Genomic DNA, 144,179 nt, shown 5'->3' on the forward strand with positions numbered 1-144,179 from the left:
TGCTTTGAATAGGCCTAGAACCCTGATTAGAGCTAGCATGGTTGCTTCCCCCACCAGAAAGAGATTCTCTCCAACCGAACTTCCCCATAATACTTCAAGAGAAGGTGAGAGCTTGAGAGAGAGTAGAAGGAGAAAGAAAGAAGGAAGGATAGAACAGGAGAGCACCAATGTCTTTCTGGCCTCTCTAAGTACTCAAATTCCATGCAACTTCTTTTCTCAATCTCATGTTGATCTCTTGCTATTTGGTAGGAAGCTCCCAACCTTATCTATGTCCCCGCCCCCCCAAACCAAATCCATGAAAGCAAATCACATTACTTTCATGAAAATAGGAAATTAGCTATCCTATCCCATTGTATAATTTCTAAAGATTAGCCCTTAAATAAATAAATAAAAAGTACCTTTATCCTATGAAAATCAAATTAGAAAAATAAAAATACAATTTTGATTAACTGATTGTTATCATTTGCACCAATTGATCACCAAGAAACATCCCCACCACCTTGCATAAAAACATATCATGTAGTTAACTTAGAGATCGTCTGGCTAACACTAGTAAACCATATCCTCATAGCCTTGTGTAAGCAAAATGGTACCCCCAGAATGCAAGGACTCGAGGGTCCAACCACTAAGACTTCACCACTGAATTTTTCCTGACATTCTTAGGGACCCTACTATTTTGAACCCGAACCCTAATCCCAATTTTACCATTTTATCCTTGAACCTAGACATTTGAACACTGACCCTAAGGACCCTAAAACCTCACTGAAAATCCAAGAACGCTAGCAAGGTTTCTTCAAGCCCTCAAAAAAAACAAAAGGACATAATCGGACCTAAGTCGTATCATCCAAATAGTCCATGAATCACCATAGGGATCTGCGCCTCTAACCCCCTTAAATTCTCCAATCAGACTTCAAAATTCATTCAAACGAGTGTCTCTCGATCAAGCTTTCTTAAGGCAAAGGAATGATCGCTCTACATCAAATCACCATTCTCTCATCATAGTTCGTTGATCTCTCCTCAAACTTCACCAATTTGTATTCATATACCTTCCACGGCTTGATTCATGCTCTCTTTAATTTGTTGATCACATCCTCTATGATTTGTGACAATATATCCTTGATCAAAAGAGCAGCTTTGGAGCATTGTGATAGATGGAACTTCTAAAGCTTTGATATCGATTTATGAGGTAGAATGAAGAAAATAAATTGCAAACCAAAAAATATAAAATCTAAAAAAAAAAGAAGTGAGAGAGCACAAAGTGAGAGAGTATATTTTTCCCTTTAAAAAAAAAACTCTTACATGTGAGTGACTTTACCATCGAGAATAAATATTTAGGCGTATATAATATTCTCCTGCGGGGGCATAGTGTATACCTACTCCCTCATCTAGAAGATATTTTTTTCAATCTAAATTTTTAAGAACCACTTAAAAAAAAATTTGAATTTTGTGTTTTCTTGCCGTTAGATCTCACCATTTTAAAATTGGACCGTGTCTATTCAATCTTGAGACACTATCTTTTTAAGTACTTTTAGAGTGCAATTAGAAAAATAAAAAGAAAAATTAGATACATATCCGTTATGGTTTCCGTTATTACAGCTCTACCGAAAGATTCCGTTATTACCACCATGGCCGTTTCTTTATGTCAAAATGGAAATTTTTAAAAAGACGGCTTTACATTTTTTCGGTTATTGAACAACTGAATTCAAAGTATTTTCGATTGTTCAACAAACGAAAACTGGCCAATTTCGGTTTTTGAATAACCAAAAATTTTTAAAATTTAAAATTTTCGGTTCTTCAATAACCGAAAGTTATCGATTACCATGATGTCAAAGAGGTAAAGAGAGAATATACCACAAGATTTCTCCTAATCGTCTAATCTTATAATCCCTAAGATTTCTCCTAAATTTAGGGGCTCAAACTAGTTGTTCCCCTTTGACTTTATCGGATAACTATGATTTTAGAGAGGTAGAGAAAATACGCCACTAGAGAGAGAAAATATTTTTCCGTTCTTGAAGATTCAAAAATTTAAAATTTTTTAAACGGAAAATACTTTGAATTCGATTGTTCAACAACCCAAAAAGGATACAATCGGTTTTTTTTTTAATTTATGTTTGACATGAAAAATACCGACATGGTAGTAATAACGGAAAGTATTCGTAGAGCCGTAATAATAAAAACTATAACATATATGTATATAATTTTTTATTAAGATTAGCCTATGGCTTGAATCGGTTACATTCCCAAATTTTGAGGTCCTAAAATTAATCATACATTGAGTCTTACCGGAGAGAATAAAAGAACAATATACTCCCATGGGAGTATAAAAAAATGAAACGTATACCCATGCGAGTACAAAATCTTTTGGGGGAGATGTATAAACCTTTGTAAGATATTTTAGAATGAATATCTCCATCGAGCATGGATTTCCAATATTGAGAGAGGGAATTGGAGGGGAGTCTTACAGCCACAATGGGAGGGTACTGGCTGTAATCCAACCTACGTGGATCTCTCTCCCTCTCTCTCTTGAGGATGTAAAACACTTAAAAGCACTGCGAACACAAAGGCTTATTGCATCACTCACTCTCTTCTAACTCCACGCCATGGCTCTAAAACAAACGACGTGGAAACTGCAACCCCCATCATGCTTAATTCTAGATATGCAAGGCCATGTTGCTTTATACCCAATCCTTTTATAGATAGCTGTTGAAGACACAGTCTCACTCCCTCTCTCAAGATAGTTTTTGAGGAAAAATATAAATATGGACTGAGAAGGCCTATGGACTGCTACTTCATCACCAGCTGTATGGACTGCTACTTCATCACGAGCTCTCCTTTCCTCAGAAACCCAGTCCCTCGCACCCCACCACCCTCCCTCTCTCATCTCCCCACCCCACCAAAATGCGTCGCCCCCTCAGCCACCACGACGCCCTCAAACACACTATATCTGAACAAACAACTCTCTGCCGCCCTCAAAGATCGTCAAACTGACAAGGCATGGACTTCTTACCAACAATTCATCGACGCTGAGCTTCCAAGCTCCACATGCCTAAGCCGCCTGGTATGCCAACTGGCGTATCAGGGCACTCCCCTTGCCCTCACGCGTGCCCATTCTATCCTCAGCCGCCTTCGAAAACAGCAGCTTGTCCACCGCCTAGATGCCAATGCCCTCGGCCTCCTTGCTATGGCCACTGCCAAGGCTGGCCATCCCACTCCTGCTCTCTCTATCATATATTCAATGCTCTCAATCGGCCATCTCCCTCATGTCAAGGCTTGGAGCGCGGTTCTCTCTCGTCTCTCTACTCCTCGTGATGCCCTCAAGCTCTTCCACTCTATCCTTGAGCACCTCAGCTTAAGTCCAGAACCTGCGCTTCTTTCTCTCTCTTATCCTGATGTAGCTGCATTTAATGCGGTTCTAAATGCTTGTGCTAATGCCGGTGATGCTGTGAATTTTGTTGAAATTTTCTCTCGTATGCCCAAGTTTGAGCTCATTCCAGATGCACTCACTTATAATATAATGATCAAGTTCTTTGCGAGGATCGAGAGGAAGGAGTTGTTAGTTGCAGTTCTGGAAAAAATGTTGGCCATGAAAGTGGCCCCATGCGCGACTTCATTCCATTCACTTGTTGCAGCCTATGTCGGGCTTGGGGATCTTGAAATGGCGGAGATTTTAGTCAGAGCAATGTCGGAGGGACGGCAAGATGTGTGTGCATTGCTTAGAGAGAGAAGCCCCCGCACCACCGCTATGGAGTTTGATGAGATTTCAAGCATGATCGAGAGTTTGGGTCTCGACATTTCTCATGATTCATCCTCAGCACCTTTGCTCTTACCCAAGAGCTATCACCCTGATTCAAGAATCTACACCACTCTGATGAAGGGCTACATGCATCAAGGGAGGCTCAATGATGTTATGGACTTGCTTGAGACAATGGAGAAACAGAGGGATTCAAGCCAGCCTGATGAGGTCACTTATACAACAGTGGTGACTGCATTGGTACGGGAGGGCTTAATGGACCGAGCCCGAGCAATGCTTAGTGAGATGGCTTCTAGGAAGGTGCCTGCCAATAGAGTCACCTACAATGTCTTGTTGAAGGGCTATTGCCGGCTCGTTCAAATGAAGAAAGCGGAGGCCCTTGTGGGTGACATGAAGGAGGCCGGCATCGAACTCGATGTTGTTTCTTATAACATTCTCATAGATGGCTGCATTGTGATTGATGACAGTGCAAAGGCTCTATCCTATTTTAATGAGATGAGGAGCAAAGGTATAGCACCTTCCAAGATCAGTTACACTACCTTGATGAAGGCTTTTGCGTCCAGTGGTAAGCCCAAATTGGCCTCAAAAGTGTTTGATGAAATGCTCAAGGATCCGAGGGTTGAAGTGGATATGGTTGCTTGGAATATGTTGTTAGATGCGTATTGTAGGTTGGGCCTATTTGAGGAGGCAAAGAGTATCGTTCTAAGGATAAAAGAGAATGGGATGGTTCCGGATTTAGCTACATATGGTAGCCTTGCGAATGCCATAGCAATTGCTAGAAAGCCTGGTGAAGCTTTGTTGCTTTGGAATGAGATCAAGGAAAGGTGCAAAGATGGTGGAGGTGAAGGGCCTCCACCACTAAAGCCTGATGAGGGCTTGCTCAATACATTAGCTGATATTTGTGTGAGGTCTGCATTCTTTAAGAAGGCCCTGGAGATTGTGGTTTGCATGGAAGAAAATGGGATTGCACCTAACAAAACAAAGTTCAAGCGGATATATGTAGAGATGCACTCAAGGATGTTCACTAGTCAGCATGCATCCAAGGCCAGGAGGGATCGTAGGAGTGATCGGAAGCGAGCTGCCGAAGCCTTCAAGTTTTGGTTAGGCCTTCCCAACTCTTACTACGGAAGTGAGTGGCGACTTGAACAATTCAATGGTAATGTCAATGAAGGTGACGATTGATCTTGGTGGAAACCTGATAACTGTGATAATGATGATGGTGATTGTATAATGTTGGTGATGGTGTTACTAAGTAGGCACATGAAGATTGGTGATGATGACCACTAGGTAGTCACGATGCATTCGTTACAATATTATACTTTCCTCTTATGGAACGACACATGAGTCAACAGAGTTGACAAGAAGCATGGAGGCCCTGAACTAAACAACTCAGTGAGAGAGCTGTGAGGTGAGGGGCTAAGGGAATTCAGCAATAGTTAGAGGCCACGACTATATTTTGACCAAGTTCCATGGAAATGCACATCTTGAAGTATCCTATTGACATGAGATTGGTGAAGCAAGTCAGAGCACTGATGATCTTTAATCTAGTTAAACAAAAATTCTTCTGCATATATTCTTTTAAATGATGACGGATATTCTTACTGCATTATGCACATATGTTCTTTTGATAGGTTTCTACATTGAGATCCTTGGTTTACAATAGATATAGCACGCCTTCACACACATTTGGGGATTCATTGGCCTCCAGTGCCAATTATTATTTCAAACTAGGAACAAGACATTAGCCCTTTGTGGATTTCTATCCATCATACATCTATTTCGTGGAGAAAAAATCAAAGAAAAGAAAGATTATTGATATGAGATTGGTGAAGCAAGTCAGAGCACTCGTGATCTTTAATCTCGTTCAACAAAAAAATTCTTCTCCATATATATTTTCTTAAATGATGTTGGATATTCTAACTGTATTATGCATGGATGGCTACTGAAATCCTTGAATTCTTTTGATAGGTTTCTACATTGAGATCCTCGGTTTACAATAGACATAGCCCTTCACACACATTTAGGGATTCCTTGACCTCTAGTGCCAGTTAATATTTCAAAGCGGGAACAAGCCATTCTCTAGTAGTTCAGCAGTAAACTCACTTGTGATATCTATGGAATGCGTAATTTTGTTTAACCTGTTTTGGTTGAAGCCAACGAGTAGGCTACAAATAAAATGTAATATTTTGTACGCAAACAAGTGGTGGTTTATTTATTTGGAGCATAGAGCTAAGTCCCATGCTCCTCAATATGATGTTCTTTACCATGTCCAATTTATATACAGATGCATGGAGTTTTCTTACATATGGAACGACAAATATTTGCAACTGAAACGGAGAAAATATACAAAATGTTGGTTGGTCCCATAAAGTTCCATTTTCCTGTAACATACTGTCAGGAGGCACCAACTATATACAGAAATCTGCAATTACATGAATTTTATGACCAAACAAAAAGAGACAAATCAGAAACAAAATGAGGTATGCAAAGGTCCCAGCAGAACAGAACCGTAGGCACTTAGCTAAAGTTCAGGCTTTCGCAGGTTGCAACTCAACCCCTTGACCTTGTAATTTGACTGCTGCCCTGAGTCTTGGAGTAGGATGATGAGAGAACCTGCATTCGGGTGAACAGAAGCCTCGTCAAGCGAAATATTAGGTGAAAATCTCACTGCATGCTTTTCAACTAGGATTTACTTTCCATTCTCTCTACCTCTCCATTGATATGCTCACACAAGCACTCGATAAGTATAAGTGGTTTCCTGAAAAGTATCACGTTTAAATTACTAAACGATAATTTCAGAAATTTAGAAGTTTTATCATAAGAAAGAATAAATATGTCATCTGATCGGATCTGGTTTTCCAAGATAGATCCTAGTTCCCCAATCTTACAGTACCAGTTTTATTCTGTAATACAGAATTAATCAGTAAAGAAGAGAAATATTCGAAGGTAGATTTATATTGGTTACATGGGTTACTCGTAAAAGCTCCAGGCATTCTGCATGCAAGGGTTTGACCATTGGTATATGGAATCTGAATGAGGTAGCAAAAAAAGTCAAAAGTAGAGCTACATAAAAATAATCTTAATGGTAAAAAAAGTAGACCAGCAGGAGATGCACATATCAACAGGATAAAATAAAAGGATTTCTCTCTTTGGACCACCAGTTTTTTCTGTTTTGACCGTCTTGCCAATTAGTTTTAAACATATACTTTCAAAGCAGGAATTTCAAAATTCTTGGGGAGTATCAATTTAGTAACATACAGCATGGGAGATGCAGCCTACAATTGAACCTCAAAATAGGTAGCATGAGCGCCCAGAAGAGCCTTCTGAAATTTGTCAAAAACCACAGTCCTCAATGAATCTACCGGCTTGATTCATGAGTGCAGTAGACTCGCGTAAGTCATAACTTGACTCTTATGCCGCTGAATACTGTTGAGAACCACAGAGGATGCATATGGTGCAATCACAGACCAAATAAATCATAAGTTAACCTTACTGTCATGATCTCATTCTCGTTGGAAGGTTATCTTTCTGGCAGCAGATCTTGCAACAAACAGAAAAGGTCACTTGGCTTTGTTCCATGCTCCCGGCAAATCCATTCTTCCGACAACTATTTATAACTTGGAACAAAGCATATCATCTTGTATCCTACAGGAATCCCTATATTGTTAGGTTTCCATTTCCTCATCAATAGGCCACCTCTTCCAGTCCACGCCAAGCTACTTATCATCAATCTTCCAGAAAAGGGTAGGTTCATGGGCATTTGATTTCACATGTAACATTGGCCTCTCAATATAATCCAAACAGCCTTCAAAACCAAGTATAAACTCTAGGTTTCCTATGCGACCATCATCATATCTGCTGGACAGCAAGATATTCCTACCCCTAACACCCTTAAGCCAAACCATTACTATTGCACTAGCCCTCCACATAAATCCAGCCTAAGTCTTACCACATTTACGCTTGTATCTTCTACTCCTACTCAATATAGAAGACCTCACCTGCTGTCCTCATCCTTGAAGGAACAAAAAGTCCTTTAGAACTTCTAGATCTTTAACTAATCAGAATTCTTATCATAACCCTTTCTTTCTATACCAACCTTGCGCATTCCCCTCATGTATGAGCCAACTCCCCTTGGTCGACATCAATATTTTAATGACTGTCAGAATAAAAAATTACTAAGGGTTCTCAGATCTAAACAGTGCTTTGTAGGTAAACTAGGAGGTGTTAAACAGTCAATTGTGTTTCAATGTGCAGTAAAACACAAACAACTCTACAGATCAGGCAGCAATAGGCATGAGCTCCATTTGCAGGTATAGATAAATTTAGTCTTTATCACAAACAGGAAAGAGGTATCTCCTGGAGTACAGACAAATTTACTCTTTGTGCTTTCCCCCCCCCCCCCCCCCCCCCCCACCCCATCCCCCCTTTCACAAAGCCACTGCTTCATATATAATAGTTTCTGCTTCTCACCAAAATTAAGCCACATAAAGACATCTTCTGAAATAACTGCACCAGATTCAAAGGGTAGGAGGGAAAGAAAGAAAATCTCGATGCTGTCAGGTTCCCAACAACACTTTGGCAAACCCTTAGGCTTTGAAGGAAACCATCCGCTTCATGACCTACTTGCTTATTACGAGCTAAGAAGTAAGGATCATACAACTGCCACCATTGGCCTCTATACCCCAAGCAGGATTCTGCAAATTTCCAAACAAGTTCTGTTGTAGGATTGTCAATTAGGGCCTCTTAAACAGAAAATTTCAAGTACACCTATGACCAGGCTTCCTCAATATTTCTGCACACAAAAGTCACTCATTGATAGAGTGTGACTCATGTCAACAGTTTTTGAGACCTAATTGATTGCTCCCCAAATGTCATAGAATCTGGGCTAATTGGGACCAATAGAATTAACATCAAGGTTTCTAAAATCCAAGATGCCATTAAGGTCTCTCTTAAACCAATATCGGCCAAGAAAATTGGGGTCTGTACATGCCTTCTAATCCACGAGGAGTTAGGGGTTATATAAGGAAATCTTATTCCTACAGCATGTTGAATTTGGACTTCTCCCCTGTATTCGGTTTTCTTATAAGCACATAGAAATTTAATAACATGTAACATCACTACGTTTGAAAATATGAATGAAACCACCCAAAATTCAAAAATTTTGATAAAATACTCCTAAGAAACAATACATAACCTTATTGTTAATATTTTAACGAAAGGTGAAGAGTTTATTTTAAAAAATTATCAAATAACGAACACAATGGGAACATAACAGTAGAGGGAACCATTGACATAAATGAGAGTGTAGGTCATAAATACATCCGTAGGATTAGGATATTAGAAGTGAAAGAAGCTTTGAAGATGATGAAGATAGGAAAGGCTTTAAGACTAGATGGTATTTCAATAGAGGTTTGGAAGTACATAGGAGAGATTGGAGTTGACCAGCTGAACAAGTTGTTCAACAAGGTGTTGAGAACAAAGAAAATATCAGACGGATAGAAGAAAAGTGTTGTGGTAGCTATTTACAAGAACAAATGAGACATACAGAATTGTGTGACCTATCAAGGGATCAAACTTATGTGCCACACAATGAAGTTGTGGGAGAGACTGATTTAACAACGACTAAAGCATGAAACAAATGCATCAGAAAATTAATTCAGTTTTATGCCAGTGTGAACAACAACCGAGACTATTTTTGTACTTGAGCAACTAATTGAGAAGTTTAGGGCGAAGGACCAAGACCTTCACATGGTCATTATTGATCTAGAGAAATTTTATCATAGAGTACCTCGAGATTTGATTTGGTGGGTGCTGAAAAAGAAAGGAGTCTTGAGACACTAGCAGAGAGACGAGTGAATTTATGGACAACTTAACTAGGCACCTACAAGATGAGGTACCATTGTGCATGTTGTTCGCGAATGACAGTTTTGATCGATGAACCCGAAATAATATCAATACAAAGTTAAACCTTTGGAAGAATTCTCTAGAATCCAAATGTTTTAAAATTAACAAGACTTAAGACAAACATATATGGAATGCAAGTTTAGTAATAATTGAAGTAGAGACGAGAAAGTAGTTAAGATTAACGGCCAAGAAATATCAAAAGAGCACACTTTCGATATCTTGGGTCGATAATCCAGAAAAATGGAAAGATTGAAGAAGATGTCGCACATAGAATTAGAGCTAGATGGGTGAAGTAGAGATATGCAACCAGAGTTTTATGTGATCACCGCATACCAATGGAGCTGAAGGGAAAGTTCTATAGGACAACTGTGAGACCAGCTTTGTTTTATGGGGCAGAATGTTGGGTGGTCAAGAAACAACCAGTGTTTTAAAATGTGGGATGCGGCCCTGATGCGGTGGGGGCCCGATGCAGCAATGCGGCTTTAAGTGGCCCGGATGTGGGTGCATCGCGATGATGGGGCCAATAAATGTAAAAAAATTCTAAAAAATCTAAAAAAATAAGTTAATGCATAGAAAAAAATATGAAGGTGATATATGTGATAGTAGGTATTTTAGTTTAATGATTAACTTCAAAACTATTAGCCGTCGGGGATTCTGTTTCCAGTTATCCACTATCCCTTGATAGAAACTAGAAACTTGAAACCAGCTTCATAAAGCATTCAACAATCAACAACCATCAACACAAATTTGCACCATAAGCACAACTATAATTAAACACAACCATCAACAACCATAAGTACAACCATAAGTACAAAATAATGATATTACAAAATACAAATCAAAAGTCAAGCTCAAGAAGAGTTAATAGTTAATAAATAATAACTTAATACAATCATCCATTTTGAGAGTCAATTTTGAAATTTGTACTTCATTTTTTCAAATATCAATCAGACAAGTCATCTTGAGAGTCGTCATACGCATCAATATCATCCTCGACGGCCTCCATGTATTCTTCTTCATCGGTCTCCTCTGAGTCAGCTTCCTCCTCGACCTCTGAAGCTAATGTGCAAGTGCGACTAGACCCAGCAGCTCCTCTACTCCTTTGCGCTCTAGTGTTAAGTCGATCTTCTTTATTAGCCCCTGTTGCTAGTTCGACATCAAGCCATGTAAGATCCTTACCCTCAAACACACGCTCTTGTCTTGGATCCATGGTCCACTCACTTATGGAATCACCATCAGCTTCATATAATTGAATAGGGTTGAGCTTCGTGCGATTTTCATACCTCTCCCTAAGCTGCTCGCTATACCAGACATAAACCAAATCATTCAACTTTTTCTGCTCCAACCTATTTCTTTTTTTTGTATGGAACTGTAGGAATTTGAAATCAGAAAAATTAGATTTTAGATTAGAAAATTGAAATTCAAGAAATAAGGATTAAGGAATAAAGAGTAAAGGACTTACATGCTCAAATGCACTCCAATTGTGCTCACAACAAGATGAGCTACATGTGAGATTCAACACTCGAATAACGAGACGTAGATTTGGTGTCTCGCTTTTATATAATGCCCACTATGCAGCGGTATAATATTTTATAATTTAGAATATAGTTAAAAATTAAGGGTATAAAATAAACAATGGAATAAAGTAAGAGACAAGTAAGATTATTTTTGGAGTTTTGGCCTTGACCTGGATCTGTAGTGTCCCTATTTCGAGTGGCAATATCTCTCCCAAGTTTCCCAAGGCTAACTTGAACTTAATCAATTCATGGCTCTGGATCTCATCCTGGATATGTTTGTCTGGCACCAACCTCTCCAACACATCTAAGAACCCACTATTTATTACACTATCTGACTCAATGGATGGGTGCTTGTAGTGAAGAGATGGGTTTAGAAAATAACGGGCTTAATGGAGGTGCATGTGAAGCTGGGTATCCCATCTCTTATCAATAATTTCAAGTATAGCCTCGTGCATATTTTCATCATCCTTTAAAACATCTTTTATCTCAGTTCTTGCCCTAGTCATCGCCTCATGTATGTAGCCCATGGCGGGCTTCGCATCACCATCAACCAGTCGAAGCACTCTCACTAAAAGGCGAGCCACCTCCAATGCAATAATTATTTGACTTCAAAAAGATGTATTCAGAATAATTTTTTCAGCCTTTCTCTCATCCTTATGCTTTAACCATTTGCTTTGACTCCATTGCTCTGAAGCAAACCTCAAGGCACTTTTTTGCTTGGCTAGGCTTTGAAGAGTAAGAAATGATGTGGCAAATCTAGTGATACCCGGTCTCGCTAATTCTCTCTTCTTTGTAAAAGACCTCATCATGCTTAGGATTATGGTGTGATTGTAAATAAATCCAACAACAAACATGGCTCTTGAAATCACCCCACTAAATAAAGATGTTGTACCCATCTCCTTAAGCATAAGATTAACACAGTGAGCTGCACAAGGAGTTCAAAACATATGCTTCCTTTTCAAAGTCGAGAAACGCCTAGCTGTCGCGTAGTTGGCACCATTGTCTGTGATAATTTGTACCACATTTTACTCCCCAACAAAATCGACAATCTCATCCATCAAGCCAGATAAGTATGTATCATGTGACTTATCTGATGCATCAATAGACTTAACAAAAAAGTACATGTTGGGCAGTTAACCAAAAAATTAACGAATGCCCTTGATTTCCCATCGAACCAACCATCAAATAGTGGCCCCATATTTCTCCCACCCTTCTCTCTGAGAAATCAAAATTTTATTTGCATCAAATACAACATCCTTCAACAAGGGCTCCCTAACCTCATGTAGTGAAGGAGGAATAAGTCCTGAGCCATATTGCCCAATTGCCTGGACTATACATGCAAAACTATCTAGAGTTATAGTATTAAAAAGAATGTCGGCCATGTAAATTCCCTTTACAATCCACTTACATACCGACTTTTTTGTTCTTTCTTATATTTATTGTCAACTGTGGTTTATTTTGTTTTTTTCTTTCTCTCCTGAACCACAATTTCGGGGTTAGGGGTGAAAAAAGAATCCATTGGCCCCTTTAAGAGAGGTGTTCTTTTCTCAGCACTACCACCAATATTTATAATCCTCTCTCTTGAGGTTGGAGAATGAGTACCCCTTTGCCTCATAGCAACTTCAAACATATCATCATCATCATCATCATCATCATCATCATCATCAAATAATTGCATATCATCAAGTAATTCCTTTCTTTTCTTTTGTTTTTTTCTCTTTATCTTTTTTCAATCTATCCAAATATTCTCTAATCTCCTTTTTTATATCATTTGTAGCTTGTGGGCATGCTCTTACATTCCTAGAAATTCCGGCTAAATGCTCTTTTTGTCGAAAAATACCACCCATATAAGTATTTCCACAGAGCAAGCATATCACACAATATCTATCTTTCGGATTTTTTAGTTTAGCATATTTCCAAGCCGGATCCTTGTTACTAGAAGATTGGGAAGAAGACATTGCCCCAAAAATAAGTATAACAGTATTATTGTACAAGAAGGAATAAAAAGTTACCGACAATCTGAAATAGTGCTCGATTTCTTCACGAACTCTGAAATCCCCAATTTTTTATCGCAAATTCACCTTAACATCCCCAAATCAACAATCAAAGGCATCAAATGAACATCCAAGTATCAAACAACCGCCAAATCGAAGATTTAGATGAAAAAAAAAATTTCCCAAATTTTTTTTTTCCTTCAATTTGATGTAAAAAAAGCCACAAAAGTGGCTGAAAATCTTCGTTTAGTGGGCATAATAACCACCCAAATAGTTTCCCTAAACTTTGGAACTACAAAAAGACCATTTTGCCCCTCCTTGAGAGGGCAAAATCGAAAAAAAATTTCGCGAAAACAAATGCGACGCAGTGCGATCTGATGCAGTGCGATGCGAAATGCAGCTATGATGCGGCCTGATACGGCGCATATGCGGCCGCATCAGTCAAAAGCGCATATGGGCCAGTTCGCAATGCGGATGCGAGCACATCCAGCATGATGCGGCCGCATATGCAGCGATGCGGCCGCATATGCAGCAATGCGGCCGCATTTTAAAACACTGGAAACAACGTATCCTTATGATGTGTGTAGCTGAGATGAGGATGTTGAGATGGATAAGTGACAAGACAAAAAGGGGTAAAATTCGAAATCAATGCCTTTGAGATAATTTAAGTGTGGCACCAATAAGCAATAAGATGAAAGAAAGTAGACTTAGGTGAGCTGGTCATGCGTGGCGCAGACCCAGTACAACACCTGTTAGGAGGTACGAGTTAATTCAAGTGGAGGGCTCAAAAAAGGAAGGGGTAGACCCAAAAAGACATGGTTGGAAGTAGTGAGAAAAGATATGGAAACTTATGGCCTCATTAAAAGTATGGCCCTTAATAGAGCAGAATGGTGTACCAGGATTCGTGTAGACGACTCCAATTAATTGGGAAAGGGCTTTGATGATAATGACTGTTGATATTTCAAATTCCTTAACATTTTAAACTACCATAATCATTAAAACTGGTTTGCATCCCCAAATAGTAGGGATGAGGCTCTGATGATGAGGTGGAACTGGGTGTATGCAATCATTTTATCATAACATAGGGAGTCAACTATACTCTTTCATATTTCCTTTATTTCGGGGATCACATTAGCAAAATATTACTCATTTAAGTATCAATGAAGGAGACTTCCATAATTTGGACTACTCTTTTTGCTCAACTCATGAAAACCTTTGCCTTTGAGATATCAAGATTATGTAAAGTGCAACCGCTGCTGCAACAAAAACCCTTGCAGTGGTGCCTCTAACTCTTTTTTTTTTCCCCATACAGTAAAAACCTAATAAAACTTCGAATCATCTGCATATCATCATCAAACCCAAAAACATTGATTTGAACCCCTTAAAGGATCCTCCAAATTCCACAAATCTATGGGGAATTGAGATCTAATTTTGCGATAGAAGTAGAAATGGAACAATTTTAAGGTTCCAAATCCTCCAGGTCGCACACGCACATGCACATGCGCGTGTCACACATACAAATATATGAGGATATTGACCTATGAGAGGTAAGGAATTATTTTGGAGCGTTTTGTGTCGTCAAGCATTCGGAAAAATGGGTGCATGAGGTGTGGCTCCAAGGTTTTGGGTGCAGCCAAACCATTTGCCAATAATTTCACTGTTTCAAAGCAAAGGAAGTAATAATGTGACTAGCACAAGCATTTACCTGGTATGTTTTTGGCCCCTTCTTAAGCAGATAACCGTTGCTGTTCAGATTCTCTATAAAGACATCCATGTCTGGAACTCTGAGGCCGATCTTATCAGCCAAACTGTAAATTTCCTGGTACAAAAAAATTACACTAAAACCTTTAGGGTAATGAGATTTCTATCATGTGAAGGAAGGATCAAGAAGAAAGTAGAAAATAGAAAGCAAGAGCCCTCCAAACAAACACACGATTTCCTTTACCATTTCCTTCAAGAAAAATTCATCGAAAGGTGGCATCACAAGCACAATCTTGCTATATTTCTATATTGGTATATTTATTTAGTTAAGGGCATCAAAGGTAAAATGTGCATCACATTGGAATGCCAAGGCTTTTACTTTTCTCTATCTTTACCAATTAAAACTGTTGCAACACAAAGATAGAAGTGCATGAACTTCAATGGAAGTGCAAAGTATGCATTTCGGACATTTTGTTTGAATGAGCATACTGTGAGCACCAGTATATGTGTGCATGTGTTTAATGTCACATGCATGCACATTTCATGAAGAGTTCTCGCTCACTCTCCCACATGTCCCCAACAAGATCCAGAAGGCATATAAAAGTGTCCGCTGTATTCTTTCTCTAAGCGTAACAAAAATATGGATCTCATGAAATGTCAAAGTTGTGACCTATATTACATATATACACATCACATAGGGATTAAAACACGTAAAACTCTATACAGTTAATTATATATGTAGAGTGGATACATACGGACACTGAAAAGCAATCTTTCTTATGCAACTCGGATTGTTTTTGGAGAGCAGCTAAAAACCGTTTTGCTTCCTTCTGTTGACTCATACCACCACTCCGGCCAAAATCAACAAACCCATGCTCATCAACAAATTTGTCATAAAGAGATTCTTTCATAATTTCTACCACATCCTGAAAAGGTCAAATTAGGAAAATGAATAAGCACAAGATACCTAAGGCTACAATCAGGAGAGCATCTTAAAGAGATTCTTTCATAAATTCTAGCACTTTGATGCAAATCTGAAATTTGGGAATATCAATAAGCAACGGCTGATTGAGGCTAATAATCAGAAATGGCATGTTAAATATCTCAAATCAAAATTTGGAAACACAACACTCTGTTAGAATCACCAAATCCCTATTGTTCCTTTTATGCTACCAGAAATGAGAGAATCTTCAGACTTTCGACCAAGTATCAAAACATATCAAAGCTACATTTATTCTAAAGGCTCCTCAGATTATGTCATATATATATATATATATATATATATATATATATATATATATGCCGATCTAATGGTCACGATTTCATTTTGTATTTGAATTTTAATTATTTTTTTTCAAATCCAAATCACTTGAAATGTGGAGATTTTTTTCTTAAAAAATAGGATAATCAAATAAAAATATAAAAAAAATAACAAAAATTAAATAGACTAAAATACCCCTCAAAACTTTTAGGGGTATTTTGTCATTTTATTTTTTGCAAATCATTTTTTTAATATTTTTATTAGGTGCGCCTTGATGAGAAAAGTGGACACCCAAATTTCATATTATTTTAATTTGTAGAAAAAATTAACTTTAAATATGAAATGCAATCGTGACTGTCAGATCGGCCCAGATTCAATCTTGGTTGTTGGGCTTACACTCTTCCATCAACCCATGGCCTGACAGTATCTTTTCCCATATGTATATGAGAGAATGAGAAATACTTTTTAAACTTTCTTTTATAGTGAAAGAGATATTCTTTAATTTTTCTTTTACGTGTGTTTGTGTGTGTGTGTGGGTGTGTCTAGAGAGAGATAAATACTCTTTAATATTTCTGTTTTTCTTTTTTTTTGAATCAACGTAGTTTATACTCTTCTAACTAGAAATGCAGATAAATACTCTTTAATTTCTTCTTTTTCTTTCTTTTTTTTGAATCAATGTAGTTGATACTCTTCTAACTAGAAGTACATTAACCTTGCGACACTGTGTGAAATAATAAAGAAAAAAAATGAAGTTTTAGATAAATACATAAACCAACTATATTGATGAAGCAAGAATCTTAAAAAAAGAAAACAAAAAAGAAAAAAAGAAAAGGAACGAGAAGAACAAGAAGTTTGACTAAGAAGGGCATTGTCTTAAACATGCTCGTCTGTGTGTAAAACTATGCAAGGGCAATATTCCTGTATGAAAGGATTATGTGACCGGGCAAGTCAATACCGATTAAATTTTCTTTTTCTTATGTATTACCACCCGCATCACTTACAAGTGTCCTCATACAATATATGAGTAAAATAAAAACACCGAAGACTCTCACTTGATTGCCATCAAAAACAAAATTAAATTTATAATATGGATCTGAAAATTACATAAAAGATGTAATTGAATTATGAAAGCATGAAACAGGAAAATACCGCATACCTTGCCTCAGGTTATCTCCAAAGACTTCGTACACCCCACACTAGGTCTCCTCCACAAATGGTGTACGGGATTTAGGTCAAGCACTTGTCTCACAACTTGAGAAGCCTAGGCAAAACCAGCAGAAAGAATACTATGGGATAAACTAAACCAAGCCTCAACACATGAGCAGAATGCCAAAACCTATGGGTTAGGCTTTGTGGCTTGGGCTGCCACCCCTTAGGATTTCTTTTCTTTTCTAATTGCTAATTTTAGAGAGAGAAATTGAGAGAGATCATAGAGGGGCGTGCCACCCGTTAGGTTTGGAGAGAGAGAGAGTAAGATATAAAGTATAGAGAATAAGTCCCCCCATAACTAGTGTATAAAACATAAAGACTAGGGTTTTTAGGGTTATGGTTTTTCCATCATTATGAAATTTAATCTTGACCTTTACGGATGAGAATTGACCTGATCCAGATCCGAAACTTGGATTTCGAATCCTATTCGAATTCGGGTATGGACCCAAAATTTGGATCTAAAATCCGGATTTGGATCCAAAGTCAAATCTGAATTGAAATCCGGAATAGATCCGAGTGCAGGTGGATTCGACCCGGATCTAGATCCGAATCCAACTCTGTTTTCTATAAAATAGTAAATTTTTATTTTATATATTTTTTAAATAGTATATATATAATCTGAATTCGAATATCCAGCATACGGTTTGAACCCAGATTCGATGTATACTACTCGGATCCGAATCCGAATCTAGTCAGATCTGGCCCCAATCCGATCCATTCTCACGCTTACTGACCTTTCATTATAGAGACCTATGGGGTGAAGAGATCTCTTTTATTCATTTCTCAGATCAACCATCATGATTAAAGAAATGAGGTGGAACTATTATCCCTCAGTTTCTATAACTCTATTCCTATGAAATATTATGTAGAGAAAATACTAAATCAATTTTAATAAATCTCTTACACTTTCTCTTTTGAAATCAATCAAAATCTCTACACCAACTCTTTCCTAAAATATTCCAATCATTTGCATGCCTTATGACGCAAGGCACAAAATAGGAAAGAGCATAATTAAGGAGGTGGGTGCACCACTCTAAGGGTAGTCGTGTGGACCCCATGCCCCACTAATTGGTGGGCTCAATAAATCCCAATAGGCCCCCAATACATTAAATATATTTTATAAATATTAAAATTAATTTTGTCATCAAATATTTTATTTTTCTCTCTGATTAAAATAAAATCAGAAATTTGATTCTTCCTAATTTAAATTTTTTTCAATAGAATAAAATACCCAAAAGGTCAAAAATTTATTTTAATTATCTGAAATATAATTAAAACATATTTAAACATATATAAGAAGATTTGATGGGAATTGGATCCATAAAGTTAGGATTACAACAAATATACTGAGGACACCATCCTTTCTAATGACTGAATCTCACTGCACCTTCTCAAACTGGCTCAATAGTTAATGACTCACTGTCCTTCACAGGGGTTCATGATTGGACTATCAAATTCAGCCAATAAATGAAGAAGACATGATCCTAGTCTATGGATTACAGGTCCCTCCCTGAGGATAAGTCTTGGCCCCATTTCAACACTTTGCCTCATGGGTCTTTCCAACACAATCTACAGTTGTAGGGATTCATCTCTTCCACAAATGTAACGTCGTGCACCTTTATCTAAAGGGTCGCTTCCCGGACGGCTATTTAGTATACATATCATGTGATAGTAATGATGAGGATTTAGGCCCTTGTCCTCTCTGGCCAACTATCACACACAGGGTTCACATATAGTCCCCTGACGTAACAATCCTGGCACAACGCTAACCTCATCAAGGGATAGCCCCACATCAAAACTCTTATAGGTTGTGCTTACACAATGCCTAATACTACGGGTTGTGGACATCACCTTGAGTCATAACCAGTCAAAACTCAGGTGACTCTCGTCTCGACAATAGCAATGCCTTATAGTCCAAAGTAGACCACACTCCCACCGGAGCCAATATTTCACTATATAATTTCAGTACAAGCTCTCATAAGGCCTTTAAAATGGCTACATACCCCAAACATTGTATACGTCCTTTGGCACAATTTAGTGGCTAGGGACATGAATCTGGTTCATGCATCAAATTGCAATGCCTGAGATTTCTCTTTTCTCCTTATTCAATAGGAAAGACTGTAAAGGGACACAAAGATATAGATGAATTTCATGCATCAGTCAACCATGTCACATGTGTGTGTACTTTGTCTGCAAAAGCAACTTTTTCCAAGCAATATATATAAGTAAAGCATTTCTCGAGGCTGTGGTCGTATGAGGTGGCACCACAAAAAACCATCTTAGAGAAGGTCTGAGGACCCGAAATACCTACTTATCTGTTGCAAATTCATTCCCATTCCTGTGGAAATTGGAGCTCCCGAAAATGGAGCAAATTTAGTGGTTCTATGAAAACCCTTGAAATGGATGGTCCAAAAACAGTGGTTCGAAATGAACCATTTTTTGGACACAAAAGAATATTCCTTTTTGTTCGTGCACTAGATCTGTGGAGGTGAAGATGATGGGTATGCAGAGTTTCCAGTGTCAGAATTCGTTCTCAAGCAATTTCTGAGGTGCCACTATGTGCAAGCAAGTGTAAGAAAGAGAAAGCCACCATTGAAGAAGGAATAGAAGGGGAAGAGGAGTTCTAAGGAAGATGTTCCAAACGGGGCACAATCTGTATTTCTCATTGTATAAGGATTACACACTTTTGAGTCGTGCAGTTCCACATTTACACCTAAGTGAAACATTTCGGGCTCGACAAAAGGGCCCTGGGCGACTAGTCAGCCACCCAGGAATATTGTCCCGCATTGGGCTGCATTGTCCCAGTGTCGTGCGGTGAGGCCTCCCCAAGCAGCTGGGTGGTCGACTTTTTGAAGATTGCCACATTCGTTATTCCATGTGAGCTTTTTGAAGCCTTACCATCGAGATGAAGACCCAAGTAGGGTTCAAGTTGTACAAGCACCACCCATGTGAGAACCCAGTTTGAGCATACGACCGAGGCAATATTGGCTCAACGGGTATTGATCCAGAGGAAAAAGAACTGAAGGGTGGAATTTTTGGTCAAGTGGAAGGACTTGCCCTAGGAAGAAGCTAGTTGGGAGAAGGATGTGACCCTCTAGGAGTATGAGGAACTAGTCCAAGAGTTTTTGGCTAGAGCCCCGACGAGGACATCGGGAACTGTTGGTGGGGGAGGCTTGTCAAGGCCTCAAATTGGTGCCTGCAAGTTGGTTAAAGGGGCGGTCAGGGAACCCCCCTTGACCCAGTCACCGACCAATCAACTAGCATCTTGCATATGCAGTGTGAATTGTGCTACTTGGTGACACCTAGCATCAACTCACAGTGGTCAGCCAGGTGGCTGCAACGGACAAGGCTCTTGAGCAGCATGGTGCGTGTGAGCTAGACCCTTATGAGCTTGTGGTCGCACCAGTGGACAGTGGGCAGATCAATGACCTGGACTGGGTGGGCATAAAATTTGAATTCAAATCAAAACCATGCATGCATACTGGACCCATGATGTGGGAAAAACAGCTAAGAGGCGGGTCGTTAGAAAGATGGAGACAATTACACTAGCTGACGTGCTAGTCGGCCTCACCTCAGGGTGTGATTCAAGGGTGTTGGCTGAACCTGCGGGCCGTTGTAATTGACTGAGTGATGGAGCTTTGTAGCTTCCCAGGGCATGGGTTGCATGGCTAAATGCCAGGTGCCCTAGTCTAAGCCATGGAGAATGTGTAATCCATTTGAATTGAGTTCATTGTAACTCTGGTATATACACCCTCGGCCCAAACCCTCGGTGGGTATCTGTGGCAGGACACTATGTTATTGTACAGCTTGAGCAAAGTAGGCTACGGCCCTTGACCCATTTGTCTTGCATTGTGTATGAGTGTGGTGTTTATGCATACTTGGTGCACAATAAGAAAGGGTGGCATTTCAATTCTTTTTTAAACATTGCTTCATGTTGTTACAGAAAGTATTCAGTGAAAAGGAGTACGCTGATTTCATGAACACATGATATTCATCTCTTAGCCCTTCAAGTACGTATGCTACCTTTTCTTCATCTAAAACAATCTTGTCAATGTCTGCAAGCTCAGCTTGACTTAAAGCTCATCTCTCAGCCCTTTAAGACCTCGAAAGGACATAATTCCAACACTGAGAAGATCATTAAGCCTTGTCTGATAAAATGTAAGAAACGAGTAAACAAGAAACAACATAACATTTTGAAGAGGAGCTAGAGTTACCAAAATCTTCCTCTCAGGTAATAATTCCGCTTTGGAATCTGGATTTGACAACTCGATTAACAATCATGGAACTCCAAATCCTTAAATTTAGGAATCTCACTTCCACCATTCTAGAATCTTGATCCGATTAATCCAGATTCCATAACATCACATACCCATGGTTCATATGTGCACAAGACCATGATTTAATAAACATGAAATCTTGCTTCCAATGTTTTAGAATATTGATTTGAGCTATTTGGCATCCAGATTCAACAAAATCTCATCAAGTATACATCAAAAAAAAAAAATCTCATTTTCATGTGTGTATATAAGATAATATTTGTATGTCTTGTAAACACACATGAATTCCCTAGTGGACTAGTAAACATTATATTATTTAATTTGTATTAATTAATTAATATATCATTGGTGTCTAAAAACTCTATGGGTATCTACAAACTCTACTTAACATCATTCCTAAATTCCGAGAACCTAAAATAAATAGTTTGTTTTTGAATTTATTATTAATAAATCATGTATTTTTACTTTCTTTATTTCAATCCAGAAACTCAATAACCTGGAAATTTAGTTTTAAGGGCACTCAACCTTCAATATATGTGGGGAACCATGATTAAGGCCGCTCAACACATGTTTCAATAATCGGGGAACCCTTGATCAGGTCTTTAGGAGTGTGGAGAACCTTGATTTCAATACTAAACGAACCTTGGTTAAGCATACGCAATACATCAATTCCAATACTAAGGGATTCTTGGTAAGGATACTCTAGAACCTCAAACCTTTTGCCCTATGAAACTGGTTCTTGATGATTTCCTTTGCAGTTCCAATTGGCTGAGTATGTGATTCCAAAAAGGTCGAAATCTCAAATTCCAATTTGGTTGGAGCGCAGTCCCCAGAACATAGGATGGCGCTTCCAACTCTAGTAATATTCTAGCTGGTCACAATTTTGCACTTCCAATACCTAAAACACTTCTGAACCTCTCGCACTTCCAACAACTATGGAAAGAATAAAAGAAAAGAGATGAGGAAGATGTACTAGCAGGGATAGACAATCTCAGTGTTTCATTATATGGGGATTACCCATTCCAGGTCTTAAGTGAAGTTCCACTTATACCCCTAATACATTTTATTAGTACATGAAATGCGAAATGTACACAAAATTAGATAAACACCCACAGCGGACAAACAACACTTTTAATACATTGGTCTCACCAAAACTTCACCCATATATGTGTGTGTGTCTGCATGTTTGCATGCATGTGTGTCTGGGGCCATATAATATGATTCATCTAGTCAACTTCAGGACCAAGGGCATTTCACTGTGCAATCAATGAGATGGAGTGATGAACCGTGACAGAGGGAGTGGGTACCACCGAAACTATGATTAATTATGTCCCCCTCTCCTGGCATCAGCATCCACCCAATCGATTGGATGAATTTAATCCACGTGGCAATGAAGCTATCATGACCATATAGATCATACCATATTTTCCCTATGTGCGGGTGTGTGCAATAAGATTTGGAGGTCCCACTGGAGCACTCATACACTTCCTCAAAAGTCCACATTAAGAGAATCTATTTGACCCCAGAACTCTCAAATCGTTTCTATTCATCTCTAAAGATCTTATCTTTAAACAATGATTCAAAAAAAATGTTATAAATCAAGTCCTCCTCCAGGATTAACTCTTGGGGCCCATCCATTCTATGGAAAATTAGGTTTAGGGTTCTAGGAACTCAAAGTCATTTTTTTCTATGAAAATTATCACAATTTTATTCCAGTGAGGAGAGCAAGTAGATTTTCAGCTTAACCATGATGCCTAGCAGGATTTTTGAAGTTATTTGTTTATTACATGTACTCTTTAGGTCTCCTTCCATCATTCATTGAGGAAGTCTAGTGGCTATGAGTGGCATGGTAGGAGATAATCCAGATGATTTCCACCATATAGACACAAGAAATCAGGATCAATGATCGATGCATGAATCAGGGTTGTGTATTTTGTTCTCAATTCTGATATAGATCAGAGAAATCCAAGAACAATACATATCCAGCTGTGCAGTCCTGAGAATTCTATATTAACTGAAGCAGTCAGAGCAGGTTCTCGTCTATCTATTTTTTGGTAAGTGTACTTAATGTAATTCATTAGTATAACACCAAAATTTTCATTATTTTATATTTCTGTTCAATGAAGTAAGACAAAGACATCAGTAGAGTTAGAATAAACTTGTGATGAATTGGTTTATCAACCTTTTTTAGAAGTACATGTAGAGTTTTTCTGCTAAAATTGACTAGAGAGAGGCCTTCAAAATCAGCCCCTTTCATTTAAATAATTTTAACTAATGCAATACCTACCAAAGCATCTTGCCCCGTTATTTCTTCACGAAGATCCAACCGTGCACGGGCTTCTGCAAGCCTAACAAGACTTTCAAGCTGCCTGGCAGTAATGGGTGTTCCATCTGCAACACTGTTGTGGTTCCTTAACTGTAAGTAGAACTTCTGTAGAATTTCTGCTGCAACCTTTGACATCCTAATATAACAAAGAGAAGAACATTAATAGAATAGTGACAAAGCCCAGCTATATAAGACTTCACAGAGTAAGAACCTTTTAAATCTCTGTAAGTGATATATTTGCATAAGCAGCATATAAGACTTCACCTTGGGAAGACAAAACTTCTTGCATAAGCAATATACTTGCGTAGAAGCGGACTAGGTAAAGGAACAAAATCTTTGTCGTTCACAGGATCAAGTCTCAACCTTGAAACCAAGGATCCACTTCTGACACCCATTTCTATGACCCCATTATTTTGAATTTCTGACAAATGGTTTTAAAAAAATAAATAAATAAATAAAAAATGCTATGATGGTTAGCAAATATTTGTCTAGCAATAGAATAAGAACACAAATAGAATGAGGTAATGTGATTAATAAATACCATTACGAAGTTTCTTCGGAGCCTGAAAACATTCTGCATACCCTGCATGAAGCTGCACAAAAAAACAAATTAGGCCATGTAAATATAGATCTTAAGCAATAAATATATCTTGCAGATGTATTCATGCAACCACTAGGAGTGTAGATGTTAGATATATGACCAGCATAACTAGAAACTTTAACACAAATTCAAAGTATTATATATTGTTAGTTAGTTAAAAATTTAACATTATAAATCATAGATATCCTTTCTTTTCATAACATATGTACAACGAATTTGGATACCTTAAAGGACGATACTTTAGGTAGTAAATAATCTTCTCAAATGAAAACATGAACTAGATTGTCATGTAAGGGCAAAGATTCAATGGACCAAGTTGTTCTCTTGTTTACTTCGAATCAAGTTCTCTTTTTTCTTTTTTTCCCTGTTTTTTTTTTAGCTTGGCTCGCCCACGGAACTCAGCCACCCACCTGGCCTAGAAACTCGGCCAAATACGAGTCAACTAGCCTAAGTCCGTGCCGAGCTCAAAAATGGCTAAAAAAGTTTAAAAAGAAGGGGAAAATTTTACTCAAAATCCGTTAAAATAGGAAAATCAAAAGGATAAACAATAGAAAATGTATTAAGAGATGAGAAAATGTTTTTAAAAACTATAAAAATAAGCATATTTTCTCAAAAAAAGACAAAATATACAAAAGATAGAAAAGAATCATTAAAAAATATAAGGTCCTAAAAACATAGTTGCTAGGATCTCCCAATCTGGATGACGATCCAGCTCTGGAATCTCGTTCCCGCATTTCAGGAGAGGGATCTTCAAAGTTTTTAAATTTCAGGATCTCGATCGCCCTTGTCAGGGAACTCAATCCCCACTATTAAGGATCTCAATCTCCACCTTAAAGTCCAAGTAACATCCAAAACAATGATTTCCAAGATGGCTTGCCTGCAATTATACTTTTAGTTGCATTGCTTGTTGGCTATAAACTAAGAGGTCCCTATTTTAAAGAGTATGTAAAGTCCTAGACTATATATACTTTATGGTTAGGAGCAAGATGCCTAAAGGTTGGGATCAAGATCCCAAAGGATCAGCATCAAGATCCCTAACATCTAGGGATCTCAATCCCTAACATATGCAATATAAAGACAAACGCCCAAACCATAGGATTTTCTAGCCTTTCACGATCGCCCACTCCTACTCCCGATTCGCTCCTAATCCAAACAACTATGCCAAAAAAGTATAACCAAAGTTAAATATAAATTATTTATAATTGATTTACGCCATTTAGTGTGAAAATATAAGTCGCTTGTTTTTTAAATCTCGACCCCAAAAATATATGTACCGACTTTGTTTTATTTAGGCAATCCCAAGTTTTGTTTTTGGTTCTTTTTCTTTTTTTTGGCTGTGATCAAGCAAGGAAACCTATCAAGCCCCATTTACTCAGCTGAGCCCAAGTTACTTGGGCAAGTCCAAGTCGACTTTACTAGTCTTCTCAATAGGCTGTGTGTCTTTCTTGGTATAGCATGGAGCACAAGTGGTACCATTGCTATGACCCCAAGCTTGTAGGCTCCGGATTTCCAAGCATGTCTCCTTCAGAGAATCTTCCATATTATACTTTTCCTACAGTATCTAGTTCTTCCAAGACTGCTTCTCTTGACTTCTTTTTCCCCATTGATCCTTTTGCCAATTCAATATCTCATGAGACCTCTTCAGCTTCCTCTTCCCTTCTCCACAGTCTCTTCTTGTATAGCAACCTCTGATCACTCAAGGTTACACTCAAGGTCAACCCCTATTGATGGTCTTGAACATTGCTTCGACCCTTTTTGATTCCACTGCATGTGCCAATGCCCCATCCATTCGACTTAAGTGACACGGCCTTATCTCAAGAGCGATCCAATTTCTGATGCTGACTAGGCCGTCTTGTGTATCTAATAATAGCCTTCCTAGACATTTCATATGTAGTGCATGTTTTGACCCAATGTGTTGGCTCCCCACATAAAATTTACTACGCCTCTCATTTCCACATCGTCTCATATAATCGAGATACTTTATCACATGCATTAGTCTCCACATCCTCATCTCAGCTTCAGCTTTGCACTTACATTGATGCTGACCAGGTCGGTGATGTGAATGATCATCGTTTTACTACTGGCTTCTACATCTTTTTAGGTGATTCTCTCATATTTTTGAGATGCAAAAATAGGTTCCCCTTCCGTACTATAGGGCCAAGGCAGGGTACCATGCCATAACCGATACTATTGCAGAGGTTATTTGGCCTTGTTGGATACTTTTCGAATTGGGTGCTCATCTCATTTCTACCACCCCATTACAACAATAACAAGAAAGCATTCATATTATCAACAATCCGCTCTATCATGATAGTGCCAAGCATATTGAGCTCAACTTCTACTTAGTAGGCATCATCTTGACTCTAGCATTTTCATGTTGCCATAAATTTCCATCATAGCACCAACTTATATACTTATTCACCAAGTTGCACACCATATGCAATCCAAATTTCTCTTGAGAAAACTACAGATGGTCACCCATCTAGAGTTTGAGGGAGGTTATGTTCTCTAAACTGGACTAGAATGGCATGTTGGAGCCAGAAACAGATGAACCAGTGCCCTAGCCCTTGGGGCAAGCTAGACCATCAAACTGGACTAGTGGACTAGCCTGAGACTATGCAAGGCTGACTAGTTCATTAGTCCAAAAGCAAACCGGTTGGACCCAATAACGATAAAAAAGGTTGATTTTGAGCTTCATTTATTGATATTTTAAAATAACAAAAAGGCTTTAAGGGGTTCTTCTTTTTTGTACTTTTTAGTTTTTACAAGGGTGTTTTAATAAAATGGATGTTAGGGTGGGCTTTTAGGTACAAAAAACACTTTATGTAGAGAGAGAGAAAGAGAGAAAGGTATGGCTATTTACTCTCTCTCTAGCTCAACCAAATAAACCCCAAGTCCATGTGAGTTTTCTTATCTTTATTTCTTTTGGAGTTAAAAAAGAAAAAACACTCGGAAATATTTCTTGTTTTTATGCTTTTTAATGTACTTGCATTTTGAGTCTTTACATTTCTCTTCCTCTTTTGTGTTTTTTGTTTTGCATTTTCACTTTTAAAAGGCTTCTACAAATTTTATTTTGTAAAAGCACATAAACACCAAAGACACACAAAAAAAAAAAAAATTGTTTGTACATTTTTTGCCATTTTCAGTTTTAATCTTTTAAAGCCCTTAAAGATCCACATGAATGAAAGTATTTTTTTCCTTTTTTATGCTCTTTCTTTTTTTCTTGATGAAAGGAGTGGTGGCAAAGAGTTCGCCAAAAGTGTAAGTTGTAATGGACAAGAGAGAAAAAATGAAATGGGCTTGAGAGAGAGATTGTAATGGGGAGTAAGAGATTTAGAGAGAGAGATTGTAAAGCCTTCAAAGGCCAAGTGGGAGATGTTGGGGTTTTGTGGTCATTTAAAGACCTTATGAGAGCATGCAAAAATTGTGATATAATGATATGATAAACTCCATTAGGAGTACGGTCCATTGGGACCAAAGGAGGCATTTTGATGTCGTGCTCACCTGGGCTTTGACAAGCTAGGCCCAGATTGATGTTTAAAACCCTTTAGCCCTAGTCACATGGCACAACAGAGGAGAGTTTGTAGGGTCATCCTTTTATGAGGTCAGAAAGATGCCTAGGGCGGTTGGTCAGGGGACTGTGTGACCCATGTATGCGGTTTAGCTAGTCTGAGAGGACAAGGGTCAAAATCCTCATCATTTCCATTGGACGACATGTACACTTTGACGTTTTGGGATTCAACTTGTTGGGGCATTCCGTGTTCATGTGCAGAAGAGATGACCCCAATGCACCATTGCCATAGTGTGCGAAGGTCCTATGGGATCTGGAGTTATCCCCAAGAGGGAACTTGTAATCTATGGACTACAACCGTGTTTTCTTCATTTATTTGCTACCTTTGATGGACTAATCTTGAATCGATGGGTTGCGCCTTATGAGTTCTGTTCGGTCAGTTTGAGAGGATGATTGTACTTCACAGTTGCTACTATAGACAGAGTGCCTCAACGAACTCACATGATTCTTGACTTAATGGATCCAAAACCCCATTGAATTATATATAAATATTTTTTATTTGGATTTATGAAACATTAAAATGAATTTTTTAAATTCTCAGTATATTTTATTATCTCAAGAAAAAAATTTAGATAGCTAAAATAGAATTTTCAAAGTTTTATAAATACAGAGCAATTTTAAAAATATTAAATGAATTTGAAAAATTAGTTTATTTGTTTTAAAATTGTTAGGGGTGTATGGGGGCCCTTTTGGAGTAAGGCCCACCACATGGGAGGCCCACCTTGGTGGGGCATGGAGCCCACATGGGTCCCACATAGCTCCCACGCTCCCCCTCCTGTTTTCTCTCTCTCTCTCTTTGGCTTGTTGGACAAGTCTTCTAGAAAGAAGACCATATTTTGGAAAGATTTTGGTTATACGAACGATTAAGAGAGAGGACAGTCTGATTGATCTCAAATTTTGTAAGTTGTTCTACTTGAGAATTTTTTATGGGAATAAATCAAGGAAACTTAGGGATAATGGTTCTAGAACCTCCCCTTTAATCATGATGGCTGATTTAGGGGACGGGTGGCTGATATCTTTTCACCCCACATGTCTACTTCGATCAATGGTCAAGTTTAAGTCTCAATAAGTTTACAAACTCTAGACCCCCAAAAACCCTAGATTGTATCTATAAATACCGCCTTTGGGGGTGGCCTCTACACATGTATCTCTCCCTCTCTCCCTCTCTCTCTCTCACACACACACACAAACTAAAGTGGCACGCCACACTCTCTCATCTCCCTTTTTTTGTTCTCTTCCATCCTCTCTAGCCTAGCTTAAGGGCGTCGCACCCAAGTAAAAGATCTAAGGGTGGCATACCCAAGGGTAGTTGACCTAGGTAAAGGGTGTCCTACTCCATAGAAAACTTTGGTTATGCTCTCAAGTTTTAGATTAGGGCTTGCCCAAGCTTCCTAGTTGTATGAAACAAAGTGAAAAGACGTTGATCCTGCCCCATCGATGATAGAGATCCTAAGGGGGGTGCAACAAGTCCTCTGTGGGTGGGTGGGTGGGTGGGGGGGGGGGGGGGGGGGGAGGTGGTCTGGAATTTTATGGTTCCATGTTTCATCATTCGCTCTTATGTATTGTACCATGATTTTGTTGAATAAAGAAGTTTCTGGCATGCAAGTGAGAATCCTAGATTGTATTAGGGTTTATTTTTATGAACTAAAGCTATATTTTTTTACATCTATAATTGTTCTAGCAGGTATGAATAAAAGAAAGTAACGAAAATTTTTAATTGTATATACTTGGCTAGGTCACTTTGTCCACCTTTCATGACTGCCCAACCCTAGGTCAGTCAATCAATCAAAACACTCCCATTGAAGTTCACCATTCACTAGCTCTCATGGGCTTTAAACCTTGACAGCAAACTATATTAGGATTTAGCAAACAGGAAATCAGTAATCTTGAGAAAAACAACAATGACTATTTTCTAGGTCCTAGGCATGTCAAGAATGTGCTAAAACAAACATATCAGATGCATGCAAGTGCTCATCCAAAGACACTCCTTAAACTTACTGCCATGATATGTTCAGAAACCCGCTTATCCAAAAGTTCATCCGGTTTGTCAAGTAATATAAAGACCAAATCAAATCGCGAGAGGAGAGTAGCACTCATTTTCAGATTTTCATTCACAGTCTTTGCTCGGCTGCATTCAACAGCAGCAATGAAGTTAGGAGAAAGAAACCAAATTTAGAACCAAAAAATAAAATGGAAGTCCTTGTGATCATCAACAATCAATATCAACTGATCATGCTAGACAGGAGAAACCACCCATTATTTTGCTCAGATTCCCTAAATGAAAACCAAAGAGGGAGGTTTGTAAACGAAGTAGACTCTGGCAACCTCCTTTTCTTTTTGCTCATTTTGTTTGATGTGAGACAGTGGCCCAAGGTCTTAACTGCTATGTTCCCCTAATACCAATAAAAGTGTCTTAAACACATTTGCACGTGTCAAACATGGCTCCAAATATCAAGACTTGGGGCTCATCCTCATAATTATGAATAGAAAAATAATCAATTAAAAGTTCATGAAAAGAAAAACTTCTAAATCATATTTAAGTACATGAAAAAGTACATATATAATTAAAATTAAAATTGAGTTTTAAAAAAGTCACAAAGTTTATCATCCCATAACTGGAAGAACTCGAATCAGTTACTAGATTCACAGCGCTTCAGGAATGGATAGTTTATGAGTCAGCAGAGTGCCAAAAAGATTGGATTTGGTATTCTTTCAATATTGGAAGGATGTACTTTGGCCATCACATATCATGAGAAGGAAATCCTGAAGAGTAACTTTTAAATGTCACAATCTGGATGAATATGCTCCTAATGTGGCAAACATGATGCCTGTAAACACCATATTTCAAAACCAAAAATAGTGAAAGAAATTTTACTCATAGTGACCCCCAACAGGATTTGCTGCAGCTAACACAGATGTTCGTGCAGATAAACTGGCTACCATTCCAGCTTTTGCAACAGAGACACATTGTTGTTCCATGGCCTCCAAAAGAGCCTGAGGAAACCCCAATCTGGTATAAATGTAGAATGCCTTAATTGGAAGAAAGAATAAGTAAGAGCAAAATGAACAGATATGAACAGTCTATCTGTTCGCATACAACATACCTGATGTTCCGCAGACAATTTATCAAACTCATCAATACAACACAAGCCGCGGTCAGCTAGCACCATGGCTCCTGCACAAACTCATAAGTTATTCAAGCTTTACACCAACAGAACCACAAATAGAAAGACAAATAGGAATGCCTAGAACGTTACAATATGAATCAAGAAATTTGTGCAATAGAATATTCTACTCACATAGTAGTTAGAATTCCAAAATATTTGAAAACCATTGAAGGCAATCAAGAGAAACAGCCATTACAAGTGCAATTGGTAGCATAAAGAGGCTCTACATACAATGCCAATGCTCAATGACAGGAACCTTGCAAAGAAAGTCTCCTTGATGATGAGACAGGAGAGAGAACATGGTAACACCAGTATTCAAGAGGCTAGGGATTGAAAGCGCCAAGGGAAAAGCCATACAACATACATCTCTCTAACTGTGCAACATTCTCAAAAACAGTGTTTGAGAAGAAATAAATATCATTTTATCAGTAATAAGTTTAAAAGAAAGGAGTTACAAATACATAAAAAGAGGATCATGGCAGCATTTAGTTACAACTTACAATCTCATACGCCAAACCGCCTACCCTATTAGTAGCTCCCTTTGGTGTAACAGCACAGTTCCAATGAGAAAATAATGTACAGTGAGTCTAATTTCATAGGACATTCCTAGCAACCTCCAAGCTTTGGAATAAAAATATCCATCAGCCACATTTCAGTTGGTCCAACAACAAAATGTCTGACATGCATATTAACAACAGACTGCATGTGAACAACTCTGGGGAACTGTCACTACGCTTGTTCAGCATCAAGAAACAGTGTATTGACAATCGGCATAAATGTCCAGAATTTACACTCACAAAATTTAGACTGTGGGTACACAATTCTTGTCAGATGTGCTGAGAATTTGGAAACGTAATGAATTTTAATTAATGATCAGGCAATCAAACCCACTCATTGGCAGTGGGGGCAAAAAACACCATTGAAGATTTGCCCGGTATCATCAATAGTACATCAAATAATTTAAAAATATTAGAAAACACTTCCATATAATTTAAAAATAATTTTAATGTATAGAAAAATAATTATACTGATATAAGTTTAACATAATTATATTAAGTTATTAACATAAATAAACAACAATTTCATATAATTATGTTAATTTGTGTATATTATTATATGTAATTTTGTTTTCGTAATTATATGTAATTAAAACTTAATTATATGTACTTTATTTTTGTTTATTAGAAAAAAATAATTGTATTGAATCTCAAAAAGAATTATAGACCATTTCATTTTATAGATGTCATTGTATAAGAGAGAGATCTATTAATAAAGCATTTAATTTGTACATTATTGTATATATGAGAGAGAGAGAGAGAGCTATTTATAAGCCATTAAATTTACAAATTATTATTGCTTTAATGATGTTCGCACGCACCCCAATTTTTAACGCACTCTTTGAAATTGTTTGATGCCCATGTACTCTACAAAAGGAAGTAGGTGTGCACTACAAAGGGTGTGCGTTGAATTATCCCACATCGAAACTTTGCAGCAGAATTCACTATTATAAAATTATTGTGGCCCACATAGTTGTATGTGATTGAGTGAGTGGGACATGACAGTGTGGCGGCACGCAATAAAAAATTAAAGAGAGGTGGGCAATGTGCCCTTAATTTTGAAAAAAAATTCACCAAGTACCCTTGCAAAAAAAATTCAAACAAATGTACGGTTTATTGTAGCAAATCAATTGGCTGGATCCGAATGGTCCAACTGATACCCAATCCGGATCACCCGATTCCAGATAGGGTCACCTATTTTTTAAACATTGGTTTGTAGGATTAGTCTTTGATGACGTCGGAGAGATGCCCAGGGTAGTTGGCCAAGGGACTTAGTGACCCTTGTGTGCGCTTGGTAGGCCTAAACGAACAATGGGCAAATCCTCATCATGACCATTGTATGGAATCTACATATAATAGCCACATTGGGATGTAGACATCATTGAGGATATAGCATGTGCATGTGCAAGAGATAGCCCCCATGCACCAATTGCGATAAGTGTCCATAGGTCTGTGTGACCTAGACTTGTCCCAATAGGGGAACCTGTAGCCCACAGACTAGGATTGTGTTCGCATCACCTATTGGTTAGCTCTGGTAATCCAATCATGAATCTCAGTGATGGACTGTGGGTCATGGGAACTATTGAGTCAGTATGAGAACGTGAGTGTGTGACATAGTCGCTAGTAGAGATGGAGTGCCTCAGTATATTCATTTTTTTTCCTTAACGAAGTTGGGTCCAATTCCCATCAAAATAATTTTAAAATAATTAATTGTGTTAAATGATTTTTAGACTATTAACATAAAAATTTTAAAAGGCTTTGGATATTTTTATTTTATCATTTTTTTTTAAAGTAGCCACAATTGAATTTTTAGGTATATAACTATTCATAGAAAAATAAAATATTTATGATTTTCTAAAAAATAATTTATTAATTTTAAAATTTAATTAAGATTGTGGGAGCCCAAGATTTAATGGGGACCACTACATTAGGCACACTTAAGTGGGGCATGGGGCCCACTTGTGACATCCATTAGTGGGACACCCCACTCTTTCCAATTTCTCTTATGATGTAAGATGGCTTGTTGAGGAAGCCATCTTGAAGGTGTGTAGAGATTTAATTGATTGTGTTCACAAGAGGAAAATATGACTCTTGATTGATAATCATATGACACTAATTTAAATTATATGACATTTTCCATAAAAAAGATTTTGATGGGGATTAGGTTAAGGAAGCTGAGGGGTAAGGTTCTAGCACCTTTTATTAGATTATGATGGGTTGATCTAAGGATTATATAGCTCAGATCTCTCACCCCACAGGTCACCTATGATCAACGGCCTAGATCAAATCTCCATAAGGATGGCTAAACCCTAGCCTCACTATTATATATACATCTCATTGCGGGGTCAAATATCTACAACCTAACTTAGAGCTCTCTCTCTTCTTCATATGTGACATGCCACCCTCTACCCTCTAAGACTAAGAAGAAAAAGAAAGGGAGCAAGCCCCTAGGTAGTTAGTAAGAAAAGGGGGTACGCCCCACATACTTAGAGAAATAGAAGAAGCCCAACCTAAGAACACATGCTCTCATATTTCGACTAGAGGGTTTAGCCAAGCTTCCTATTTGTTGAGATTTAAGAAAGATCAAGATCTCGTACGCCATTGGTGGAGGAGATCGGTGTGGGGTATATAAAGTCCATTAAAGGTAATCTTTTGTCACACTACCTCGTTTTCTACTTTCTTGTGCTTTTCTTGTTCCCAATCTTTACTGATGTAATTTTTCTTATATAATGAAGAAGTTTTGAAGAGTGGCAGCAAGTGAGAATCCAAATCTTGCTTTTTCTTATTTATTTGAGCTCTAATTGTAATTCTTGGACATAAGTGAGTGTTCTAGCTGGTAATTTTTCTTATATAATGAATAACTTTTAAAAAGTGGCAGCAAGTGAGAATCCAAATCTTGTTTTTGCTTATTTATTTGAGTTGTAATTGTAATTCTTGGACATATGTTAGTATTCTAGCCTGTATTGCAAAAGAAAAATTTCAAACTATATATATTGTGCTAGTTCACATCGTCCACTATCAAGAACTTACAAAAAAAATGCCGGAAACGTTTTTTAGGTCATTTTGACCCATTAAAAGGGAATATTTTAACCGTCCAAAGTAAAAAAACAAACTCTTCCTATGCTCTAGAAACACCCATAATTGATGGATTTTGCGATTTTTTCAAAGCGAAAATTTTGAGAAATTCATAGTCATTTAAAATCTTACCATATCTTGTCACTTTTAGGGTCCAAATGAGGTTCTTAGAAGACTTTAAGGTGATTTTGAGCTTGTTAGACAACCGAAACAATGAGGATAAAACGTTAAAAAACATTGAACAATTAAAGATCTCCTCGTTCTTTCCATTTGTGTAGCATCTTTTGTTTAACATCGTTTTGTATTGGTCAGTTAATCCCATTGGAGACCTGGAGTATGGTTGTATGAAAGTATGGGCTATAGAGTGTGGTGTGTGGACACTAAATCACTGATATACTATGTACTAGTTTTTTTTTTTTTTTTCACTATTTTAGTCATCCAAAGAGGAAAACATTTCAGAGATTTGAATGTGGTTCAGCATTCACATGCATGTATTTGTATAAAAAAAGTTAGTTAGAATATATATAAATGCGCAAATATATATATTTAATACCTATATAGGCATATATATGAGTAGGCCCAAAAAAACATGGTTGGAAGTAATGAGAAAAGATATAGGGACTTACAGCCTCACTGAGGGTATGGTCATAATATAGTAGAATGGAAGACCAAGATTTGTGTACCCAACCCTAATTAATTAGGAAAAGGCTATGATGATAGTGATTGCATATAAATGTGTTTCGACAGCATATACTAGAATTATGGTATTAAAAAATTATAGTTTCATATCATAGTAAAAGATATGAAGGGTAACATAGGGGATATGGGTTTGGAAAAAGAAATGAGATGGGTGAGACTATTCTAGTTTTTGCTATGGCCTACGACCTAGCAATAGCAAACAATTACTTTAAAAAGTGAGATGAACATTTAATAACCTATAAAACTAGATCACATAAAAGCCCGATAGACCTCTTCCTCATAAAGAAGGTAGATAGACCATCATATAAAGACTGCAAGGTTATCCCAGGAGAGAGTTTGAGTACCCAAGATAGGCAGGTGCTTATGGACATTTGCATAAAGACATCGAAGAGAATGGGTGAAAGCAATGGTTATCCAAGAACTAGGTGGTGGAATTTAAAAAATGAAAAAATAAACTTATTTAGGGCTAAATTAGTTGAAGAAAGAAAATGGAACTATGAACATGATGTCAATATAATATGGAAAGAGATGGCTAACTGCATCAAGAAAGTGGCAAACGAAGTTCTAGAAGAATCTAGAGGAAAAAGAAACTCTTATAAGGAAACTTGGTGGTGGAGTGATAAGGTTCAGAAGGCCAACAGCGAAAAATCAATCAAGTTATAAAACTTAGCAGTGTAATAGAAACGATCAAAACTTAGAAGAATATAAACATACTAAGAAAAATGCTAAACAAATATTACGTAAAGTTAAACTTAAGGCATATGATAATCTATATAATAACTGGAACAAGAGAAGGTGAGAACAACAAAAATGCCCGGCGAATGGAAGAAAAGTATTGTGGTACCTATTTACAAGAACAAGAGAGAGACACAAAATTATACGAACTACCGAGAAATCAAGCTTATAAGCCATACTATGAAGCTCTGGGAGAGAGTGATTGAGCAACGACTAAGGCATGAAATGAGTGTATATAAAAATCCAATTGGTTTTATGTCAAGAAGGTCGACGACTGAGGCTTTTTCCTACTTAGACAACTGATTGAGAAGTTTAGCGTGGAGGGAAAAGGCCTCCACATAGTCTTTATGGATTTAGATAAAGCTTATGATAGAGTACCTGGAGATTTGATTTGGCAGGTGTTGGAAAAGAAAGGAGTCTCTAGACACTACATGGACTTGGTGAAAGATATGTACGATGGAGCGCTAACTAGTGTACAAATAACTATTAAAGAGACGAGTGAGTTTTTAGTAACAATAGAACTACATCAATGGTTAGCATTAAGCCCGTACCTCTTTGTCTTAAATATGGACGACTTAACTAGGTACCTACAGGATGAGGTACCATGGTGCATGTTGTTCGCAGATGATATCGTTTTGATTGATGAGACCCGAAACGGCGTCAACACAAAGTTAGAACTTTGGAGGGATGCTCTAGAATGCAAAGGTTTTAAAATTAGTTAGACTAAGACAGAGTATATAAAATGCAAGTTTAATAATAATAGGAGTAGAGACGAGGAAGTAGTTAATATTGATGGCCAAGAACTATAAAAAACATCATACTTTAGATACCTTGGATCCATAATCCAGGAAAATGGTGAGATTGAGGAAGATATGGCACATAGAATTAGAGTTGGGTGGGAAAAATGATGTGTAACAGGAATTTATGTGATTGCCGCATACCAATGAAGTTGAAGAGCAATTCTATAGGACAGTTGTGAGACCAGCTTTACTCTATGGGGCGGAATGTTGAGCAGACAAAAAACAATATACCCATAGAATGAGTGTAGCGGAGATGAGGGTGTTGAGATGGATGAGTAGCAAGACAAGAAGGAATAGAATTCGAAATAAATCCATTTGAGAGAATTTAGGAGTGGCACCAATAGGTGATATAATGAGAGAGAGTAGACTTAGATAGGCGGTACAGCACCTGTTAGGAGGTGTGAATGTGCGAGTTAGTTCAAGTGGAAGGACAGAAAAGGGCAAGGGATAGGCTCAAAACGATGCGGTTGGAAGTAGTTCGAAAAGATATGGGACTTATAGCCTCACTGACGGTATGGCCTTTAATAGAGCAGAATGCATACCAAGATTCGTATAGCCGACCCCAATTAATTGCGAAAGGCTATGATGACGATAACGATGATTAAATTGTATTACTGTAGTAAATTGGAGTACTAAAACTATGGCACTGGTAAAAAGCTGAGGTGTATGATAATGGATCGAAAGGGCTTAAGCTTGATCTTAATTTTCTCATCAACTATCAATTGATCTCGTTTTATGTATAGTGGAGCTTAGATCCCTCCAAATCAAAACCTCGATCCCAGTGACATGGGATCATGCTCCCAAGAATCCTAGGATCTAGCTCCCTAGCTTGTTGAATGTACATAAGTCATAGTTTCAAAAAGCGTTAAGCGGGCACCCAAAACCTGGGCGGCCCATTTGAAAATAAATAAATAAATAAAATAAGACCATAATCCCAATTAAAAAATAAAAAGATGAAAGTCGAGAAGAGAATTTTGATAATCCATAAGATACAATGCTAAAACAGTAAAATCATACAAGCATATACTGATAGTCTGATACACTGTAGATTGTACACACAAAAGTTAGATAGTAGAACTAGAAATTAGAAAGTAGAAACTAAAAATAAGAAAAAAAAATACAAAAATTCATAAAATATACAGTCTAGGACACAATTGTCAACACCAACACAATAGTCAACCGTCAACACTCAACACCAAGAGTCTTCATCAGAAGGAATAAGGTCAGCTTCATCATATGCATCAGATTCAAGGTCACAATCATCAAAGCCATCGCCCTCTTCAATACAACGCTCATCCTCCTCTGTTTCTTCTGAATCTGCATCTTCCTCATCTTTCTACCTCCCTCTTACTAGTATGTACAGATGCGGCCCTAGGAGTCTTGGCTGCTCTACCCTTTCCTATATTTTTGTGCTTCTCTGAGCTCAAATATTGTATAATTTCCTTCTTGGTAGCCTCAAGAACATTTTTACATCGGGCAACATCCCCCTTAATACCAACAAGGTGTTTCTTAAACTGGTAAATGCCCCCATTAGTATCCTTTCCACAATAATTACATTTAATACGATTTTTGTCATTCGAATTCGGGTTATAACCATACTTCCAACCCAAATCACCACTTCTAGAAGAACCTAGAGAAGGTATTTCCGTAGAACAAGGCCCATTTTCATCATTTTTTGGTTCTTTAAAATTCAGAAGTTGTCTAATCTCATCCCGAATAGCTTCAGAAAGCTTTTTATAAGAAGCAACATTCCCTATATTACCAACAAGGAGTTTCTTGAATCTGTTAATACCCCCATTGGTATCTTTTTCACAAAAATTACACCTTATACAATTTTTATCATTTGGTTTTGGGTTATAACCATACTTCCAACGCGGATCACTTCTTGTAGAAATAACATAAATAGATCTATTCAAATGACAAGGATTTTGTTCCTGTTTTTATTTTACAAAACTCATATATTGCTTAATCTCCTCTCTAATAGCTTCAGGAACATTTTTACAAGGGGCAACAACCCTCTTAATATCGACAAGATGCTTTTTAAACCGGTTTATTCCTCCTTTTGTATCTTTTTTACAAAAATTGCATCTAATAATATTTTTTTCATTTGGATTCGGGTTATATCCATATTTCCAACCCGGATCTCCACTTCAACTAGATCCAAAAGAAGACATCTCAAAATAAAACAAGCAATCTAAAAAATAAATTTTTTGACTTACTTTGATTGCTCGAACTCCAAACTCCCACCTCTAAGATGTTTTCTGGTGCTAAAATAATAAAAAACACCCTTTAATAGGATTATAAAACTCCAAAAGTAAATCAAATCTACTTGGGTGATGTTTGGATCCGTTTTCCGTAACTTTGATAAGGACTTTGATCCATTGAAAGTCACAAAATTTAGTTTTCTTGAGGTTTCTTTCTCTCTAAAATGGGTTATTGTGGGTTCAGGTTTGAAATGAACCTAAAACCCATCATTCAAACCCTTTATATTTAAAAACAATCAATACAACTAAAAAAAAAAAAATTTCGCCCCTAGACGGGGCGCAGGCCTTGGGCGGCCGCCTCCTAGTTCGTCCACCTAGGCCTGGGCGATGCGCGCCTAGGCCTTCTGGACCGCCTAGACGCTGGGCGGTCCGCTTTTTTTAACACTAACAGAAGTCGATCTTAAGCCTAAGCTTCCAGCCTATGACGGTTCAACATTTACCGAATTGATCCCACTCCCTCCTCCAACTATGAATCAAATCCATCACTCATTATGAAATCCTTCCAAAGATACATTGATTTCGCATAACAGGTGTTTCCAACACCCAAAGGTCTCTTTTAATACTGTAAGATAATCACTACAATGTTTTTTATGTTCCCCATCTAGGCCAAGATTAATTTTCATAATGCTGAAATTGAACTTAATGCTAAGTCTCCAAGGTCAAATCGAGTCCACACATAAACTCAATAAATAAGCAAGACCAAAAAAATTACATGTTGAAATCAAGAGATCGTACAAGGAGAAACCACATACCCTATTTTCTTTCTTTCAACTATTTGATTTTAAATGAAATCAAACAAAAATTCGAAGACCCAAATTCAAAAAGATGTGTCTAGTGTCCCATTCTTGATTTATATTTCCCCTGTTCATTTAGAAAAAATTCTTAAGCGCCATAACAAATATAGGCTTTTCTTTTTTAATTTGAAAAAGAACATAAAGAAATAGAGGTGCGTATTAGAAGGGAAGGTTTCTCTCAAATAAGTCCGATGATTGTCCCACAAACTCCTATAAAGGATCTCCCAAATCCTGGTATCTAACACTTTATTTTTTTAATCTCTGATGGATCTAATTCAATATGGATTTTGAGGGGCTATGAGCTATGCTGAGACATTGTTACGATATAGACGAAGTAGCTTTCAATTAGAAAATGATCATGATCAACTAAGACAAGGACTTCAACAAAAAGATACACATTTTTCTTATTTGATAAATGATACTCTGTGCCAAACCCCAAGCTTGGGTAAACTAGTTATTAGTCAACATCCTCAGGGTTCATGAACCTCATGAAAGCCCAAATAAAGCATTGCAGCCAAAATAGAATCATCATGGCATATCACTATTTTATTCAAGAATCATTTTCCCCCATTTATGCAAACTCCGAGTCATATTAGCTTGTAGCATAGTTGTTGGGATCAGATCTGGAGCTAGAAGCCCCCAGCTAGGACTGCCATTACACTAAACAAATATTTAAAGAAGAAAAAAAAAGTTCAAAAAATAACAGAAGGATATTGATGCTAGAGTTCTCTTAAAAAACATTTTCTAGAAAGAAGATGCCACCCTACTTAATCCTAAGTTTACCTTGTGATGCAATTTGTAGTTCCTACAACGGGCTTAGCAAAGTAGAAACCAAGCTTTTCCTTAGCTTTAGTAGAAAGAGTTCTGAAGAAAAAAGGGAACTTGTTCCCAAAAGAACGGGGATGTCTTAGGAATAAGTTCTGGCTCCCAAACCACAGAACTTCTGGGAGTGATAGATGGAAGGTCCACGTAACTATAACATGCACCTTTGTCTTCAAAAAATCGCATCTTGATGGGCCAGATTTGAAACTGTAAAAGTAAATAAACCACACCAATCCATATCACTCCAGTTATCCCTCAATTCAAGCCTATCCAAACCTGAAAGTAGCTCCAACAATACGCCTATTCGAGCCTGACCTCACCCAGAAACAACTCTGCTTCATTAAGTTTCTCATTCAACACACTAGTGGTACAATTCTTTTCATCATTTCTGTAACCAAATTGAAAGATAAATACATTTGTAATCCATGAAGGGGGTCAAACTAACATATAAAGACAAGAAATATTTCAAAAGGAAAAAATATTTGAAATTCAAGGGCACTGATGAACTTCATCGTAGAGCAACATTAGATCTTAACATAGAAATGTATTGAAGTGCTTTAAAGAATTGAATGTGAATTAGCCCATCAATATGAGAAAATACACTTAGGGTTTGAGAAAATAGAACTTACAAGCAATAAAAAAGCTTAAAATAATGAGTTTCAAACTGAGTCGAACTTCAGACATAGTAATATATTTATGCACTCTTATTGAATGCATTAAAGCTTTGCTTTATGTTGCTTACAAAAATGAGTTTGAAACTGAGTCTAACTTCAGACATAGTAATATATTTATGCACTCTTATTGAATGCGTTAAGTTATCCTTATTCCCTACATTTTCTTATCATTACAAATCTCCCTACTTTAGCAAGTTGACTGTCCAAATATTGAGTTGCCTTGACTTATTAGTTGGGAGAGTCAAGCCTAAGTATTCAATAGATGATCCAAGATTCAAATATTATACTGTTCCCACATTTATCTTCGTATCTTGTATTGTTCTAATCATATATTCAGCTAAGTGTACCACCCAATATAGTCTCAAATTTATAATATTAGAAATACATATAAATTTAAAAGATATAACATATTCTACAGTAATTAGCAAGAGACATATTAATCATGCCAATTAATTGGGGTCGGCTATATGAATCCTGGTTCTCCATTCTGCTCTATTAAATGTCATATCCTCAGTGAGGCCATAAGTCCCCATATCTTTTCGGACTACTTCCAACCACGTCCTTTTAGACCTACCCCTTTCCCTTTTTAGTCCTTCCACTTGAACTAACTCACACCTCCTAACAGGTGGGGTACTTGTTAGGCGCTACACATGTGTACTCTCTCTCATTTTATCGCCTATTGATGCCACACCTAAATTCTCTTAAATAGATTTATTTCGAATTCTATCCCTTCTGTCTTGCCACTCATCCATCTCAACATCCTCATCTCTGCTACACTCATTCTATGAATATATTGTTTTTTGTCTGCTCAACATTCCACCCTATAGAGCAAAGATGGTCTCACTGTTATCCTATAGAACTTGCCCTTCAACCTCATTGGTATGCGGCGATCATATAAATTTCCAATTGCACATTTCCACTTCACCCATCCAGCACTAATTATATGCGTGACATCTTCACCGATCTCTCCATTTTTTTGGAGTATCGACCCAAGACATCGAAAGTGCGGTCCTTTTTGTACTTTCGGGTCGTCAATCTTAACTACTTCCTCGTCTCTACTCCTATTATTACTAAACTTGCACTTCATATACTCTGTCTTAGTCCGACTAATTTTAAAACCTTTGAATTCTTAAGTATCCCTCCAAAGTTTTAACTTTGTGTTGATGTCGTTTCAGGTCTCATCAATCAAAACTGTCATCTGAGAACAACATTCACCATTGTACCTCATCTTGTAGGTGCCTAGTTAAGTCGTCCATAACTAAGACAAAGAGGTACGGGCTCAATACTAACCCTTGGTGCAGACATACTATCACAGAAAACTCGCTCGCCACTCCACTAATTGTTCGTACACTAGTTAGTGCTCCATCATACATATCTCTCAACAAGTTGATGTAGTGTCTAAAGACACCTTTCTTTTCTAACACCCGCCAAATCAAATCTCGAGGTACTCTATCATAAGTTTGCTCTAGATCAATAAAGACCATGTAGAGGTCTTTTCCCTTCACCCTAAACTTCTCAATTTGATTTTTTTCTCAAATTTTCCAAAATTGAAGATGCGTATTGCCTCATCGTGGCAATCAAATAGTCATAAAACTGAAATCACTTTCCAGAAACAATGAAAAGAAACACCAAGCAGACGAGCAAAGATGCAGTGTTGTTTTTCCAGTACAAGTCCTATCTACAAAAGCTCATGCAAACAGTCAAAAATATAAAAGCATAAAGAGAACCTCATTCTTTCGGCCCTCTATACATGAGAGTAATTGGCTTGAGTGAAAGAATTTGGTGTCCAATTTACAAAATAACAACTCTTGATCAATCAAGAACGAAGATCTCTATAGCTTGGTTAAGCACTACGTGTTACCAGCTTCAAATGCATAATCACTTGTCAGGGGATCCTTAACCACCGCTACCGTGAGGCCTGCGTTTGTTGTCGCGTTACCACATACATAAATCCCCCGTGGAGCAACAGCAACTGCTGCTTGCAACAGTTGGCTCTTACCCAATCCAGGATCACCTGCAACCAACCGTTTTACCATTTACAACTTATTTATCGACATAAAAAATAATGAAGTTGCTAAAATAAAGTTTTCTAATGTTGCTGAATCACAAATAAATGATTATTATCAAAGAGGACAATTACTGAGTCGCTCTCATAGAATGATATAGAATTTCATGATAAGAGTAAAACATTGTTTTCTGTACCAACAATAATGACATGGACGTCTCCTCGTACAGGGACTTTGTTCTGGTCCATCAAGTTCTTTTGCACGCCCCCAAATAATGCAAGTGTTATACCCGCTGTTCAGAACAGTCAAAAAACTATAATTCATCAACTCAAAGTCCCGGGTCCACTTAACAAGAAACATCAGTTGACCATTACATAGAGGTTTTTCCAATGAACCATGAAGCATAAGAAGATTGGTATCATAATGATATAATCATCATATGTGATATCATCTGCCTTCCGCATGAAAGAGTTATTTCTGCTTATGATCATGTCCATGAGCCTCATATATTCCAAACATACAAAATTTCAGCACATTCTCACGGTCAAAGAGCAACTAAAAAAATTTCTGCTACAATCCAAAAATTACTAAATCAACGGCGACTGAACAGTCACAAAGAATGAGTGAAGTAAACAGCCAATGCATCGTAAAGTTTACCAGACACACAAAAGAAACAAATAAATAAATATATATATATATAGAAGCCAAGACTGATCCATATTCCCATGTCATGAAAATTAAGACAAGATGATTGCTCAATGGAAAACTACCTCAAACCTTGAAGACAAAAACAGAAAAAAACAAAAATGATGGTGGAGAACACATGAATGTTTCAACTAATATGCTAGTGTTATATGATCAATTACAGGGATTGACTATAACTAATTTGACCTAAGGACATTGCAATGGATCTTAGTATATGCAATGATTCAACTTGCAGAATCTAAGATTAGAGGTTCCAAAATATAGTTGTTGCAAACGTCTATGATTCTGAATAGTTTTTGGAATCGGAATTGCGGAATCGCGTGTATCAGAAGTTTCGAAATCAAGGAATCGATGTCCGTACGATTCAAAATTGAGAAAAATGATTCTCACTATTTCGGAATCGCAATTCAAAAAATTACGAATCGTGTTTCCTATTTGCAAGAATCGATGTCCCTTCATGTTGGAATCGCGTTTCATACCTATATGGAATCCCACATGACCCCGCTTAATTCAATGGTTGCTGAAATTCTAGAATTACTTTGAATGATATAAAATAAGTTGATGTGGACAACGATTCTAGAATTTTAAGAATCCATTTATCTCCTTTCTTTGAAATTCTATATATGGAATCACACATGATATAGTAATTCTTCTTTGTTAAATGTAGTTTTGAGTCTTTTGACTTTTGAAAATTGAGTTATTAAATTTTTAGTCAATTTCTCTGATATTTAATGATTAATTTAACCTAAAACACCATACATGGCACTTTGCTCATATCCTTATTATCTTCTTATTTTACTTAAAGAAAGCATTTTTATCCTCTTATTCAACTTGAAGAAATGACGGTGCCAATCATATATTAAACATTATTACATTAGAAATTTAGTACCCACACCATTTACCAAACATTATTAAATTTCAAGGAACATATTTTTTTAGTATTATTTATTCTTGGTAAGAGTTCTTAAAAAGTAACATGGAATTAAGGATGGAAATTAGTAAATAAGAAAATAAAAAACTTAACATATTACTTATATTTTAAATTTTGATTTTATTGGCGTACGCAACAACTTCAAATTCTCTCACACTCTCATACATGTCGCACTCACTCATGATTGAGCACACATCGAAGGGTTTATTCTCTCCCTATGCTCACTTATTACTCACATTTTAAATTTTGATTTTACTGCCGTGTGGAACAACTTCAAATTCTCTCACGCTCTCATACATGCCGCGCTCACTCATGATTCAACACACATCGAAGGGTTTCTGCTCTCCCTATGCTCACATTGTCCTGACAACATGGATTCGCAATTCCTTGATACTTTGAATCAACGTTTGGCATAAGTAGAATCGCATTGTTGTGTAACAAGGAATCATGATGTCTTCAATATCGAAACTTAATTCCAAACAACATGGATTCGCAATTCCAAAAAATTTGGAATCAACATTTCTTACAAGCAGAATCGCATTCTTGTGTAGCTAAGAATCATAAAGTCCTTGATATGGAATTATGATTCTAGCAATCCAGTAATCAAGATTCCTAAACTAGGTGGAATCGAGTTTGGTAAAAATGGAAACGTGATTCCGAAACGGAATCACTACACTCATAAGCGATTCAGGTAACTATATTCCAGAATGATAGACAACGACAAGCGATCTGCAATAAATCACATTTATAAAAAAAAATACAAAAGTCACATTTATGAAAAAGTTTTGAGTACCATCCTTATTGAAAACTCTAGAAGCTCTTTTATGTAGCTAGTTACTAGCTTAACCCACAGTTCTGCAGGAAAACAATTGCTCACCATAATATATTTATGAGCATGCATTAACACATCCAAGACCTAACCCCAAGGCAACACCACCTAAAATTTAACCATAAAATATACATTATTGGAGAAAAAGGATGAAATTTTAAAGATCCTATGATGGGACAATCTTGATAATATTTCATTCTATGATTATATGATTCATTGCGTTTTTATTATCATTGGATCAAGATAAATTTGATTTCAGGTTTGCAGGGGCCTTCTTCATTAAATCAAGATAAGCACATTCCAAGATTGCAAGATCCTCATAGGGGAGGGTTTTCATCGAAGTCATGCAGAGAATCCGGCCTTTTCTTTCAATCGCATAAATTTTCTTTTATATCAAATTAAAAATACTTTTCAATAGCTATGGTTGTGTCACTGAATTTGGTTAAAATTGAAACCTAAGAATCCCTAAAATCTATGAGGAATATGGATCCTTTGTTAAATCAGTGCAATCCACTGCATTTCCTAGAAATTTTCAATACATATATATCACATATACATATATAGTCCACAAAGCCAATGGTTCATCTTCAATAGCATCCGACAAAAGTTGAGACTTGGCAGCTTATTTGTATGAGACTTGACAGCTTATTTGTACGAGAACAGAAAACCATCCAGGGATGAAAGAGAGGATGAGTATGTTCTAAGGAGAAACAAAAAGGCTGGCAAGGTATGCCTAAAATTGGAGACTTACCCCTACTGCAGTCAGGACGTCATGAGGATCCCTGTGGGATGACCTTCCACTTTTTCTAGTAAACCGAGAGTGGTTTGTGAGCATCCCAGGGTTATATTGTACAGGTTCATCATCATCATTGTCAAAGCCTTTTCCCTACTAATTGGGGTAGGTTACATGAATCCTGGTCCGCCATTCTGCTTTATTAAGGATCATACCCTCAATGAGGCCAATTGTACATATTAAAGATAAAAATGAGAAATAGCTAAAGATGTATAAGCCGGCATAGATTCAATAAAGGACAGGTCTTGAACAATATGGGATCGTAATGGTAACCCTTTTGAATTTCTTCACAGCTTAGAAAACCATACATAATACATATAGATTTTAGTTTGCTTTGCCATACTATCCTTGGCTAAGAAAATTAGGTTAGACCGTTGGGATCTGGAGTGGGATCAAGATTGGGAGGGGAGAATTGTGAAAGGCTAGTAGATCACTATGGGTGGGAGTGTAGTTTGTACAATGCATGTTAGGAATCGAGATCTCCAAATGTTAGAGATCTCGATCCCAACCATTTGGGGATCTCAATCCCGCTATTTTGGGATCTCGCACCTAACCTTTTGAAGATCTTACCCAAACCTTATAGAGTATATATGGTCTAGGACTGTATATACGTTTTTAAGTAAGGATCTCTTTATTTATAGCTAGCAAGCAAATAAATGTATAGCTGTATTGCTAGCTTGTTATAAATGAGAAAAATCATCAGTTTCGTCATTATCTTGGCCTTTAAGATGGGTAGATATCCCTAACAATGGAGATTGAAATCCCAAAATTTAAATCGAGACCCCGTGAAGGTCCCTCTCCTAGAGCACCAAGTGTTATTCTAAAGGGAGGCCACCACTTAGATTGGGAGATCCTTGACACTACGGGTTGGGCGATATAGATTTCCTTTGACAAGGTACTAATAATGCCATATTGTAACCATGTGTCAACTACAGTGAGCAGCACCAAGAACTAGAAAGAAGTCAAGCAACTACCAGTAAATTTGACCCATTGCGTCCAAATAAACTTCTTCCATGACACTTATAACACTCGCTTCATTGCCCTGTTCCCTACAGTTCGTGTCCTCTCTCTCTCTCTCTCCACCCCCACACTTTAGGGCCACTTAGATATGATTGGTATGGGTGATGTCAAATCTGCCTTTTGGAATATTTAGTAGAAATGATTAGCAAGGGTTTTGGATTGCACAAGACGTTTTGTTAGAATTGGGTGATCATTTCTTTGCTTCTAACATATGCCTCTTCCGCCTTCATTGAAGAAATCACGCGCACGAACCTATTATGGATATTGTGGTACTGTTATATAGGAGACTAGCATAGATTTGTATTTATTTTGTAGTTCGGTGTCTTTTCTGGTGGTTAACTGTTGGATAACTTGACAGTGATGGTTACTGTGAATATTATTTGCTCCTAAAACAAGATAACTTGACAGTGAAGGTTACTGTGAATATTATTTGCTCCTAAAACAAGTATCATGTTTCTTAACACTTTCATCTAGTAATGTTATGGCATTTCAAACACTTGATGTTATTTGCTTTGAGTTGTGGGGTCCCTCTCTTATTTTGTCAAAAGCTCGTCTTCTTTGTTGTGGCATTTATTATCAATCTCTCATGACCTATGTTCAATGCTTCTGCTCTTTCCTCTAGGCTGTTGATGGAAACTGTTGTATGTATGTTATTTCTCTTTTAACAAACATATAAAGAAATTTCTGTGGTTGATCATGATTTCTTGAAGGAAGAATTCTGTTGTTGAATGCTACGTTCTGCTCACTGGACGAAGGACAAGTCGTTTGATGTGGTTGGGTTTTCTAGTATAACTGGACTGGAATCAAAGTGGACTTGGTTCTGACCATAGTTGTTCGAAATGATTCCAAATCCAAATCGTTTTGGGAATCGAAATCGTATAATTGTAGTCGGCTAAAAGATTCTTGTTTTTGGAATCGACATCTGTACAAGAGGAATTGTGGGAAACGAGATTTCTATTTTGTAGGAATTAAGATTCGACCGAAATGGAATGGAGATCCCTACATAACGAGATTCCTAACTCTATGGAATTGAGTATCCGACCTATTTGGAATTTTCTAACATGGAATCAAGATTCTTTCATTTAGGTAATTGAGATTTCATCATTTTTCGAATTGAGATTCATATCAGCTTGGGGATCGAGATTCAGCCTAGATTGGAATCGAGATTTATAGTAGTTTGAATTCGAATTTCAACCTATCTGACAATCAAGATTTGTAGTCCCCTTATAATCAAGCATCAAGCAGACACATTGATGGTTAATTTTAATTCTTTCTTCTACTTGGTGATGAAGTATTACCAAGCAATTTATAACTTATTACTTAAACAATAGTGCGATAATGCCATTCAAAAATAAATTATGTAGCAGAATTTTAGGCCCATACTTTTATCAACTTGGCACACATGTATGTGTACATTACTTTTTTAATTTTTTTAACTATAAATTCAACTTTTAATTGGATTTGTTCCCAATGTCATTTCATCAAGTTCCCTTATTTCATGTCGACCTTGTAGGATTTTGTTTTTTTGCATAAGATGATCTCCAACTTGGTAGATGATGTCGACCTCTTTAACGAAATTTTATCTCACACGGAGAAGTGAAAGAAGTGCTATGTGGAATTCAAGGGAGTAAAATAAAATTTTGTATGTTTTACTTTTATTAATGAATCTAAATTCCAGTTACAAGTGCCACAAAATACTGCTGTAAACAAGAAACAAAACCCTAAATACAACCTAGGATCTTTACTTTTACTGCCAAAACTAATAGACATATTCTTGGATTGAAAAATATGCTTTGACTAGCAATTTTAGTACAAATAGTCTTCCTAGAATTCAAATAAAGAAAGCAAAGATGATTGACAATAAAACTAAACGGCTGGGAAGAGGTATTTGAATATGCTTAGGGTCACCCCATAGGACTTAGTACACCCCACACCATATTTCTTGATTGATGGTGCACTTTGATCCGGTTGGCCTTGCTGAATGTTTGAGCCAGAAAGCTTCCTTAGGCAATACCTCACTCATCTAGGGCTTTTGAGAGCACGAGACAATTTTTTTTTTGGGTAGATGTGAGCATGAGACAATTAGGATTTCAAGATTGCTTTTTATACTTTGTGTCAATGCCAGTATGTAACGCCTCGCCTGGGCTGGGCCTGCTCTCTATTCCTCTAACTATGGGTGGTACACGCCACCCCATGAGACTTATGGGGGGTGGCATTCCACCTAGAGGGAGAGAGAGAGAAGCATGGAGGAGGGAGAAGAGAGAAGGAGAGAGAGACTTGGAGAAATTGTGTAGAAAAAGAAGGTGGGTCTAATCGTTATATAGTTCTCAAGGGCCCTAGTTAAACTTATCTAAAATTTTGACTCATCATGACCAATAGAATTTTAGGAAATCTGTGAAGTGAAAGAGGATTAAATTTGAGCCATCCATCCCATAAATTAGCCATCACGATTTAGGGAGGAATTCTAGGAACCTTATCACTTGAATCTTTGACCCTTATTCACTTCTAATCAAACTAGGATAAGACCAATCTAAACCTAATCTTGTAGAACTCCCATATCTCTTAAGATTGTAGGATTTCAAAAGATAGTAGATTTGGTCAAAGATCTTTTCTAGAAAAACAAAAAACACAAAACTCCCACAAAATAAGAATGTAATCTTTTCAAAAAGATTTCCTAACCAAATTTAGCACTTATTAAAATGAAATAGAAAGATCTTTTACAGAAAAATAAAAAACACATAACTCCCACAAAATAAGAACATAATCTTTTAAAGAGATTTTCTAACCAAATTTAGCACTTTTTAAATTGAAATAAAACGAAAGAGGAGAAGGTGTTTGCGGAGGGGGGGGACGTGCCGCCTCCATGTGTGATGTGTGGGCCCATGGGCACCATGGTATTGGATGGAGAGAAAGAGAGAGAGAGAGAGAGAAAGAGTGCAATAATTGCAATGGAGAGAGGTGTAATTGGAGGGGGGAGAAAGAGTGTGAGAGAGAGACAAGCTGTATAGGAATAGTGTATTGAAGAGAGTGCTATAAATGCGATGGAATGCCATAAATGTGATGGAAGAGAGTGGGGTTGGGAGGGGGGGAGGGAGAGGAGTGAGTGCGTCATAAATGTGATGAAGAGGGTGCAATGAATGCTATGGAGAGAGATAGAGAAGCGTGTGTGGGAGGGAGGGAGAGAGGACACGAGCTATAAATAATGAAGCGAGAGCCATCAATGTGATGGAGAGAGAACCATAAATGTGATGGAGAGAGTATGGAAAGAGATGCGAGTGAGTGAGAGAACAAGAACTATGGAGATGAGTGCAATGAAGAGAGAGAGAGAGAGAGAGAGAGAGAGAATGTGTCGATTGGAGAGGGAGCGAACGCAATAAATGCGATAGGTTGATCTTTTTCCCTATCATTGTTTTTTCTTCTTTTTCTTTTTGTTCTTGTGTTTTAATCCAACGCTCCCACCTAGGCACCCCACCAAGATGGGCTCCTAGGCAACATTTGGGGACCTAGACAGGCATCTGTACCTGCACGAATTGGGCCTGCTGAAGGCCCGCTCAGTTTGGAAGGCTGCCTAGACAGCCTAGGTGGCCAGGCAGCCTAATTTTCTTTTACTGTTTCTACTTTACAATATTTTGCATAAAACAGATCCTTGATTACAAAAAGGGACTGAGAAACCAATCTTCAACAAATTCTTCCAATCAGTGTTCAAAAACTTGATCAATCGGATTCGGACGAGTTACACAACCTTGGCAAGGTGTCGAGGCAAGCTCTAGTGTACAAACTCGTGTTTATACAATGATATTTTTTTTGCAGAATATTTGTTATTAAATCACTCATAAATGATGTATGAATATATTTATACATAGTTTTTATGTTCTAAGATGATATGTGAATTTTTGTTATTATATGCTCTATTTTTTTTTTCCCATTTTTTTTTCTGAATTGCTTCGAGCTATAAATTGTTTTTTTCATATTCCATTTTCATTTACTTTTTCCATCGACTTTTAATGCTTTTTATAGCTTCTCTTTCTTTTTATTGATTCGTTTTTGGCAATTTTTATATTATATTTCACTATTTTTAACCCTCTTTGGGCTCGTACATGAGTGGACTTGCTAATGAGGATCATGATAATGACATGAGTGGACTTGCTCGAGTTACTCAAATTGGGCAGGGGCCACATCCTGAGCCCCAGCCGAGATTTCGAACATTAGTTCCAATGTAGACCAACTCATCAATAAAAGGGAAAGACAAAACACATCAGACAATATAAACGAGTGACATAGGGTGACACATATGATCTAATGTCAGCGACATGAAGATTATTATTGTTAATAGTAGGGTTCTTTTTTACCACTATATGGTTGAATATGTAAAAGATGAAAAGTGCATGCAATCAAATAATGGGAGGCACATGGATCTAGGATTCCAAACAATGTTAAACTAATTGAGGCAAGAAAAGGAAAGAACATGAGCAGATTTCGGGAGAGCATCCGACAGCATAACAAAAGGACAAGCATTATGGATGTGGCTACGGATAAATTTTGGTCATCCTTGTTCACATTCAAAGAGCAAAAGCCATCAACTTGTAAAGGGAGTAAAATCAAGAAAAGAGATGTGCTGGTTTCTATCCAAGTATCAAGAGGCCTCCCTTAAGGATTCATCATCATCATCAGAGTCTTTCCCAACTAATTGGGGTCGGTACATTTACCTAAGGATTAGAATTTTAAATATTTTACAAGTTAAGGCCCAAAATACAATCCCTAATCTGAAATTACAGCAAAGACGGAATAAGAAATAATGTAATAACCGGATCGGACCGGATGGTGAACTGGTGTCTTTTCCGATCCAGTTCAGTCAATGAACCAGGGTTGTATTTGAACCAGTGACGAACCGGTGAACCCGCAGGTTTGGACACTAGACTAGCCAGTTCTTTAGTTCACAATTGAACAAGTAGATAATTTTGGGAGCAAGAAATATGTTTTCTGACCTCATTTCTTTATTTTCTAAAAGAGAACAGTGTGGTATTTTGGTCATATTAAACATATCTAATGGCAAAACAGTAAATTGATGTTAGGCTCTATATAAAAAAGGAAATTAAAGGCGTGTTTGATAACAGCAAGTGTCTTCCTGGAAGTTTAGAACTTCTAACTACTGTTCAAGTTTCGTGTTTGATAAAAAATTGAACTTCAAGGAACTGTCCAAGTTCCAATCCTGCTTTAAAAAAAAAGTTCCAACCCAAGGGTTGGAACTTAAACTTGGAACTTTTTTTTTATGAACCACCCCCCCCGGCCCCGCCATATATAAAATGTGTATATTTTATTGTGTAATATACAATATAATTTATTATATAATAAATAATATGTTTTATTATATATTATATTTTATTTATATAATAGACATTTATATATATATTTTATTGTATAATACACAATATAATTTACTATATATTATATTTTATTTATATAATAGATATTTATAATATTATATAATATAAAAATATATACAATGTATAATATATTATATTATTTTATATAAATATATATATATATACATATTATATAATAAAATAAATAAAAAGTACAATATTATGTTATGCATATATATATTATATAATATTATTTTGTGTATATTAAATAATAAAAACAATTATACAATATAATTTATTATATCATACATTATATTTTATTATATATTTTATTTTATTTATATAATAGATATTTATAATATTATATAAAAAATATATATACCATGTATAATATATTATATTATTTTATATAATATATATATAAATTATATAATAAAATAAATAAAAAGTACGATATTATGTTATGCATATATATTATATATAATACTATTTTCTGTATATTATAAAATAAAAATAAAGATTAATGATATAACTCACTATATAATATATCTTATACAATACAAATATATATCAATACAATAAATATAAAATACACTATAATATATTTTACATTACGTTATATATGGTATATGTATATATTTTATTGTATAATATATAATATACTTTTTTGTATAATATATAATATATTTTATTATATATTATATTTTATTTATATAATAGATATTTATAATATTATATAACAAAAATATATATTCATAGAATAAATATAAAATAGAATGTATAATATACTTTATTATTTTATATAAATATATATTATATAACAAAATAAAAAATACATTATTATGTTATATATATTATACATTTATGCATTTAATATTTATTTAATTATAATACATATATATATATGAAAAGTAAATATAAAATACAGTATATTATATATTGTAGTATGTTATAAATATTATAAAACCTAATAGATATTTATAATATTATATAATAAAAACATATATTAATAGAATAAATGTAAAATACAATGTACAATATACTATATTATTTTATGTAAATATATAATAATAAAATAAATAAAAATTACATTAATATGTTATATATATTATAAATTTATGTAATATAATATATTTTATTATATAATATATATTATATATTATATAATAAAATAAATACAAAATACACTATATTATATATTATACTATGTTATATATGTTATATAAAATATATATTTATATATTATGTATTTATGTACTATAAGATATTTTATATATAGATATATATATATATATATATTTATATATTTATATATTATGTATTTATGTAATATAAGATATTTTCATATATATATATATATATATATTAAAAATAAATATAAAATACAGTACATCATATATTATAGTATATTATAAATATTATATATTTATATTTAAATTATTATCAATGTAAATATAAATATAAGGTATTTACCATATATCCCAAGAGTTATCAAACACAGAAACTATGAACTTCTTAACTTCCCAGGAAGGTTATCAACCATAAAAACCATGAACTTCTTAAGTAACTTCTAAGTTATAGTTCTTCAAGAACTTCCAACTTACAGTTCATGAACTTGCTTCCAGTTATCAAATAGGCCCTAAGAGAGAGGAGGTTTATAAATTATTTGATAGTTATTTTTTTTCCCTCTCTCTCTTGCTCAATTCTCAAACGGCAAGCCAACAGTAGTCCTCCTCCTCCTCCGGTGAGATTCCAGCTAGTTCTGGTGAGATCCCGGCCAACATCAAGTTGTTTTTTATTTATTTTAATATTTACCGTTTTAATATACAAAATAGTAAATATTTTCACAAAAGAAGGAAAACTATCTTTTAATATTTCCTTCCTTTGTTTAAAATTACTATTTTTTTTTGAAAATCGAAGATGATTCTTGGCTTCTTGATTAATTCATTTTTTTGTTGGTGCTGGTTAAATATGATTGGTTTTTAGTCAACTTATTCATGCTTTATAATCTTTTTCTTCTTTTTTTTCCAGGAGTATAAACCCTTCTTTTTTCTTATTCTCAAGTTATCTAAAAACAAGTATTAGATCTTGTTTTAATGATTTTTTTTGGTTAGATAATTCAAATTTGTTTTTAGATATTCATAGCCAAAGGTACATTGGCCATTTTTATTCAATAAAAAAAAATTAATCGTTGTATTTTGTGGGTTTCTTTCTTTTGTTAAAATTAGTAATAATTTAATATTTACTGTTTTGGTAATATGTAGTATTCTAATAAAATTGAAACTAAAAAAGAAAATTGCAATATAAAATTGTAAAACGCTAATAAGTTTTTTCCCCTTTTTTCTTATTTTATATTTTTTTTATTACTTATTTTCATAAATAGGTCCAATCAGTGAACTAGTCTGGTTTGGCAGGTCCAACCGAACCGGTGGCTTCACCGGTGCCTTCACTGGTTCGGTACTAACAACATAGGGTATCCATTACAACTCAAAATTGCATAATCAAATACACCCCAAATGACCGCATACAAAACTCCAAATTGGTCAACTACTTGCTCCACTCAATAATCAACTTGAAGATTACCAAAACACAACATAACATAATTAAATTACACATGAAATCAGTCCACAAAACAAAGGACTTCAAATATACAAATTACATAATCACGAAACACATAAATAGCCCAATCTTCAATTGCATAAACATAACCAAATCATGCACTTAGTCTCAACTATTATGGGAAGCATGAAGCATGAACTTTGTGTCAGTTAAGGTCTTAAATACACGTCATTTGATAACATAATCCAATATCGATACTGTGGTCCAATTTTAATTTAAATGATGGGAAGCATGTAGCATGAAGGCCAAACTCAAATATGATCAACAAAACACATTACAAGTCTGTGGAATGTAGCATGCCAACCACAAATGAGAGAGAGAGAGGTGCGTGATGCACTAGCATGGTGTATGGAGCACTAAAACTTAATATGGTGCGAAAGGAAATTTGGGCATAGTAATACCTTGTAAAATGGAGTTTTTAAGATCAAAGAGAAGACTAAAACCTGGATCGTTATGTGGGTAAATGCTACAGAAAATTCAGCTATGAAATAATCAAAACTCATGGAAATGGGCTTAAAATGAACCATGCTCATGTTAGCAAGTGTAACCAAACGACATGAAAGGAGCAAGTATTCATTCATGAAAGAAGGGCATACAGTGAAGATTACCTTTCTGTAAATGGGCAATTGACAACAAGGAATAAGGTCTTAGATCACTAACAAAAGCTCCTTTGATCCTTAAGAGAAAGCATTTTAAGAAAAGGGGCATCACTCTTTCAAAATCTATATCTTTCTCTCTCTCTCTCTCTCAAAAACTCTAAAGAGGCCACACATTGGGATTCGTTTTTATGTCTCAAAAAGTGACTACGGTTTTGGAATTAAAGAATTTATATAACAAGAGAATTTAGGTATAGCACCAATAAGCGATAAGATGAGAGAGAGTAGACTTAGGTGGGCTAGCCATGTGCGGTGCAGATCTAGTACAACACATGTTCGGAGGTGAGAGTTAGTTCGCGAACGGCTCAAAATGGGCAAGGGGCAGGCCCAAAAGGACATGGTTGGAAGTAGTGAGAAAAAATATGGGGACTTATGGCCTCACTAAAGGTATGGCCCATAATTAGCAAAATCGCGAACCAAGATTCGTGTAGCCGACTCCGATTAGTTGGGAAAAGGCTTTGAAGATGATGATGACATAACGAGAGAATATGGTTTTGCATTGGCCGAGGTCTTAGATTAAACTAGGACCACACATCATGGGTATCAATGGCTTGGAGAGGCTTGATCCTAACATTTCAACGACATCACTAGCTATCATAGTGGTGTGGTTGAGATTCACCACCTACCCCCACATGTACAAGAATAAATCTAGATTAGGTGGAATCGAGATTCCTTGCTCTATGGAATTGAGCTTTTGATCTACTTGGAATCGACCAATATGAATCGAGATTCCTTCATTTATGGAATCGAGATTCATACCAGTTTGGAATTGAGATTCTGCCTAGATTGGAATGAAATAACATATTGGATTCGAGTTTCGACCCATCTGAAAATCGAGATTTCTAACCCGCTTATAATCATGCATCAAGCAGATACATCGATAGTTAGTTTTAATTCTTTGTTCTACTTAGCAATAAAGTATTACCAAACGATTTATAACTTATTACCAAAACAGTAGTACGATATTTGCATACAAAATTAAATTATGCAACAAAGAGTTTCAGGGCCATTCTATGATCAACTTGGCACAAATGCATGTGTACATTGTTTTTAAATTCCTAGACTTACGATCTCTCTAATGGATTATTATAACTTGAGATTGTGTGTCCAGTAATTTGATGCTTTGATATCATGTATGTAATGATGGCTGTGTCCAAAATAAAGAGAGATTTCTCCAAAATGATGAGAGGTTTGACACACAAAACAACTTCTTCCCAAAAACAATTAAAAAAAATGTGCAAATCCTGTACGTAATGAGGGCTCTATGCATTGTGATAATGAAGGTGAAGATTTGCAGTATTTAAATTTTAATGCTCAAAGGACTAAGTTCTCTAGAATTTAATGCTCCAACAACTTGGTTATACCTACCTCGTTACCTGTAAAAGACATTAGAATCATACATGTTGAGTATCTCTTAACTCTAAAAATTTGCATTTAAAAGTTGATTCGAGTTACAAGTACGTTAACACTGTGTTTACCAAATTACTATTTAGAGCACCTATAAACCATGAAAACCAATGTCCTCCAAATGGGTTTCCAAATAACTGAAATAAGAATTTGAGGTGAGATTGCACGTACAACGAAGCACAAATTTGTGAACCCATGAACAACAATACTTGATTTCATAGAATCAAGATTCGAAAATAGTACAGATAGAGATTCTATGGAGGTCGAAGCAAGATTCTATGTCGATTGAATCGCAACTCCCAGCACCTACGAACCAAGATACTTGATGTTGTGTATTCTGAATTCAAAACCAAAACGAATCAAGATTCATTATATGTGGAACCGCGAATAAATAGATATGGAATCACGATAAAATAAATGTTGGAATTGAGATTTGAATAAGTTGGGACCGCGATTAGATAAAAATGGGGTCGAGAATCCGAAAAGAATTGAAATGAGGTTCATAAACTAAAGAATCGAGATTCTTGAATTCCACGAAAGGTGTTCCAAGAAGATTCCTTGTCGAATTGCTGAATCCGAGATTCAAACTAGAATCGCGACCTCTACAGAGAGATTCTGGAAACTATGCTTCATAAATTTGATCAATAAAAAATCAACAACTTAGGAAAAATTTTATATCTAAATTTTAATAGGATAAAGCTCTTTAAATCATGGAAAATATCAAGGGACTAACCTAAGCACACATGTGAAAGCACACACATGTTATCAAAGGAAACACAACACCAAATATTGAACAAGACACCACAAGTGGGGGGCATCACCCATAATGTGGTTGGCGTCAACCATGTGGTTGATGTGGTCCTGACGTCTACACCATGTGAACATGGGTCGTGGGGTTCTGATGGACGGCAAAACTAATCTTTTTTTTTTTTTTTATTAAATTTCAAAGGCTAAGGGTCATCGCTTGGTGTATGATGGTAAAAGGCTCGGTCTGCCATCGTGAAAGCACGGGTTCAAACTCTGAGAGCGACCACTTCGTGCAAAAATGCCAAAGGTTAAGATCGTATCCAGTCTACCCCTCTCGAGACCCTGCGCAAGCGAGACCAAAACCGGATTACAGCCCCATTCAATTTCGAAGAATGTATATTATAGTTTTAGTTTTAGGATTTATTTGCAGGAGCTTTTAATTTTTTAGGAATTCTAGGTTTTTATATTTTTTATTTATTTCATAACTACTATTCACATATATTATTCACGAGTATTATTCACTGTACTATTTCCCGGGGAAAAATTATCATTACAAATTTTAAGTTTAAGTTGATGTATATCAATATATTATTTGTTTGGACCCTTTTTATACTTGAACTGATAAATTATAATATATAAGAGGTGTGTGGGGCGGGTCATAATTCCACATGATTTTTAGAAATTGAAAGAGAGAAAAGCCTAAGCTTTTGTAACCTTAGCATGGGGTATGGAGAAGAAACCCTAGGTTTTTTTTAATTATGTTTGTGTTTGGCTTTGTTTCTTGTCGATTTTACTGCTTCCTCATATTTCTCTACATCGAAGGTATCAGAGCCTCCGATCTACATGGAAAGTACTGTAAAAGTGCACGGAGTTACTATAGCATCAATGTTTTTAGTGCCCTAAGTTAACAACAAAGTAGGGACGTTATAGTGGGGTCTACGGTTCGCTAATTTTGGCAAAAGTTTTGCCAAAACAACCTAGATCTCTCTGATTTCAGCAATTTTTGTTGATTATTGACCTAGGATTTGTGATTGCAACGATAACATGGCAGCAAGAAGGGGAATTTTTGTAGATCCGCTTCGTGATCCCATAGATGACAGAAATAAGAAACTTGAAAGGCAAGTTCAGCAGCTGACGCAGCAATTTGCAAGCCTCAATAATAGGCAAGACGATAATCTTTTAGCCCAAGAGGACCTCGAGTACAAACCTTTTCATTTTTGAGCTCAGGGTGGGGAGTCAATTGTTGAGAATAGCGATAGAAGATCTAGATGTGGGGGACATCACTCCAGGGATTTCGATTTGAAGGATGAGACTATTGATTTTGAGAGGCCAGCTGCAACAGGCCAGCTGCAACACCATTGGTTCCATTCGCTTATTCGAGACTTTTTATCACTCCATTTTGATCTTTTGTTTCAAGCTACATCGCCTATTGGAGAGGGGGTAATTTAGAATTCCATTGCATCGAAAATCAGCAAGTTGTAGATTGGGATTCACCAACAATATTCGATATGTATTCAAATGAACAATAGGATCTTTTAAGAGATCCAATCTATGACAAGGATCAATGTTCAATAAGGCGGCCGTCTAGGCGGCTGCCCAGACCCAAAACACCCGTGAATTTTTTAAAAAAACATTTGGATCCCCCACACCTCCCCCCATTTTATGATATATAAAATTGTCTATTTGATTACTTGATAAGTAAGTTTTCTATGTAATATATTGTTTAGTTGCCGGAAGCACAGATCAAACTGAAACATTTACAACTTTAGATTGTAAATGAAATAATTATAACTCAAAGAAAAAATACAAATAGCAAAAAATAACACCATTAGACATTAAGGTAAAAAAAATACAAAACCTAATGAAAGCCATAGAAATATACCAATCTTCTTGAAATGGACTCGATTTCACGCCAAACCGAATAGTTTGGATCCCAAGTCGCCCCTTTTACAACCCTTTTATGCCTCAAAAAGATTGGGGTTGAATATTCTTTAATATCGTGAACATTCAAGGATTTCGAAAAAAAAATCGATCTCTCAAAAAATCTTCAAATCTATTTTTTTCAAGTTATTTCTCTCTCCAAAGTTCACTAAATTTGTTTTGGGGGGCAAGAATGACCCCCCAAACCCTTATCCGCCTTTTAAGAGGGTAAAATGTCATTTTTTACCCCCACCCGAAAAACATTTTCTATCAAAACCCTGCATGCCGCCTAAGCGGGCGCCTAGTTTTGGCTTACTGACCGCCTAATCGGCCGAAACAACGCCTAGGCAGCCACCTAGTTATGGCACCTAATTAGTCCCGCCTTAAGAACGCCTACGCGTTTTTTTAAAAACAGCCGCCTAGACAGTCGAGTGGCCGACTATTTGAACACTGATAAGGATCAAAATAATGATCAAGACATTTTGGAAGAGGGTAAAGAATATGGAGAAAAGGCAACCTGAGGATTGATCCAAATAATGGCCTTTGAAGATCTCATTAAAATCGAAGATATAGAGGATTCAAGAAATTTAGGGTATTGGAACCAAAGTAGCTCAGATGAAATAAATAGCAAATTGTGGCCCAAGTTTCAAAAAGTAATGAAATAGATATCAAGAAAACCTCTAAGAACAAAAAATTGGGTTGAAGTTTCCTACATGATTTTCAATGGGAGTTCATGTATAGTTGAATTTGATAAATTTGCATGAATTTGAAAAACGTGTTTTTGATGTGGAATTCATCTTAGCACACTTCAAAACTTGAAGACGAGTTTTCTCCAACCAGGGGAGAATGATGGAGGGTAAAATTATTCTTATTGTATATTTTTATTTAATTTCAAAGGATGTATATTACTGTTTTAGTTTTACGGTTTGTTTCTTGGGGTTTTTCATTTTTTAGAAATTCTAACAAAAGTGTGGGGCCTTAAGGGGTCATAATTCCACATAATTTTTAGAATTTGAATGAGGGAAAAGCTTAAGTTTTTTGAACCTTAACTTGGGGTATTGCGAAGAAACCCTTGGCTTCTTTGAATTGTGCTTGTGTTTGGCACTGTTTCTTGTCGCTTTTACTGCTTCCTCAAACTTCTCTACATCAATCCCCTTGGCCATTTGCGCCCATGCCATGTGTCCTTAGGTGCAAGTTTATAAATCTTCTAATATGCAGAGAATTTTGACACAAAAAATTACATAAAATCAAGGTTTCAAAAAACTCTAGGCGGTCTGCCTGGCGCCCAATGCCCAGCGCCTAAACGGTGCCCAGAACCTCAGGCGCCCTGTGGTACAATAAGTTTAGAGATTGAGTGTTTCTTTTCTTTTCTCACTTGAGGGCCATTAACTTGGGAGTCCAAATGACCCCTATTGCCATTTTGGGCAAATTTAAAAATCGAAAAACGCCTTACGGCCCTGAGCGTCCTCTCAGAACTGGGCGCTATGCGCCCGCTTACCCCGCCTGGGTGCCTGCTCAGGTACAACTGCCCTGTAGGGTCGCCTGGGTCCAGGCGTGCGGTTTTTTTGTTTAGATCGCTTAGATGGGCGTCGAGCAGACCGTTTTTTGAAACCTTGCATAAAATATTCAAAAATCTCCATATTCAATAATTCTCAACCAGTTCTCAATAGATCTTGAGCACAAAAATTTATCTATTGGGAATTTAAGATCCTTGTGGAACTATTTTTTACTGATTGGGCAGTCGACTTAGCTAGGTCCGAGACCCTAGTCACTTTCTGGAAATTAACCCAACAAGACCCATGACTCACAATCTCCGGTAAGGGTCTCAAGCTCGGCTCATAAATCTAGCCCAATATATGATTGGGTTTATAGTAGAATAAAAGTGGACCCTTGCGAACATACACTCTCGGGATGTAGGGGCACTCTCTCTAATACATGTGCATATCTCTCTCTAGTGGATGAAAGTATGAGAGAATCCAAAGTGCGATTGTTTATGCACATGCTTTGAGAACGGTCATTGTTAGAGATTTAGCTCATGTTAGAGATTTAGCTCATGTCCAAGCAATGCCTATTCTTCTCACACAAGGCCTACCATAGAAAATCCCAGTAATTCTCATATACAAATATCTCAATCCACATTCAGCAATTCTCATAGGACAAAAATATATCAATCATAAATATTCATGCTCAGGCTCAAACCGACCATGAGGTGATCTCACCAACCCTGACCAAGGGAACCCATAACCTTTTTCAGTATAACACCCCTTAAAACGAGCCCTATTATGTCAAGGCCTTGAAAGGCCACAACCCCAACAATTTTATAGTCTTTTGATTTTGGGTCAATTTTTTTTGCACAACACCTGCATGCCTTTCCAATTTTACATCCAAGGAACCAAAGTAGGTTGAGTCCTGAAAACCAAAAACTACCTAAAACCATTAGTCAATTAAAAGTAAGATGATAAAAATGACCGGACAAACAATTTCGAAGTAAAAAAATCACGGCAAGAAAGAGCATAATTAGCGGAATATCTCACCCAAGGTCGCGATTCCAATTCATAATCCAAATTCAATGATTCCGACAAAATCTTCATAGGTTCCGTTTCTGTGAAGTAAGGAATCTCGATTCCAACACTTACAGAATTTTGTTAATAATATTTATTGATCCTCGATTCCACAACTATTAAATCTCGATTCCGTACTTGTTGAATCTAGATTTCCACATATAATGATACTAGATTTGATCACTTTTTAATCCAGATTCCTGAAAATCAAGTATTGTTGTTCGTAGATGCAAGAAACCACGAATTAATCAAATATCAAATCATGATTCCACCCTCATAGAATCTTGATCTGATTGCTTTAGAATTGTAATACCACAAAAACAAATACTAATGTTCTAGTGCACAAATTTGTGACTTATGGATTGGTTCAAATATTTATGGATTTCAAATTAAGTTACTTTGAAGCCGTAGAACGATTGTCTCCCACAGTTCATATGTGCTTTATATAATAAAGATTTAGGTTTGATTCGGATCACATTTCTAATAGCATTAGGACTGGATCAGATTATGTTTCTAACAGTGCTAGTATTAGCTGCCTTTTTAAAAATATAATTGGTAAAGGGTTTTACATTCGAATAAAACTACAACACAGACAACACCATGGCATAGAAAAATCTTATTTTGAACCATAATAATGAAATCAAAATTCACATTTTAAAAATACATGAGATAATAGTTGCATCTTTTGTAGACATTTCCCTTATAATGGTTGTATCTTTTGTAGACATTCCCCTAGTGGAGTACTTTTCATCTTGATTTCTTGATGAGGACCTAAGTTGTTAAGGCACGAGATATCGTTGATGTAGGAATCTTGATTCTAAGGGGGTTCAAACTCAACCCCATAGAGTTAGAAATCTCGATTCCAAACTAGTATAAATGTCGATTTCAAGATTCCAAATATGTCGTGATCTTGATTCCATATATGACAGAATATCGATTCCATACGGTGGATTACAAATAGGTTAGAAACTCGATTCCAAAGAGGTTGGAATCTCAATTCCATATATGTAAGGATCTCGATTCCATTTGGATCGAATCTCGATTCTTGCAAAATAGGAATCTCTTTTCCCACAATACCACTTGTACAGACATCAATTCCAAGAAAAGGAATCTTATAGCCAGCCGCAATTCAGTGATTCTGATTTCTAAACGACACAGAATCTCATGCATTTCTAACAACTATGAGCAAGATGTGGCAAGTGTAAAAACAAAAAGTTCCCAACTCCATGTATGTAGCAAAAGTTGACAAAATTGTGTATCTTGCTGAAAAAATTGAATTAACCACAGCTGTATTTCACCCAAAGGAATCGTATTATAACCCAAAGTTCTACGTGAAAGTGTTGCACATAGGTATCTTAAACCCAAAATGATTAAAAAGATCCCCAGTGTACTCTAGGATCATTTTCTCTAGGAAAATCTTAGATACGAACAATCTATGCTTAACAAGCTCAAATAGGAGTTTCAATGGGTTTTGAGCATTTCATATTCAAAATATTGTGACCATCGAAGATCCAACTAATCTAGGAAGGAATTTCATAGGCAACATTGAAAGTAAGACAATGTGATCTAGCCACGTATATACAGTTAAAAATTTTTGTTTGTCTCTTTTATTCATACCAGCTAGAATACTTACACGTGTCTTTATTCATAAAATATACCCTAACACAATCTAGGATCTTCTCTTGCATACCATTGCACTTCTTTACAATCAAACAAAAATAAAATGCATTAAAGAATCACGAAACACAAAGCCATTAAAATAACCGAATATCTTGCCTTAGGTTACCCCCAAGGACTGCGTGCAACCCATAGTGGGTCTCCTCCACCAATGACACACGGGATCTTGGTCCTAACCTTGTCTCATAATTCGGGAAGCCTAGGCAAAGCCTCTTGATAGCATGACGTGGGATGGAAGCAATCTCATAGCACAAGACAATAAAACAAGTACCATCTAGTCTAGGGCATACTACCCTCTAGTGGCTTGGGTGGGCCCCTTAGGGTTTGTTCTAAGCTCATAATAACTAAAAACCCTAACTAGAAAAGCGAAATAAGAGAGAGAGAGAGTGGGGCATACCTGCCAATGGGAGAGAGAGAGAGATCAATCCATAGTTGTTGAAGATGGCAGCGTGATCGGTTCAGGATTCGTCGAACCGCATTATAGTGGAAGCTCCCTGGGGTTACGATCGACGTCCGTATAACGACCAAGACAAGGAATGAGATCCTAAGGTTTATGGGAGCGAGATCTCATGTCAATGGGGTTCGATGTGTTGACTAGTAGAAATCTAAGCTCCACTATACATAAAAATGAGCTTGTCAAGTAGAGCTAGTACGAGTTCCCTCAATTAAGGAATCGAGGTTTAATTATATCATATAACAGGGTTCCTCTTGTTATAATATCGAGATTCTTAACTATGTTTGGAATATGTTTTAAGTCTTAAGTATCACTTTCGAGAATGGTTAACTATGCCAACTCCTAGTGGGGAGAAGAAGCCAAAGCCGCACCACGATAAAGAAGTATCAACATCTTATCTTGCAGCGCTTGAGAGATTGTACCCAGACAAGAATGAGGGGCAGAATACGACAACTCATCAGTGATTTTGTAAGAAATAAAGGAGTCTTTTTACTCTTGGCATCCATTTCCAACATAGGAACAATGTCAGTTATTTCATTGTGGGATCGATATGGTGGTGGGGTTCCTGAATTATATTCACTAACGGTTAAGGTGTTGCCTTAGAGTGTCAACTCGTCATGTGTTGAGAGGTGTTGGAGTATGTATAGTTATATTCACACTGTTAAGTGGAACAGATTAAATGCTCAACGCTCCGAGTCATTAGTTTATGTTCACTACAATGACAAGTTGTTAAGTAGTTTGCGATCAGACTATGCCGAGGGGTACAAAGGATGGGATTTTCATCATGATGATGACCACCTCGAGGATGATGTTGGGGCATTAGAAGCATTAGACGACCCCCCTGATGCTGATGAAGAGACTCGTCAAAGTGCTCCATTACCAAGGCATGTGTCTCCCACTATATGAGGATTCATCATTGTGATTTAAGAATCTAAAACACTAGGACATCATAAATATAACATTTTAAATGAAATATATATTCTCACAACTAAAAGAAATGGCTTACACAATAGGACTTAATAAAACAATGGAACACTTTAGACAATGCTTAGTTCAAATTAAGAGTATAAAATAATGGAACTTCATGTTATGTAAAAAAAGGACTAGACTCTACCATCATGGAACTTATGATTCCTAAAAAATGGGAACTTGGGACAATGGCAATCTCTAACTTGATATCAGTCGTTAATTAAAGTAGATTCCACAAACATGGAACCCAAGATTTTAATGTACCAAAACCTTGGACCATGGTTGATTAGAGCGGGGATGTATTTCGAAATGAAACTAGACTCCACTGATGGATGGAACGTGGTCCCCTTTTCTTGGGAGCGAGGTCCCAAAATCGAAAAATCGGGATCCCTATAAGATCCCCTGCAGGAACCGTGTGATCAAGGTTCCGGAGCGGGATCGTCACCCTACCCACAAGGTTCCCTTAACTATAGGTCAATCCAATTTCACAAATGTAGAGAATACCCCCTCATAGAAAATATTTAAAGAGAGGATGCTAGGGTTTTGGGATCTAGGGTTTTGTCATCACTATGAGACTTAATCTTGACTATATCATTATAATACTTAATCATTATGAGATTTAATCTTGACTACAAATCTTGGAGACATGTAGGGTGAAGAGATCTTAAGCCTTCATTCCTTATAGATCAGACATCATGATTAAAGAAATGTGTTAAAACCACTATCCTCAATTTCCTGCAAGGTCCAGAACTTTTTTCGATAGTTGATCCTATTACATCCTGAATCGTTTCCTATTAATACTTACCTCAGATTTTCTTTTTCGATTTGTTGAATAAACTATGTCTGGTGTTTTGAGTGGTACCGTGTTAGTCTAGGGATTGCAAGCTTTTCGACAGTATGAAAATCGCTCAAATCTGAGCTACCGTCAGAAAGTCATGATCAATACCCCAAATATATTTTTTTCCACGTGCATCCCAATGCGTTGTGTCTGCATCCCCATGTATGCACACACTCTTATGCACACGAATCCCCATTAAAACACATCGATCCCAATGCACATGATTACATCATGCATGCCTCCCTCCCCACACATGCACTCTCTCTCCTCACATGTTCTCTCTCTTTATGCATGCTTCCAACCCCCTTCATTGTGTTCCCCACGGATGCCTGCTCTCTCCTCATGCATAATCACTTGAGTGCCATGTGGCACATGCATGCTTTCACACCCATCATTGTGTTCCCCTTGCATGCCTTCTCTCATGCATAATCACTTGAGCACCATGTGACACATGCATGCTTCCACCCCCATCATGGTGTCCCCCATGCATGCCTTCTCTCTCCTCATGAATAATCACATAAGTGTCATGTGGCACATGCATGCTTCCACCCCCATCATTGTGTTCCACATGCAGGACCCCTACCCACAAGCCACCATGCTCCCCCATGCTTATATATACCCCCCATCTACTCATAATTAAGTTTCACTCTCTCTCGTCACCCATTCACTCCCTCAAGTGCCCCTCTTCTCCCCTTGTTCTTCTTCTTCTCCCTTAGACATTAAACCCCTCCAAGCCCATTAACCCCATAAGCCTTAAACTTTTGATACTTGAACCCAATCCACTTGAAGCTTGGCAACCGAAGAGGAGCTTATAGAACATTTCAACTTGGGGATTTCGATTGGAGCAAGTAAGTAGATTTAGTTTTCCATGGATTCATGCATGTGTCAATGCATGTTTCCTTGCTTAATTCAAATGTGAAATTCAAGTGTGTGTGTGTGTGTGTGTGTGTGAGTGTCGGTGCATTCTTACTAAAATTTTGTTAAAGCATATTCTGATTCCCAGAATTGCAGTCCATGTTTGAGAGATTGTTAAGGTACCTTAACCTTGACTTAGGCCATGAATTTTGGTGGGTCAGTAGGAATTTGAATGTATTTCCACAAGGAAAAGACCCCTTGTTAATATCTCATGTAATTTGAAAGCTATTAACTATTTGCTTAAGCATGTGACTGACTAAAATTTACTAAAACCACTTTGAAATGCTAGATGAATGAGTCTAGTTTAAAATTGGTTTTGGACTCATAATAAAATTCCTTATGCTTTGAAAGTTATGGTTATTTTTCCAGTAGGGTGTCACCCAGTATTTTCTACTGCACAGAACAGAAATTTCATTCAGAAAAGCAAATAGTTTGAAAAACTTTGGACCAATAATTGGGGTTACTTCCCATATGAGAGTTGTCTAGTTATGAGTCTAGATTGTCAAGAAATTGATTGCAGGTTTAAATGATCATTAAAGTTAATAATATGCCCTTAAAGGTGGACAATGTTTAACTTGGAAAACCAGAAATTGACATAGTGATGTCTATTACATTGATAGGTAGTATGCTATTGGAACTCTGCACCATCAGAAAACACAGAGAGCTTGCAACTAACTGCGAGTGATGTGCTTGGGTTTTGATGGCTTCCTCACCCCCTATTGGCGTTCCTCTCCCTACGGAGGGGAAACCTCCTGATCCTCGAGAGCTTCTTTCTCGATTCTACGATAGTAGTCATGCTTATTGTTATGCTGGTGCTGATCCCCTAGAGGTTATGACCATATCTGCTCGGCATTACCTTTTCTGATGGTACTCATCATCTCGGTAATGATGGGGATGCATCTGGTTATGATCCACTCATTTATGGTCACAAAAATTTTGGCAAAGATGGATATGGGTCTAAAAGATCTGCTCTTTTACATGTGGATAATATTGATAATCGAAGATCCTCTTTTGGTGGAGATGGATTTGGGTCAAAAAGAGCTGCTCACGCTATTTTACATGTGGATACTATTGATAAGGTAAGATACTCTTTTAATGGTGGTGATCATCTTGATGGGGATGGATATGGTTATGATCCATTGATTTCTGGTCACAATATTCATGGCGGAGATAAATATAGATCTAACAGATCTAATCATACTCTTGTGCAAGCGGATGATAGTGGATCTGGTTTCATGAGATCTGGAGATTGCAAAAAGGACGAAGAGACTATAATCCTTGACCCTGCACCTCAAGATGGAACTGGTATTAAGGGTGTTTCTGGTGATCTAGTTTCAAAGGTAGATTCTAGTGCTGCCTATCGTGTGGTATCCGGGTCTGGTTATGCGGAAATGCCTGCGAAGGATAATAATATGAAGGAGGATAATGATGCTGCTGCCTTTCGTGTGGTGTCTACCTATGGCGGTGACTTCATTTCTGGTTGTTCTCTGATGCCTGCGAAGGACAATATATCTTTTTGCATTGATTTACAGAATGCTTCTTCTGTGCATTCTAGTTCTTGCTTCAGTGTGTCTCCTGCTGGTATTGTTTTATCCAAAAAGGATGGCTTACTTGCTAGCCATGGTAATGTGCAAACTAAAGTTATGGGTCACAATCTTTTGGGTTGTGTTTCTAGTTCCACAGAAGACAGTCATGAAACTGCCCACTTTGGAAAAGTTTTGGGTGTTCAATGTTCTGCCCCTCGCAATGATATTGATCATGTTATTGACTCTGGTGGGGTTGCCAATGATGCTGAGTACGGTCAAGGTCTCAGTTATGTTATTTGTGATGGTTATGGGTTGCACGCACCTACGGTTGTGGGTGAGCATTCTGATCAGCCAGCTCATTCTCCCTGTGGGGATATTCCTAGGTCCATAAATTATGGTCCTGAAGGTACTGCTCAAGTGTCATGAACCAAGAGACAATGATTGAAAATCTTCATATGGGCCCTAGCCCGAGATCTACTGATGTTGATCTTGATGGGGTCATCAGGAGTCCTGTAAGGGAGGCCTTTCCACCCTTGGTGGTTGGTTCAAAGCATACCATAGATGGCAACATAGGAAGTCAACCTATTGCTGGTTCTGGCAATGGCAAGGTGATAGATGTTACTCCTTGGAAAAACAAATTTGGTAGTAAGAACGACCTAGGATCTACTTCGGGTTCTCATAGTGAAGGTGTTGTAAGGGAGGAGTTTTCATCCTTGATTTCAAAGAACAAGAATGGAAGCTTAGCTAACAGCTATTGGGACTCGGGTAGGTCCTCAGACCTGTTATTTGGTGCCAAAGGTGTTCAAAACGGAGTGTTTTACTTTGAGGAGATGGATACTTTACCTACTGAAAATATTAATGGTAAAAAATTTGTCAAAATAGAAAAGAAGTTGGACCCAAGTCGGAGAAGGTGGGAAAACTGCTTATTGGGGTACTTCTTGGGCCGCTGACCCGATTGGAATTATATGAACGAGATGTTGAAGAAAATGTGGAGGCTTGAGCGTGATGTTGAAGTTTTCTCTGCTGATGGGGCCTTCTTGATTTTTCGAGTCCGTTCTAGGAAGGAGATGGAGGTTGCCTGTACGGGGGGGCATGGTTTATCAACAAAAAAAGTTTGGTGCTTCAAGAATGGAATCCATCAATTCAACCCTCTAGGAATACTTGCCAAACTGTGCCAGTTTGGATCAAATTGCCAAGGTTGCCAATGATGTATTGGGAGCCAGAAATTCTGTTTTGTATTGCCTCCAATGTTGGAAAGCGCATCTTCATGGACAAACCGACAAAATTAAGATCAAGGCCTGAGCCAAGGGTGTGTGTTGCATTGGATCTAGATACGATATGCTCGACTGAAGTTTGGCGAGACATGTATGGGAAGGATTATAGGCAATAGATAGTCTATGAGTTCATACCCTCGATCTGTTCTAAATGTCAGTGGGTGGGCTATAAGCCTGAATTATGTCGAGCAAATTTAAGTGCAAAGGATCCCATCAAGGCTAGTGCAACAATTTTTCCTAATGGTGGTACTTCTGTTAAGTTACCCTCAGCGGAAGAGGGTTGGAAGGTAGTCAAAGGGAGACAGCAGTTAGTATATAAAAAGAGGGTGAAGGAAAGCTCTAATGGTTTTCTAACCCTTCTCAATGTGCCAGAGGAGAATAATGTGCTGATTATCGACCACACTGTTGGTTCTCACACTAATAACAAAGTGGACCCGAAGGATATCATTTCTAACGTTTTTAAAATTCTAGCCAATGTCCAAGAGGATAACGATGTGTCTCTCATTGAGAAGGCAGTTAGCTCTTATGAGCAAAATACAGTCGACATTTGCATTCCTATGGGTGATTCTGATGTGCAACAGAAGTATGAGGTTACAGTTATGACTAATGTCGATAATATTGGTGTGTCTAGTGATGTCGAGGATCTACCGCTAGTGACTGGGAGTGTTTCGTCACCAGTTAAGGAATGGTGAATCCTTGCTCTTGCCACAGAATGTAGTTCCGAACCATGAAGCTTCCTTGTTGACTATGGACAACTAGGCTGATGTAAACAATGTTGCCCATTCTATGACCACACATGTTGATATCATTACGACTATGGTGACTGATAAAGCAGTTGTTACACTACAGTCATGCATTCCTTAGTCCATGCCATGATCAAAAGGAATGTGAGCACAGTCTCAAGCAGGTTAACGTCACTACTGACATAGAGAAAGATGCGGAGGAGTATGATGTTGAGCACAGTTTGGATCCCTTGTTTATGAAGGATCCGAAAATCTGTTGTAATGGCAAGGTGTGACTGAGCCACAAGGGGACATGCTAGAGGATGGCATGGGGAATATTGTTGGTGGTCACAATCCCAAGCAGCAAGTCATAGCAAATCTCTGAAAAAGGAAGTTGATAAAGTGGAAGGTTCTACTAAGCGATTGCAGGATCATGCGAATAGTGAGAAGCTTCCTCAAGCTCGAACTAGGTTGCAATTAAAAGCCTCTTTGACAGCTACTGATGACAAGAAGGGGCTTTAGGTGATACGAAAGGCCTAACTCTAATAGATACTGGTGACAAGAAGGGGTTACCTTATAAGGCTCAACGTGCTCCAACAATTTCTGAAGGTAAGGTTTCCTTTACCAAACGACCAAACCTCTAATTTTATTTATGTTAATTGCAGCTTGGAATGTCAGGGTCTTCAGGGCCGGGGAAGAATATCGGATATTGGGGTTTTAAAAGGACAACATAATCTTGGTCTTCTTTTTTTATTGGAAACTAAACTTCCTGTGAAGTTGAGCTGTATTTGGTCTAAAAAGTTGGGATTTTATAATAACTTTTTTGCTAATGAGATCGAGGGTAGATCCAGAATTTTAGTCCTATGGAATCCTTTAATGTAGTCAATCAAAATGATTGATGTAAATAATCAGATGATAACTGTGGAGGCTACTCATATTTGTAATGGAAACGTCTCAGTTGTTTCAAGAGTTTATGCATCTAATCATATGTCCCAAAGGGCCATGCTTTGGGACCATATGAGGGCTTTAGGAGCAACTATTATTCTTTCAGGGCTGGTATTAGGAGATTTTTAATACTCTATTGGATTCCTCGAAAAAAGTGGGGGGTAGCATTTCTTTACCACCAGATTCAGGAGATTTTGCTCAAGTAATGTCAGATTGTGCTCTTGTTGATCTTGGTGTAGTCAGAGGGTAATTCTCGTGATCTAATAATCAGTTGAGCAAAAGATGCATTAGAAGAGGGTTGGACCGGGCATTAGCAACTACTGATTGGGTTTTGGCCTTCCCCGAATCCAAAATCCAGTTACTCCTTAAAGGCACCTCATATCACTGTCCCTTACTCCTCTCTATTTCTGATTTGGATCCGGTTGGGCCCAAACCATTTTAAGTATTTCTCTATGTGGGAGCAGCATCACGGTTTTTTAGATGTTATCTTTAATTCCTGGCAAGGCCAAGTGGGGGGGACACCCATGTTTTGCTTTCTTTCTAAACTTAAGAAGCTTAGGGCTGACCTTCGATTATGGAACAAGGATGTGTTTGGCTATGTTGGGTAATCCATTACAATAGTTTGACATCAACTATCATCTTTGCATGATAGCTTACACATGGATCCTTCTAATGAGATATTCATGTCTAAGGAAAAAGAGTGTACTCAGAAATTGCAAACTCTTCTGGGCCACGAAAAAAGATTTTGGAAGCAAAAATCACGTCAAAACTGGTTAAAAGAGGGGGACTCCAATACCACATCTATCAATTGTGGTGAGAAGGAGGAAAGATAGAATTATCTCTTCGAAAGATCAGCATGGGAATTTTTTGTCTACTGAGGCGGACATTGAAAATAATATGATTGGCTATTTCAAAGACCTATTGGCTCAGGAGAGCAATAGTGACCTGCACATGGTTGATCAGTTCTTGCCGCCATTTCACTTCTCAAAAGGACAAATTAGTGGGCGCAGTAAATATAGAGGAGATCAAAGAATGCATTTGGGATATGAAAAATGAAGGTGCCCCAGGTCCTGATGGGTTTTCAGTGGAATTCTACAAGTTTGGATGGGAAGTCATTAAAAATGATCTTTTTCTGACCCTTAAAAATTTCTTCACTAAAGGAAAGCTTCTCAAGCAAATCAATTCCACTTTTATATGTTTGATTCCTATAGTAGATGCACCTAGGGTGATGAAAGACTTTCAACCAATAGGGTTGTCTAATGTCTTGTACAAAATCATTAGCACAATAATTTCTAATAGGCTATGAGTAGTTCTTGATGATTTTATCGACCCTAAGCAGGCTGCATTTTTTAAAGGTAGGCTTATTACAGATAATATTCTTATGGCAAATGAACTTATGTCTCTTTGCCATAGGAATTCAACTCGGCCTAAAATGTATCTGTAAATTCATTTGAGCAATGCCTATGATAGGGTTTCCTGGGATTTTTTTGTGGGTAGGATGCATGCTTTGAGTTTTCTTGAGTTATTTGTTTCTTGGGTTTGTTTGTGTATTTCCACTTCTTCCTTCTCTGTTTTGAGGAATGGCTCACCTATGGGATATTTTAAAGAGAAAAGACATTTGAGGCAAGGGGATTGTAACAATCCTAAAATTTCAAAAAAAAAAAGAAAAAAAAAGAGAAAAGATACTTTTAAATAGGTGATGGTCTGTTTGAGTATGATGGTCCTTGGGGACCATCTCTATTTTCAAAAGTTTTTACTTGGTTTAAACTTTTGCTTGCTGTTTGCCACGTCCTTTAGTGGACGTGGTTTTCATATGTTAAAAATAGACTCTCAACGCGACACCTCAGGTATGAGGTAGAGCATAATAAAATAATATAATAATACGTTATAAGAATTTAAATAGGGGAGGTGAGCACTCCCACCCTAGAAAATTTTGAGATCTCTCTCTCTCTTTGGTCGAAACACAGTGAACTCCTCTCTCGAACCGAATTTTTATCGGAAGCTCCCTCTCAAATATTTGTGGGTAAGTAACATCATTTTCCTGAAAAATAGTCTATTTTTAATAAATAGTGATATTTCCGTCTAGGATCTTTATTTTATCAGTTTTATGTGTAAGTGACCTCATTGTCTCGAAAAATAATCCATTCTTTTTAAAAATAAAATGAAATAATTATTTCTGCTTATTATCATGAATTTTAGGTGCGATAAATTTTATGCGCACACGACCTCATTATCTTAAAAAATAATCTTTTTAATAAAAATTGTGATATTTTATCTATGTTAGAAATTTTAAATGCTGTAAATTCTTAGAAAAATAAATTTATTTATTTTTCTTGGCTATTGTTAGAAAATTTTAGATACTATCAAATTATTAGAAATAAATGTGATATTTCTGCTTTTAGTAAAATTGTGATATTTCTTTCTACTGTTTTGAATATTTAGACATTGTAAAATTCATGTGCGAATGACTGCCTTATAATTTAAAAATTGACATTTTTGCAATTGATTATAGTATTGTTGTGAAATGTTTATTTGTGGATTGATATCCCATAAATTGTGATAATTCCGTATTCTTGAATTTCTATAAGAGTTTTTCTATACATATTAAATTGGAAATTATGCTAGAATGCCTTTACAAACTGCTACCTTTCTAAATTTGAGCCCAAAATATTTGATTGGTTATTTTTGAAATGTTATAGAGAGTGACTGTTATTAATGGTTTAAGTGAAATTCATATTAATGATTTCAATGATATGTTGAGTACATGATATTGCTGCTTTCGAATGTTTAAAGAGATTTAGAAATAATTTAAGTATGCAAGTGGACTCATCTGGTTCGCCAGTGAGGTATAAGTGGACCTATCTGGGACGCCGGTAGGGATTAAGTGGACTCATCCGGTACGCCGGTGAGGTATAAGTGGACCTATCTGGGACGCCGATAGGGATTAAGTGGACCCATCAAGACGCTGATAGGGTATATAGGTGACCTACTTGGGACGTCAGTAGGTTATTTTGTGAAATCCTTTGAATTATGCACTGTCGTTAAAAGTGTTATAAGCATTTCAATTACTCGGATTATACTTAATTATGCATTTATTGAAAGTGAAACTGTTGATGCATTTCTGTTAATAGATCTCATTTTGGAAAATATTGATATCTTTCAATCATGATTATTTTTAAGATTATGATGATCACTTACTGAGTAGCCAAACTCATCAAACTATGGTAAACATTTTTTCAGGATAACTGCGGATTCATTGTGAGTGCTAGTCAAGATCAACCTTGAAAGATATTGTTGTTGTGCTAGCTTTCGTTTGTTACTTTGTAAGACCTTGCCACTGTAAATTTGTCCTATCAATAGATGTATATATGTTTTGTCTGTCACATCTCAGGAATAACAGTATTGTAAATTCTTGAGGTGTGACAGGGATCCTCTATCTCCATATCTACTTCTACTGGTCATGGATTTCTTTAGTAGGCAGCTTGATTTGATTACGCTATGTTGAAAGGCATGGTTCCCAGGGCGTTTTATTCAGGGTGTGACTATGGGATCTCTCATCTTTTTTATGCTGATGACGTGCTTATTTTCTGTGAGGCATCCATTTCTTCAGCTACTGCTATGCGTGAACTTATTTCTAAGTTTGAAAGGAGTATTGGTCAGAGTTTGAATTCATCTAAAAGCAACGTTTTTTTCTTTGGTGATCCACGAGGAGGACGTGGAAGAATTCTAAGGGAGTTAAAGTTTGTTGAAGAAGTCCTCCAAGTCCGCTATTTGGGCCTACCTTTATTTCGTGGACATCTGAGGCACAGTTATTGCCATAGTCTGGTGGGTAAGGTGTTCGGTAAGATTGGGTCATGGCAGCCTTTATGCCTCTCATATGCCAGTCAACTTCAGTTGCTTAAATCTGTACTCGAAGCATCAACGGTTTTCTGGTTGTTATCTTTCATTCTTCCGAAGAAAACATGTAATATGATAGAGAGACTACAAAGGAACTTCTTATGGGCTGGTGAAGCAACGAAAAAAGTTGTTCATCTTATAAAATGGAAAACAATGTGTCTCACTCTGGCTGAAGGTCTCGGGGTAAGGGAAATGGCGGATTTCAATATCGCAGGAATGATGAAGTTGGCATGGAGGATTTTAGAAAATCCATCCTCGTTGTTGGCACCGTTTTTCAAACATCGATATTTTAGAAATTCCACTATATGGGAGGCTGAAGGAAGAAGATGTTCTTGTGCATGGAAGAGGATTTTACCTGGCTTATGTCACTTGAAAGGCAATGTACAGTCGAATATTGGAAATGGTCAAATGGTGGATTTCGGGGTGGATGCTTGGTTAGCAGGCCAGTCACTTTCAGATTTGCATGATAATAACATTCAGGAGGATTTGGTGGCTACTACAAGGAGAAGGGTTTCAGACTTTATCAGAGGTTCACCTCAGTCTTAGGTCTACCACATCCCACATCCGATTTTTCGAGAAATAAATGGAGGGAGGTTGAGAATTATACTCTTCCTCTATAGCCCAAAAAAGATTCACTGGTCTGGATTCACTCTGCTGATGGCCTATTTTCTAATAAAGGGGCATGGGATTTTATCAGGCATCAAGGTTCATCACAACCTATTTTCCGTGCACTTTGGTCCTCTAAATGCCACCCACGGGCGAAATGGTTCTCATGACTGGCCTTGCATAATTGATTGCCCACCTCATTTTTATTGCAGCAGCGGGGTATGAGACTGGACTCTTGTAGCAACCATGATGACAGCCTTGTCCATCTATTATTCCACTATGCTTTTGCGCAGTGTATGAAGATCATTAGCTTGGAGATGTAGAAAACAGTTTGTCCTCGGTACTTCTGTCCCTGATTTACTTAGGTGGTGGTTACTTTTCATGTTTAAATCACATGGACTTCGTAATATTTGGTCTTCCATCTTTTTTACTGCTATTTGGTTTCTATGGGAATAGCACAACAAAAGAGTCTTTGAGTCAAGATCCACCAGGAGAGAGCTTATTGTGAAACGAATTATCTTACATGTTCAGACACTAGCAGAGGTTAATCTTTCCATTTATCAGAAAAGGCCATAATTGGTAATCTTCAAATAACTTGGCATCAGCAGAGGTCAGAATCTCTTATTTCGGTGGCGTGGTCTTTTCCTGAAGCTCAAAATTACAAGCTTAATATTGATGGTACTTTCTTGAGAAATCCAGGTGTAGCGGGTGGTGGAATCATCAAGAACATAGAGGGCGATTTTATTGTTGCTTTTGCAAAACATTTTGGTTTTGCTTCTAATAACCATGCAGAATTTTAGCACTTGAGGAAGGCATTCAATTGGTTAATCAAAAGAATTGTTTTCCATTACAGATAGAAAGTGATTCGGCCTTGCTCGTGAATGTCATTTATAATCAATGCAATGCTCCATGGCAATTAAAGACGATTGCAGATAATTGTTCTACCAAACTTTCTTCTCATCGATGGTCTATTACACATTTTTCGGGAGGCAAATATGGTTGCTGATGCCCTCACTAAGAGGGCATCTGCTGGCCCCAGTGCTATTGTGTGGCGCCATAGAAAACCAGATTTTCTTTCCTCTCTTTTATTACATGATCTGAGGCAATTGCCCTACTATAGGATTGTACTTTAATTATTTTTCTCTGCACTTTTACTAATGGTAAAACAGGTAGGGGGCCTTCTCCCCCTCTGACTTACCCAAAAAAAAAAAAAAAGGTAGCATGATATTGCCATGATAATGTCTCTTGATTTGATAAGCATGATAATATGACATAATGATGTCTATTACATTGATATGTAGCCTGCTATGGACATGATAATGCCTCTTGAATTGATAAGCATGATAAAATGACATAGTGATGTCTACTACGTTGAGCCGTGATAATGTCTCTTCAATTGATAAGCATGCCTGTAGTGCCTCACATAAGTTTTGGGGGAACAACCACTCAAACACACACTCTTAACCCTCATCCTATCATAGAGAATAGGGAAAAATCACAACTACCGGCAAAAATATCTCATCAAATCATAACAGAAGCATGTCTCTATGTGCACATATCTTATCAAAAGCATACTACCATGCATAGATCATATAACAGAAACATGTCTCCATGCACAGATATCTTATCACAGCACTTTACCATACATTGATCATATAATAAAAACATGTCTCCATGCACACATATCTTATCAGAAGCTTGTTACCAATACATAGATCATATAACAGAAGCATGTCTCCATGCACACATATCTTATCAGAAGCATGTTACTATGCATAGATCATATAATAGAAGCATGTCTCCATGCACACATATCTTATTAGAAGCATGTAACCAGGCGTAGATCGTATAACAAAATCATGTCTCCATGCACACATATCTTATCAGAAGTATGTTACCATGCATAGATCATATAACAAAAACATATCTCCATGCACACATATCTTATCAGAAGCATATCACACATATAATCACAAGAAACATTAACATGTCTAGAGCATGCTATATATATAATCACAAGAGACATCACTATGTCATATTATCATGCTTATCAATTCAAGAGATATTATCATGTCAATAGCATGCTATATATCAATGTAATAGACATCACTCTGTCATTTTACCATGCTTATCAATTCAAGAGATATTATCATGTCAATAGCAGGCTACATATCAATGTAATAGACATCACTACCCCTTTAGTAGTGTAACACTATCTCGCCAGAAGGGCACATGAGAGAGTCATGTCTTGCAAGGACAGTACCTATCAAAAGCCCCAAAGCGCGTTGGGGTTGTGTGCATGTGTGAGGCACTACGCAACGGATTGACCCGTTGATGGTGCTTCTCTCCTGGTTGTGATGGTAGAGGCTCCATGTATCAAGAATTGATTGGCCTAATGGGTGGGCTTCTACTTCAGGAGTTAGTTTGGTATCTCTTGAACTTGATTATGATTGTTACATGCATGCCTAAATGTTTTGATATGTTATGATGCTCATGCCTGAATGATTTGATCGACTTCTTATTACAATCATATCTGATTAATCTGATTAGTTATTACTCCACCATGAAATAAATCATGCATGATACGTTTGTTTAAATGTGAATTGGACACATGATTCCATGTTTTGTAAGACTTGTATGAAACTCTGATTATTGTCATGACATAATATTTGCAAGCATGAAAGCATGGTACCTAGATCTTATTTACTGGGCTTTGTAGCTCACGCTGTTAATTTTTCCTCCATGTAAAGTGAAAGCCAGTTGTGGTTGAAGTGGCGTGTCCTGGTGGTCGTGTTTAGGGTCCCTTACCCCCTTCTGCTGAAGCTCCATTTTGCGGTGTATATTTTGGTTGGCTGTCTCGCCATACACTTCATTTGATTTGGTATTATGTCTTGATGTTGGGCCTTTTGTGCCTTGGACCTATATATATTATTTTGGACTGTTATATGTATTTTGGGACTTGTTTGTCCAGCAAACTATGATTATATATATCGTGTTTTGTTTTCATTTCTTTTGTGGCTAGCTTGATACAGGAAATACCTTTTTTTCAAGGCGTTGAGAGCACTCCAACCAAAATGGCACTCGCAACCTGTGGTCGTGGCCCCACACCCTACTGTCCTCCGACGGGCCCGAGCCTGGCCCTCTATGGGTCCAGCAAGGATAGTAGGGAGCGGGGTCGTGACATTTCCATAACTCTGTTCCCATCAAATATATGTATAGAGAAAATACTATATATTTACAAATCTAATTTCAATCAATCTCTACACATTCCTATTTTAAATCAATCAACCTTATCCCATAAAACCTTCCTTTTATTTTCAAAACAAGAAGCCTCCATCACAAGCCACACAATAAAAAAAAAGAATGGAATATGTGGGGCACGTGCCACACAAAGTGAGCTATGCGAGGCCCACACCCCACCTAATGGGCTCAAATGTGGTGGGCCCCCACACCTCAAAAAGAATTTTAGATAAATAAAAAGAACTAGTAAATATTTTCTTTCCTTGATTTAAATAAATTCAGAAAATTAATTATTCCTTATTTAAAAATCCTTTTTCACTAAAATTATCTTTGAATTAAATAAATTCAGAAAACTATTTTTTTATTTAAAAATATTTTTCATTAAAATAAAATATCCAGAGAGATCTAAAAATTCATTTTTATTATCTAAAATATAATTAAAACATAAGTAAAAATATTTATGAAGATTTGATGGGAATTGGATCCAAAGAGTTAACAATATCACAAATATAGGACTTCATCCCTTTTAAAAACCACATCTCATTGTCATCTTCTCAAACTGACCCAACAGTTCCCATGACCCACAGCCCTTTGTAAGGATTCATGCTTGGACTATCAAAGTCAGCCAATAAATGAAGGAGACACGACATTAGCCCATGGATTACAAGTCCTCCCTAAAGACAAGTTCAGACCCCATTCTAGCATAATAACTCATGAGTCCTTCTAACACAGTCCAATGTTGCAAGGAGACATCTCTTCGGCACATGTACACGACACACCCTCACCCAGAGAGCTGCTTCCCGGACGGCAATCTAGTGTACATGTCGTGTGATGGTAATGATGAGGATTTGGCCCTCGTCCTCTTCAGCCAACCACAGCACACAGGCGTCACACCAGTGTTTTAAGATGCAGCCGCATCGCCGCATATGCGGCCGCATCATGCGGGATGCGCTCACATCCGCATCAGAAACAGGCGCATATGCGTTTTTGACAGATGCGGCCGCATATGCGCTGCATCAGGCTGCATCGTAGCCGCATCTTGCATAGGCCACATCCCACTGCTACAGTGTCCACTGCATGTTTTTCCTGTTTTGCCACTCGGGGAGGGGCAAAATGGTCTTTTCAACTATTCAAATGTTAGGGAACTGTATGAGGGGGTATTAGGGGCCCTAAACGAAGATTTTCAGCCACTTTTGTGGCTTTTTTTGCATCAAATTGAGGAAAAAAAAAATTTAGGCAGAATTTTTTTTCATCGAAATCTTCAATTTGGCGGTTGTTTGATACTTGAATGTTCATTAGATAACTTTGATTGTTGATACTTGATACTTGAATGTTCATTCGGGAGTTTCAGAAGTTGTAAAGAAATCGAGCAGTACTTCACAGAGTCGGTAAATGTTTTTTCCTTCTTGTACAATATTACTATTATACAAATTTTAGAGGCAATGTCTTCTTCCCAATCTTCTAGTAATAAGGATCCGACTTGAAAATATGCGAAACTAAAAAATCCCAAAGATAGAAATTGTGTGATATGCTTACTCTGTGGAAATACTTATATGGGTGGATAACTCTATACAAAATCTCCGACAACCAATAGTTTTGAAGTTAATCATTAAACTAAAATACCTACTATCACATATATCACCTTCATTTTTTTTTTCTATGTATTAACTTTTTTAAAAAAAAAATTTAGAATTTTTTTACATTTATTGACCCCATCAATGCGATGCAGCCGCATCCGGGCCGCATCGCCGTATCGGTCCCCCACCGCATCAGGGCCGCAATCCGTATTTTAAAATACTGGGTCACACCCAATCCCCTGGCCAACCACCATGGGCACAATTCCGACCTCACAAGGGATGACCGTCAAAGCTTATTAGTTGTGCACAAATGCCCAGGGCTACTTCTAGATATCAACCTGAGTCATAGACCGTCAAAGCTCAAGTGAATCACGGCATCAACCCTCACAATCCACTCTGGACCAGGCCACACAGTCCATTTGGACTATGCTCTAGCTGAAGCTATCATATCACTATAGTCATAGTTTTACATACTCTCATAAGAACTTTAAATGGCCACATGACCCCTACAAAAATCATTCCGGTCAAGAGTTTGTCATGGGACATAAAAACTGTATGTCTACCTTAGTTTAATGAAGCCATGCAATAGGAGGAACCAAAGTCTCAGTCCAACACCACATATTTGAAACCATCTCTAGGACGACATTGAGAAAAGTCCAACACAACCTAGTACCACTGCAACATAGTGCTTAGTAAGGGTTTAAAATTATGCCTTTTACAGACAACTACCAGATAGTTTTTCTAAAGCAATTTGACCACCCATTTTGTAAAGAGTTGCAAGAGGTCCTTCAAAACAATATGTCATTGATTAAAAAAGAGAAAAAGGAGCATACCTTTAACAAGCTCATGGCCATAGATGGATGGGCAAATAGAGTGAAGAAGTTGACAAAAGATATTTGATCCATGCTCCTCTGAGAACCTAACAATGAACTCCAAATCCCTCGGGGAAAAGGCATACAAATCAGTCAACAAGCCAGCTCTAAAATCAACATTGGTAACTTGCAAATCTTCAGCAGCAGATTGGGATTTAGAATTTCTAATGGAAACTGCCTCAAGATACAAATAGTATAGTCCCTGATTTTTGCTTTTTGATTTTCCTGGAAAGAGTGAGATTCCAGTGAGCATTTTCTTTGCATTCATGAGTGGATATAAAAGGTCTAACACAAAGAACTAATGAAAACAAGGTTACCAACACAAAATGCCCACATAATATAGTAACTGGTAGTATTTTTTAGTTCAACTTCTTTGACGGATAATTTTTGCACAAATCATAGTCATCAGACAAATGATAACAAAAAGGATTGACTTGCAATGCATCCGATAAAAGGAAAAAGATTAACACCATAAAAGAAAAATAGAGAACAGACAAGAACTGGAAAATCTTAAGCTTAACAAGATAAATAAAGAACATATAACTCAAGGAAATCATTAAGCTCAGAAACCTCTCTAAATATGTTGCACGAGACGATAGCCTGAGAGGATCATGAGGAAAAAGTCAAGTATGGATTATGCATTTAAGTCACTCCACAATTTACTATTGCAAAAGGATTAAACATATAACAAAGCATTTCCACCAAGGAGAATTTGAATTGCTATGCTCGTTGCAGATCCATATGTCTACTGCAACAAAGGAAAAGATTAAACTTCCATGTGAAAATCAAAGGTTATTAGAACTGGAGAGTAGAATATCGCTTTTTGTACTGAAGACAATACGTGGACATAGGATTGCAGAGTTTGGTTTGATGAATTGCTCAAGAAATGAAAAGGTAAAGAGTATGTTGACCTCATATGCCATAATAGTTTCAAATTTTAAATGGTTAAAACAGGCAACATAGTATTACCTCTTAACTGATGAAAAATAAAGTTTTTTTTTTCTTTTCCACTTAGGGACCTATCCAACACCAACTTCATGTTATGGCACACTTGAATCAAGAATACAAGTTCCATTGCCCTATGTGGCAAAGTTGTGTATTCGATAACTTTGTAGGGAAGCATGGGATTCGTGATACGTTCATCACAGTAGTGTCACTAGAAATTAAATGAGGAACCTGCTAGAGCAACGAGGCCACATTGAAGGCACCAATTCTCAAAGATTTCAGGAAAAATTCCCGCACTCATTTCTACTTCATTTGCTTAAGTATTTTTTTCATGGTTTTTTTAAGAAGAAAAACCAACTAAGCTATAAAAAAAATCATGGTAAAATATATTTTGATGGTTTCCTTAAAATAGATTACTTGCAGTGGTCAGGACTTTAGGCTAGTTCAGATGAGGCACATAAGTCGCTGCACCAAACAGCCTTATTGTAGAAATGGGCAAAACAGGTTTCTAAAGATTAGCCCCTACCCCAGTCAGCAGTGTTTTGCACATAATTGAGTCTGATAAGCTGTAGCTATTGGCCCCATACATAATGCTGAACTGAATGGCCCCGCATATGAAGCAGCCATAGCAGTACTTACACACTATCCATACGAACTCTTTGTGCATACAATTGTCATAAAATTAATCATGGTGATAATGATGATGATGAGGACGACGACAACACCACCAACAAAAAATAACAATAACTAGGAATTGGGCTTGGGATTGAGTGGTTAGCCACTGATGTTTAGCAGCGATACATCTCAAGTTCACTTCCTACCACTGAACTACCCAAAAAAAGAAAAAATAACAATAACTACATAAAGAACTTCAAGTCCCAAATGCTAAAATATGCAAGCCTACCCTTTGCATGCATCATGCCGTTGGCATCTTCCTTGCAGATTGAGTTTAAAAGGATATCCCATATATGCATCTTCACCAAGAACACTAACATCTTTTTTGTCAACAGAACTAAAAAGTGAAAAACTAGAGGCCCTAGGAAACATGACTTTGTGATTTATAGGCATGAGGAAGAAACATAGGCAACAAATTGGCCCATGATATTATCCTTCAACTACTTTCTTACATGCAACAAATGTGTTCTAAAGCTTCACTCTGTGGAGCATTCCCACAAACCACAATGCTGATCGACCATTCCAAACTTGTTAGCATAGAAAATGTCCCTTGATGCATCAGTCATTTAAGGAGCATGACTTTTACTCGTGTCCTAAATCGTTGCATCAAGTTGCATTTCAAAGATCTTTCAGTTATCTATAGAGGCTATTTATAGTAATTTTTCATAATTTTGTTGTTTTCAGCCTCAAATCTTAGTTTCAAACTATACATGAGGAAAGTGACAAATTTTGGGACTAATTAGGTTTCTTTATACTTAATAAGTATTTGGGGTATTTTATGGCTCTAATTTAATTACTAGCATTAAACTTAGGTAGGGTTTCGTATGCTTATAAATAGATTATTTGACGTCCAAATCAGAGGAGAGGTAATTTCATTGAAACTATACTCCTTGTTATCAAATGCGAGGCATAATAATGCACCAAAAAGAGCAGGCAAGTATAATGTGACACTACTGGAATTCAATAACTATAAACAAGGAAATTGTAGAAAATAAGATGTTTTATTTCATATCACACCTCCTCCTACATCCATATAGGTGTTAATTACTTTTATGATCCCACAAACCGTCACCACATCACCAGGTATACATGCATCAACAAGATCTTCAGTCAACTCACACTCCACTGTTCGAGGCATCCGGCCTTCTTCATGAAATTCCGACCTCTGCAGTTCTTGTACTCTATGAAACAAATGACAAGTGTCATTTAAGATTATGTATACATAAGTATTACTGAACTTCACAAGCACCATCCAAGACAAGTGCCAAACCTTATTTTTTGAAAATCAATAGGTTGAGCTGTAGATCTTATGGGGAAAAAGGTCCTGCTTTTGCATCCATGTGAATTGCAAACCATTGGAGGTGAGTATTTCCCATCGGGAAATACACGTGGAATAACAGTTCCACACTTCCCACATGCAAAACTCATTCTCACCACTAATGGCCTGACTGTGCTAACTTTGACAACAGTACCACGAACAGAGACAAGCCTGCCTGTGAGATCAGTTTAGATTGTCAAGTATCGCCTTCCACATTGCAACTTATGTTGCCAAAGGGAATAAAATTTGAAAAGAGATGTGTATAAACTACCAATGTAGGCAGACTTTAGGTTCTTCAATGCAATCATTGATGCAGGATGGCTGTGCAGACGTATATTAATCTTCTCCTCATTCTCTAACTGGTTTTTCCCTCTGGATAACAAAACCTGCTTAATTATGGAAGAGTAATTTGTCAGATTTTTAATTTGCAATTCAGATGATTTGTCATCAGCATTAACATCTTTGATTGTAAGTTTAGAATGAGACCAAATTGGTAGGCACATTTAAACAGAACCATGCCATATATACCTTGTGTACTGCAGCACCCATGCTTAAGAGGGCCTCCTTTGGAGCTACTTCTAGTGCTGCATAAAATTCCTCAACATTACAGCTCCTTTGAAGCTGGTGAAAGTCAAGAGGAAGATATAATATCCCATCATCACGCTTAACCTAATCATACAGCCCAAACATCAAGATTTAGACATCAGATAAACTTTACCAGAGATGCAATAAATAGACACTGAAAAATGTAAATATCAAAACATCTTGAAACCAATTATATGAGTAGGATCAGTCCTCTTTGGCATGGTACGCATAATACAGCAATTCTTATGGTGATTTAGCACTAAAATGTACGCATAGGACACCAATAATATGAGTAGGGTCAGTCCTCTTTGGCATGGTACGCATAATACAGCAATTCTTATGGACAAGCCCAAAAATGACAACTAAACCAATTTAATTCAGAAGTATTAAATTATCGTGCATAATAACTAACCATAAAGTTCACAGTTCAATCTTCCAAGAAAACTTGCAGAACTACTTATTTGGGAGATCAATTTCGAATAAACATTAGGCCTGTCTAGCATACTCTTTTTTTGGACTCGGCACTTTTAAAGCATCAACGTGGAGGCTTCATTCAATCAGAAATGACAGCATTAACGAAGAGAAAAATACAAACAGGATAAAAGGCAACATATATAAATGAAGCTAACTCCTGAGGCATTGGTCTCATACACCACAACTTTCCAGTCCCAAATTGCCAACCTAGATGCTTTAGAGTTTTCCTTACAGCATTCATGACATTTTATTTTATTTTTGAGAATTGTTAACTTTGCATAAATGGCAAAGTAATTACAAAGGGATTAATCTATGGACGGCATCCCACAAGTTGGGCGTTCAGACTACAATAAATAAGAAGTATATAGAATGCCAAAATGGTGGACAAGGAAGATTGGGGGGTGGGGCAGTCTGTCTTCTGTCAACTTGCTTGGAATGTAATGCCTCCAAAGACCAGCAAGCTGTGGGGGTGATTGTGAGTAAAGTGGAAGGAGAATCCATATATGGTTAAGCGGATAGTACGTGGCATCCAGAATGAATGTTTGGATTTTGTAAGCTGTGATTTTGATGTGCATTGTCGCCTGATCTTGAGTGGCATCGATCCTTAACAGAAAAGTTTCAGCACAGCAGAGATGTTTGTCGTGAGAGATGGCATAGGGGGAGAGGAGGAGTCGCATAGATTTGAGGAGCAGCAGTCATCAGCAGCATCAGTTCAGCGTTTCAACAGGGGTGAGGTAGAGAAAAGAGAGAGAGAGGGGAATGAGGAAAGAGCATGGAGTACACAGATAAATGAAGGAGAGAGAAATGAGAAATAGGAGTTGAGCATTTCCACAGGGGTGAGGTAGAGAATAGACAGAGACTGAGATGAGGAGCGGAGAGAAAGTAGAAAGAGACAGAGAGTACGTATAGACAGATGAAAGAGAGAGATGTGAGAGAAAGGCTCAGAAGCATACGAAAGCAAGAAAAGAGAAGGGGTGAGAAGAGGAAGAGGAGGAGAGGTGAAAGGAGGAAAGAAGGTCAAAAAAGAGAATTTAAGAAGGGCAAGGTTTGAAAAGAAGAGAAGAATGGTAGGAATTGGGAGTAGAGCAGGGAAAGGGGAGTAAATAGAAGAAAAAGATAGCAAGCAGAAAGAGGAAAGAAAAGATGAATAGACATAAGACATTCTTTTTCCTCTTTCTATTTTATTTCTTTCTTTTTTTTCTTTCTTCCTTTCTTTTTTTCCCCCCATTTTTTTGGGGGAGGGGGGGAGGAAGGGGAGAGGGAGATGGAGAGGGAGAAGATTTAGAGATACTGAGATGAGAGAGAGGAGGAAGATTCAAGGGGAAATCAATGTATCTATGCCCCGTGAAGCTCCTTGTAACAGACAGTCAGCCTTTGAGTTGGCCTCCCAAAATACGAGTTTGAAGGGAACTTGTGGAAGAGTGCTGCAGAGGAAAAAAATATGCTCAAAGGTGGAAACAAACCTCCATGGGGGTCCCAGAGAATGGTATTTTTGGAATCAGATTCATCCCTTGGGCAGAGGATCCCACTAGTACCACATGTTTGAGGCCTTCGAGTAGGGCCAGAGTCTCCATTAGAGTGGAGTCCTTGACACCTATGAATTCAAAGAAGGTCCATTGGGTTGAATTTGAATTTGTGAGCATTCCTCCATTTCCAGAAGGTCCTGTGCTCCCCAAGGAAGATCCATCTGTATTCAGTTTAAGGAAACTCAGGAGTGGGAGTGACCAGATGGGCCAAGGTCTATTCGATGGGGTATGCAAATTCAGGAGGCATTCCTATTTAGTCAAGAAATGGGATTTCGGGATGCTTGCAAAGATTGGTACTGTTTTGGCCCAGAGGGAGATTAAGATAGAAATGAACTCAAAAACAAATTGCCGAGTTTTTTTTTATCCCTGTAAAACTTCTGGCATTTCTCTCTATCCACCAGCTCCACCATTTCTTACGATAGGTGGGGGCGAAAAGAGATTCACAAAGGTTAGGTTGGGGGGCGACCCACTGCAAGCCAAACAGTTTAAGGAGCGAAGACCAAAGTCCTTGAGAGATCTCACAGTTTATGAAAAGGTGGGGTATTGTCTTCCTAGAGACAAAAGATGCAACAGTTGGGAAAGGAGATGCCTTGGCGCTGAAGTTGGTCTAAGGTTAGAGGTTTACCTTGAGGGAGGACCCATATGAAGGCTTGGACTTTATGGGGGATAGGAAGAGACCACGATTGTTGAGGAGGGGTTGAAGGTTTAAAGTTTGGGAGCAGGGGGTTATCGAAAGAAGAGATTGAGAAGATACCCGAGGAGGTCTGGGACCAAATAAAAGAGTCAGGACGGAGAAAGAGGCAAAAAAATGGGGTTAAGAAGTTACAGAAGGGAGGTAAAGGAATTGGATTCCTGCTCTAAGAGATTTCTCCTGAAAATTGGGGTCTAGACAAGGTTGAACCCTCGAAATTCTACATAATCAGCTATGAGAGGTGCTTGGTTACAAGCCAAAAGAAAGAGAGAAGGGAAGGCATTATTGAGGGGGCGGGAAATGGCCTACCCAAAGGTCTGGCTAGAATTTGATACCCATTTCCCAATTTTAATCTAGTACGATTGACCAAAGAATTTTTGATGTAGGAGATACTTTTCCATGCTCTTGAAGACTTATGAGGGGGGGCCTTGGGCAACCAATCTTCGTACCCCATCCCATATTTAGCATGGATGACGTCTTTCCATAAGAGGTGATGGGGTGAAGAAAACTTTCATCGCCATTTACCCAAAGGGCAAGGTTCATATTTCTTAGGCTTTTTTTATTCCTAACCTGCCGAATGTTTTTGGGGACAGTCTTTTTCCCAAGCAAACTAACAGTATTTTTTGGTACCTTCTGTACCAGACAAAAGGAAATCTTGCATAAGTTTTCCCAATCTACGGATGACTGAGATAGGGATTTGAAAGGGGGACATGTAGTGGATAGGAATACTGGCAAGTGTGGCTCTGATAAGGGTAATTCTACCCTCAAAGGAAAGGAAGCGACTCTACCAAGAGGCAAAATTTGATGTAAATTTTTCTATTAAATTTATCCCATAGATGTTTCCCAGGTTTTCCCAAGCAGAGAGGTAGAAGTAGGTAGGAGGGGAGGGTTTCCATGGAGCAGCCTAATCGATGAGCTAGACTGTTAAGTTTTACGGTTTCAACCAGAACCCCTATCATTTTTGTTTTAGAGAGAGGTCAAAAGTTCTAAGAAATGCCAAAGACGATCCACTTGTTCTGGATTTAGCATCGCAGAAAAGAGTATCATTTGTGTAGGGAAGGTGTAAGATTACTGGTCCAGATGGAGAAGATCTAAAGCCCGACAGGAGACCCTTGTTCTATAGTCTAGAGATGGTTATGGAGAAAAGCTCTCATATGAGAGTGAAAAGGAAAGGCGAGAGGGGATCCCCTTGCCTAAGCCCTCTGCTAGCTTGGAAAAAACCTTGAGGATCCATTAAGACAAATTGAGAAAGAAGGGTTGGATATGCATGCTTGAATCCATTTCCTCCAGCAAGGGCGAAAACCGATGCGCTTTTAGATAGAGTTTAGGAGTTCCCACTCCAACCTGTCATAAACCTTTTCCAAGTCTAATTTAATTTTAAGGCCTTTCTGGCCAAATAAGGACCTAGAGTGAATGGCCTCATGAGCAGCTAGGTCTCCATCTAATATTTCCCTATTTGCCACAAAGGTGGATTGAGTTGGGGATATGACTGAACTGAGAACCTCCTGAAGTTGGGAAGCCAGAGCCTTAACAAATATTTTATATGAGCAAGTGAGAAGGCTGATTGGTCGAAAAACCCCCATCGTATGGGCTCCTTCTAGTTTAGGCACTAGAGCCATGAAGGTGCAATTTACGGCTGAATTAAGCCTAGCTCTAAGAAAGAACTCTGAGAAGAAAGCCATGAGGTCTAAGAAATAGTGTCCTATAAATTTTGGTATATCACTACCGAGAATCCATCAGGTCCCGAAGCCTTGTCTCTAGGGAGGTCAAAGACCGCTGTGTGGATTTCCTCAATGGAAAAAAGCTTTTTTAATCTTTATGATTCTGCAAGGGATATAAATTGGAAGGTAAGAGTCCCCAAGGTGGGGCGCAAGAGGAGAGGTTTTGAGAAAAGATTTTTTAAATACCTAATGAACAATCTGCTGATTTCACAAGGGTGGGAGTAAGAGTTTGGCCGTACCAAAATTTGAGTGATTGCATTCCTCGTAGGTCTAGAGCTAGTTGTCTTACGGAAGAAAGTTGCATTTCTGCCCCCTTCTTTAAGCCACTTGATTCTAAAGCACTAGAACCAATAAGTTTCCTCTTGCTTCAGAGTTTGGGATAGGTTAAACTTTGCCTAAGCTTGAGGGTGTATTTCTAGTGGTGTAAGAGGGCGATTCTCTTCTCTTGAATATAGGTCTGAGATTGTAGATAACAGAACTCTAATGGGGTCCTTAAAGTTTGATGGCAGATTTCAACAGCAAAGCTTCAAGGAATCTTTGAGAATTGGAAGTTTGCGGGATAACCTAAAGCCTGCCCAACCAAGGACAAAGGATGAGGACCAAATGGAAGAGAAGGTGAGGCAAAGGAAGGTTCTTCCATCCATAAAAGTTCAAACCTAGAAGGTTTTTTGGGGCTAAGAATCATATGGGTGTCAAGAAGAATAGGCTCGTGGTCAGAGGTTGATTTTGGGAGAGCCCGAGAGCAAGTCCCTGAGAAAAAGGATTCCCAGGGTGGTTAACCAAGAACGATGGATTTTGGCCATTGTGGGGATAGGGGCATGGTTAGACCAAGTAAAGGATGCCCCTGAGAGTGGGATGTCAATGAGAGGGATACTCTCAATTAAGTTTGAAAAATCGCTCATCGACGAGGTCAAACGGCCACCATTTGATTTTTCATGAGGCCACCTGATCGAGTTAAAGTCTCCAGCCAGGATCCAAGGGAGATCAGATGGAGCAGCAAGGGATGTAAGTTCCTGTCAAAGGTTTTCTCTAAGGGACAGGGAATTGAGGCCATAGACAAATGTTGACCTAAAAAGGAAGTTATCAGTGATTCTATAAAAAGAAATAGAAACTGAAAATTCCAAAACTTAGGACGAGATGGCTTGTACGACAGTTGGGTTCCAGATAACCCAAATGCCCATAGAGGCACCCTGGGAGTCTTTAGTGACCTAGGCGCAGGGGATGCGGCCCCAGATATCCCTAACCAAGGAAAGGTTAGAGATACGGAGCTTAGTTTCAAAAAGTGTTAAGATAGTGGGGTAATTGGAAGAAACTAGTGAGTGAACAGCACAACGCTTAGCGTGTCTGCCAAGGCCTCAGATATTCCAACATAGGACCTTCATCAGAGTCAATTGGGGTGGCAAGAGGATCTCTTGGTGGATCTCCTCTTCTTAGGGCTAAGAGGAAGAATAGAGGAGAGGGAAATCAGCTAGGCTGAAGTCCGACGGGTATCATAGTTTACCCTTGAGTGAAGCTTAATTAACCCCTTATATCCTCTAAAAGACTTTGGTGAGGGGGTTACCAATGGCGCACTCGCAGCAGCCCTAAGATGATCTAAGATGTATGAAATGTCCCCAGTGAAGACAAGACCGCAATCATCAATCATATCCGCCATATGGGGTCCGTTCCCATCAATTCTTTCGAGCTCCCTTGAATCGACAGAAGCAAAGGATTGGATGTCGGAGTTGAATTTGGCCTCAAGAAAGGGGTTTTGGAGGGGATAGCGAGATCTGTACTCCTGGCGGAAAAGATTGGAGGGAAGCAAGGAATAAAGGAATCTCTTGAGAGGGAGTGTAAGGTGGAATGAAAGGAGGGAAAAAGTAGTTGAGGGAAGGAATACATGGGGGAAGTCTCCTGCCGAGGATTGGGCCGCATTGAGAGCAAAACGCATCTCAAGCGGGATGGGAACAAGTTCGTCTACATCTGAGTATTGGACACCAGTGGGTTTGGGAGGAGAGTGGCGAATGGGTTGGAAGAGGTGGGTTTTTCTAAGGACAATTTAGAGAACACAAAGAGCGGAAGGGGGTAGAGGTCGAGTTAGGAGGAGGGGCCGGAAAGCCAAGGTAATTGACATATTGAGGGCAGTGGGGAGGGCCAAGAAGTGTGGGGGTCCTAGGTCCTGAGGAAGAAAGCGCGATTCCAGATTCTTTTTCCTGATTGGGAAGGTTAGATTGGTGTTGAAACCAACCAGGATAGGAAGGTTTTTGTTTCTGGCAGCAAAGGATAGTAGGCGTTGAGAATGGGTTGAGAGGTTAAGACAAGAAGGGGGTGAGCAGGAGCATTTGGGCTCCACCAGAGAATAGAAGGGGAATACAATGAGAGAGGCGTTGCTGGGGGAGGAGAATGAGAGAGGCGATGCTAGGGGAGGAGAAAGGTTTAGAAGTGATTGATTTAGGGGTTTAGAAGTGATTGATTTAGGAGGGATTGGTTCAGGGAGTGATGGGTACGAGTTTAATGCAGTCATCCTTGGTTCAGGGAGTAATGGCAGGGGAATTGTGATCTCTGTTAAGGAGGCCATTAATACTGAGAAATGATGGGGCACATGTTGGTGGCGCATGCAAGAATTCAACAGCGTCAGATGTCTGGGAGGTACTCCCCACATTAATGGAGGTCTTTAATGGAGCACAAATGTCGAAATAATTCGAAGGTGATGATGAACGAACTCGAGATGATGACGGGAGGTGAGATCTAGATAGATGATGAGTCTCGAGGTCTCTCGAAGGTGTTGAGTGTAGACCATAATTGGGGTGGGAATCTCAAGAAAAAGGAACAACGGGTGGAACAGGAATCGAGGGATCTGAACCATGGTCCTGAGAACATCAAGGGGCAGTAGCATTTGTCGGCCCCGGAGTATGGTTAATCCAGATATTGGACTAGAGCTTTGATGATCCACCGGTAAAATTCTCATGCTCTAATAGGTAGGGCCCCCAGTCCCCAATCCTACCATTCCGAAGCTAATATCACTTGTATAATCACATTAGGCAATCCAGAAGTTGTTCGCGATCTCTTGAAGTATTTCCAAATGAAATTTGATATCAACAAATTTAGAATTACTTAATTACTTCCTCTACATTAAGGCAATTAGGTCCCTTAAGGGAACCTTCATGTTACAAAGCACTATGAATCTCTTAAAAAAAAAATACTAGCTAGAACTTGCCAAAGCCTGATGAAACACCCCTTGGAACCAACATTTTCCTTGGCGGTAATAATGGGAAAACAGTAGGAATATGTTAGATGAAAATGATGGGACAGATGATGAGAACATGGGTGATGGGACTTAGGAACTTCCTTGGCATCGAGATAGCTAGGTCATTTAAGAGCATATTCATGCCACCAAGCACCATAAATCTCTTCAAAAAGGGTAGAAAAAACAGTTGCCAAACCTTGAGACCAACTTGTTCTTTGGGTGCTAAAAGTAGGAGAACTAGTGAAGATCTTTGAAGAAAATGGTAGGATAGATGACAATGATGATGATGAGGGGGATCACAACCACATCAAGAACAGATGAATATATTCTCTTAATATTCCTAAGGAAATGGTTAGGAACCTTAAAACTTGGATATGGCAACAAAATAGTGTGTAACTTTGGACACTTGTTTTTGAGATATTATATTTTTTTTAATGGGAATCATATACAAAGATAATGCTACCTTTCATATAAAAAGGTCACAAATGCAACAAGTCATCAGATGTAAAATATGATGGGCTGGGGTGTAAGATTTCTCCACACAAAGTAAAACAAAAAATTTCTGACCTTAAGCATGGTGAATGTTATACCTGCAGCTGCTCGGCATGACATCTGACAGATTGGGGTGTTTGTGACCTTTTGTAGGGAAGGTAATCATTCTCACTGTATACTTTTCTGTTTTCCTAGCATTTTTTTTCAGATTTTACATTATACCTCATATAAACTTATAATTAAACTCATGTTTCGAGGGCCGCCAAACATGGGTAGCATGAGAGAAGCACAGGTTTCAAATTTTGAAGTATTCCCCTCAGACAAATTATGATGTGTACTGGAGTAAAAATTATAATGTACTCACATTTTCAAAAGGCCAAAGTTGGGAAAATGCATGGGGAAACACTTTAATTGATATCACTTTATCCTTAGTGATTCAACAAGGTCTAGGACAGTAAAAATTATTCAAAATTTGAAACACATGTGGTGTAGTAGATTTCTATAGTTCATGCTCCATAGGGTGTGAAATCCTTTAGGAAATAAAGCTAAGGAAGCACCCTAATTAAATTTCAAAGTGCAAACCATATAGTGTGTAAATTAGAAATTGCAAACTGAGTGCGTTGCCTTATTGCTGTAGGCTGTAGCTAAAGTTTCACTGTATGCATTAGTATAAGACAGAATTGGTCCATGAGGAAGAGGGCCGTCTCAATCAATTGAAAGATGACTAATAAGAAACAGTATCATCACTAAAGAAGGCGAGGAAAAGAACTTTCCAAAAACCTCTACAAACAAATATCAATCACAATCACAAACATGAAGCCCTTTTCAATGACCATAAATAAACTCGAAATTCCCCCAATGAACTCAGAAACTAAAAACTAAACAATAGAAGAAAAGGGAAAGAAAACCAAAAACAAATAATTCTAAATCCCAAATGCTCGAGAAGAAGTAATCCATCCATTAGAAGCAACAAGCAACAAAAAAACAAGAGACAGTTAGACATTTGTTTCTTTTAGGGATCAAACAATGCCATAAAATCAAAACAAAAAAAAATAAGGAAAACAAAGAAACTTGCAGTAGCATCAGAGCATCGAAATGCTGAATTGGTACCAGAGAGAGCAGATAGTCTCCTTCCTTAGTGAGCAAGAAGATGCATAGCTCTCGCACTAATTTCAACCTCCGATCATCATCTGCAAGCTCCACATCAGGGAAATAACTGGGCCAAACCCTAGCAATGTCACTCGACTCCGTGTCATGTGATTCAGGGAAGTTCACAGCTTCAAAGTCATACATTTGCAGCGAAAACAGAGGCAGTAAAATTTGAGTTTTGGGGGAGATCGGCTTCAATTGAGTGCTTAGGGAAGTTGCAGCGCTGATTTTAAGCGGGAAACACCGAAACAAATGGCCTCTTCCCTTTTCAAAGCGGGAAAGAGAAAAGTTTAGGTGAGGCTGTATTCATATGCAGCCCCTTTCATAAAACAAAATTCCATTGGAAAATTATCCGAAATATACTTTAGTTTTCACCTAATTGCAAAAAAAAAAAACAAAACAAAACAAAACTCTCAACTTTCATAAACCTCCTCCTCAACTTTGGCATTTGTTTATCAAAATGGCATTCACGGAAATTGTATTATCTTTATTACCGTATTATGGTACTTTAAGTATCATAATGACTAGGCTAAGTAATTACGGTAATTTAAAGACCGTAATGCTCATTAGGTCTCTTTGTTCTCATTTGCCACATCTCATCAGACTTTTCCTTTGAGGTAAGAAATATTTCCCCCATTTTTGTTTTTTTAGCAAGTTTCGAGAGTACTTTGTAGCATTTCAACCAATTTGAATTTTGAGTATTACAACGTGCTTATGGTCTTTAAAGTACCAAAATGCCTAGAAATTTGAGCATTACGGTCTTTAAAGTACCGTAATGCTTAGCATGGTCTTTACATTACTTAAAAGATCGTAAGTCCTTAAACACTATTGAAAAACTAGGAATTTTGAGTATTATGGTTTTTAAAGTACCGCAACACTTAGCATGATCATTACATTACTTAAAATACCGTAATGTATTGCTTGGTCATTACGATACTTAAAGTACTGTAATACGGTAGTCATTACGGTAATACGACAACCATGAAAGCTATTTTGATAAAAAAAAAGCCTAAAATGATAAAAAAGTGTGTGGACGAGGTTTATGAAAGTTGAAGGTTTTTTTCCAATTAGATGGAAATTAATGTATATTTCTTATAATTTCCTGATTCCACTTTATTAGATGTGGATTTAGGAATCGGATACGCATTGTATGCATCTCCTTTCTTGTAGATGTAATTATATACAAATAATTAAAATAAATAGAGATGAATAAAAACCCTTTTTTTGGGGATCATAAAAACGCAAATTATCCATTGTAATAAAGTTCTAGATTCTAAAATCCATTTTTGAAGGAGACTGCATTTCAAATAGTGCCGCCAGAGCAAAACTCTGTCCTTACTTTTTTTTTTTTTGTAATTCAGTGGGGAAGACAAGCTCTGCCCATTTTTTTCAAATAGTTTAGGAGTTAGGTTTTTTTTAAGATGTTAGTGGGAATGAAAAGCACAACATGGTGACTGAAATGTGGAGATGCTACCACCACGACCCAACCCCTTTCCCACTCCATCCTTGATCTTGACTTTATAAGGAACTGCTCCTTAGTCACTCATGCTATCCACATGCTTGGAAGCAGGCCTAAGTATATCTACTAGTTCTTGAAACATCTCATAGGTAGATCGAACTAGTCACCCCCATTACAAATTGAACCAGCAATCCGATGACTTGGGGCAATAGACTCGACTAAATTTAGAAAAACAAAATTAAAAATTGAGAACAAAATTTAAAATGTTTAAACAACACATTTATAATGAAAGCATTTTTGTTGTGAATTGTGGGTGTATTAGTCCAAATCCCAATTTGGAGAGAACCATGCACTTGTCATGTTCTAGTTTTCGAGAATTTCAAATATCATGTATTTCAGTGAGTGGGGATGCCTTTGAAATATATTGGCTTGGCATTTTTTCACGATTGTGAAGTTTTGCATAATCGATGTTTCTTTTTATTAACCCAAAGGGGATAATTATATATTACAATTACATGCTAAATATAATCCCTTGATTATGGGGATTTTACAAGATATATGTTATTCCTAGTTGTAAATCCCTGGATTGTAGGGATTTACAATTTGAAATAATGAAACCGTCTAACACTCCCCCTCAAGTTGGAGCATGAATATCGAGAACATCCAACTTGCAAATCAAAGAATTGAATTGGTCGTGGCCAAGAGCTTTAGTGAATACATCAGCAACTTGTCGTGTTATTGGAATGTAGGAGGTCCGAATAACTCCATTTTGGATCCTTTCTCGAATGTAATGACAATCAAGCTTGATGTGTTTTGTCCGTTCATGAAACACAAGATTGGCAGCAATGTATAATGTAGCAGGACTCACAGCTTGCAATAGTCATAGCTCGGTATTCGACCTCGACGGAAGACCAACTAACAGTATGTTGCTTCTTGGTTTTCCAAGATATAAGAGAATAACTAAGAATAGCATAATATCCAGTGGTAGAGCGGTGGGTATCTGGCAGCTTGCCCAATCAGAGTCACAAAAAACTCGAAGTTGAAGAGGGCTGTCAGAGGAAAAAAATAAACCTTGTCCCAGTGGAAGTTGTAACTAACGAACAAGGTGTAGGGTTGTTTCATAATGCGGCCACCATGGTTGACTCATATACTGACTAAGGATATTGTCTGGTCCAGCGAGAGTCAGATAAATGAGACGACCCACAAGGCGACTATACATAGTGGGATATGAAAGGAGTCTGATCATGATGCAGTTTGAGATTTTGCTCCATAAGGAGGTGAATAGGTCAGACATCAAGGAGACCTATTTTTTTAATTATCTCAAGTGTATATTTGCGTTGTGAGAAACATAAACCCTTTTTAGACCGTGTCACTACAAGATCAAAGAAATATTTGAGAGTGCCAAGATCTTTTAAATGGTAGCGGCAATGTACGAAGGATTTGAGAGACTGTATGGCATGTGAATTGATGCTTGTAACAATGATATCATCGACATAAACCAAAATTATTAAAAAACCATCCTGGCGATTACGAGTAAACAAGGAGTAATTCGCTTTAGCTTGGGTAAAGCCAGCATCAATAAGAGTCGAGGAGAAGACGAGATGCCTGCTTGTGTCCATATATGGATTTGTGTAACCGGCAAACCCTTGTGCCATTTCAAAGCGCAAAGCATGTGCCATTTCAAGTATGTGGCGATGTTTGCGTTCGGCAACACTATTTTGTTGCGGTGTGTAAACACAACTATGTTGATGGGTGACCCCATGTTCTGTAAAAAAATATTGAATAATACGAGAAAAGAACTCTGATCGATTATCTGTCCTTATGTGCGTAATAGTTCATTGAAAATGAGTATTTACAAATACAAAAAAATATTTTAATAAGGATGGAGTCTCAAATTTGTTTTACATAAGAAACACCCACATGGAATGAGAAAAATCATCAACAAAAGTTAAAAAATAACGAGCTCCACAATGGGAAGAAGTGGAATAACCTCCCCACATATCACAATGAATCAAATAAAAGGTGCAATAGATGAAATAGAACTTGAAACGAAAGGTAATCTTGTTTATTTAGCCAAAGGACAAACATCACAATGACGAGGATTGAAAACAAATATCTCATCAACAGTCTTAGCTAACAAATTCAAATGAGTAGAAGAAAAATGTCCTAAACATTTATGTCATAAATCAAAACCAACTGAAATGGACGAAAGAGCAGTAGGAGTCAGTGGATGGGCTTCAAAATAGTAGCGGCCACCAAGCTGCTTAACTGTTCCAATCATCGTCTTCTGTTACAGGTCTTGAAAAATGCATATATCATGAGATAATGTCACTGAGCAAGGATAGAATACAGTAAATTTGTTGATAGAAAGTATATAGAATCCAAAAGAAAGAATACACAATGCTTGATGTAAACAAAGTGTAGGTGTTAAAAAGACATAGTCAATATGAGTTACCGAAGCAAATGAGCCATTTGGAAGTTTGACAGGTGTTAGTAAGAAACAGGTGTAGATGAAAGAAACAAAGATGTGTCAAAAATCATGTGATCAGAAGCGCCTGTGTCTACAATCCAAGTATGGAGAGGAATGGAAGATGGGGAGAAGATGTGGAGTTACTTGCAAAGTTGACCATTGGTTGTGCATTACCTTCAATAAGCATAGAGAGCAAGCGACGATATTGATCATGTGTAAATTGTGTGTTGCTTTAACTTGAATTTGCAGCAACGATGTTTTTCTCATTTATTGTAGGCTTAGAATATGTCCTTTTGCCCGGTTGGTACAATCGATGGTCCGATGGATAACTATGAAGAACATAACAAGTGTCAATGGTGCGGCCTACCCAGCCATAATGATCACATTTGGGCCGCTGTTTGCGAGGACCTTTTGCTTTGTCTGTCTTGTTGAAAGGATGCCGAGGTTGGTGGTTTTTAGTAGGTGTAGCAGTGTTGATTAAAAGGAAACAACATCCTCTGAATGAATTTTTTTGTAGCTACCTGCCACTACTTTTCTTCTTTAAGAAAAAGAGAATAAGCTCTATTGGACATTAGAAAGAGGATCCATGAGAAGGATCTGGCCTCAAATTGGGTAATAAGCCTCATGGAGTCCCATGAGAAATTGAATTAATATGTCATGTTGTAGATAGCCATGCAAGGCCTTAGAAGACCCACAGAACAGGGTAGAAGAGGGGTATAAGAAGCAAGTTCTTGCCAAAGAGATTTAAGTTTGGTGTAATAAGCTGAAATGGTGGAAGAATTTTAAGAAACAAGTGCAAGATTCCATCGTAACTTGAAGAGACGAGGTGTATTGCTTTGAGAAAAGCGATCTTTCAGATCATCTCACATGTCTTGAGCAGTGGTTTCATAGGAAATACTATCAGCAATATCTTTATTGACAGAATTTTGGATCCAGGATCGAACCATATCATTGCATCTTTTCCATAGAATATGATTAGAAGAAGAGATGAGAGGTATGATTAAAGAACCATCCACAAAGGAGAGCTTATTTTTTGCACTCAAAGCAGTGGTCATAGCTCGACCCCATTGTGGATAATTCTCTCCTTCAAGTATGTGAGAGACAAGAATATTGTCAGAATTGTCATTGTTGGTCAAATGAAAATGGCTAGTGAAATCAATAACGTCATAGTGTTTCCCATCAGGGATGACATTGGCGGAGTCTTCAGAAAGATGAAGTATTTAGTTGTCCATGGCAATAGCAACGAATAAGAAATTTTGAAGGAACTGCATTAATGGAATACAAGTAGCAGGGAATTTACGGGCTTCTTTCTAGAGAAAGGGAACCTAGTGAGAGAGATTCTCGGTGGTGTGTAACTATGGCGAGCGATCCGAGCCATAAGATCAACTACGTGTTCAAGATGGTGCTAATTGGTAACTCAATTGTAGACAAGTCTCAAATCCTTGCCCGATTTGCTAGGAACGAGTTTAGCCTTGATTCGAAGGCCACCAAAACATCGTGAGGTCGAGAGTTCGTGCCTTTCTCACCCAGGTTTAAAGAGAAAATGGCTGGGAGCTTGAGCAAGATACTGGCTCGGATTCGATTGGTGTTCGATGCCAATCAGGTGATTTGAAATGGAGATCTTGATTTGAAATGGAGATCTTGACTACCATTGCTCTGATACCATGTGAAGTTTTGGAGAATCGATGTTTTATATATTACAATTACATGCCAAATATAATCCCTTGATTATGGAGATTTTACAGGATATATGCTATTCCTAGTTGTAAATCCCTGGATTGTAAAGATTTACAATTTGAAATAATGAAACCGTCTAACAACGATTCCTTGAATCATTTTTATTGCCATAGCCTCATTGATAAAATTGTGGAGAGAAATGGATCTTGGCAGGTATCCCTCTGCTTTGCTACGACCTTCTCTACTTTACTGGTTTTATCCTTGTCCTTGCCAAGTCGAACATGTCAGAGACTACAACAAAACTACATGTGGGTGGGCTTAATGGAAAATTAACATTTTTACTTTCTCCTAGAACCCCATTTGAAATTGGATAATTCCTTAATTCCTAAAACTCCAAAACGTGTAACCTGAACTATAGTGACCATACTAGCATGGTGAACCCTAGTACATCATACCTACAACCCATAACCACTAGGAAAACCACGAAATCTTATTATATATAGTTTTAAATTGGCCCAAATTTATCCAAATCAATAAGAAGATATCCATATTTATCCATAACAGCAAGCAGAGTCCTAAAAAGCCAAAAAAACCTAGATCGGACACCTCAAAACCACCCAATTGCTTGGTATCGGACCACCACTGTTGAACTCAGTAGAAGGTGCGTTACCACCGAAAAATTTTTGCCATGAAATAGACCAATGACGAAGTATGCATCACTGATCCCTTTTGGACCCAATTTTTCTGGGTGACTCCAATTATCCCAAATAAATTATTTTATGTATTGGCCTAACCTCTGGTTCAGTTTTAGAAGGCGTATTTGGAATTTTTTCTAGAATCCTAAACCCTATAGAAGATTGAGTCTTTTGATTAGTGAAACAGTCAAATTCTATCAAGTCAATAAGTTCTTAGAAATCCTAATCTTGATTAGAACAACCCAATTGAAACCTATATAAAAACACTCCCGCCCCCCTAAGGTCTTTGAGACTCGAGTCCTTGAAGCCTTTAGACCTTGGATAACCTAAACTCATAGGTTAGAAACCCTAGAGCATAGATAAATATTAGAGGTAGGACACGCTAGAAAACCTTAGTAGACTCAAACCTAATTATCTACTACCAAAAACAATAATTAAACTCTAATTTCATAAAAGCCTTTGGATGAACCTTCCTTGAGCAAATCAAACCCCAGAAAGAACATGCTCTATGCATAATTCCATAAAGTCTTCATGAAAAGAGAAAGAAAATAGAGTAAATCAATCTACAATCCACTATGGGTCCCAACTCCAGGTTCTAGGTGTTTCGGGCCAATTAGCGCAGTCTAGGTAAGTTCACTTTCTTTCCTTTAATTTTAGTTTAATTTTCGATTTATTCTCAACTTTCCATGTTTCTATTTTCATGGTTCTCTTTATGGTTCTTGCATGATTTCATGTTCGCTTTGCCAATAGTAAGGAGATCTATTTCTGCAAATCCATCTTCTCATACATTGTAATTCAACGGACCCAACTATTCTCGATTGATCTTTTGTATTGTTTAGTTTAAAACGTAAATTATAGAGAGTTTCCTTTTGAGAACTTCTTGGATTTAGCTAAAAATAGTTTGTAGCCCCTTGTGGGGCACGTCAAGCTTAAAATTGTGTAAAAATTTGTTCAGAAATGACCCCGGAACTCCCTTCCACTGCCTATTTTTGACAAATCAAGTTGGTTACCTTGCAATAACAATAGTGAAAAAACTGTTAAGGCTATTTGGATGATTCTAACAGTTTCTTTGGCTTCAAATAGTTGAAAATCTAACTCAAAGAACTGACAAGCAGAAATATTGATCCAAACAATCATATATATTCATTTGATATAAGATAATATGTGATTCTTATAGTTCGAAAGAAAATTCCCGAACATTGTCTAAGTTGATATAAAATACCAAGTAATCCAGTTTTAACAGTGTTTAAAACTAACATAAAATGAAAGATATCGAGCATTTTTCACTGTGTAGACGAATTTTTATCCCCATTCGTGTCACCACTATTGGTTGTAGTAGGTTGGCCCCATTAGCAATACTACACATTGTTTTCACCCAAATGGCCATAGTTTTCGATAGGAGATGAATGTGGTCCAATGTTTGAAAAAAAGGATTCGTGGACGAATCAAAAAAACCGACCCAGAGTGGCGGATTAGCAAATCCAGATTATCCGGCCTTAAAATTTTTATTTTTTCAAGAATATAATTTCTTAAGGTTAAGCTTTTTATGCTCCCCTATAGCATAAAACTTACATATTTCTCCTTATCTAACCGTCCATTCTGAATGGATGGCTAAGATTGTCCCAATCACAATGTCACGTCTCTATACTATTTTTTTTTGACGAACTATTTTGACTCCAAATTTTGGATGTCCAATCCTCTATTAAACTGGCACTAGCGAAAAATATAAAAAATATTTTCGATAAAATAAAATGACCAAAATACCCCTGAAAGATTCAAGGGGTATTTTGGTCATTATATTTTATCGAAAAATTATTTTTAATATTTTTTATAGGTGCGCCCCAATGAGAAGATGACACGTACCAAATTTCATATTCATGCAATTTGTATAAAAATAAATAAAAATAAAATACTTTGAGACGTTGGATCTAATATCAAACGGTGGGTGGCTCTCTTGATCAAAATTGGATGGTCGGATGGTAGGGGAAGCATAGATCTTCTATGCTGTAGGGGAAGTATAAAAACCTTTCCCATTTTTTAAAAATCTAATTTTCTAGGTTTCCCAAAAAATGGGGTGTGAATTTTATAAGGTTGCAACCATCAACAATCCAATTAAGGCACACTTCCAAAGGTTATCATAACATGTAATTTTTGCCTAAAACATTCTCAAATTTATTTGAAAAACTATTTTCATATCTGATTATAAATTTTATAACTCCAAAAATGATTAAAATCAAGTAGATCCATATACATATGAAAATCTCGAAAATAGATGATCTAGATAATGTGTTGCGAGATGCACTATTTTTTAGATTCAAATTCTTTTTTTGTTTTCAAATTCATACATTTCGATGTCGAGATGATTAATTAGAGGGGTTTTCAACGTTAAAACAACATTTTCAGATATATTTTTAAGGTGCATCTTTAATTCTACATTTTAAAGTTGCAGCCTTATATAAACTTTTTCCATTGAAATATAATTTTTATTATTTACTGAAAATATGTAAATATTGAGAACCTATCTCAAGTATTCGTTGTCCATTACATTCATTTTATGTCAATAATTCATCTTCCCTATCTTAGCTATTCAAATGGATAAAGAAATATGCGCCAATAAGTTATTTCGTATGTCGTCTGAGTCAAGGCAAAATATATAGGGAAAGGTTTCTATACTTCCCCTACAACATAGAAGTTCTACTCTCCCCTACCATCCAGCCATCCAATTTTGATCAAGAGAGCCACTCACCATTTGATCTTAGATCTGACGTTTCAAAGTATTTTATTTTTAGTTTTTTTATACAAATTTTATGAATATAAAATTCGGTACGTGCCATCGTCTCATTGGGTGCACCTATAAAAAATATTAAAAATAATTTTTTGATAAAATATAATGACCAAAATACCCCTTGAATTTTCAGGGGTATTTTGGTCATTTTATTTTATTAAAAATATTTTTTTTATATTTTTTGCTAGTGCGAGTTTAATAGAAGAATGGACATCCAGAATTTGCTGTCAAAATAGTTTATAGAAAAAAAATTTAAAAATAAAATAGTATAGAGACATGACATTGTGATTGAGGCAATCTTAGCTCTCCATTCAGAATGGACGATTGGATAAGGAGGAGGATAGAACTTCTATGCTATAGGGGAAGCATGGAAAGCTTTCCCAAACATATAAATAATACATTTTTATATATTTTGAATTTGAAAAAAAAAAAAAAAATATGAACTCAAATATGTGAAGAGTTTTTGTGCCCAAGCTGATGTGCACTATTTTTTAACGGTGCCTAAAATGAAATTTCTAAGATCACATTTCAACTAATACTTTCTTCGCAATATACTTAAATCACAAAGGCCTTGGAGAGAAAGATACATGATGAGTTAAAAAATATCAATATGCATTTGAGAACGGGATTGTCTACAAAGAAATCATTTGTCTTTTGTATATGGAGGTCACAATTCTTCACACTCATTAGATGTTAAATTGAATGGCTTGGGGTGAATAACGAAGTCTCATAATTGAAAGAAATATTAATGCGATCTTGTAGGGGAATTTTTTTTTTTTTTTTCGTCTTTTCATCGATTTTCTTTTCTTTTGGCAAACATCACTTACAAGTAGTCTTATTACAATAATTCTTGCTTCAAATAAAATAAAACTAACAAATCCAAGATCTTAAAAACTTGATGCCATTAAAGCAATTTTCTTTAAACAAAGAAAATATCCACAATTCTTACGCTTAGAAATATAAAGACAATATAATTAAATATGACAAGAAACAAAAAAGAGTACCAGCGATTACTTTAACCAGGCTTATTATACCCCACATTGAGTCACCACTAGCCGATGGTGTGAGATCAATGATCAACCTTCAATTCAACCGGAAAAACAAGTTTAGGCTAAGCCACACCAATAGAACATAAACCTCTTTGATCACAAACTCAAACCCTAGGTGAATTCTCTTAGCAACTTAGTTTGAGAGAGATAGATTCTCTTTTTTCTATATCCACAAACCCTTAGCCATAAATCCATAGTTGAGAGATAAGAGAGAGAATACCCCATAGCCTAAACCCTTAGCCCTTTTTACAATGTGGGAGAGAGAGAGAGAGAGATCAAAGATGAGAGAGTGGGATGTGCCCCCTTTGGGTTTTCATGAGAGAGAGAGAGAGAAACTTTCTTATGAGAGAGATGCTAAGGTGTAGAGATTTTGGGTAGATACAATCTATTTTTTATAGGCTTTAAAAATGATTAGGGTTTTCATTGGTTTGTCTCTTCTTGTGAGATTGAATATGAATCATTGATCTTGGGTGACTTGTGAGGTGAGAAATTTGAGCCATCAATTCTATAGATATGCTATCAATATTATGGAAGGTGCTAGAACATTTGTCTCCATTTCCTAAAACATTTATCATCAATAGAAATTAAATAAAATAATTTCAAATATAATATTGTGCATACCAAAATAATGTATAAGCCTTCTTGTGCTTTCCAAAAATTCATTCAAAGCTTCCTCGAGCCAATGCATTTCCAAAACATATAGCAACTTGGCCTACAAGCCAAAGTCACTTATCACAAAACTAGAAAGCTTCTAAATGGGTGGGGCGTGCCACCCATGAGAGGAACTCATGGGCCCCACATATTTAGGCCATGATGGGCCCATATGCATAATGGGTCCCCATGCAATTCTAAATATGTTTAAAACTCAATAAAATAATTTTAAAATTTATTTGAATATTTAAATCAATATAAAATCAATATCTATGATTTTATAAATCCAAATTTGATAAATAAAATATTCAAAGATCTAAAAAAATTCAAATAATAATTCTAAAATCATATATATCATAAAACAAACATAATTAAATTCATTAGATGGGAAAAAGATCCATATGGTCTAAGAATTAAATCAATAAAATACTGGGGCACTTCACCTTCAACTGTGGACTGTGGACCACACTTGCTTTATCAAACCGACCAAGTTTTTCCCTTGACCCACAGTCCATGCAGCGGCTCATTAGTGGGTCACGAAAGTCTGGCCGCTGAGCCAAAGGGTCGTAATCTCAGTCTGTGGATTTCAGGTTTTCCCCTAGAGATGGGCCAATGTCACCTAAACCTAATGCGACTACAGCTCCTATGACGCATAGGGGTATCTCTCACACATGCATACACTTAACCTTGAAAAGTGACTTGCTTTCTCGAAACAGTCTATTAATATGCATACTGTGTGATGATACATGGATGAGGCTTTGGCCCCCGTCTCTGAAGGCCACCATCACACACAAGCGTCACATAGTCCCTTGGCTCACTCATTCGAGCATACTCCGATCTCATCAAGGGATGACCCATTAGAACCCTTATCGGTTTTTACTATATGCCCAGGTAACATGGGTTTTTCCCAACCGACTGCCTTAGAGCGTCAAACACAGTTCGGTATCAGCAACGTCGTTTACTTAGTATGGTCGACGAGGGACCACACTCCCAATGATTTCATATTCCACAATATCATTTTATTTTACAATCACTCATAAGGCCTTTAATGGCCATATTCACCCAACGATTATATATATATATATATATATATATATATATATATATATATATATATATATATATAACTTTATTTTTATTCAATGACTCTTTTACAACCACATATTTTGGAATTTAATGGATATGAATGATTATGATCACCATATACAAAAGCTAAATGACCTCTTTGAACATAATCCTAGAGAGAAATCCTCAAAAGAAATACATGTGATAAAGAGAGTTTGAAATATGCATGTGAGTTAAGAACTTTTATGAGCTCTATGCTCTCACACATTCGCTCTCTAGCTCTTTGCTTTCTCTCTCTAGAACTGCTATAGTTATGTTTAGTTTTCTTTCTCTCTCTAAAAGTTAGGTTCTTTCTACAATCCAATTCGTCCTCTTAGGTTTGGTTTCTATCTTATCCGTCAAACAGGAGAAATTTAAAGAAAAATCTTTCAAATTTTGTATTACTCCTGCAGTTATTTGTAAGATTTGAAATTTTGTTATGAGGAAGCTAAATTTTTCCAATATGCTTATCTACTTTGATTATCTGTATTTCCTGCAAAAATTGCGTACTTGTGTTTTTGGGCTGATTAAATGAGGATATTATTTTTAATTTATATTCTTTCAATGGAAATTTGAGGAACTTTTTATTTATTTATTTGATTTTTCATAACTCTTTTGCTCACTGTTTAAACAAAGGGGTTTATCACTCAAGCATCTTTCTCGAGAACCATTTTTTTTTCACCTAAAAAAGCGCAAACTTGTTTTGTGAGAGAGATAATATTAGTGCTACATTGGGGACTTCAAAATGTGGGGCAACGCGTAAAAAAGAGATTAAAAGGAATAAGGGTTATAGTGTGTGCAGTCCAATCATACCCAACCCAGGTGGATTGGCGTGTGGGCCATCCTACCCTCTTTTAATGAAAACAATCGGGTGCAGTTGATGTATCCGTAGTTATAGAGGTAAGGTGTATATTCAAATTTTATTATGGTATATAATTTTGGCGAAAAATAAATTTAGGACTATTTCAAAATTTATTCTTACATCTAATTATAAAATTTTTAATTAAAAAATGGTTAAAATCAAGTAGATCTATAAACATATGAAAATCTTGAAAATGGACGGTGTAGATAATATGTTGTAAAATACATTATTTTTTAAACTTAAAATCTTTTTATCTTTCATTGTCACCCATCTCAATGTCGAGATGATCAATCAAAGGGTTTTTCAACATTAAAACTACATTTTTCGATGGATTTTTTAGATGCATTCGTAGTTTTACATTATAAAGTTGCATCCTTATATAAACTTTTTCCATTAAAAAATGAAAAATAGCAAACACTTCATCTTATTTAACATAACTTTGAACGAAATTACAAATATAAAAAATATGGGAACCGGGTGGTCCATCCTAATTCCCTCACACGATTGGCGGGTTCTTAGCGGAAACAACTAGTTCTCATTAAATGGCAGGAATCAGTATGGTTCCAACAATTTTTAAATAAAATTGAGCTATTTCAATCCACATCAGCATTTTTTAAAACCCTGATGTGACCAAGGAGAATATTGGTACCTTATATTTTTTAAAAATAATAATTCAAAATATAAAAAACTTCATAAAAAAAGGGAAAAGAAACCAAAAAATCAAGGGAAGGCAACCCGATGTCTTGGAGGGAAAAAGGTAATAAAAAATAAAAAAAAAAAAGGGAAGAAAGAAAAGAAAAGAAAAACAAAACAAAAAAGACTATTTGGTGAAGGCCATAAGACATTTCTTTCCCCAATGGACAAAGGAGGTGTCTAGCAAGGCAACGTGTGACATGGTCTATGTTCAAATTGAGGAACCGATTACGGCTCGTGAAGAACTCCAAGAGTCACCTTTGAGTGTCATGTTCACGTCGTTGCAGCTCCAAAAAGTGCGGTTTTCATAAGGTTGCAACTTTAAACAATCCAATTAAGCCGTACCTCCAAATTTTATTATAACATGTAATTTTGGAGTAAAAACTTCCTAAGATTATCTAATAATCTAATTTCATACCTAATTATGAAATTTTAAACTCTAAAAGTGGTTAGAATCAAGTAGATCTATAAACATATGAAAATTTTGAAAATGGACGGTCTAGATAATGTGTTGCAAGATGTACTATTTTTGGGACTCAAAATCTTTTATTTATTTATTTATTTAATATTCACACATATCGATGTCAAGATGATCAATTAGAAGATTAGAAACATTAAAATAACCTTTTCTGATGGATTTTTAGGTGCATCTGTAATTCTACAATTTAAGGCTGCAACCTTAACGTTTTCCTAAAGTGTGTGGTTTGCAAAGATCTGAGGCTCTAAAACAATCAAAGTAGAGCGCACCTTCAAATAGTGCTGAGAAATGTGGTTTCAATATTGGAAATCTTTGTGATAGCCTTAAAATATATTGTCATATATAATTATAAAATGTAAAGCTTAAAAAATAGTGTATATCGAGCTGATATATGAAAATTGGAAAATCTTGAAATTAACGATCCAAAAATACATTACTAGATGCACTATTTCTAAAACTTGAAATCCATTTTTTTTCATGTCCATGCATTTTGATGTCGAGATGATCAATTTGAGGATATTTAAGCATCAAAACAAACATCTTCTAATGAAATTTTTGAGGTGGGCTCCAATTTGATTGTTTAGAGCCTGGGCTCTATATAAACTTATTCCTTATATAAATGGGCTTCTTTAGTTCTTTAATCTGAATTTAATTTTAATGTGTGAGATCTGCCTATCCAAAGGACTCGCCATTTTAAGTGTCACATTCTATGTTTTGATATAGGGTACCCACTTTATACTATATGAGTAAGTCGCACCTCTAAATTTTGCTTGAAGATATAGTTTAAATGTAGGAAATCTTATGATGGCTTGAAAATCCATGTTCAACTCTATTTATGAAATTTCAAATTTTAAAAATGGTATAGATCAAGTAATCTATAAATACTTAGAAATCTTGAAAATCGATGGTCTAGATAATTTTTTACAATATGCACTATTTTTAGGACTTGATATTCTTTTTTTTTCTTTATACCGAAATATATCGATGTCAAGATGATCAACTGGAAGTTTTTCCAACTTCGGAATACTATTTTCTACTAGATTTTTGAGATGCACCTTATTTCTATAATATAATGTTTTTTGGGTTAGTAGGGAAGACATGCCCCTACCCATTTTTTTCAAGTAGATTAGGAGTTAGCTTTTTAATGCAATCAAAATCTGGTTGCTATATATTTTATTTTTATTTTTAGTAATTTTCTTTTTGGAGATGTGGGTATTTTTTTATTTATTAGGGTTAATTATTAGAAACAAAATTTTAAGGTTAGTTTGATTAAATCCATGTTTTTAGAATTTGTTTTAGATAAAAAATCCAATTTCTTTAAGAAAGTTAAACCATATTTTTAATAGGCATGTATTATTTTTAGTAGGTCCATGCTTTTTTAGTAAGTAGCAAATTGATATATTTTCCATATCTCTTGATGGTTTACTGAGAAAGTCATTATCTCTTGGTAAAGAAGAAAATAGATTTAGAAGGTGGGACGTGAGGTTTATGATTAACTTGCTTAGAAGGTGTTGTCTTACTGTAAAGGGAGAAAAATGTGGAACAAAGACATAGTACATCTATCAAAAGAAAGGAGATATTTTAGGAGTGAGTTGTTTTAGAACTAAATAAAAAGAGAGCGTACATTTTAGAGGAGGTAGTAGGTAGCTTTTTAGGAATTTAAAGTTTATTTGATTAGAATGGTTAGCTTTTAGATAAGGAAAATGATTTATCTTTTTAGAAGGTTTTTGGAAGAGAACCCTTCTATAAAAGGGTTACACGTACATTGTAATGGGGAGATTGAATTTTATGAAATAAAAAAAGTTTCTTTTATAGAGAGAAAGAGCCTTTTGTGGGTTTTTTTTTTTTTACTTATGGGCCTGTGTTGGAATACTTGTATCCGCGCATTTTGTTCTTTCTTCTTGTAATATCTTTCACGATTTTTATTTCTCTCTCTTAAACACGATTAATTTTGTTGGTATTGTTTGTCAGTAAATTTTATGTTGCGTCAGGTAGTATCATAACTTAATTGATTCTTGTGGATCGTGGTATTTTTCGTTAGGCATCATGGCTCGTAGACAAGGTCCATGGCCAAGCATCGAGGCTTAACCCATCGAGCAAGAACGAAACCTCCGAGCTCCCCAAGACATGAAGAACAAAAGTTTGAGAAGGCAAGTAGAAGAGCTGACCAAGTGCCTGGTGTAAAAACTAGTTTCGACACACTATGATGACGGTGGTGAGTTAGATGCTATTTTCAAGAACCTATTCCATGGCAACACTCTGTGTTGGGAGCCTCATGGTTGGGATAGTGATCTAATTCCTCATGGTTAGGAATGTGATCCAGTGAAGTTTGATGAATAACCAATAGGTTAGGATCTTCAATCAAACTAATTATTTCATTTCAAAGTGATCTCATCCTTGATGAAGATCTTATATTTGATGACGAGCAATTTGATGAAGATCCAATATTTAATGAAAAACAAGATCGAAGGAGAGAAGTTTTCCTTGAGGCAACAATGATACCTACTATTCTTATGGACGAAGAGATGTAGAATCAAGATGTTGACTTGATTCTAGAAGAGATCCAGACTTTGAAGATGCATGACGAAGTAACAGATGCATACATGAAGTACCCTATGAAGATGCATGATGAAGAAACAGATGCATGCAGGAAGTGCCCTATGATTAAGTTGCTATTTCAGTAAAGGCAATTTCAACAACATGTGGCTAAAAATCGACATACAACGACCATTTTGTTAATGGCTTATCAGTTTTAGTGCACAATCATCATATTTTGAAAGGTGAAGTAACCCACACGTCTCAGGATCATGTTTGCAATATTCGGGTGTCTTAGAATCATGTTTGCAATATTAAGTTGAAAAAGATGCAAAAAAAATTTAATCTTATCGCATTTTAAAACTCGAGGTCGAGTTTTCTGCAACCAAGGGAGAATGATGCAGATCAAAATCTGGTTGATACATATTTCATTTTTATTTTTATTAATTTTATTTTTGGAGATGTGGGTAGTTTTTTTTTTTTATTATGGTTAATTATTAGAAATAGAATTTTTATGTTCGTTTGATTAAATCTAATTTTTAGAATTTTGTTTAGATAATAAGGTCCAATTTATTTAATAAAGTTAAACCCTATTTTTAATAGGTATGTATTATTTGTAGTAGGTCCATCCTTTTTTAGTAAATATTAGAAATATTAGATTGAGATATTTTTCATTTCTCTTGATGGTTTACCAAGGAAGTCATTATCTCTTGGTGAAGAAGGAAAGAAGTTTAGGAAGTAGGACGTGAGATTTAGGATTAACTTGCTTAGAAGGTGTTATCTTATTGTAAAGGGAAAAAAACGTGGAATAAAGATATAGTATATCTATTAAAAGAAAGGAGATATTTTAAGAGTGAGTTGCTTTAGAAGTAAATAAAAAGAGAGTGTATATTGTAGAGGAGGTAGTAGTTAGCTTTTTAGGAATAAAAGTTTATTTGATTAGAGTGGTTAGCTTTTAGATAAGGATAAACTCATCTACATTGTAACAAACATATTGAATTTTATGAAATAAAGAAAGTTTTTTTTTTTTGTAGAGAGAACTTTTTGTGCGTGTTTTTTTTATTTGTTTGTGGGTCCGTGTCGGAATATTCGTATCTGTGTATTTTGTTATTTCTTCTTGTGATTTTCTTTAAAATTTTTATTTCTCTCTTTTAAATGCAGATAATTTTGCTAGTGTTATTTACCGGTAAAATTTATATTGGCACTTTTTGAAAGTATCAGTATGGTGGTGTTAATGGTGCGAATAAAAACCACGGTGACTAGTACAATCTCGCAATCTTATATAAAATACTTTCCAATATAATTTTGTGCTGCCGTGCTGTGCTTTGCTCCCTAGGCCATCAAATCACTAGATTTATGAATTATGAATGCCCCGTTGGAATGGGATTCCATTGAATCATGGTGTACTTTCCTTGTGTTTTTTTGTGAGTGTACTATTAGCATTAATTTGGAGCATCTCATCATTTCAAATGAATATTTTCCAGACAAGATGAGAACGAGGCTTTTATTACTTTAAAGAAAAAGATACGGGCCTTTTGTATTAAGAAAAAGATACGGGCCTTTTGTATTTGGAAAAAGTTTATATCAGGTTGCAGCCTTAAAATGTAGAACTAGGGATGCACCACAAAAATCTATCGGAAAAAGGTTATTTTAATGTTGAAAAACCCTCTGATTGATCATCTCGATATCGAGATGTATGATCATGAAAAATAAATGGATTTTGAGTCTCAAAAATGGTGCATCGTTCAACATCTAAACTGTCCATTTTCAATATTTTCATATGCTTATAGATCTACTTGATTTTAACTATTTTTGGAGTTTAAAATTTTATAATTAGATATAATAATAGATTTTGAGATAATCCTAAAAATATTTTACATCAAAATTATATGTTATGATAAAATTTGAAGGTGCATGTTAATTGGATTGTGTAAGGTTGCAAGCTTATGGAAACCACACGCTTTGTATTTTAGGCCAAATGCAATTTAGACTTAAATGGGGTGTAGCATGTTGCAATTTGACCGCAATGCGGGTTTGTTTTACATAAGGGTGTGGTTTTTATAAAAGGTTGCAACCAGTAAACAATATAATTAAGGTGTACCTCCAAATTTTGGTGTAAAATATTATTAGGATTATCTTAAAATCTATTTTTATCTTTAATTATAAATTTTAAACTCTAAAAATAGTTAAAATCAAGTACATTTATAAACATACAAAAATATTGAAAATAGACGGTCTAGATAATGTGTTGTGAAATACACTATTTTTAGGACTCAAAATCTTTTTATTATTTTTTTATATTCATACATCTTGATATCGAGATGATCAATTACGGGGTTTTTCACCGTTAAAACAACCATGTCTGATGTATTTTTAAGGTGCATCTTGAATTATACATCTTAAAGTTGCAACCTTATACAAACTTTTTCCTTTAGGTATTCAATTGATTGCCAATTATAATCGAGATCGCAAAACCACTTGGGGTTGTTTTTTTAGAAAATGAAATTGGCTCTCCATTTCTCACTCTCAACCACTGCTCTGGACCACCTCCACCACCGTTGCCACCTCCATTGCCCGTTACATCGTCATGTTCACCCAGACACCACTAGCAGCATTACCATCGCTTGCACCCCCAATGCCATAACCACCAACACTCCGCCACCGCTATCACACTTTACCAGCTCCACCGCCGCCACCATCCACACCACTACTATTAACTGCTGCCCCCACCACCACTTACACCACTGCTACCAACTCCAGCCGCCGCCACCACCACCACCATACTACTGCACAACTAACAACCATCGTGCTGCAGCCAACCCGCTACCAAAACCATTGCCATCACCAACACTATCACAACACACAATTACAAAAATTGCACTTAGATTAAATGCCCCTTGACTTTAACAATTTGCGAAATCACAATTTGATCAAATACAATCGAGAAATATAATTAGAAATATAATTTATTTTTTATCTTTTTAGAAAAAAACCCATACTTTTTAAATCTCGTCCATACCTCCTCCTTCTTCTTCTTCCTCTTCACAGTAGTCATATGACCGTAAAAACATCACAGTACTTAAAATACTATGATGACCATAAGTGGTATCACTGTATATAAAATACTGTGATGACCACATATTGTATCACGATATTTTAACTACCGTAATAGTCTCAATATTTTGCTCAACTAGTCATTTTAGGTCAATAACAGTAACCTTTGTAACGAAGGCATCACGGTTTCCCTACTTTACCATCCAATGTTCAATTGTGTGGCTTTGCCATCGATGATCTTCTTGGTTTGGGTCCACCTGTTGGAGCTTTCGCACCTCCATTTCGGGTCAATAATAGTAACCTTTGTGGTGAACGCATCGCGGTTTTCCTACTTTTCCATCCAATATTCAACAGTCTGGCTTTGCCATCGATGATCTTCTTGGTTGGGGTCCACCTGTTGCAGCTTTGCCACCTCCATTGAAGCTTAATAATAAACCTATCCTAAATCTGGAAAATTTTCAGTGGAGATGAGGTCAACTTGCTGCAGCTTTATCAAAGGTTCTCTCTGTCCCCCACACACTTTCAGTTTGCATGCTTATTTATAGCTAGTTGTGCAAAACATGAGAGAAATTATTGTTATGGACCTGAAATGGCTAGTTGAGCAAAAAATTGAGACCATTGTAGTAGTTAAAATACTGTGATACACCCTGTGGTTCATCATGGTATTTCAAGTACCATGATACCTTTTATGATCGTCACGGTATTTTAAGTACTGTGATGCTTCACAGTCGTATGATTATCGCGAATGCTATTTTGATAAGAAAAAATACGATAGGCTGAAAAAAATAGTATGGATGAAGTTTAAGAAAGTATGATGTTTTTTCAAACAAAAATTGAAGTATATTTTCGATAATTTTCCAAATACAATTTCAAACACTTCATTCCACAAAATTTGAGACTCAAATGGTGCCACATACACTAGAGTGACTTTTAAGTATACCAAAACGAATTAGTGACGTATGTGCAGTCTTCTGCCCAATCTCACAGGTAATAGAGTTAAAGAAAATTGAAATTCGTAGAAGTCTTTGTTATAGTGCCTTTCGGAAGTTTCAACACCAACTAAAATAGATGACCTAAGCATAGAACAAAAACTACAATATGAGGGTCTAGTTTCATTATTATCAAAAAAAAAGAAGAAAACTACAATACGAGGGTCTAATTTCATTATTAAAAAATAAAAATAAAAATACAAGGGTTTTCACAGCTTTTTAATGACACCAGGATATTCATAATCAAGAAATGTGTGGCCGTGAGAGATGTCTGCTTAAGGGGCTTGGTTAAGGGAGTTGATCAAGGCCAAGGCATTGCTTGTTAGGTGAGCGATAGCCAGAACACTCCTCCTCATCTCATCCCTGAGGTTGCCATCAATGGACACACCCTTAAACCCATCCATACATGTATCCTCATCAGTTAGTGCAGCGCTCACCCATGTCTGGATGTTGCCCATCTTCTCTCTAAAATCAGCACCCTCATTGCTCACCGGCAAATGCTCATCCTCATCAAGTGACTCTCGAAGCTCATCAATCGAATCCTCTATGTTCTCCATGCAGTCTTTCATGGCACTCGCCGCCCTTCTGCTGCTCTCATCCTTGTTCAACCCCACCATTGTCTTTGAAATCATGGCCGACATCGCATTAGCCTTGTCCAAGCTCAGCAAAAGAGCAATGTGTGCCATTTCTCTATGGCTAGTTTTGATTGTTGATGCATAGGGGGAGAGAGAATTGAAGCAAAGAGTTGGGTAAAGGGTGGAAGCACAACAGGCTTTGATGAAGTTAGGGTAAGCCCTAGCAGCCAAACCCATCTCCACCATGGCCAAACATGTGAGGATGGTGGAGAGAAGAGCAAGGGAAAGGCTCAAGCTCATGCTTCTTTGGCCTTGCATATTGTTGTGTGAGATGAGAAAAGTGTATGTTGTTTTGGTTGAGAAAATGGGTGGTGTTGGTTTATTATATAGGAATTTTCTCATTGAGGGTATGGCTCGCAATGGGTTGGGCGGCCCGGCCCCAAAAGAGTAGGGTCTGGGCCACAGGGCCCAGACTAGGGCTATTGTGGGCCAAGTTCGGCCCATCTCAATCCTCTTTTTTACTTATTTTTTTTCGTTTGTTCTTGGCCCAGTTTGGCTCGAACAGGACCATCCGGGCTTGGGCCGGTCCTATGGAGACATGGGCTGGGCTAGGGCTGGCCCCTCTGGCCCATTGCAACCCTTAATTGAGGGTCTACCATGTGCCTAGCTATGAATTGGTGGCGGTAAATGTGGGATAGGATGATGCTGTCTTTACTTCTTTTTTAGCGTGAATATGGTGTCTTTATTTTTGTTTCACATTGCAACATCAAATTGCTCCGTTGATCTAGCAAAGGTGAAACCCGCATGTCTCCTCCCATGGTCCAGTGGACCTATAAAATTATTAAATATTTGTGGCACATAAAGTGTGATTCAAAGGAGTGATATATTTTATGGGTGCGGTTTGTATAGAGCCTAGGCTCTAAACAATCAAATTAGAGCCTACCTTCAAATAGTATCGAGAAATGTGGTTTCATTACCGAAAATTACTGTCATAGCCTTAAAATATATTTATAAAGTTTAAAGCTTTACAAGTAGTGTAGATCGACAAATCTATGCAAACTTGAAAATCTTGAAAATTGACGGTCCAAATATTACAAAATACATTATTTTTAAAACTTGAAATCCATTTTCTTATCATGTCCATGCATCTTGACGTTGAGATGATCAATTTGAGAATATTTGGGCATCAAAACAACCTCTTCTAGTGAAAAGTTTTAGGTAGGGTCTAATTTGATTGTTTAGAGCCTTGGCTATATATAAACTTTTCCCATATTTTATTTCACGAACCCATGACTAGCTCCCTGGGCTGTTTGTTGCGTTTGACAAATTTATGCCCTGTGGGTCCAACATAAACCAGACCTTCATAATTGGGTTATCTAAATATATTCAAAGGAAAAAGTTCATATAACTTTGAAACTCTAAGTTTCATGATCACGGTGCATCTCGAAACTCTAAGTTTCATGATCACGGTGCATCTCAAAACCCTATTGGAAAAGGCTATTTTGACATTGAAAAGCTATCTAATTGATCATCTCGACACCGAAGTGTATAAATATAGAAAAAAAAAAAGACTTCAAAGTCTTATAAATAGTACATCTTGCATGACATTATTTGGACCGTTTATTTTCAAGATTTTTATTTGTTTATAGATATGCTTGATTTGAACTATTTTTGGAGTTTAAAATTTTATAATTAGACATATTAAAGATTCTCGGCCATCTTAAAATTTTTTGACGCCTTATGACGAAATTTAGAGGTGTGTCTTACTTTGATTGTTTAAGATTGCAACTTTATGCAAATATTACCCATATTTAAACCAAAGTTTAAAAACTCGACCGGGAATTGGGCATCCATTTGGTCCAAGGAAAATCGGTGGGTCGATCGAGTTGGCTCGGCTTACTAGGCCAGTCTTTAGAAAAAAGAGAAAATAGAGAAAAAGAGACAAAAATTTAAAAAGTGCAAATTCAAATAATGGAGATCACTTATTTGATGTCATATATAGAAGATAAATGAATTTCATGAAAAAATGAGAGAGAAATTGAAGAAGTTTGGTTCTCAGTTAAAAAAACCCTCGAAAATTGGTCTCTCAATTTCTTCTATTTTGCATTGTTATCAAATTGTTATAGGGTTATATTAGACGGCTCCAATATCAAAATTTTAAATCAACTTGTAGATAATTTGATTGAGAAATGAAAAAGAGATTTCAAGAAAGACGGATTCGGTTTTGGTGCTAAAAATGGCAAGATTTTCGCAATCTCGACACAAATGCAACTTTGATCAATTGAATGAGTTGTTGGGTCTAAAAGGAGAATGATTTATTTCAAAATCTATCAAAATGGGGATATAGATAGATTTTTGGTTGAAAAAAAGCAAAAAAATGCTAGAAGATATAGGCTTAGTAGCTTGCAGGGCCTGAGTCAACTTAAAGGTTTCTTAAAGGGAAAGTTCCATCCGTATCGGCTTTTTAATCCTTATAACGAAAATGCTCTCGTTATTATTTGAAAGAATGGGTCGCTCAAAATATTTTATTTTTTGCCTAATAAGCCCCTGATCTGATTTTAGTCATGGGACTGCTTGGTAGAATTTCATTTCCCATTTCAAAGCGAAACATCAGACCGCTCGCCCAGTACGAAATGATAACAGAATGCGGTCCTATGTTGCCATAGTTGAACCGCATTACATGTACAAAATAATAACAGAAGGTGGTCCCATCTTGTAAAAGTCGGACTATAAATGTACAAATTGATAACAGAAGATGGTCAGATGTTTAGAACATCGGAGGACCTTTTTAAAAAGAAAAGTAAATTACTGCCCAAGATTGTTCCAACTTTGATCCATTCAAGCTAATAAATTGATGTATGATAATAATTCTCGCATCAAAACACTGTCCATATGATTGTCGGCCTTGCTAACTATTGCAAAAGTCGGACCAACTTACATGTACAAAATGATACCAGGCGGTCCACTGTTTAGATAGAGGGAAAATCTACATGGAGGTAAACATGGCACAACGAGAGAGAGAGAGTCACCGAGGTTGGAAAAAAATTGAAGCCTCATCTATCCGATTTTTAAAAAAAAAACCCTAAAGAGAAACTAGTCAGTCAGACCTCTGCTTAATTTCTGCATATTTAGAGACCAAACCGTAATAACAGTTTAAAAAATAATACATATGTAATTTTCACCTTTTTAAATATTGATATATGCTAAAGCCATGGAATAATAATCATAAAACACAGGAAAAGGGGAGCAAAGGAAATCAAACAATAGAGAGAAAGTAGGCCATTGGCAGAAATAGGAATCATGAAAGTTTTCGCTCTCCCCTTTTTTTTGTTTTTGTTTTGTTTTCTTTTTTTTGAAAATCTAAACTTAGACGAAAGTTGTTTATGAGATAGCTTAATGAAGTTCATGGAAATAAGAGTTCAAACAAGAAGTGATCAAATGCAAGACATCTGATAAAACTGAAACAATACAGAAAGATTGATCAAATGTAAATTGTTTTGATTCGGTTCATTTGGCGTACCAATTGATATGACATGTAGAAGGCGTGAGGCCCTGTGGACATGTTTAGATTATACAGCACTTTAAATCTAGAAATTTCTTCTTAGTCCCTCTCAAATCTAGTGTTTTACATTGGCTTTAACTATTTCAATTATAAAATCGTGACTAAAAATTTTGAAATTTGGGGAGGTTTTGTAACACTCTTCTTCTGATCTTTAATATTAAATGAAAATAAGAAAATTTTTAAATAAAATTTATCATAAAAGATTTCAAAAAATTAAGACAATGATAGTTTTGAAACTAAAAAGTGAGGTGTTCTAGTACATGGTTAGGATATTGTCTTTATTACATAAACGCAGAAAATCTCCCTGGCGAGGAGTCTATAATATGTAGAAGGTTGTCTTTATTGCATAAACGCAAGAAAATCTCCCTAGCGAGGAGTATGTAGAAGGGAAAACTCTTCCCAACGCTTTTAGGCTAAATTAATAGTGACTGTGTCTACCCTCATCACCATCCAAACTTCATCGCACGGTCATAGTTGTCTGATAGTGTTTCAATTTTCATTTTTTTTATTCTATAAATCCAAATTACTTGAAATTATGAACGTGTGTATATCTTAGTGAGGCGCACCTAATAAAATATGAAAAAAAATAATTCGTAAAATATAAATAGACCAAAATACCACAAAAAATCTATAGGGATATTTTGATCAATTTATATTTAGTGAATTATTTTTTTCATATTTTAGTAGGTGCGTCTCACTAAGATGTACACACGATCCAAATTTCACATCATTCCGATTAGTAAAAAAGAAAAGAAAATTGAATTACTACCAGACAACTGTGACCGTATGATGAAGCTTGGATGGTGATGAGGGTAGGTGAAATCACTGATCATTTTCACCTATATGTGTTTTATAATTTCTTCCATGTAGAAAAATCTAAATGCTGTTATCAAATCAACAAAATAGGGGCCCTTAGTGCATTTTGCTGAACAAACATATATATACCAAGATAATTAACATATGTGGAATAGATAGTGCTCAACAATATTCAAAAGGGTGTGGTTTGTATGAGGTTCTCACCGTATACCATACAAGTGAGGCACACCTTTAAATTTCTTTGGAAGATGTAGTTCTAGTTTCGAAAACACTACGATAGCTTGAAATTTCATGTTCAACTCTTATTATGAAATTTAAACTTTTAAAAATGGTGTAAACAGAGTCCATCTATAAATACCGAAGAATCTAAAAAATAGACATTCCAAATAACTTGTTACATTGTGCACTATTTTTAGTGTTTAATTTTGTAGATATCCCATTTTCAATATGGTAAATTCTATGGTTTTTTGAACCTTTATGACCATATTATCATAGTATACCCAATTTAATTATCTCAAAACTACCCAAAGCCTATCACAATTTGAAGTAGAGCCCAAGACCTTTCCAACGGTCCAAGAATCGCTTGAATCGGACATACGGATAAAAAGATATAACAAATAATAATTTAGTCACTGTGAGACCCAATGTCGGGCCGTGGGCCAGGCTATAACAGGCCTAGACGCAAGCTGATGATGCAGTAAACATATTTTTTTTAATTAGATAAGGCTTTAACTTCAAGATAAATCCAAAAAATTCCGAAAAAAACTCTAAACAATTTAGGAAAAATCACCAATTGAATCTTATAAATACCCCTCTCCCTAACCCAAAAGGGGAGAGAAAAAGAGAAAAAAAAAACTTTAGAAATTATCGAAATTATGAAAATTACCCAAAAATACAAAAAATAAAAAAAGCCCTTAGAAAATTCCTAAAAATTTAGAAAAAATCCGCAAAAATCCCAAAAAATTAGAGAAAATCTCAGAATTCATATTAAACTTCTGGAGATCACAAAACCCTTAGAAAACTAAGGAAGTTCTTCTCTAAACCCTAGAAAAAACCGTCAGCTTTAGAAAAAAATATCTAGATTGAAAACCCTAGAGAAGATAAAAACCCTAGCCTCCTGAAGTCCTAACTTCCAAGACTGAGAAAACCTAGACCTAGGGCATAAAAACCCTAGATCAAAACTAGAATTAGGGTACAACAACCCTAGATCTAACTCTTTACATCAGAGATATGTTGGTCAACATCTGATTCAGAGAGGCAAAGAGCACCAGTTCTGATACGGGCGAGCCCTAGAATGTTCGAGAATCCCGGGCCATCCAGCCCAGTTTAATATTATTTCTTCATCTCTCTTTCTTCTTCTTTTTACTGTTAACTTGTCTTTAGAATCGTATTTTAATGCTCTGGATCATGCTGGCTCTACCACAGATCTGAGAGTAGATCTGTTCGTTTTCTGGTAAATCTGGCCTCAGATATGAATTCGATCTGTCCCACTTTCTCTACCACTTTATTTACATCTTTTTAATGAGTTTAGGTGTTAAAATTCGAGATATCTTCATCGGAATATTTGTCAGATTTTCATCGTAAATAGTTTTGCGCCCACCGTGGGGCTATTTCGAGCTTGATCTAAGCTTCAACATACGATTTTTATTCATTGTTTTCAGTTACAAAGGGTCCCAAAAGTCAGCTGTGACAAGAATCCAGGGTTTCGCTGCTCCGAAACCTTGCTTTTTCTGGGCGACACTCCCACTGTCGTCCAAATTCAAAGGTATCATAAACCTCTATAACTTTGTGGATCTGTTCTAAGGACTATTTTGTGATTGCACAAAAATATTTAGATCAAAATAAAATTTTTAAAAATACAAAAAAAACATTGTTTAGTTCAATCTAAGCTTTCCTATTTTACTTTATTTTAATTTATTTCATCATAATTATTTTTATTTAATGCTTCTTCCAAGTTTAAAGTAGTCATATTTCATTTAAGACTAACAAGATAAAAATATAAAAAAAATAATTTTTTGGGTGACACCAGCTGTGGCAGCCACTCTGCAAAGGCGACACCACTAGTGCCGCTTGGGTGACACCACCCATATCGCCCAACTGCAAGTGTCCCAGAAATATTCTGGGACCCCACAAGACCATTCCAGGGACTTTTGGCTACCTGTTGACTAATTTTTGACCTAAAATAAAATTTTTAAAAATATAAAAAAATATATATTTTGCTTCAGATAGATCTTTTATGTTTCTGCCCTTTTGATTTTATTTTAGTTTGTTAATTTTGACTGAAATCATATTTTCCATGATTTCACTATGCTTAGTTTAACTGTGTTTCATCAAAATTAAAAAGATAAATTTTTTTTTTTAAAAAATACGTTAGGGTTGCTTACCCCTCCAAACCTAGACCCACTCTTGATCCGAGCCTAGAATCGTGCACCATCTAGTCTAGATCTTAGTCTAGGTTCTAGCATAGGTCTAAGCTTAAGAGTTGCTTCTAGAGCTAGACTAAACTTACCCTAGTTCAGGGTCTTAACCAAAATCCATTGAGTCTAGTAAGTCTAGGTTCCAGTTTAGTCATAGCCTAGGTCTTAGCTAAGGTTTTTGCCCCTAGTGTCAGGCTAGGTTTGCCCTAAGTCGTCGAGTTTAGATCTTACCTAAGTCTAGATTTTAGAACCCAGCCAAAAGTAATCACCATGTCAGTCACTCAAGGCAACCATGATGACTGCTCCACGACCGACTCTAAGCCTAACCTGCCCAAACCTAGGGACTGGCATGCTGTAATCACTTGGAGTTATTGACAGACCTCATGACAATACATTATCCAACACCCAAGTCTTCAATTAGAGGCAGAGTCCTAAGCATCTACTCTTAATCCTAAGATCTGTGTGACCCGAAAAGCTGGCTCCGCCCAAAAAACCTTGAATAGTCAGGGAGTCCGACCATGCGTAGTCCTACAAGGGATTTTAGGCAACCAAAGTAAAAGTCGAGTGAGGGTCATGCAACTTCTAAAGCCAATTAGGTAACGCGAACCAAGATAACTATGAGGTGCAGCGATCTCAAAAACCAAGACCCACCTAGGTCTAAGGGATCTAACCCAACCTCGGGCCACCATAGTACAACTCATGATGTCCTGAACACTGTACAAAGCAGAGGTGTCGACTCAAACCGATCCTCAGGTGAGATAGGAGTTCAAGCTGCCCTCAAAAGTCTAGTTGACTTTGGTTACACTGTTCATGCCTCAGCTTACGAGTCGATCCCAAACCAAGTTAGTGGTATAGGTCAATCCTTAGCACAGCCGAGTCAACTGATTCTTCGTTCGGTCCCTCCAGTTCATCCGGTCCAACAAACAGTGCAATTTCCCCAACTAGTGGCGACACTTATGGGTCAGTACGCCCCTCAAGAACCAATGTATCAAACCGCCCCAGTGACTGCAACTCATCAATCTCAGGTCCATGTAGGCCAACATATACCCCAAGTTTCAACTTATCAGCCTACGATTAGGAACCCACCAACCAGTGGGTCTACTGCCATGCCAAATATTCAACAAGAAGACAACTTAAAAGCAAAGCAAAGAATGGACATGCATGACATTATACCCCCAAAGGCCTATGTTCATGAGACCCTTGGAGGCTTGAAAGACCTTCCCCTGGGATTTGTCGTCCCAAAATTTAGAAACAAGTTCAATGGGAAGAGCGATCCAGATACTCACGTCAACGCGTACCTCCTCTCCGTTCGAGCTTTGCAAGACAGGCCTAACCAATTGAAGGCCATCTTTTCACAAACATTGACCGGTGAGGCCTTGAACTTGCATCGGAGAACAATGTTCGCTGTACCACACATCACTCTAAACAAAATATTCAACGTATTCATCTCTTACTACTGCAGGTCGACATCAAGACCTCTCTCCCTGGGCGAACTCAGTGCAACACAACAAAACCCAGGAGAATCCTTCGATGATTTCATCGGTCGATTCCCCGAGGCGACAATGCGGGTCATAGAATGTCCACTTATAGACCCAGTCAAGATCTCCATAGTCTTAGAGAATGCTGCTCTCGAGTACATGACCTTCTTCAGCCAAGGTCTTATCCCCCACTCTTTCGACTCCATGATCGAGAGGGTGGCGCGACATGAAAGAGCTAAAGGGACACTCCTCAACACCAAGCCTAATGACAAGCCGATAACAGCTCCCCAAAATAAGAACAAAAACAAGGGGAATGCTTCCGGTCACGTTAATGAGATCGTCGTTAACAGATCGGCCCAAGGTTTAGCTGCTCAACGCAACAATCATAATCAAAACCGAAGGGGTCAACCTAGAGCCAACACTCAAAATAATAACCAAAGGCCCATTAGAAAAAGTGTTGGAATTACTCTTGACTAAGAATATGGTTCATCTCCCGCCATCATCTGAACCACCATTTCAAGTCATGGATAAGAGAAGGTGGTGCAAATGACATCAAAACCATGCTTATGATACTCAAAACTGCATATATTTGAAACATGTGATTCAATGGTTAATCAATAAGGGGGGCATCTCTGTCGCACCTAGAAATCGACTTGTCAAAGAGCCTAGTCAAAAGATGGGTATCTTCACAAATCCCCTCCCTAAAAATATGGTCACAACGACCGAAAAGCCGGGAGCTCAAGGCAGCTCGAGAGAGAACGTTGTCATTCACATGATTGAGTGTGGAGACGAAGAAGAGGATCCCAGTCAGTTCATATTGGCTTGTGATCATCACTTTCAAGAACCCAAAAAAGATCTTTTGAGCCTCTTAAGAGGAATCCCTTCATCTCCAAACCTCGATAACCTCCAAATGGGACCGATATGACGAAGATGCCACACTAGAGATTGATATGGTCAGGACCAATGAAAAGGCGTCATCTTCCAAACAAGAGGCTAACACCCCAAAGTCTCCCATCGCTCTTACTATTGATGACCCTATTGAGCTTGAAGCTGGCGAGGTCGATTCCTTAACCCAAAGAGGCCGAGTGTTCAAACTCATTCAAGTGATGGCTGATACTCTCGACGAAAGAATGAGAAATACCTAAAAAGCCAAGCAACTAGCAGGGGTCATAGATCACAAGCCGAACAAGGAAATTCTCGAATCTACAACCACCTATGATCTACCAGCTCATCTCAGGAAGATCCAGGCTCACATCTCCATCTTGGAGCTACTCACCAATTCACCAGCACAAAGAGCCCAGATCGAGAAGGTCCTTGCCAAGACACACATCCCAAGCAATACACAACAGGATGAGTTGTGCGGAATGATCAACCAGTTGATGGCACCAACACCAATCGTGTTCACAGACGATGACATCCTAGCCAGCTTCAACCGATTTCACGTCCAACCTCTACAAATAACTGTCTTCATGCAAGGATATGAGATACGAAGAGTGCTTGTTGATAATGGGGCATCCTTAAACATATGCCCTATGAAAACAGTGAAGCAGATAGGCAAAAGCCCAGATGACTTCGAGCCGTGTCAACTAACTATCGTTACAGACGACGAAACCAAAAGACAAGCTGAAGGCATATTGCCTCTCACACTCAAGATTGGCCCTACCGTCCAAGTGATAAAGTTTATGTTGTGGACATAAAACCTTCTTTTAACATGCTGTTAGGAAGACCGTGGCTACATGAAAACCTCGTAGTCGCCTTTACACTCCATCATTGCCTCAAATTTCCAACTAAAAACGGCATTGCAAAGGTATGTGCTGAACCCCCTGCTTTTCTCAATCCTAGTATACATAACAGGAAGCTAGCTGTAGGAGGCGAGCTTGAAGAAATCTCGCTCGCTTCCTTCAAGCAAGCCGATTGTGCCACCTTAAGCCTAGAGGCCGGCGACCCTGTTCCTCAAATTTTGCAAACTTTTGCTTCGATGGATGACATTATTCAATGTCAACATCGATACGGTTTCGAGTCCCTCGAAGCTTGGCACATGCAATTCTCCCAAGGCTTCCAACCTAGCCAAGGCTTGGGTAGTCAAGGGCAAGGCGTAACAGAGGCAATTTTTAAATCATTCGAAGCCAAAGCTGAAAACGGCGGTCGAAGAGGTCTCGGGTGTTCTCTCACCTTATTGCAAAGCCAGATGAAGCCTTCGAGCTATCCGGGTTTTGTATCTGGAGGCATTCAAAGCCTCGATTCCCTCGATGCCTGTCCTTCAAAATGACCTAAGGTGAACCTTGAATCTCCAACGGGGAATAAATCTTCTTCCACATCTCAGCACACACAAGAACTGAGATTGAATACCTTTTTGCTAACCTGGATTTGAAGGTTTGCACAATCAACTCTAACACAGCCAAGCGTGCTCATCCGCCGATTCAAACCCAGCAACGGAATTGGTTGATCATTCCCCTATCTCAAGAATCGTTGAAAGCATACAAGTGACACCTTCAAGTCTCGGTGCTAAAAAATGGATAGGTGCAGGGTGGCCATCTAACCACCTTGCTCGTCCAGTCCCCAACATTTCTCTCGCGAGTCCCATAAGGGACACCTCTTATGTTATTTTAAAAACCGTTGAAAAATCAAAATATGATAAAACTAATAATAATGAAAAAGAATTTTAAAAAACAACGAACACTCAAGATAGCCCTATAACGGTGCACAATACCCAAGTTGACGAATTGGATGATCAAGACGAAGATCAAGAGAGGAAATCTCTCAACCTGAGAAACTCACTTCCCATGTTGAGAAATTCAAGAAGAGGTTTGATGGTGACCTAACGGATATCATTGAAGAGACGATCGATATAAACCTAAGAACTGAGAAGGACTCAAGGTTAACCAAGATTGGAACCTCCCTATCTCTTAAGGAGCGGGAAAATATGATTTCCTTTTATAAAGAATATCGTGATGTCTTTGTCTAGTCATACAATGATATGTCAGGGCTAGATCTCACATTAGTGTAACATCACCTCATATTCAACGAAGGGACAAAGCCTGTAACGCAGAAACTCCAACGTCAAAAGATCCACCTTGAGCTCAAAATCAAGGAATAAATCGATAAACTACTCAAGGTAAAGTTCATTACCCCCATCGATTACTCAGAATGGTTGGCCAACATAGTAGTTATACCTAAGAAATATGGGAGGATCCGAGTACATATTGACTATAGAGACCTCAACGAAGCATGTCCAAAGGACAATTTTCCATTACCAAACATAGATGCCTTGGTCGACAACACTATGGGGCATGAGATATTGTCATTCATGGACGGCTTCTCAGGTTACAACCAGATCTTCATGGCAGAAGAAGACCAGACCAAGACTTTGTTCATAACGCAATGGGGAACTTATTGCTACAAAGTCATGCCCTTCGGCCTAAAAAATGCAGGGGCAACTTAATAATGGGCAATGACTAACATCTTCCACAACTTAATGTACACCATCATGGAAGACTATGTCGACGACATTCTGATCAATTCGAAGACCAGGCCTAATAATCTCACCAACCTGAGAAACATTTTCGAAAGGCTCCGGAAACATCGACTCAAACTCAATCCGCAAAAGTGTGCCTTTGGGGTTGAATCAGGCAAATTACTAGGCTTTATAGTAAGTTAAAGAGGCATTAAGGTGGACCTGTCTAAAACACGAGCCATCACTGAAATGCCCTCTTCTCGGAACATCAAAGAAATTCATGGGATGCAAGGTCGCATACAAGCCATAAAGCATTTCATCTCACAACTAGCAGACAAGTGCGCGCTGTTTAATAGACTACTCAAGAAAGATACCCCATTCATATGGGATAATGAGTGCCAAGAAGCGTTTGATCAAATCAAGGAGTACCTTACAAAACCTCCCATCCTTAGTCCTCTTAGTCTAGACAAACCCCTATTCCTATACATGTCAATGAGAGACAAGACCATGGGGGAATATTAGGACAATACGATGACCAAGGAAACGAACAAACAATATATTATATCAGCAAGACTATGGTGGACTATGAGACAAGATATATGGATATGGAGAAGCATTGCTTGATGCTTGTGTGGGCCATGCAGAAGTTAAGACACTATGTCTTATCTCATTTAGTCATGCTCATCTAAAAAATAGACCCACTCAAGTACCTATTGGAGAGACCAGTCCTGAACGGACGTTTGGAGAAGTGGAGAATGCTATTGAGCGAGTTCGAGATCGAATCTGTTACTTAAAAATCGATCAAAGGACAAGCTATTACTGACCACTTAGCTGAACACACACTACCAGATAACACTTTCGTCAACACGGATCTCCTTGATGAGAACCTCTTCACAATCGAGGAATCAATTTAGAAGCTATACTTCGATGGTGTAAAGAATGAATACGGGTCAGGTATATGCTCACCCGATAAGATTTTAATGTCAATTGCCATCAGATTGAATTTCCCATGTACTAATAACGTTGCTAAATATGATGCCTTGATAGCCGGGCTCGAGAATGCCATGAGAATGAAAATCCAACAAATACGAGTGATTGGTGACACTTTACTCGTCATAAACCAAGTTCAAGGGATTTGGAAGGTGAAAGAAGAAAAGCTTTAGTCCTATCCCATATTTCAAGAAAATCACCTTTCAGCATGTAACTAAGGAAAATAATCAGTTCGTCGACGCCCTTGCGACCCTTGTTTCAATGGTTGATATTTCTCCAGAAATCACCACGTTGCCATTCTATATCAGGAACAAACATGATCCTTCCCCACCAAGGATCGTAGAAGAAATAAAGCAAGAAAATGAGAATGTTGGGGAAGTGTCTCTCGTGGCTTCAGATACGCTAGTTAAGGCAAAACCATAGTTCCATGATGTTCTGTCCTTGTTGAAAAGATGGGTTATACTCTGAAGGAGCCACCAAAAAGGATAAAGAAGCCCTTTGAAGGTTTTTTATGGGATTCTTAGTAAGAGAAGATCTCCTGCTTAAAAAGTCATTCGATGTCATCATTCTACATTGTCTTGATCAGCCATGAATCAACCAAGTGTTGACAAAGTTACACAATGAAGGTGGTCATTTTGGCGCAACCGCTTTAGCTCAGAAAATCAGGTGCCAAGACTATTACTGGACCACCATGGCTGAAGATTGTTGGAAGTTCGTAAAGAGGTGTCCCAAATGTCAGCTTTATGGAGACCTCATCCATGCACCATCCGTACGACTCAACTCAATACCGCCTGTATGACCCTTTGCCATGTGGGGTCTTGATATCATCAGAATGATCTCACCGTAAGCCTCAAACGGCCACCATTTTATATTAACAGCTGCAGAGTACTTCACAAAATGGGTAGAGGTCGCATCATTTTTCAAAATTGTGAGGCAACATGTTGCCCGTTTCATAAAGAACAATATTGTATTTAGGTTAGGTGTTCCTGAGTCAATCATTACTGACAATGGATCGAATCTCAAAAATGAAAAGGTCTTTAAAGTGTGCAAAAAGTTTGGGATAACGTAGAAAATCTTCATACCTTACTAACCTCAAGGAAATGGACAAGCAGAAGATACAAACAAATGACTTATCTACATTATAGGTAGAATAATAGAAGGTGGCAAAGATTGGCACGAAAAACTAAATGATGCATTATGGGCCTACCAGACAACTGAGAAGACTCTTACAGGCATGACCCCTTACTCATTGGTGTATGGTACGGAAGCAGTGTTACCCATTGAAGTTGAGATATGATCTCTCTGAGTGCTTATTCATAAAGATTCAGATGAGGAACAAAATATCGAAGCATGAATTGCTGCCCTCATTAATTTGAATGAAAGATGACTACGAGCAACACAAAATATTTTTGCTTACCAGCATAGAATTGAGAGGGCATACCAAAGTAAAGTTGTTCCTCGACAATTTAGGGAAGGGGACATGGTACTCAAGAAAGTCTTCCACACTCCTGCAAACACACACCCTTTAGGCAAGTTCAAAACTAATTGAAAGGGGCCATTCACGGTCACCCGAGTGCAAGCAGGCAATTCTTACAAGATAAAAAAAAAAGAAAAAATGGACGTGGTAAAAACCTGAAAGGGCATCACGGGTAAAAAAAATAGAAAAGAAAAAAAAAATCTCCAAAAATAAGCTTCTGATTCAAAATCACTTAAGTACAAACAAGTACTTGCAAGTACCAATAATATGGCATAAGCAGACCTCGAGGATGAAGACTCCTCCTAAACCCTGCAGGTTCCCAACAGAACCAACTCAAAAAGATGCGGAAGTGTGATATGAATGGAAAACCGAAGTGACTTCAACAAATTCTAAAAGAACATCGGGACCTCTCCAAGATGGAAGCTCAGCAAAAATCTAGAGAACTCTTCATGGACCCGCGAAGCACAGGATGAAAGTTTCAAAGGTAAAAAGACAACTTTGAGACTTTTGCGTTCTCACGATCCCACAAGAAAATCCTTTCATCATCTTTGAGTAAAATATAATAAAGGAAATGACCCCCAAAGGGGCCACAGGTGGCAAATATGTAAGGCTCGTCCCTTTTAAAAACGCTTTTTCAATCTGATTGTTAAAACCTTCCATTTCCAAAACCCTTTTAGAAAGGACTTCCTCCATCACTACAAGAGGTTAAACTATTAGTCGATCTGACCTCGTTCTCGAAGCCAACTTCCTACGCTTGTTATGAAGTTTTGAAACTAGCCAGGCACCCCATGGTTGTATGAGTATAACTACCAACTACCACATATCGGAGATAGGTGAACCTCGCCAATGACTATATTGGCTAGTCTGGGAGAGTTTTTCTCTCTACTGGATCCCCTGAGGTAAAATGAGGCAAGCTCATCCCTGTGTGTGCATATGATGTCCCAAAGTCCAATTCAGAAAACCGTCAAACTCGTGCAACGTAAAAGAGTTGAGACAGGATAAACGTCAAACTCGTGTGATGTTAAAGAGCCGAGACAGGATAAACGTCAAACTCGTACGACGTAAAAGAGTCGAGATAGAATAAGCGTCAAACTCATGCGACGATAAAAAGTCGAGAAAGGAAAAATGTCAAACTCGTGCGACGTTAAAGAGCCGAGACAGGAAAAACGTCAAACTCGTGCGACCTAAAAGAGTCGAGACAGGGATCGTCCAGCTCCATGTGACGTGGAAGGTTGGGTGTATCCAGGGCAGAACCACCCTGTTCAATGGAAAAACGTCAAACTCGTGCGACGTAAAATAGCCGAGACATGTATCCTCTAGCCCCGTATGACGTGAAAGGTCGAGTTTATTCAGGGCACGACCACCTTGTTCAATGGAAAAATGTCAAACTCGTGTGACGTAAAAGAGCTGAGATAGGTATTGTCTAGCCCCGTATGACGTGAAAGGTCGGATGTATCCAGGGCCCAATCACCCTGTTTCAATGGAAAAACATCAAACTCTTGGGACGTAAAAGAGCAGGCAGGTATCGTGTATCCCTGTATGACGTGAAAGGTCAGGTGTATCCAGGGGGCACAACCACCCTGTTCAATGGAAAAAAGTCAAACTCGTGCGACGTTAAAGAGCCGAGGTAGGTATCATTTAGCCCCATATGACGTGAAAGGTCGAGTGTATCCAGGGCACAACCACCCTGTTTTAATGGAAAAATGTCAAACTCGTGCGACGTAAATGAGCCGAGGCAGGTACCGTTTATCCCCATATGACGTGAAATGTCGGGTGTATCCAAGGCACAACCACCATGTTCGACGGAAAAACTTCAAACTCATGTGACATAAAAGAGCCGAGGTAGGTACCGTCGAGCCCCGTATGACGTAAAAAAGTCGGGTATATCCAGGGCACAACCACCATGTTCAATGGATCCCGTCTATCCCCGTATTTACGTAAAATGGTCGGGTGTATGGTCCATCGTTGCATGAAGCTAAACTGCTTAGAGGGCTCTATGGTTGCAGAAGTTAAAATTGCTAACCAACCATGTTTTTTGAAATATCTATCTTTTCAAAATTTCACTATATATCTTCTATTTTCAAAAAACTTTAATTTCTTTGTTAAAATCGTAACTTGTCCTTGCTTCGGGTTCTATTTCAAATCTCCCCCTACTTTTAAAAATTCTAAAAAAGTCTTAAAGAAACAAAGGAGCTTAGACACCCGTATATGATGATTACCGCGTTGCCGTGTTGCTGCCTCATCTCTTACTTCGGATTCGACCAGGCATGTCTTGTCCTAAAGAAAGCCTTTTCCTATAAACAACCTTAGGAAACTCTAAGGAGATCAAAGAAAATGCTAGGGTTAAAAATTCAAACTGCAAAATCCCCTGAAGTTAAGTGGCATGGCTAGAAAATCCAACTCGAATTTCAAGCTTGTGTAACTCACCGACATATCATGCCGAAAACCTTAGGAGGAAAAATGCCATAAGTGGGTGAGCTCGGTAAGCGCAATGGTTTTGGAGGGATAGTTGGTGTGGCCCCTGACCACGTGACCTCATGAAGAAATTTAAAATGTCTGCTTTATCTTTGAGGTTCACCTGGCCCTCGAAGGACAGTGAATACAAAATTGTCTACTTCTTTGCCATTCACATGTCCCTCGAATGACAGGAAGTGCCAAAGAGGGGCAATTGTAGACACCCAAGCTTAAATATGGCAAATTTTATGGTAACCCTTATGATCACATTATCCTATTAGACCCAATTTAATTACCTCAAAACTACCCAAATCTTATTCCAATTTGAAGTAGAGCCCAAGAGCTTTCCAATGAGCCCAAGAGCTTTCCAATGGTCTAAGAATCGCCTGAATCGGACATACGGATAAAAAGATATAACAAATAACAATTTAGTCCATATGAGACCCAACTGTCAGGATGTGGGCCAGGCTGTAACGGGCCCGACAGGCCCAGACGAGGGCTGATGATGCAGTCAACGCATCTGATGACGTAGTAAATGATTTTCCTTTAAGTAGATAAGGGTAAAACTTCAAGATAAATAAAAAAATTCCAAAAAAAACTCCAAAAAATTTAGAAAAAATCACCAATTAAATCTTATAAATCCCCCTCTCCCTAACCCAAAAAGAGAGAGAAAAAGAGACAAAAAAAAGCTTTAGAAATTCTTGAAATTAGGAAAAATACCCAAAAATATCAAAAATAAAAAAAACCTTTAGAAAATTCTTAAAAATTTAAGAAAAATCCTCAAAAATCCCAAAAAATTAGAGAAAATGTCAGAATTCATATTCAACCTCTGGAGATAAAAAAACCCTTTAAAAAATAAGGAAGTTCTCCTCCAGACCCTGGAAAAGATCGACAGCTTTAGAAAAAAATCTTTAGATTGAAAACCCTAGAGAAGATAGAAACTCTAGCCTCCTGAAGTCCTAACCCCCAAGACTGAGAAAACCTAGACCTAAGGCACAAAAATCCTAGATCAAAACTAGAATTAAGGCACAACAACCCTAGATCTAACCCTTTATACCAGAGAACTACTGGTCAATATTCTAATCAGAGAGGCAAAGAGGACTGGTTATGATACGGGTAAACCCTCGAAAGCTCGAGAATCCCGGGCCATTCGGCCTGGTTTGATATTATTTCTTGCGAAATCTTTTTTCTTCTTTTTACTGTTTTGCTTATTTTATTTATTTTTGATCTGTTAACTTGTCTTAAAAATCGTATTTTAATGCTCTGGATCATGTTGGCTTTGCCATAGATATGCTCGTTTCCGGGCAAATCTTGCCTCAGATCTGAATTCGATCTGTCCCACTTTCTCTACCACTTTATTTATATCTTTTTAATTTGTTTAAGGTGTTAAAATTCGAGAGATCTTTATCGAAAGATCTGTCAGATTTTCTTCATAAACAAATTTTCTCTCTCGCTTTGTAACCATACATTTTGAAGTTGAAATGAACAATTGGAAGGTTTCCTAACTCCGGAACACTATTTTTACTAGGTTTTTGAGGTGCATCTTACTTCTATAGTAAAAAGTAGCAACCTTACATAAACTTCTTCCTATTTGAAAAGGAATAAGATTATATGCTACGTGGAAACCAGTCGTACACATCCAACCTCAAAAAGAAACCTTGCTAGGAGTTTGCCACAAGCAAGTGATGCTCTGGTTGAAGAATTCTATATGTGCCCTATTAATAGCAAGGAATATGTAATTTAGGAAAAACATTTATATAGAGCTGAGTCTCTAAATAATCAAATTAGAGCCCACCTCAAAAGCTTACTAGAAGAGGTTGCTTTGATGCCCAAATAACTTCAAATTGATTACTTGGACATCAATATGCATGGACATGAGAAGAAAAATGGATTTCAAGTTTTGAAAATAGTGCACTTTGTAACACATTTTTGGACCGTCGATTTTTAATATTTTCAAATTTTCATAGATCTGCTTGATCTACAGTATTGTTGAAGCTTTAAATTTTATAAATAAAGATGAAAATATATTTTAAGGCTATCACAAAGATTTTCAGCATTGAAACCACATTTATCGACACTATTTGAGGATACAAGGAGGTCACAATCACTCTAAGTAGTCGAATATGAAATCTGATAACTTGGAGGAGAGCTTGAAAAAATTTATTTTAGGCATTGGGTTAGGCTATAGGACACCTCTAGCTGCCTAATTTCCCATCCAATAGCCAAAGGCAAGTGTGACCTCCTTGTATAAAAAATAAATAGTCTTATTGTATAATTTTCTTAAAATAAGCAGCTTAGGTTTTGTTGGTTATAATGGACTATTATAATGGTAATAACCTTTGACTGTTACATGACACAATAGTAACTTTAGTACCTTTTTTATTTATTATGGGTGTGGTTTGTATAAGGCTGAGGCCCTTACAATTTTTGTTTTTGAATGACTAGATCTAAGTGACACAGAACTTCAAATTTTTTCTTTTAAAAATAATCATCTATTAATTTTGATGTGTTTCCCAAAACTTTAGCCTAGGAAAATTCTCCTAAGTAGGTCTTTTGAGCAAGGGAAGTAATTTTTATGTGTTTCTCAAAATTTTAGCCTAAGAAACTTCTCCTAAGTAGGTGTTTTGAGCGAGGGAAGAGATGCGCAGTATCCTTCCCATGGAATATAGTATATGCACTCAAATTCTATATGTTTAGCATTCTCTTTATTTTCCATAAAATAAATTTATATTTCTGAAATATTCCCTTGAAAGGAAAAAATACGATTTCAAAATCAATCTTAGCTTCCTTTCTTTTTTTTTGGGTAATTTAGTGGGGAAGACATGCCTCTACTCCCATTTTTTATGTAGATTAGGGAGTTGGCTTTTTTGAACTTGTTAGTGGGTGGTGTTAATAGGATTGAAAACCATAGCTTTCAAGGTGACTGATTGAAAAAAAGAAAAAATCTAACCTCTTAAAAAATGCTCTTGGGAAAAATTTGAAAGAGAAATCATGTTGTGGGACAAAGCATCCAGTTGTAACTAAGTACTCTATTTTCCTAATCCTGTAATTACACTATATCTTTTCAAACTAACCCAATAAAATCCATAATTTACAATCTCTCGTAGGACCTCATACTTGACTTATCAAAACTAACCATAAATGGAGGGCCACTATGGATTCTAAGCGTTCCCCAAGGATAAATCATGTGATTTCTCGGCATGCACAACACCTTTAGTTTCATTGCGCAAAAATCCTCTCTTAGTACATACACATGCAGATTACATCCGTCTATTTTTCAAAAATACAACCATCATGCGTGCATATGCCGTAAGGGGTGGTATCAATGAGAATTTTGTCATTGCCCTCGCAAACCTCCAACCCTCACAAAGGGATATCCTTTTTCCCTGGCTAAACTCTTCATCACTGTGCTGACTCTGAGCTTGAAAAGAGATGACCCATTAATCTTGAGTTCTTATGATGTATTGGGTCTCATGCCCCTCAGGGTGCAAGGTCTAGGATTTTTTTCTCAATCAACCCTGACCCTAGGCCTGTAAACCTAGTGTGAGCTAGTGACACTCATGTATTTAGCTTTAAGGTGTATTTCACATATAGAACTCTAAGATCATGCAAAAAGAGAGAAAATATACAAAGGAACCATTTACTTTAGTACAAGGAAGTCACTGTCACAATTGTCCATCAGATTTTAAATTAGGTAGTTGTAATAATGTCATTACATAGACAAATTTTTTTTTAAAAAAAAATATTGAATTTTTTTTGTACAAAGAGGTCATTAACCATTTACTTTAGTACAAGAAAGTCACAGACACTGTTGTCCATCAGATTTCAAATCAAGTAGTTGTAAGAATGTCATTAATTAAACAATTTTTTTTAAAAAAAATATTGAATTTTGTGACACACCCCAAACCATCCAATTTGACATTTAAAGACTAGAAGTGATTATGACATTCTTGTAACAAAGATAAATGGTCTCATAGCATCTAATCCCGTAAAAAATTAAAGCCTTTAAAGGCTACAAAACTTAACACATTCAAGGCATTGTTAAGTACTTAGAAAGTCTTGCCTACTCATTTATGCCACTACTGAGTAGTCTAGTGCTTGTGTCATTGAACCCATAGACATGCGCAACATAGGGCACATAAGTGCATGACTCATTAACCCAGTTCATGCTCTCCATTACTGGGAATTAAAGAGTTCAAGAGCCTGTTCATTTATATCGCCATTGAATACTTGGGCATTTGAGTTTTGGCAATCCTCCATTGAAATTCTAGGGTTGCGAAACTTTGATCAGAAGGGCCTATTTGGATGACATTTTATTTTATCTAGAATATTATCTTATCTAAAATTAATATATTCTATAGTAAGTTCTTTATGTTAACTGTTTGGTATATATCGTGTGTTATGTATAATATATCTTAAATAATTAAACTTCTCAGTGATTTCTAGTTATTTTGATATATTTCTGGCCAAGAATATGTGATGTTCAATCAATTTATTTAAATAAAGTAAAAACACTGTTTTAAAAAGATAAATGTGTATATCACACTGCCTATAAGTTTATCTAAGTAAGTTTATGATGGACAATGCAAAATAGCAGATAACTCATTATCAGGATTAACTTTATTGAAACAGTATAATCAAAGTCCCCCAATCCCATAGAAAACTAGATTCACTACATCCTCTTGAGATAGGAAATGTCAGAAGATAGGATCGAATCTTGGAAACTTCATAGATATGTTGGGATTTTGAATGGTACATAATTTTGAAATTTCAAAATTTCAAAAAACTCAACAGCCACATGGATGAATGGATCCAGAATTTCCCAACTGAATACTCATCATTACATGTAATCAAACCAATATGCATGTGCAACTCATCGTTAAAGTTAAAAAAAAAAAAAAAAAAAATCCATATGCATGTGCAAATGGACGGTCTCATTACATGTAATCAAACCAATATGCATGTGCAACTCACGGTTAAAGTTCAAAAAAAAAAAAAAAAATCCATATGCATGTGCAAATTGAGGGTCATTGTTAGGGTGTTTGACAATCACTCTTATGTTCAAATATGCTTAACCATGGTCAAAACAAGGTAAATGGCCTATCTTATAGATTCTAAGAACTTGATAAATTTGACTAGGTGCTGGACTAAACCTGATAAATTTTGACTCCATCAGAGAACTCGTAAAGATTTGACTAGGTGCTTGACCTGAGGGAGAAAATCTTCATTTCAGTTTTTATCATGAATATAAACATCAAAATTATCATTTCATGATAAACCAAATGCTGAGTGCATTTTGAACTTTCCATGATTTACGTGGACAGGAATTTTTTCTGTTTTAGGTGAATTATGTTTCCTGGAGCTTTCCCAAGGGTCCGTTCGAATGGAGCCTAGAACTGTTTATTTATTTATTTATTTTTTGTCTTTTTGGAAAGTTAATGAGGATTTCATTGAGAGAATGATAGAGTACAGGGAAAGATACAACTAACAGCATTGAAGCAATCGAAGAAAGGAACAAAAAAGGTATTAAACATAAATCACAGCACATAAGTCACTGCTTTCACCAAGGAATCAGCCACCTGATTCCTCTATTCGTTGACACAATTGAGGTCTGTCACCTCTCCAACGAGCAAGAAGAGGATCTCATCCATAACAGGCTTCAAACCGAAGGGGTCTATAACTGATTTTGATCGCTAGTTATGTTTGGTCAAGTCAAGACAATCCATTGAAAGTTATAAACACTTAAATAAAGCCTCGCATTAGAGAATGATCCAGGATTCTCTATCGGCTTTGCACGATCTCGTCACTAAAGAAATTCAAACTCAATGGGCAGATTTTGGGTTAATTTAGGGGTGGCAACAGACCGGGGCTACGCCAGGTCAGTCTTGGCCCTAGTCCCTACAATCAGCCCGGCCCGAATAGTGTCTAAGGAGGCCCTTGGCTTGTCAGGGCCGGGCCAAGCTAAATAGAATAAAAGAAAACAAAAGGACAAAAAAAAAGGGCCCTGCCCAATCCTGGTCTGCATTGAGTGGCATATGCCCTAGTCTTTAAGGGCTAGGCCCGGCAGACCGGCCATTAGCCAACCCGAAGTGATGTAATATAATGTTCAATTGAGCGTGGATAACTATGGGAAGTATATAAGGAAAATTACAAAAACCGTCATTGACTAAGCTTTCTTTACAACTTCCTCCCAACCACCTTTTAAGTTGTAACTTTTTTCCCAAAACATATTTTTTCTGGCAAATATTCTCAAAATGAAAAAATCATAGTTATTTGGACCAAAATGCCATTTTTTTCTAACAAATATTCTCAAAATGAAAAACTCATAGTTATTTGGACCAAAATGCCATTGTTTGTACACTTCCAACTGTCAATCTGGCCATGGTTTTTCTATTTAGGTTGTCTGTCTGGCAACAGGACAGGTGGTTCCGCATGAAGTGCACTCGACCCGACACTTCAAATATTCAGTCCGGCATTGTACTCTCTGTCAGCATAATGTGCACATGGTCAGGCACAAGGGCACTTAACCTATTGGAATCGGTTGTGTAAGGGACTGGTCTTTGACATGGGTACCAGCCTGACAATTGATTATTGCGGTCCGACATTTATGCACGTCGTTCGACAACTGTGCATTGGGTCCGACAGTGGTTTTATTGTACCGGTCTGACAGTTAACCTTTAACCATTGCACATCTTAAGGGGATGTGATGCGAGCTTGTACAGGTAAAGGCATTTACTAAAAAAACATATTTTGGGATAAACGCTCTGATAAAAAAATTAGTTGGGAGGAACTTATCTAGAAAGTCCAACTTGGGGGTTCTGCAATTTTCCCTAGTACATATATTGTTATGCATGCATGACGATTGTGAATTTTTATGTAATTTATAACGGTTAACGATAAATTAATATTATAAAAATGATAGATCTTCAATCATCAATCAACAGGAGAAGAAAAAAAAAAAGTCATTATACATCTTAATTTGGTGTATCGTTTCTTCGCAGACCCTCACGTTATCTTGGCGGCATTAACTTTTCCAAAAACCTATCTTCTAACCCCTGATCCTTATAAACCCAAACAGTTTTCTTTTTATTAACTTTTTTGTCCTAAATAAATATATGGACGACATCCACGCCCAATATCTCTCTCGGTGGTTTTCACTCGTTTCCTCACCATTTCTCTCACTATTCTCTCTCATGCCCTTTTTCTCTCTCATCGATTTTCACTCGTTTTCAAACTTCATGTCTCTCTCTAAAACTCCAATTCTCTCTCACATCGCCATCTCTCTCTTAAAACTCCATCTATCTCTCTCTTTAAAACCCAAAATCCATCACTCTAAAACTCCATCTCTCCATCTCTCTTTCACATCACTCTCTCTCAAAACTCTCTCTCTCAAACCCCTTGGCAGGTAAACTCACCGGTAAGTTTTTCCGGCCATTAGATCCGGTAGAGCTAGTATTGGGCGACCCCCCTAATGAATAGAACTCATCATCGGATTCGTCATATTCTATCAAAGACCCAACAGAAAATGCCACATTCTTGCTGGAAAAAGCCCCATTACTGCTGGGAAAAGCCGCATTCTCACCAGAAACTGGCCTGGATAGAGGTGACAATGGCCTGATTTCTGGGCTGTATCGAAATTCCGGCCCGTTTTCTGGCGAGTCGATGTTTTTCTGGCAAGGAGAGACAACATTAACAGTGCCCGTGCCCAAATAGAGCACATCAGAGCTCGTTGAGACCCCAACTTTTGTGCCGGAATTGGCCGCTGGAAAAAGTCTTAGGCTACTAGATCTCGAGCTTCGAGACCCTTTTAATGAAACCCCATTGCCTGAATTTCGACGAGATTTCCTGAAACAGTAAGCCAACAAAGATATGACAGCAAGAGTGGCTAAAATCACAACAACAGCGACTGTGATTTTTCCAGTGATTCTCGGATGGCTTTCTGACATGTTTGGGCAGATTAGGTCGGAAATATTGGCCAAAATTATGACAGAAGAGGTGGTTGGAGCTGGCTTCAATGTGGGGTTTGAGGCTGGGGGGCCAAGTGTTGGAAAGAACGACACACCATTGATCGGAATCTGGTTTTCTGGTGGTGGTGGAGGAGAGAGAGGAGGGGCTGAAGCACCAGAATTTGTGGGGTATAATGGCTGGTGGAGGACCCTTCGATAGATTGTAAATGGTTTACCGGCAATAGCGGATGGTTTCCCGGTGAGGAGAGAAGAGGAGGAGGAAAGTGACGGACATGGTAGTGGAGAAGAGGTGGCACCACCACCGGGAAAAGAGAGACAGAGACAGAGAGGCTAAGAGACCAAAACGGTGGTTTTTAGTGACTGTTAACTACCCAAGAAGAAGATAGCTAGAGAGAGAGTGAGGGACAGCGTTGAGCCCCTTTTGGTTTTCTATTCAAGTTAGAGAGAGAAAGAGAAAGAGAGGCGTGTTTTGAGAGTTCTGTTTTGCTTACTCATGGAGTGAGAGAGTGAATGACAGGGTTGAGCGTGTGTTTTTAGAGAGAGAGAAAAAATCAGCAGATGTAGAGAGAAACCAGGGAGAAAATTTGAGAGAAACCAGAGAGAAATTGTAGAGAGAGAGTGGAGGTTTGGGGAAGAGAGGGCCTGAGAGAGAGACAGAGGGGGGAACGCATAGAGCGAGAGAGAAATGGTGAGGAAACAAGTGAAACAAGTGAAATGAAGCCAGAGAGAGAAGTTGGGTGTGGATATCCTTCATATATTTATTTAGGGCAAAAACGTTAACAAAAAGCAAAATGTTTGGGTTAACAGGGATCAGGGGGTTAGAGTATAGGTTTTTGAAAAAGGTAATGCCGCCAGATAGACGACAACACGAGGCTCTACAAAGAAAGGTTATCCCAAATTAAGGTGTACAATGATATTTTTTCAATATTATAACTATTTTTTTTGGGAAAATATTTTTAAAGGAACGGGATCACTTAAAAAATCAAGGGGTAAAATTATCCCTTTTAATATTTGAGTGCATATTTTCATTTTTCATGTCACTTAGATATGACCTCAAAAAATTTTTAATTGTTTGAGTGTATTTTCTATTTTATGTCATTTAGATACGACCTAAAAAAAATCTAAAAAAGATAGATAATATACAATGAGACTATTTACCTTGTTAAAAATTTGGAATGAGAAATAATGAGGGGTATTAATTTGACCCACCAAGAGGCCTCACCCAAATGAAGATAATACCCTCGAACGTTCTACTTGACATATAAGAAACACATTGTTCAATATCAATATTGCATAAAAACTAAAGATATTTTTTTATAATATGTTACATGAAAAGAAATTAAATGCATAAAGATAAAAATACCCATAGTTATTACATAATAAGAATACTAAACATTGTGTTCTTCATTATTTATGTAAAACAATTAAGGGTATTTTTGTTATTTGGATGAGGTCTCAAATTATATAAATGCATTGCTCTATATTACAAATACCAAATAATGGCAATTTAAGTATTTTTTAATTTTTTGGTGGAGATATATATATATATATATATATATATATATAGGAAGATACTAAAAAATGGCTATAGGCGAAAATGAACAGTGATTTCTCCTACCCTCATCAGTTCATCGCACAGTCACGATTGTCCGGTAGTGTTTAATTTTTCATTTTTTTTTTATAAATCAAAACGACCTGAAATTTAATGGGTCTTCTAAAACTCAAGGCCAAGAATCCTATCTTGGCTACTCTGATACCATAATTACTTGTCACAACTCTGCTCCCTACCGTTGTTGTCGGACCCACATAGGGTTAGGCCCGGGCCTGCCGGAGGACCATAGGGCGTGGGGGCCACGATCACAGGTAGTGAGTGGCACTTTGGTTGGAGTGCACTCAACACTTTGAAAAAAAAAGAATTTTTGGTATCAAAGTCGGCCACAAAAGAAACAAAAAATGGAACACAATATACATAACCATAATCTGTTGGACAAACAAGTCTCAAAATACATATAATAGTCCAAAATAATACATATGGGTCCAAAGCACAAAAGGCCTAACATCAAGACATATTACCAAATCAAAATGGACTATATGGCTAGACTGCCAACCAAATTATACACTGTAAAATAGAGTTTCAACAGAAGGGGTGTAAAGGACCCAAACACGACCACCATAACACGCTACTCCTATCACGCTGGCTATCAGTCTACATGGAGCAAAAATTAACAAAGTGAATAGTAAAAGCCCAGTAAATAAGATCTAAGTTCCATTCTTTCATGCTTATAAATATTATATCATGACAATAATCAGGGTTTCATGCAAGTCTTACAAAACATGGAGTCATGTGTCAAATTTATATTTAAACAAATGTGTTGTGCATGATTTGTTTCATGAAGCAATAACTAATCAAATATGATTGTAATAAGGAGTCGATCAAATCATTCAGGCATAAGCATCATAACAGATCAAAACATTTATGCATGCATGTAACAAGCATAATCAAGATCTAAAGATACCAACTAACTCCTTAAGTAAAAGCCCCACCCATCGGGCCAATCAAATCCTGATGTGTTGAGCCTCTACCATCACAACCAGGAGAGAAACACCACCAATGGGTAAATCTGTTACGTAGTGCCTCACACAAGCACACAGTCCTAAGTGCACTTTGGGGTTTTTGATAGGCACTGGCTTTGCAAGATACGGCGCTCTCATGTGCCCTTTTGGTGAGAGAGCGTTACATTACCAAAGGGGTTCCAATGAGTAGTGCCTCACATAGGTTTTGGGGGAGCGACCATCAAAACACACACATTCCTAACTTTCATCCTATCATAGAGAGCAAGAAAAAATCACAGCTGCCGGCTCAAATAACTCAACATATCATAACAGAGGCATGTCTTCATGCCCCCATATTTATCAAA

At 37.2% G+C, this 144,179-nt stretch overlaps 2 protein-coding genes and 1 non-coding gene across 14 annotated transcripts; 1 reads left to right on the forward strand and 2 right to left on the reverse strand.

Annotated features, from left to right (window-relative positions):
- The first annotated feature begins 2,570 nt into the window (after positions 1-2,570).
- HCF152 (Tetratricopeptide repeat (TPR)-like superfamily protein) lies at positions 2,571-5,364 on the forward strand. Its single transcript, XM_006843157.4, has one exon. The coding sequence runs from the start codon at positions 2,777-2,779 to the stop codon at positions 4,931-4,933; it is 2,157 nt and encodes a 718-aa protein (XP_006843220.1). The 5' UTR covers positions 2,571-2,776; the 3' UTR covers positions 4,934-5,364.
- Positions 5,365-6,045: 681 nt separating this feature from the next.
- MCM8 (minichromosome maintenance 8) lies at positions 6,046-95,860 on the reverse strand. Of its 12 annotated transcripts, none has more exons than XR_016061420.1 (17): positions 95,532-95,860; positions 86,235-86,375; positions 85,978-86,092; positions 85,659-85,881; positions 85,406-85,569; positions 82,730-82,993; positions 43,902-43,997; positions 43,561-43,713; positions 31,217-31,287; positions 30,988-31,122; positions 30,111-30,240; positions 24,482-24,533; positions 24,205-24,361; positions 23,902-24,076; positions 15,623-15,793; positions 14,872-14,985; positions 6,046-6,364 (listed from the first exon to the last, which is right to left on the reverse strand). XR_016061420.1 is itself a non-coding variant. In XM_020666527.2 (17 exons), exons 1-17 carry the CDS (start codon positions 95,712-95,714, stop codon positions 6,302-6,304), a joined length of 2,391 nt encoding a protein of 796 aa, XP_020522186.1. In that variant the 5' UTR covers positions 95,715-95,860; the 3' UTR covers positions 6,046-6,301. The 12 variants fall into 12 exon arrangements, 2 of the variants coding, with proteins under 2 accessions (XP_020522186.1, XP_020522184.1); XR_016061412.1 differs by having other exon boundaries at positions 15,112-15,793; positions 30,988-31,106; positions 85,978-86,095; XR_016061417.1 differs by having other exon boundaries at positions 85,978-86,095.
- A 20,304-nt stretch (positions 95,861-116,164) lies between these two features.
- On the reverse strand, positions 116,165-117,013 carry LOC18433068 (21 kDa protein). The gene has a single exon (XR_016061160.1). It is a non-coding gene; the product is annotated as a 21 kDa protein (transcript).
- Positions 117,014-144,179: the final 27,166 nt, after the last annotated feature.

The sequence above is a fragment of the Amborella trichopoda genome, chromosome 8 (genome assembly GCF_054954075.1).
Source record: "Amborella trichopoda isolate Santa Cruz 75 chromosome 8, AtrichopodaSantaCruz75HAP2 v2.0, whole genome shotgun sequence".
Lineage (NCBI taxonomy): Eukaryota > Viridiplantae > Streptophyta > Magnoliopsida > Amborellales > Amborellaceae > Amborella > Amborella trichopoda.

Excerpts from the sequence above, each read along its gene's own strand:
- HCF152 (XM_006843157.4), top strand. The coding sequence starts at position 2,777 with ATGGACTGCTACTTCATCACCAGCTGTATGGACTGCTACTTCATCACG.
- MCM8 (XM_020666525.2), bottom strand. The coding sequence starts at position 95,714 with ATGTATGACTTTGAAGCTGTGAACTTCCCTGAATCACATGACACGGAG. Across the intron at positions 24,534-30,110 it reads TTTCTGAACATATCATGGCA|CTTCATGCAGGGTATGCAGA; the intron begins GTAAGTTTAAGG and ends TTTTTTGTGCAG. Across the intron at positions 24,362-24,481 it reads TCCGAAGAAACTTCGTAATG|AAATTCAAAATAATGGGGTC; the intron begins GTATTTATTAAT and ends ACCATTTGTCAG.